This window comes from Chiloscyllium punctatum, chromosome 22 (genome assembly GCF_047496795.1).
Source record: "Chiloscyllium punctatum isolate Juve2018m chromosome 22, sChiPun1.3, whole genome shotgun sequence".
In the NCBI taxonomy this organism is placed as follows: Eukaryota; Metazoa; Chordata; class Chondrichthyes; order Orectolobiformes; family Hemiscylliidae; genus Chiloscyllium; species Chiloscyllium punctatum.
In genome coordinates this window covers 10,956,687-11,100,865 of record NC_092760.1, presented here as the reverse complement: position 1 = coordinate 11,100,865, position 144,179 = coordinate 10,956,687, and positions in this window count along the sequence as shown.

Genomic DNA, 144,179 nt, shown 5'->3' with positions numbered 1-144,179 from the left:
ACACACTCACACTCACACACACACTCACACACACTCTCTCACATACACACTCGCACACAGGCACACACACTCACACACACACTAACACACACACTCTCAAGCACACACACTCACACACACACTCTCTCACATACACACTCACACACAGACACACACACACTCACACTCACACACACACATACTCTCACACACGCACACTCACACACACTCTCACACTCACACACAGACACACACACGCACACTCACACACACATACTCACACTCACACACACACTCACACTCACACACACTCACACACACTCACACAGACTCATACACACACACTCACTCACACATACACACACACTTACTCACACACACACTCACACACACTCATACACACACTAACACACACACACTCACGCACACACACTCACACACACACTCTCTCACATACACACTCACACACAGACACACACACACTCACACACACACTTTCTCACATACACACTCACACACAGACACACACACTCACACACACACTAACACACACACTCTCACGCACACACACTCACACACACACTCTCTCACATACACACACACACAGACATACACACACTCACACACACACATACTCTCACACACACACACTCACACACAGACACACACGCCTACACTCACACACACACATTCACACACACTCACAGACACACTCACACTCACACACACTCACTCACACTCACACTCATACTATCACATACACAATCACACTCACACACTTTCTCACATACACACTCATACACAGACACACACACTCACACACACACTCTCACGCACACACACTCACACACACACTCTCTCACATACACACTCACACACAGACACATACACTCACACACACACTCTCTCACATACACACTCACACACAGACACACACACCCACTCACACTCACACACACACATACTCTCACACACGCACACTCACGCACACTCTCACACTCACACACAGACACACACACGCACACTCACACACACATACTCACACTCACTCACACACTCACACTCACACACACTCACACACACTCACACAGACTCATACACACACACTCACTCACACATACACACACACTTACTCACACACACACTCACACACAATCACACACACACTAACACACACACACTCACGCACACACACTCACACACACACTCTCTCACAGACACACTCACACACAGACACACACACACTCACACACACACTTTCTCACATACACACTCACACACAGACACACACACTCACACACACACTAACACACACACTCTCACGCACACACACTCACACACACACTCTCTCACATACACACACACACACAGACATACACACACTCACACACACACATACTCTCACACACACACACTCACACACACTCACACACAGACACACACGCCTACACTCACACACACACATTCACACACACTCACAAACACACTCACACTCACACACACGCACTCACACTCACACTCATACTATCACATACACACTCACACTCACACACTTTCTCACATACACGCACACACAGACACACACACACACACACACACTAACACACTCTCACATACACACTCACACACAGACACACACACACTCACACTCTCACACACACTCACACAGACTCACACACATTCACACACTCACACTCACACTCACACACCCTCACCCTCACACTCTCACTCACACACACTCACTCACGCTCACACACACACTCACACACTCACACTCTCACATACTCACACACTCACACACACACTCACACTCAAACTCTCACACACACTCACACAGACTCACACACATTCACACTCGCATACAAACTCACAGACTCACACTCACACACACACTCACACTCTCACACACTCATACTTACACACACTCACACACTCACTCTCACTCACACACAGTCACACTCACACACACACTCATACTCACACACATTCACACTCACACACACATACTCACACTCACACACACACTCACTCACACACACTCACACACAGACACACACTCACACACTCACACACACTCATGCACACTCACACTCACACACAGACAAACACTCACACACACTCATGCACACTCACACTCACACACAGAGAGACACACACACTCACACACACACTCACAAGCACACACGCTCACACACGCACTCAAAGTCACACACACTCACACAGACATAGACACTCACAAACACACACACACGCTCACACACAGACACACACACACTCACATACATACACTCCACCACACACTCACACTCACACATACACTCACACTGACTCACAGTAACACTCACACACACTCACACAGACTCATACAGACACACTTACTCACACATAAACTCACACATACTCACACACTCACACACACTCACACACAGACACACACGCCTACACTCACACACACACATTCACACACACTCACAAACCCACTCACACTCACACACACGCACTCACACTCACACTCATACTATCACATACACAATCACACTCACACACTTTCTCACATACACACTCACACACAGACACACACACTCACACACACACTAACACACACACTCTCACGCACACACACTCACACACACACTCTCTCACATACACACTCACACACAGACACACACACTCACACACACACTTTCTCACATACACACTCACACACAGACACACACACTCACACACACACTAACACACACACTCTCACGCACACACACTCTCTCACATACACACTCACACACAGACAGACACACACTCACACACACACATACTCTCACACACGCACACTCACACACACTCTCACACTCACACACACAGACACACAAACTCACACTCACACACATACTCACACTCACACACACACTCACACTCACACACACTCCGACACAATCTCACACTCACACACCCTCACCCTCACCCTCTCATGCACACACACTCACTCTCTCACACACACTCACACACTCACACTCTCACATACTCACACACACTCACACACACTCACACTCAAAGTCTCACACACACGCTCACACAGACTCACACACATTCACACTCGCACACAAATTCACAGACTCACACTCACACACACACTCACACTCACACACACACTCACGCCCACTCACAAACACACTCACACTCACACACACACTCACTCTCACACTCACTCACACACAGACACACACGCCAACACTCACACACACACTCACACACACTCACACACATACACACACTCACACACAAACACTCACACTCGCACTATCACACACACAGTCACACTCACACACACACACACTCACACTCACACATAATAACACTCACACACACACACACACTCACACTCACACACACACACACACACACAGACACTCGCACACACAGACACTCACACACACACTCACACCCACACACACTGACACACAGACACACACACTCACACACACTCACACTCAAAGACAAACTTACACACTCACACACACACTCACACACACTCTCTCACATACACACTCGCACACAGGCACACACACACACACACTAACACACACACTCTCAAGCACACACACTCACACACACACTCTCTCACATACACACTCACACACAGACACACACACTCACACTCACACACACACATACTCTCACACACGCACACTCACACACACTCTCACACTCACACACAGACACACACACGCACACTCACACACACATACTCACACTCACACACACACTCACACTCACACACACTCACACACACTCACACTCTCACACACAGACACACACACACTCACACACACACTTTCTCACATACACACTCACACACAGACACACACACTCACACACACACTAACACACACACTCTCACGCACACACACTGACACACACACTCTCTCACATACACACACACACACAGACATACACACACTCACACACACACATACTCTCACACACACACACTCATACACACTCACACACAGACACACACGCCTACACTCACACACACACATTCACACACACTCACAAACACACTCACACTCACACACACGCACTCACACTCACACTCATACTATCACATACACACTCACACTCACACACTTTCTCACATACACACACACACAGACACACACACTCACACACACACTAACACACACACTCTCACGCACACACACTCACACACACACTCTCTCACATACACACTCACACACAGACACACACACACTCACACTCTCACACACACTCACACAGACTCACACACATTCGCACACTCACACTCACACTCACACACCCTCACCCTCACACTCTCACTCACACACACTCACTCACGCTCACACACACACTCACACACTCACACTCTCACATACTCACACACTCACACACACACTCACACTCAAACTCTCACACACACTCACACAGACTCACACACATTCACACTCGCATACAAACTCACAGACTCACACTCACACACACACTCACACTCTCACACACTCATACTTACACACACTCACACACTCACTCTCACTCACACACAGTCACACTCACACACACAGTCATACTCACACACATTCACACTCACACACACATACTCACACTCACACACACTCATGCACACTCACACTCACACACAGACAAACACTCACACACACTCATGCACACTCACACTCACACACAGAGAGACACACACACTCACACACACACTCACAAGCACACACGCTCACACACGCACTCAAAGTCACACACACTCACACAGACATAGACACTCACAAACACACACACACGCTCACACACAGACACACACACACTCACACACATACACTCCACCACACACTCACACTCACACATACACTCACACTGACTCACAGTAACACTCACACACACTCACACAGACTCATACAGACACACTTACTCACACATAAACTCACACATACTCACACACTCACACACACTCACACACAGACACACACGCCTACACTCACACACACACATTCACACACACTCACAAACCCACTCACACTCACACACACGCACTCACACTCACACTCATACTATCACATACACAATCACACTCACACACTTTCTCACATACACACTCACACACAGACACACACACTCACACACACACTAACACACACACTCTCACGCACACACACTCACACACACACTCTCTCACATACACACTCACACACAGACACACACACTCACACACACACTTTCTCACATACACACTCACACACAGACACACACACTCACACACACACTAACACACACACTCTCACGCACACACACTCTCTCACATACACACTCACACACAGACAGACACACACTCACACACACACATACTCTCACACACGCACACTCACACACACTCTCACACTCACACACACAGACACACAAACTCACACTCACACACATACTCACACTCACACACACACTCACACTCACACTCACACACACTCCGACACACTCTCACACTCACACACCCTCACCCTCACCCTCTCATGCACACACACTCACTCTCTCACACACACTCACACACTCACACTCTCACATACTCACACACACTCACACACACTCACACTCAAAGTCTCACACACACGCTCACACAGACTCACACACATTCACACTCGCACACAAATTCACAGACTCACACTCACACACACACTCACACTCACACACACACTCACGCCCACTCACAAACTCACTCACACTCACACACACACTCACTCTCACACTCACTCACACACAGACACACACGCCAACACTCACACACACACTCACACACACTCACACACATACACACACTCACACACAAACACTCACACTCGCACTATCACACACACACTCACACTCACACACACACACACTCACACTCACACACACACTCACACTCACACACACACTCACACTCACACACACTCACACACACAGACACTCGCACACACAGACACTCACACACACACTCACACCCACACACACTGACACACAGACACACACACTCACGCACACACACTCACACTCAAAGACAAACTCACACACTCACACACACACTCACAAGCACACACGCTCACACACACACTCAAAGTCACACACACTCACACTCGCACACAAACTCACAGACTCACACTCACACACACACTGACACACACACTCACGCCCACTCACAAACACACTCACACTCACACACACACTCACTCTCACACTCACTCACACACAGACACACACGCCAACACTCACACACACTCACACACATACACACACTCACACACAAACACTCACACTCGCACTATCACACACACACTCACACTCACACACACACACACTCACACTCACACACACACTCACACTCACACACACACTCACACTCACACACACACACACACACAGACACTCGCACACACAGACACTCACACACACACTCACACCCACACACACTGACACACAGACACACACACTCACACACACTCACACTCAAAGACAAACTCACACACTCACACACACACTCACAAGCACACACGCTCACACACACACTCAAAGTCACACACACTCACACTCGCACACAAACTCACAGACTCACACTCACACACACACTCACACACACACTCACACTCTCACACACTCATGCTTACACACACTCACACACTCACTCTTACTCACACACAGTCACAATCACACACACACTCATACTCACACACATTCACACTCACACACACACACTCACACTCACTCACACACTCACACACACTCACACACAGACACACACGCCTACACTCACACACACACACTCACAAACACACTCACACTCACACACACACTCACACACACTCTCTCACATACACACTCGCACACAGGCACACACACACACACTAACACACACACTCTCAAGCACACACACTCACACACACACTCTCTCACATACACACTCACACACAGACACACACACTCACACTCACACACACACATACTCTCACACACGCACACTCACACACACTCTCACACTCACACACAGACACACACACGCACACTCACACACACATACTCACACTCACACACACACTCACACTCACACACACTCACACACACTCACACTCACTCACACACTCACACACACTCACACACAGACACACACGCCTACACTCACACACACACACTCACAAACACACTCACACACACACTCACACACACTCTCTCACATACACACTCGCACACAGGCACACACACTCACACACACACTAACACACACACTCTCAAGCACACACACTCACACACACACTCTCTCACATACACACTCACACACAGATACACACACTCACACTCACACACACACATACTCTCACACACGCACACTCACACACACTCTCACACTCACACACAGACACACACACGCACACTCACACACACATACTCACACTCACACACACACTCACAAGCACACACGCTCACACACACACTCAAAGTCACACACACTCACACTCGCACACAAACTCACAGACTCACACTCACACACACACTCACACACACACTCACACTCTCACACACTCATGCTTACACACACTCACACACTCACTCTTACTCACACACAGTCACAATCACACACACACTCATACTCACACACATTCACACTCACACACACACACTCACACTCACTCACACACTCACACACACTCACACACAGACACACACGCCTACACTCACACACACACTCACAAACACACTCACACTCACACACACACTCACACACACTCTCTCACATACACACTCGCACACAGGCACACACACTCACACACACACTAACACACACACTCTCAAGCACACACACTCACACACACACTCTCTCACATACACACTCACACACAGACACACACACTCACACTCACACACACACATACTCTCACACACGCACACTCACACACACTCTCACACTCACACACAGACACACACACGCACACTCACACACACATACTCACACTCACACACACACTCACACTCACACACACACACACTCACACACTCACACACAGACACACACACGCACACTCACACACACATACTCACACTCACACACACGCACTCACACTCACACTCATACTATCACATACACAATCACACTCACACACTTTCTCACATACACACTCATACACAGACACACACACTCACACACACACTAACACACACACTCTCACGCACACACACTCACACACACACTCTCTCACATACACACTCACACACAGACACATACACTCACACACACACTCTCTCACATACACACTCACACACAGACACACACACACTCACACTCACACACACACATACTCTCACACACGCACACTCACACACACTCTCACACTCACACACAGACACACACACGCACACTCACACACACATACTCACACTCACTCACACACTCACACTCACACACACTCACACACACTCACACAGACTCATACACACACACTCACTCACACATACACACACACTTACTCACACACACACTCACACACACTCACACACACACTAACACACACACACACACGCACACACACTCACACACACACTCTCTCACATACACACTCACACACAGACACACACACACTCACACACACACTTTCTCACATACACACTCACACACAAACACACACACTCACACACACACTCACACACACACTCTCACGCACACACACTGACACACACACTCTCTCACATACACACACACACACAGACATACACACACTCACACACACACATACTCTCACACACACACACTCACACACACTCACACACAGACACACACGCCTACACTCACACACACACATTCACACACACTCACAAACACACTCACACTCACACACACGCACTCACACTCACACTCATACTATCACATACACACTCACACTCACACACTTTCTCACATACACACACACACAGACACACACACTCACACACACACTAACACACACACTCTCACGCACACACACTCACACTCACACACACACTCACGCCCACTCACAAACACACTCACACTCACACACACAATCACTCTCACACTCACTCACACACAGACACACACGCCAACACTCACACACACACTCACACACACTCACACACATACACACACTCACAGACAAACACTCACACTCGCACTATCACACACACACTCACACTCACACACACACACTCACACTCACACACACACTCACACTCACACACACACTCACACTCACACACACTCACACACACAGACACTCGCACACACAGACACTCACACACACACTCACACCCACACACACTGACACACAGACACACACACTCACGCACACACACTCACACTCAAAGACAAACTCACACACTCACACACACACTCACAAGCACACACGCTCACACACACACTCAAAGTCACACACACTCACACTCGCACACAAACTCACAGACTCACACTCACACACACACTGACACACACACTCACGCCCACTCACAAACACACTCACACTCACACACACACTCACTCTCACACTCACTCACACACAGACACACACGCCAACACTCACACACACTCACACACATACACACACTCACACACAAACACTCACACTCGCACTATCACACACACACTCACACTCACACACACACACTCACACTCACACACACACTCACACTCACACACACACTCACACTCACACACACACACACAGACACTCGCACACACAGACACTCACACACACACTCACACCCACACACACTGACACACAGACACACACACTCACGCACACACACTCACACTCAAAGACAAACTCACACACTCACACACACACTCACAAGCACACACGCTCACACACACACTCAAAGTCACACACACTCACACTCGCACACAAACTCACAGACTCACAATCACACACACACTCACACACACACTCACACTCTCACACACTCATGCTTACACACACTCACACACTCACTCTTACTCACACACAGTCACAATCACACACACACTCATACTCACACACATTCACACTCACACACACACACTCACACTCACACTCACTCACACACTCACACACACTCACACACAGACACACACGCCTACACTCACACACACACACTCACAAACACACTCACACTCACACACACACTCACACACACTCTCTCACATACACACTCGCACACAGGCACACACACACACACACACTAACACACACACTCTCAAGCACACACACTCACACACACACTCTCTCACATACACACTCACACACAGACACACACACTCACACTCACACACACACATACTCTCACACACGCACACTCACACACACTCTCACACTCACACACAGACACACACACGCACACTCACACACACATACTCACACTCACACACACACTCACACTCACACACACTCACACACACTCACACTCACTCACACACTCACACACACTCACACACAGACACACACGCCTACACTCACACACACACACTCACAAACACACTCACACTCACACACACACTCACACACACTCTCTCACATACACACTCGCACACAGGCACACACACTCACACACACACTAACACACACACTCTCAAGCACACACACTCACACACACACTCTCTCACATCCACACTCACACACAGACACACACACTCACACTCACACACACACATACTCTCACACACGCACACTCACACACACTCTCACACTCACACACAGACACACACACGCACACTCACACACACATACTCACACTCACACACACACTCACAAGCACACACGCTCACACACACACTCAAAGTCACACACACTCACACTCGCACACAAACTCACAGACTCACACTCACACACACACTCACACACACACTCACGCCCACTCACACTCTCATGCTTACACACACTCACACACTCACTCTTACTCACACACAGTCACAATCACACACACACTCATACTCACACACATTCACACTCACACACACACACTCACACTCACTCACACACTCACACACACTCACACACAGACACACACGCCTACACTCACACACACACACTCACAAACACACTCACACTCAGACACACACTCACACACACTCTCTCACATACACACTCGCACACAGGCACACACACTCACACACACACTAACACACACACTCTCAAGCACACACACTCACACACACACTCTCTCACATACACACTCACACACAGACACACACATTCACACTCACACACACACATACTCTCACACACGCACACTCACACACACTCTCACACTCACACACAGACACACACACGCACACTCACACACACATACTCACACTCACACACACACTCACACTCACACACACACACACACTCACACTCACTTACACACTCACACACACTCACACACAGATACACACGCCTACACTCACACACACACACACTCACAAACACACTCACACTCACACACACACTCACACACACTCTCTCACATACACACTCGCACACAGGCACACACACTCACACACACACTAACACACACACTCTCAAGCACACACACTCACACACACACTCTCTCACATACACACTCACACACAGACACACACACACTCACACTCACACACACACATACTCTCACACACGCACACTCACACACACTCTCACACTCACACACAGACACACACACGCACACTCACACACACATACTCACACTCACACACACACTCACAAGCACACACGCTCACACACACACTCAAAGTCACACACACTCACACTCGCACACAAACTCACAGACTCACACTCACACACACACTGACAGACACACACACACACACACACTCACAAACACACTCACACTCACACACACACTCACACACACTCTCTCACATACACACTCGCACACAGGCACACACACTCACACACACACTAACACACACACTCTCAAGCACACACACTCACACACACACTCTCTCACATACACACTCACACACAGACACACACACACTCACACTCACACACACACATACTCTCACACACGCACACTCACACACAATCTCACACTCACACACAGACACACACACGCACACTCACACACACATACTCACACTCACACACACACTCACACTCACACACACTCACACACACTCACACAGACTCATACACACACACTCACTCACACATACACACACTTACCCACACACACACTCACACACACTCACACTCACACACACTCACACTCACACACACTCTCACACTCTCACACCCTCATACTTACACACACTCACACACTCACTGTCACTCACACAGTCACACTCTCACACGCACTCATACACACACACGTACTCACACACACACTCACACACACTCACACTCACACACACACTCACACAGACTCACACACAGACGCTCGCACACACAGACACTCACACACACACTCACACTCACACTCACAATCATACTATCACATACACAATCACACTCACACACTTTCTCACATACACACTCACACACAGACACACACACTCACACACACACTAACACACACACTCTCACGCACACACACTCACACACACACTCTCTCACATACACACTCACACACAGACACACACACACTCACACACACACTTTCTCACATACACACTCACACACAGACACACACACTCACACACACACTAACACACACACTCTCACGCACACACTCACACACACACTCTCTCACATACACACACGCACAGACATACACACACTCACACACACACATACTCTCACACACACAACCTCACACACACTCACACACAGACACACACGCCTACACTCACACACACACATTCACACACACTCACAAACACACTCACACTCACACACACGCACTCACACTCACACTCATACTATCACATACACACTCACACTCACACACTTTTTCACATACACACACACAGACACACACACTCACACACACACTAACACACACACTCTCAAGCACACACACTCACACACACACTCTCTCACATACACACTCACACACAGACACACACACACTCACACTCTCACACACACTCACACAGACTCACACACATTCACACACTCACACAAACTCACACTCACACTCACACCCCCTCACCCTCACACTCTCACTCACACACACTCACTCACTCTCACACACACACTCACACACTCACACTCTCACATACTCACACACTCGCACACAAACTCACAGACTCAAACTCACACACACACTCACACTCTCACACACTCATACTTACACACACTCACTCACACACACTCACACACAGACACACACTCACACACTCACACACACTCATGCACACTCACACTCACACACAGACAAACACTCACACACACTCATGCACACTCACACTCACACACAGAGAGACACACACACTCACAAGCACACACGCTCACACATGCACTCAAAGTCACACACACTCACACAGACATAGACACTCACAAACACACACACACGCTCACACACAGACACACACACACTCACACACATGCACTCAACCACACACTCACACTCACACATACACTCACACTGACTCACAGTAACACTCACACACACTCACACAGACTCATACAGACACACTTACTCACACATAAACTCACACATACTTACACACTCACACACACTCACACACAGACACACACGCCTACACTCACACACACACATTCACACACACTCACAAACACACTCACGCTCACACACACGCACTCACACTCACACTCATACTATCTCATACACAATCACACTCACACACTTTCTCACATACACACTCACACACAGACACACACACTCACACACACACTAACACACACACTCTCACGCACACACACTCACACACACACTCTCTCACATACACACTCACACACAGACACATACACTCACACACACACTTTCTCACATACACACTCACACACAGACACACACACTCACACACACACTAACACACACACTCTCACGCACACACACTCTCTCACATACACACTCACACACAGACAGACACACACTCACACACACATACTCTCACACACGCACACTCACACACACTCTCACATTCACACACACAGACACACAAACTCACACTCACACACATACTCACACTCACACACACACTCACACTCACACTCACACACACTCCGACACACTCTCACACTCACACACCCTCACCCTCACCCTCTCATGCACACACACTCACTCTCTCACACACACTCACACACTCACACTCTCACATACTCACACACACTCACACTCAAAGTCTCACACACACGCTCACACAGACTCACACACATTCACACTCGCACACAAATTCACAGACTCACACTCACACACACACTCACACTCACACACACACTCACGCCCACTCACAAACACACTCACACTCACACACACACTCACTCTCACACTCACTCACACACAGACACACACGCCAACACTCACACACACACTCACACACACTGACACACATACACACACTCACACACAAACACTCACACTCGCACTATCACACACACTCACACTCACACACACACACACACTCACACACACACACACACTCACACTCACACACACACTCACACACACACACTCACACACACAGACACTCGCACACACAGACACTCACACACACACTCACACCCACACACACTGACACACAGACACACACACTCACACACTCACACTCTCACATACTCACACACTCACACACACACTCACACTCAAACTCTCACACACACTCACACAGACTCACACACATTCACACTCGCACACAAACTCACAGACTCACACTCACACACACACACTCACACTCTCACACACTCATACTTACACACACTCACACACTCACTCTCACTCACACACAGTCACACTCACACACACACTCATACTCACACACATTCACACTCACACACACATACTCACACTCACACACACACTCACTCACACACACTCACACACAGACACACATTCACACACACTCATGCACACTCACACTCACACACAGACAAACACTCACACACACTCATGCACACTCACACTCACACACAGAGAGACACACACACTCACAAGCACACACGCTCACACATGCACTCAAAGTCACACACACTCACACAGACATAGACACTCACAAACACACACACACGCTCACACACAGACACACACACACTCACACACATGCACTCAACCACACACTCACACTCACACATACACTCACACTGACTCACAGTAACACTCACACACACTCACACAGACTCATACAGACACACTTACTCACACATAAACTCACACATACTCACACACTCACACACACTCACACACAGACACACACGCCTACACTCACACATTCACACACACTCACAAACACACTCACGCTCACACACACGCACTCACACTCACACTCATACTATCACATACACAATCACACTCACACACTTTCTCACATACACACTCACACACAGACACACACACTCACACACTAACACACACACTCTCACGCACACACACTCACACACACACTCTTTCACATACACACTCACACACAGACACATACACTCACACGCACACTTTCTCACATACACACTCACACACAGACACACACACTCACACACACACTAACACACACACTCTCACGCACACACACTCTCTCACATACACACTCACACACAGACAGACACACACTCACACACACATACTCTCACACACGCACACTCACACACACTCTCACACTCACACACACAGACACACAAACTCACACTCACACACATACTCACACTCACACACACACTCACACTCACACTCACACACACTCCGACACACTCTCACACTCACACACCCTCACCCTCACCCTCTCATGCACACACACTCACTCTCTCACACACACTCACACACTCACACTCTCACATACTCACACACACTCACACTCAAAGTCTCACACACACGCTCACACAGACTCACACACATTCACACTCGCACACAAATTCACAGACTCACACTCACACACACACTCACACTCACACACACACTCACGCCCACTCACAAACACACTCACACTCACACACACACTCACTCTCACACTCACTCACACACAGACACACACGCCAACACTCACACACACACTCACACACACTCACACACATACACACACTCACACACAAACACTCACACTCGCACTATCACACACACTCACATTCACACACACACACACTCACACTCACACACACACTCACACTCACACACACACTCACACACACACACTCACACTCACAGACACTCGCACACACAGACACTCACACACACACTCACACCCACACACACTGACACACAGACACACACACTCACGCACACACACTCACACTCAAAGACAAACTCACACACTCACACACACACTCACAAGCACACACGCTCTCACACACACTCACACACACACTCACAAGCACACACGCTCACACACACACTCAAAGTCACACACACTCACACTCGCACACAAACTCACAGACTCACACTCACACACACACTGACACACACACTCACGCCCACTCACAAACACACTCACACTCACACACACACTCACTCTCACACTCACTCACACACAGACACACACGCCAACACTCACACACACTCACACACATACACACACTCACACAAACACTCACACTCGCACTATCACACACACACTCACACACACACACACACACACACTCACACTCACACACACACTCACACTCACACACACACTCACACTCACACACACACACACAGACACTCGCACACACAGACACTCACACACACACTCACACCCACACACACTGACACACAGACACACACACTCACACACACACACTCACACTCAAAGACAAACTCACACACTCACACACACATTCACAAGCACACACGCTCACACACACACTCAAAGTCACACACACTCTCACTCGCACACAAACTCACAGACTCACACTCACACACACACTCACACACACACTCACACTCTCACACACTCATGCTTACACACACTCACACACTCACTCTTACTCACACACAGTCACAATCACACACACACTCATACTCACACACATTCACACTCACACACACACACTCACACTCACTCACACACTCACACACACTCACACACAGACACACACGCCTACACTCACACACACACACTCACAAACACACTCACACTCACACACACACTCACACACACTCTCTCACATACACACTCGCACACAGGCACACACACTCACACACACACTAACACACACACTCTCAAGCACACACACTCACACACACACTCTCTCACATACACACTCACACACAGACACACACACACTCACACTCACACACACACATACTCTCACACACGCACACTCACACACACTCTCACACTCACACACAGACACACACACGCACACTCACACACACATACTCACACTCACACACACACTCACACACACTCACACACACTCACACAGACTCATACACACACACTCACTCACACATACACACACTTACTCACACACACACTCACACACACTCACACTCACACACACTCTCACACTCTCACACCCTCATACTTACACACACTCACACACTCACTGTCACTCACACAGTCACACTCACACACACACTCATACACACACACACTTACTCACACACACACTCACACACACTCACACTCACACACACACTCACACTCACACAGACTCACACACAGACACTCGCACACACAGACACTCACACACACACTCACACTCACACTCACAATCATACTATCACATTCACAATCACACTCACACACTTTCTCACATACACACTCACACACAGACACACACACTCACACACACACTAACACACACACTCTCACGCACACACACTCACACACACACTCTCTCACATACACACTCACACACAGACACACACACACTCACACACACACTTTCTCACATACACACTCACACACAGACACACACACTCACACACACACTAACACACACACTCTCACGCACACACACTCACACACACACTCTCTCACATACACACACACACAGACATACACACACTCACACACACACATACTCTCACACACACAAACTCACACTCACTCACACACAGACACACACGCCTACACTCACACACACACATTCACACACACTCACAAACACACTCACACTCACACACACGCACTCACACTCACACTCATACTATCACATACACACTCACACTCACACACTTTCTCACATACACACACACAGGCACACACACTCACACACACACTAACACACACACTCTCACACACACACACTCACACACATACTCTCTCACATACACACTCACACACAGACACACACACACACTCACACTCTCACACACACTCACACAGACTCACACACATTCACACACTCACACAAACTCACACTCACACTCACACACCCTCACCCTCACACTCTCACTCACACACACTCACTCACTCTCACACACACACTCACACACTCGCACTCTCACATACTCACACACTCACACACACACTCACACTCAAACTCTCACACACACTCACACAGACTCACACACATTCACACTTGCACACAAACTCACAGACTCACACTCACACTCTCACACACTCATACTTACACACACTCACACACTCACTCTCACTCACACACAGTCACACTCACACACACACTCATACTCACACACATTCACACTCACACACACATACTCACACTCACACACACACTCACTCACATACACTCACACACAGACACACACTCACACACTCACACACACTCATGCACACTCACACTCACACACAGACAAACACTCACACACACTCATGCACAATCACACTCACACACAGAGAGACACACACACTCACAAGCACAAACGCTCACACATGCACTCAAAGTCACACACACTCACACAGACATAGACACTCACAAACACACACACACACGCTCACACACAGACTCACACACACTCACACACATGCACTCAACCACACACTCACACTCACACATACACTCACACTGACTCACAGTAACACTCACACACACTCACACAGACTCATACAGATAAACTTACTCACACATAAACTCACACATACTCACACACTCCCACACACTCACACACAGACACACACGCCTACACTCACACACACACATTCACACACACTCACAAACACACTCACGCTCACACACACGCACTCACACTCACACTCATACTATCACATACACAATCACACTCACACACTTTCTCACATACACACTCACACACAGACACACACACTCACACACACACTAACACACACACTCTCACGCACACACACTCACACACACACTCTCTCACATACACACTCACACACAGACACATACACTCACACACACACTTTCTCACATACACACTCACACACAGACACACACACTCACACACACACTAACACACACACTCTCACGCACACACACTCTCTCACATACACACTCACACACAGACAGACACACACTCACACACACATACTCTCACACACGCACACTCACACACACTCTCACACTCACACACACAGACACACAAACTCACACTCACACACATACTCACACTCACACACACACTCACACTCACACTCACACACACTCCGACACACTCTCAAACTCACACACCCTCACCCTCACCCTCTCATGCACACACACTCACTCTCTCACACACACTCACACACTCACACTCTCACATACTCACACACACTCACACTCAAAGTCTCACACACACACTCACACAGACTCACACACATTCACACTCGCACACAAATTCACAGACTCACACTCACACACACACTCACACTCACACACACACTCACGCCCACTCACAAACACACTCACACTCACACACACACTCACTCTCACACTCACTCACACACAGACACACACGCCAACACTCACACACACTCACACACACTCACACACATACACACACTCATACACAAACACTCACACTCGCACTATCACACACACACTCACACTCACACACACACTCACACTCACACACACTCTCACACTCACACACACTCACACACACAGACACTCGCACACACAGACACTCACACACACACTCACACCCACACACACTGACACACAGACACACACACTCACGCACACACACTCACACTCAAAGACAAACTCACACACTCACACACACTCACAAGCACACACGCTCACACACACACTCAAAGTCACACACACTCACACTCGCACACAAACTCACAGACTCACACTCACACACACACTGACACACACACTCACGCCCACTCACAAACACACTCACACTCACACACACACTCACTCTCACACTCACTCACACACAGACACACACGCGAACACTCACACACACTCACACACATACACACACTCACACACAAACACTCACACTCGCACTATCACACACACACTCACACTCACACACACACACACTCACACTCACACACACACTCACACTCACACACACACTCACACTCACACACACACACAGACACTCGCACACACAGACACTCACACACACACTCACGCCCACACACACTGACACACAGACACACACACTCACACACACACACTCACACTCAAAGACAAACTCACACACTCACACACACACACTCACAAGCACACACGCTCACACACACACTCAAAGTCACACACACTCACACTCGCACACAAACTCACAGACTCACACTCACACAAACACTCACACACACACTCACACTCTCACACACTCATGCTTACACACACTCACACACTCACTCTTACTCACACACAGTCACAATCACACACACACTCATACTCACACACATTCACACTCACACACACACACTCACACTCACTCACACACTCACACACAGACACACACGCCTACACTCACACACACACACTCACAAACACACTCACACTCACACACACACTCACACACACTCTCTCACATACACACTCGCACACAGGCACACACACACTAACACACACACTCTCAAGCACACACACTCACACACACACACTCTCACATACACACTCACACACAGACACACACACTCACACTCACACACACACATACTCTCACACACGCACACTCACACACACTCTCACACTCACACACAGACACACACACGCACACACACACACATACTCACACTCACACACACACTCACACTCACACACACTCACACACAGTCACACAGACTCATACACACACACTCACTCACACATACACACACACTTACTCACACACACACTCACACACACTCATACACACACTAACACACACACACTCACGCACACACACTCACACACACACTCTCTCACATACACACTCACACACAGACACACACACACTCACACACACACTTTCTCACATACACACTCACACACAGACACACACACTCACACACACACTAACACACACACTCTCACGCACACACACTCACACACACACTCTCTCACATACACACACACACACACAGACATACACACACTCACACACACACATACTCTCACACACACACACTCACACACACTCACACACAGACACACACGCCTACACTCACACACACACATTCACACACACTCACAAACACACTCACACTCACACACACGCACTCACACTCACACTCATACTATCACATACACAATCACACTCACACACTTTCTCACATACACACTCACACACAGACACACACACTCACACACACACTAACACACACACTCTCACGCACACACACTCACACACACACTCTCTCACATACACACTCACACACAGACACATGCACTCACACACTCAGTCTCTCACATACACACTCACACACAGACACACATACACTCACACTCACACACACACATACTCTCACACACGCACACTCACACACACTCTCACACTCACACACAGACACACACACGCACACTCACACATACATACTCACTCTCACACACACACTCACACTCACACACACTCCCACACACTCACACAGACTCATACACACACACTCACTCACACATACACACACACTTACTCACACACACACTCACACACACTCACACACACACTAACACACACACACTCACGCACACACACTCACACACACACTCTCTCACATACACACTCACACACAAACACACACACACTCACACACACACTTTCTCACATACGTACTCACACACAGACACACACACTCACACACACACTAACACACACACTCTCACGCACACACACTCACACACACACTCTCTCACATACACACACACACACAGACATACACACACTCACACACACACATACTCTCACACACACACACTCACACACACTCACACACAGGCACACACGCCTACACTCACACACACACATTCACACACACTCACAAACACACTCACACTCACACACACGCACTCACACTCACACTCATACTATCACATACACACTCACACTCACACACTTTCTCACATACACACACACACACAGACACACACACTCACACACACACTAACACACACACTCTCACGCACACACACTCACGCACACACTCTCTCACATACACACTCACACACAGACACACACACACTCACACTCTCACACACACTCACACAGACTCACACACATTCACACACTCACACTCTCACATACTCACACACACTCACACTCAAAGTCTCACACACACGCTCACACAGACTCACACACATTCACACTCGCACACAAATTCACAGACTCACACTCACACACACACTCACACTCACACACAGACACACACACGCACACTCACACACACATACTCACACTCACACACACACTCACAAACACACTCACACTCACACACACACTCACACACACTCTCTCACAAACACACTCGCACACAGGCACACACACTCACACACACACTAACACACACTCTCAAGCACACACACTCACACACACACTCTCTCACATACACACACACTCACACACACACTAACACACACACTCTCACGCACACACACTCTCTCACATACACACTCACACACAGACAGACACACACTCACACACACATACTCTCACACACGCACACTCACACACACTCTCACACTCACACACACAGACACACAAACTCACACTCACACACATACTCACACTCACACACACACTCACACTCACACTCACACACACTCCGACACACTCTCACACTCACACACCCTCACCCTCACCCTCTCATGCACACACACTCACTCTCTCACACACACTCACACACTCACACTCTCACATACTCACACACACGCACACTCAAAGTCTCACACACACGCTCACACAGACTCACACACATTCACACTCGCACACAAATTCACAGACTCACACTCACACACACACTCACACTCACACACACACTCACGCCCACTCACAAACACACTCACACTCACACACACACTCACTCTCACACTCACTCACACACAGACACACACGCCAACACTCACACACACACTCACACACACTCACACACATACACACACTCACACACAAACACTCACACTCGCACTATCACACACACTCACACTCACACACACACTCACACTCACACACACACTCACACTCACACACACACTCACACTCACACACACTCACACACACAGACACTCGCACACACAGACACTCACACACACACTCACACCCACACACACTGACACACAGACACACACACTCACGCACACACACTCACACTCAAAGACAAACTCACACACTCACACACACACTCACAAGCACACACGCTCACACACACACTCAAAGTCACACACACTCACACTCGCACACAAACTCACAGACTCACACTCACACACACACTCACACACACACTCACGCCCACTCACAAACACACTCACACTCACACACACACTCACTCTCACACTCACTCACACACAGACACACACGCCAACACTCACACACACTCACACACATACACACACTCACACACAAACACTCACACTCGCACTATCACACACACACTCACACTCACACACACACACACTCACACTCACACACACACTCACACTCACACACACACTCACACTCACACACACACACACAGACACTCGCACACACAGACACTCACACACACACTCACGCCCACTCACACTGACACACAGACACACACACTCACACACACACACTCACACTCAAAGACAAACTCACACACTCACACACACACACTCACAAGCACACACGCTCACACACACACTCAAAGTCACACACACTCACACTCGCACACAAACTCACAGACTCACACTCACACACACACTCACACACACACTCACACTCTCACACACTCATGCTTACACACACTCACACACTCACTCTTACTCACACACAGTCACAATCACACACACACTCATACTCACACACATTCACACTCACACACACACACTCACACTCACTCACACACTCACACACACTCACACACAGACACACACGCCTACACTCACACACACACACTCACAAACACACTCACACTCACACACACACTCACACACACTCTCTCACATACACACTCGCACACAGGCACACACACTCACACACACACTAACACACACACTCTCAAGCACACACACTCACACACACACTCTCTCACATACACACTCACACAAAGACACACACACTCACACTCACACACACACATACTCTCACACACGCACACTCACACACACTCTCACACTCACACACAGACACACACACGCACACTCACACACACATACTCACACTCACACACACACTCACACTCACACACACTCACACACAGTCACACAGACTCATACACACACACTCACTCACACATACACACACACTTACTCACACACACACTCACACAGACTCATACACACACACTCACTCACACTAACACACACACTCTCACGCACACACACTCACACACACACTCTCTCACATACACACACACAGACACATGCACTCACACACTCAGTCTCTCACATACACACTCACACACAGACACACATACACTCACACTCACACACACACATACTCTCACACACGCACACTCACACACACTCTCACACTCACACACAGACACACACACGCACACTCACACACACATACTCACTCTCACACACACACTCACACTCACACACACTCCCACACACTCACACAGACTCATACACACACACTCACTCACACATACACACACACTTACTCACACACACACTCACACACACTCACACACACACTAACACACACACACTCACGCACACACACTCGCACACACACTCTCTCACATACACACTCACACACAAACACACACACACTCACACACACACTTTCTCACATACGTACTCACACACAGACACACACACTCACACACACACTAACACACACACTCTCACGCACACACACTCACACACACACTCTCTCACATACACACACACACACACAGACATACACACACTCACACACACACATACTCTCACACACACACACTCACACACACTCACACACAGACACACACGCCTACACTCACACACACACATTCACACACACTCACAAACACACTCACACTCACACACACGCACTCACACTCACACTCATACTATCACATACACACTCACACTCACACACTTTCTCACATACACACACACACAGACACACACACTCACACACACACTAACACACACACTCTCACGCACACACACTCACACACACACTCTCTCACATACACACTCACACACAGACACACACACACTCACACTCTCACACACACTCACACAGACTCACACACATTCACACACTCACACAAACTCACACTCACACTCACACACCCTCACCCTCACACTCTCACTCACACACACTCACTCACTCTCACACACACACTCACACACTCACACTCTCACATACTCACACACTCACACACACACTCACACTCAAACTCTCACACACACTCACACAGACTCACACACATTCACACTCGCACACAAACTCACAGACTCAAACTCACACACACACTCACACTCTCACACACTCATACTTACACACACTCACACACTCACTCTCACTCACACACAGTCACACTCACACACACACTCATACTCACACACATTCACACTCACACACACATACTCACACTCACACACACACTCACTCACACACACTCACACACAGACACACACTCACACACTCACACACACTCATGCACACTCACACTCACACACAGACAAACACTCACACACACTCATGCACATTCACACTCACACACAGAGAGACACACACACTCACACACACACTCACAAGCACACACGCTCACACACGCACTCAAAGTCACACACACTCACACAGACATAGACACTCACAAACACACACACACGCTCACACACAGACACACACACACTCACACACATGCACTCAACCACACACTCACACTCACACATACACTCACACTGACTCACAGTAACACTCACACACACTCACACAGACTCATACAGACACACTTACTCACACATAAACTCACACATACTCACACACTCACACACACTCACACACAGACACACACGCCTACACTCACACACACACATTCACACACACTCACAAACCCACTCACACTCACACACACGCACTCACACTCACACTCATACTATCACATACACAATCACACTCACACACTTTCTCACACACACACTCACACACACACTTTCTCACATACACACTCACACACAGACACACACACTCACACACACACTAACACACACACTCTCACGCACACACACTCTCTCACATACACACTCACACACAGACAGACACACACTCACACACACACATACTCTCACACACGCACACTCACACACACTCTCACACTCACACACACAGACACACAAACTCACACTCACACACATACTCACACTCACACACACACTCACACTCACACACACTCCGACACACTCTCACACTCACACACCCTCACCCTCACCCTCTCATGCACACACACTCACTCTCTCACACACACTCACACACTCACACTCTCACATACTCACACACACTCACACACACTCACACTCAAAGTCTCACACACACGCTCACACAGACTCACACACATTCACACTCGCACACAAATTCACAGACTCACTCTCACACACACACTCACACTCACACACACACTCACGCCCACTCACAAACACACTCACACTCACACACACACTCACTCTCACACTCACTCACACACAGACACATACGCCAACACTCACACACACACTCACACACACTCACACACAAACACTCACACTCGCACTATCACACACACACTCACACTCACACACACACACACTCACACTCACACACACACTCACACTCACACACACACTCACACTCACACACACTCACACACACAGACACTCGCACACACAGACACTCACACACACACTCACACCCACACACACTGACACACAGACACGCACACTCACGCACACACACTCACACTCAAAGACAAACTCACACACTCACAAGCACACACGCTCACACACACACTCAAAGTCACACACACTCACACTCGCACACAAACTCACAGACTCACACTCACACACACACTCACACACACACTCACGCCCACTCACAAACACACTCACACTCACACACACTCACTCTCACACTCACTCACACACAGACACACACGCCAACACTCACACACACTCACACACATACACACACTCACACACAAACACTCACACTCGCACTATCACACACACACTCACACTCACACACACACACTCACACTCACACACACACTCACACTCACACACACACTCACACTCACACACACACACACACAGTCACTCACACACACACTCACACCCACACACACTGACACACAGACACACACACTCACACACACTCACACTCAAAGACAAACTCACACACTCACACACACACACTCACAAGCACACACGCTCACACACACACTCAAAGTCACACACACTCACACTCGCACACAAACTCACAGACTCACACTCACACACACACTCACACACACACACACTCACACTCTCACACACTCATGCTTACACACACTCACACACTCACTCTTACTCACACACAGTCACAATCACACACACACTCATACTCACACACATTCACACTCACACACACACACTCACACTCACTCACACACTCACACACACTCACACACAGACACACACGCCTACACTCACACACACACACTCACAAACACACTCACACTCACACACACACTCACACACACTCTCTCACATACACACTCGCACACAGGCACACACACTCACACACACACTAACACACACACTCTCAAGCACACACACTCACACACACACTCTCTCACATACACACTCACACACAGACACGCACACACTCACACTCACACACACATACTCTCACACACGCACACTCACACACACTCTCACACTCACACACAGACACACACACGCACACTCACACACACATACTCACACTCACACACACACTCACACTCACACACACTCACACACACTCACACAGACTCATACACACACACTCACTCACACATACACACACTTACTCACACACACACTCACACACACTCACACTCACACACACTCTCACACTCTCACACCCTCATACTTACACACACTTACACACTCACTGTCACTCACACAGTCACACTCACACGCACACTCATACACACACACACACTTACTCACACACACACTCACACACACTCACACTCACACACACACTCACACTCACACAGACTCACACACAGACACTCGCACACACAGACACTCACACACACACTCACACTCACACTCACAATCATACTATCACATACACAATCACACTCACACACTTTCTCACATACACACTCACACACAGACACACACACTCACACACACACTAACACACACACTCTCACGCACACACACTCACACACACACTCTCTCACATACACACTCGCACACAGGCACACACACTCACACACACACTAACACACACACTCTCAAGCACACACACTCACACACACACTCTCTCACATACACACTCACACAAAGACACACACACTCACACTCACACACACACATACTCTCACACACGCACACTCACACACACTCTCACACTCACACACAGACACACACACGCACACTCACACACACATACTCACACTCACACACACACTCACACTCACACACACTCACACACAGTCACACAGACTCATACACACACACTCACTCACACATACACACACACTTACTCACACACACACTCACACACACTCATACACACACTAACACACACACACTCACGCACACACACTCACACACACACTCTCTCACATACACACTCATACACAGACACACACACACTCACACACACACTTGCTCACATACACACTCACACACAGACACACACACTCACACACACACTAACACACACACTCTCACGCACACACATTCACACACACACTCTCTCACATACACACACACACACAGACATACACACACTCACACACACACATACTCTCACACACACACACTCACACACACTCACACACAGACCCACACGCCTACACTCACACACACACATTCACACACACTCACAAACACACTCACACTCACACACACGCACTCACACTCACACTCATACTATCACATACACAATCACACTCACACACTTTCTCACATACACACTCACACACAGACACACACACTCACACACACACTAACACACACACTCTCACGCACACACACTCACACACGCACTCTCTCACATACACACACACACAGACACATGCACTCACACACTCAGTCTCTCACATACACACTCACACACAGACACACATACACTCACACTCACACACACACATACTCTCACACACGCACACTCACACACACTCTCACACTCACACACAGACACACACACGCACACTCACACACACATACTCACTCTCACACACACACTCACACTCACACACACTCCCACACACTCACACAGACTCATACACACACACTCACTCACACATACACACACACTTACTCACACACACACACTCACACACACTCACACACACACTAACACACACACACTCACGCACACACACTCGCACACACACTCTCTCACATACACACTCACACACAAACACACACACACTCACACACACACTTTCTCACATACGTACTCACACACAGACACACACACTCACACACACACTAACACACACACTCTCACGCACACACACTCACACACACACTCTCTCACATACACACACACACACACAGACATACACACACTCACACACACACATACTCTCACACACACACACTCACACACACTCACACACAGACACACACGCCTACACTCACACACACACATTCACACACACTCACAAACACACTCACACTCACACACACGCACTCACACTCACACTCATACTATCACATACACACTCACACTCACACACTTTCTCACATACACACACACACAGACACACACACTCACACACACACTAACACACACACTCTCACGCACACACACTCACACACACACTCTCTCACATACACACTCACACACAGACACACACACACTCACACTCTCACACACACTCACACAGACTCACACACATTCACACACTCACACAAACTCACACTCACACTCACACACCCTCACCCTCACACTCTCACTCACACACACTCACTCACTCTCACACACACACTCACACACTCACACTCTCACATACTCACACACTCACACACACACTCACACTCAAACTCTCACACACACTCACACAGACACACACACACTCACACACACACTTGCTCACATACACACTCACACACAGACACACACACTCACACACACACTAACACACACACTCTCACGCACACACACTCACACACACACTCTCTCACATACACACACACACACAGACATACACACACTCACACACACACATACTCTCACACACACACACTCACACACACTCACACACAGACCCACACGCCTACACTCACACACACACATACTCACAAACACACTCACACTCACACACACGCACTCACACTCACACTCATACTATCACATACACAATCACACTCACACACTTTCTCACATACACACTCACACACAGACACACACACTCACACACACACTAACACACACACTCTCACGCACACACACTCACACACACACTCTCTCACATACACACACACACAGACACATGCACTCACACACTCAGTCTCTCACATACACACTCACACACAGACACACATACACTCACACTCACACACACACATACTCTCACACACGCACACTCACACACACTCTCACACTCACACACAGACACACACACGCACACTCACACACACATACTCACTCTCACACACACACTCACACTCACACACACTCCCACACACTCACACAGACTCATACACACACACTCACTCACACATACACACACACTTACTCACACACACACTCACACACACTCACACACACACTAACACACTCACACTCACGCACACACACTCGCACACACACTCTCTCACATACACACTCACACACAAACACACACACACTCACACACACACTTTCTCACATACGTACTCACACACAGACACACACACTCACACACACACTAACACACACACTCTCACGCACACACACTCACACACACACTCTCTCACATACACACACACACACACAGACATACACACACTCACACACACACATACTCTCACACACACACACTCACACACACTGACACACAGACACGCACACTCACGCACACACACTCACACTCAAAGACAAACTCACACACTCACAAGCACACACGCTCACACACACACTCAAAGTCACACACACTCACACTCGCACACAAACTCACAGACTCACACTCACACTCATACTATCACATACACACTCACACTCACACACTTTCTCACATACACACACACACAGACACACACACTCACACACACACTAACACACACACTCTCACGCACACACACTCACACACACACTCTCTCACATACACACTCACACACAGACACACACACACTCACACTCTCACACACACTCACACAGACTCACACACATTCACACACTCACACAAACTCACACTCACACTCACACACCCTCACCCTCACACTCTCACTCACACACACTCACTCACTCTCACACACACACTCACACACTCACACTCTCACATACTCACACACTCACACACACACTCACACTCAAACTCTCACACACACTCACACAGACTCACACACATTCACACTCGCACACAAACTCACAGACTCAAACTCACACACACACTCACACTCTCACACACTCATACTTACACACACTCACACACTCACTCTCACTCACACACAGTCACACTCACACACACACTCATACTCACACACATTCACACTCACACACACATACTCACACTCACACACACACTCACTCACACACACTCACACACAGACACACACTCACACACTCACACACACTCATGCACACTCACACTCACACACAGACAAACACTCACACACACTCATGCACATTCACACTCACACACAGAGAGACACACACACTCACACACACACTCACAAGCACACACGCTCACACACGCACTCAAAGTCACACACACTCACACAGACATAGACACTCACAAACACACACACACGCTCACACACAGACACACACACACTCACACACATGCACTCAACCACACACTCACACTCACACATACACTCACACTGACTCACAGTAACACTCACACACACTCACACAGACTCATACAGACACACTTACTCACACATAAACTCACACATACTCACACACTCACACACACTCACACACAGACACACACGCCTACACTCACACACACACATTCACACACACTCACAAACCCACTCACACTCACACACACGCACTCACACTCACACTCATACTATCACATACACAATCACACTCACACACTTTCTCACACACACACTCACACACACACTTTCTCACATACACACTCACACACAGACACACACACTCACACACACACTAACACACACACTCTCACGCACACACACTCTCTCACATACACACTCACACACAGACAGACACACACTCACACACACACATACTCTCACACACGCACACTCACACACACTCTCACACTCACACACACAGACACACAAACTCACACTCACACACATACTCACACTCACACACACACTCACACTCACACACACTCCGACACACTCTCACACTCACACACCCTCACCCTCACCCTCTCATGCACACACACTCACTCTCTCACACACACTCACACACTCACACTCTCACATACTCACACACACTCACACACACTCACACTCAAAGTCTCACACACACGCTCACACAGACTCACACACATTCACACTCGCACACAAATTCACAGACTCACTCTCACACACACACTCACACTCACACACACACTCACGCCCACTCACAAACACACTCACACTCACACACACACTCACTCTCACACTCACTCACACACAGACACATACGCCAACACTCACACACACACTCACACACACTCACACACAAACACTCACACTCGCACTATCACACACACACTCACACTCACACACACACACACTCACACTCACACACACACTCACACTCACACACACACTCACACTCACACACACTCACACACACAGACACTCGCACACACAGACACTCACACACACACTCACACCCACACACACTGACACACAGACACGCACACTCACGCACACACACTCACACTCAAAGACAAACTCACACACTCACAAGCACACACGCTCACACACACACTCAAAGTCACACACACTCACACTCGCACACAAACTCACACACACACTCACGCCCACTCACAAACACACTCACACTCACACACACTCACTCTCACACTCACTCACACACAGACACACACGCCAACACTCACACACACTCACACACATACACACACTCACACACAAACACTCACACTCGCACTATCACACACACACTCACACTCACACACACACACTCACACTCACACACACACTCACACTCACACACACACTCACACTCACACACACACACACACAGTCACTCACACACACACTCACACCCACACACACTGACACACAGACACACACACTCACACACACTCACACTCAAAGACAAACTCACACACTCACACACACACACTCACAAGCACACACGCTCACACACACACTCAAAGTCACACACACTCACACTCGCACACAAACTCACAGACTCACACTCACACACACACTCACACACACACTCACACTCTCACACACTCATGCTTACACACACTCACACACTCACTCTTACTCACACACAGTCACAATCACACACACACTCATACTCACACACATTCACACTCACACACACACACTCACACTCACTCACACACTCACACACACTCACACACAGACACACACGCCTACACTCACACACACACACTCACAAACACACTCACACTCACACACACACTCACACACACTCTCTCACATACACACTCGCACACAGGCACACACACTCACACACACACTAACACACACACTCTCAAGCACACACACTCACACACACACTCTCTCACATACACACTCACACACAGACACGCACACACTCACACTCACACACACATACTCTCACACACGCACACTCACACACACTCTCACACTCACACACAGACACACACACGCACACTCACACACACATACTCACACTCACACACACACTCACACTCACACACACTCACACACACTCACACAGACTCATACACACACACTCACTCACACATACACACACTTACTCACACACACACTCACACACACTCACACTCACACACACTCTCACACTCTCACACCCTCATACTTACACACACTTACACACTCACTGTCACTCACACAGTCACACTCACACGCACACTCATACACACACACACTTACTCACACACACACTCACACACACTCACACTCACACACACACTCACACTCACACAGACTCACACACAGACACTCGCACACACAGACACGCACACACACACTCACACTCACACTCACAATCATACTATCACATACACAATCACACTCACACACTTTCTCACATACACACTCACACACAGACACACACAATCACACACACACTAACACACACACTCTCACGCACACACACTCACACACACACTCTCTCACATACACACTCGCACACAGGCACACACACTCACACACACACTAACACACACACTCTCAAGCACACACACTCACACACACACTCTCTCACATACACACTCACACAAAGACACACACACTCACACTCACACACACACATACTCTCACACACGCACACTCACACACACTCTCACACTCACACACAGACACACACACGCACACTCACACACACATACTCACACTCACACACACACTCACACTCACACACACTCACACACAGTCACACAGACTCATACACACACACTCACTCACACATACACACACACTTACTCACACACACACTCACACACACTCATACACACACTAACACACACACACTCACGCACACACACTCACACACACACTCTCTCACATACACACTCATACACAGACACACACACACTCACACACACACTTGCTCACATACACACTCACACACAGACACACACACTCACACACACACTAACACACACACTCTCACGCACACACACTCACACACACACTCTCTCACATACACACACACACACAGACATACACACACTCACACACACACATACTCTCACACACACACACTCACACACACTCACACACAGACCCACACGCCTACACTCACACACACACATTCACACACACTCACAAACACACTCACACTCACACACACGCACTCACACTCACACTCATACTATCACATACACAATCACACTCACACACTTTCTCACATACACACTCACACACAGACACACACACTCACACACACACTAACACACACACTCTCACGCACACACACTCACACACACACTCTCTCACATACACACACACAGACACATGCACTCACACACTCAGTCTCTCACATACACACTCACACACAGACACACATACACTCACACTCACACACACACATACTCTCACACACGCACACTCACACACACTCTCACACTCACACACAGACACACACACGCACACTCACACACACATACTCACTCTCACACACACACTCACACTCACACACACTCCCACACACTCACACAGACTCATACACACACACTCACTCACACATACACACACACTTACTCACACACACACTCACACACACTCACACACACACTAACACACACACACTCACGCACACACACTCGCACACACACTCTCTCACATACACACTCACACACAAACTCACACACACACTTTCTCACATACGTACTCACACACAGACACACACACTCACACACACACTAACACACACACTCTCACGCACACACACTCACACACACACTCTCTCACATACACACACACACACACAGACATACACACACTCACACACACACATACTCTCACACACACACACTCACACACACTCACACACAGACACACACGCCTACACTCACACACACACATTCACACACACTCACAAACACACTCACACTCACACACACGCACTCACACTCACACTCATACTATCACATACACACTCACACTCACACACTTTCTCACATACACACACACACAGACACACACACTCACACACACACTAACACACACACTCTCACGCACACACACTCACACACACACTCTCTCACATACACACTCACACACAGACACACACACACTCACACTCTCACACACACTCACACAGACTCACACACATTCACACACTCACACAAACTCACACTCACACTCACACACCCTCACCCTCACACTCTCACTCACACACACTCACTCACTCTCACACACACACTCACACACTCACACTCTCACATACTCACACACTCACACACACACTCACACTCAAACTCTCACACACACTCACACAGACTCACACACATTCACACTCGCACACAAACTCACAGACTCAAACTCACACACACACTCACACTCTCACACACTCATACTTACACACACTCACACACTCACTCTCACTCACACACAGTCACACTCACACACACACTCATACTCACACACATTCACACTCACACACACATACTCACACTCACACACACACTCACTCACACACACTCACACACAGACACACACTCACACACTCACACACACTCATGCACACTCACACTCACACACAGACAAACACTCACACACACTCATGCACATTCACACTCACACACAGAGAGACACACACACTCACACACACACTCACAAGCACACACGCTCACACACGCACTCAAAGTCACACACACTCACACAGACATAGACACTCACAAACACACACACACGCTCACACACAGACACACACACACTCACACACATGCACTCAACCACACACTCACACTCACACATACACTCACACTGACTCACAGTAACACTCACACACACTCACACAGACTCATACAGACACACTTACTCACACATAAACTCACACATACTCACACACTCACACACACTCACACACAGACACACACGCCTACACTCACACACACACATTCACACACACTCACAAACCCACTCACACTCACACACACGCACTCACACTCACACTCATACTATCACATACACAATCACACTCACACACTTTCTCACACACACACTCACACACACACTTTCTCACATACACACTCACACACAGACACACACACTCACACACACACTAACACACACACTCTCACGCACACACACTCTCTCACATACACACTCACACACAGACAGACACACACTCACACACACACATACTCTCACACACGCACACTCACACACACTCTCACACTCACACACACAGACACACAAACTCACACTCACACACATACTCACACTCACACACACACTCACACTCACACACACTCCGACACACTCTCACACTCACACACCCTCACCCTCACCCTCTCATGCACACACACTCACTCTCTCACACACACTCACACACTCACACTCTCACATACTCACACACACTCACACACACTCACACTCAAAGTCTCACACACACGCTCACACAGACTCACACACATTCACACTCGCACACAAATTCACAGACTCACTCTCACACACACACTCACACTCACACACACACTCACGCCCACTCACAAACACACTCACACTCACACACACACTCACTCTCACACTCACTCACACACAGACACATACGCCAACACTCACACACACACTCACACACACTCACACACAAACACTCACACTCGCACTATCACACACACACTCACACTCACACACACACACACTCACACTCACACACACACTCACACTCACACACACACTCACACTCACACACACTCACACACACAGACACTCGCACACACAGACACTCACACACACACTCACACCCACACACACTGACACACAGACACGCACACTCACGCACACACACTCACACTCAAAGACAAACTCACACACTCACAAGCACACACGCTCACACACACACTCAAAGTCACACACACTCACACTCGCACACAAACTCACACACACACTCACGCCCACTCACAAACACACTCACACTCACACACACTCACTCTCACACTCACTCACACACAGACACACACGCCAACACTCACACACACTCACACACATACACACACTCACACACAAACACTCACACTCGCACTATCACACACACACTCACACTCACACACACACACTCACACTCACACACACACTCACACTCACACACACACTCACACTCACACACACACACACACAGTCACTCACACACACACTCACACCCACACACACTGACACACAGACACACACACTCACACACACTCACACTCAAAGACAAACTCACACACTCACACACACACACTCACAAGCACACACGCTCACACACACACACTCAAAGTCACACACACTCACACTCGCACACAAACTCACAGACTCACACTCACACACACACTCACACACACACTCACACTCTCACACACTCATGCTTACACACACACACACTCACTCTTACTCACACACAGTCACAATCACACACACACTCATACTCACACACATTCACACTCACACACACACACTCACACTCACTCACACACTCACACACACTCACACACAGACACACACGCCTACACTCACACTCACAAACACACTCACACTCACACACACACTCACACACACTCTCTCACATACACACTCGCACACAGGCACACACACTCACACACACACTAACACACACACTCTCAAGCACACACACTCACACACACACTCTCTCACATACACACTCACACACAGACACGCACACACTCACACTCACACACACACATACTCTCACACACGCACACTCACACACACTCTCACACTCACACACAGACACACACACGCACACTCACACACACATACTCACACTCACACACACACTCACACTCACACACACTCACACACACTCACACAGACTCATACACACACACTCACTCACACATACACACACTTACTCACACACACACTCACACACACTCACACTCACACACACTCTCACACTCTCACACCCTCATACTTACACACACTTACACACTCACTGTCACTCACACAGTCACACTCACACGCACACTCATACACACACACACTTACTCACACACACACTCACACACACTCACACTCACACACACACTCACACTCACACAGACTCACACACAGACACTCGCACACACAGACACTCACACACACACTCACACTCACACTCACAATCATACTATCACATACACAATCACACTCACACACTTTCTCACATACACACTCACACACAGACACACACACTCACACACACACTAACACACACACTCTCACGCACACACACTCACACACACACTCTCTCACATACACACTCACACACAGACACACACACACTCACACACACACTTTCTCACATACACACTCACACACAGACACACACACTCACACACACACTAACACACACACTCTCACGCACACACACTCACACACACTCTCTCACATACACACTCGCACACAGGCACACACACTCACACACACACTAACACACACACTCTGAAGCACACACACTCACACACACACTCTCTCACATACACACTCACACACAGACACACACACACTCACACTCACACACACACATACTCTCACACACGCACACTCACACACACACTCACACACACTCTCTCACATACACACTCACACACACTCACACACACTCTCTCACATACACACTCGCACACAGGCACACACACTCACACACACACTAACACACACACTCTCAAGCACACACACTCACACACACACTCTCTCACATACACACTCACACAAAGACACACACACTCACACTCACACACACACATACTCTCACACACGCACACTCACACACACTCTCACACTCACACACAGACACACACACGCACACTCACACACACATACTCACACTCACACACACACTCACACTCACACACACTCACACACAGTCACACAGACTCATACACACACACTCACTCACACATACACACACACTTACTCACACACACACTCACACACACTCATACACACACTAACACACACACACTCACGCACACACACTCACACACACACTCTCTCACATACACACTCATACACAGACACACACACACTCACACACACACTTGCTCACATACACACTCACACACAGACACACACACTCACACACACACTAACACACACACTCTCACGCACACACACTCACACACACACTCTCTCACATACACACACACACACAGACATACACACACTCACACACACACATACTCTCACACACACACACTCACACACACTCACACACAGACACACACGCCTACACTCACACACACACATTCACACACACTCACAAACACACTCACACTCACACACACGCACTCACACTCACACTCATACTATCACATACACAATCACACTCACACACTTTCTCACATACACACTCACACACAGACACACACACTCACACACACACTAACACACACACTCTCACGCACACACACTCACACACACACTCTCTCACATACACACACACACAGACACATGCACTCACACACTCAGTCTCTCACATACACACTCACACACAGACACACATACACTCACACTCACACACACACATACTCTCACACACGCACACTCACACACACTCTCACACTCACACACAGACACACACACGCACACTCACACACACATACTCACTCTCACACACACACTCACACTCACACACACTCCCACACACTCACACAGACTCATACACACACACTCACTCACACATACACACACACTTACTCACACACACACACTCACACACACTCACACACACACTAACACACACACACTCACGCACACACACTCGCACACACACTCTCTCACATACACACTCACACACAAACACACACACACTCACACACACACTTTCTCACATACGTACTCACACACAGACACACACACTCACACACACACTAACACACACACTCTCACGCACACACACTCACACACACACTCTCTCACATACACACACACACACACAGACATACACACACTCACACACACACATACTCTCACACACACACACTCACACACACTCACACACAGACACACACGCCTACACTCACACACACACATTCACACACACTCACAAACACACTCACACTCACACACACGCACTCACACTCACACTCATACTATCACATACACACTCACACTCACACACTTTCTCACATACACACACACACAGACACACACACTCACACACACACTAACACACACACTCTCACGCACACACACTCACACACACACTCTCTCACATACACACTCACACACAGACACACACACACTCACACTCTCACACACACTCACACAGACTCACACACATTCACACACTCACACAAACTCACACTCACACTCACACACCCTCACCCTCACACTCTCACTCACACACACTCACTCACTCTCACACACACACTCACACACTCACACTCTCACATACTCACACACTCACACACACACTCACACTCAAACTCTCACACACACTCACACAGACACACACACACTCACACACACACTTGCTCACATACACACTCACACACAGACACACACACTCACACACACACTAACACACACACTCTCACGCACACACACTCACACACACACTCTCTCACATACACACACACACACAGACATACACACACTCACACACACACATACTCTCACACACACACACTCACACACACTCACACACAGACCCACACGCCTACACTCACACACACACATTCACACACACTCACAAACACACTCACACTCACACACACGCACTCACACTCACACTCATACTATCACATACACAATCACACTCACACACTTTCTCACATACACACTCACACACAGACACACACACTCACACACACACTAACACACACACTCTCACGCACACACACTCACACACACACTCTCTCACATACACACACACACAGACACATGCACTCACACACTCAGTCTCTCACATACACACTCACACACAGACACACATACACTCACACTCACACACACACATACTCTCACACACGCACACTCACACACACTCTCACACTCACACACAGACACACACACGCACACTCACACACACATACTCACTCTCACACACACACTCACACTCACACACACTCCCACACACTCACACAGACTCATACACACACACTCACTCACACATACACACACACTTACTCACACACACACTCACACACACTCACACACACACTAACACACACACACTCACGCACACACACTCGCACACACACTCTCACATACACACTCACACACAAACACACACACACTCACACACACACTTTCTCACATACGTACTCACACACAGACCCACACACTCACACACACACTAACACACACACTCTCACGCACACACACTCACACACACACTCTCTCACATACACACACACACACACAGACATACACACACTCACACACACACATACTCTCACACACACACACTCACACACACTGACACACAGACACGCACACTCACGCACACACACTCACACTCAAAGACAAACTCACACACTCACAAGCACACACGCTCACACACACACTCAAAGTCACACACACTCACACTCGCACACAAACTCACAGACTCACACTCACACTCATACTATCACATACACACTCACACTCACACACTTTCTCACATACACACACACACAGACACACACACTCACACACACACTAACACACACACTCTCACGCACACACACTCACACACACACTCTCTCACATACACACTCACACACAGACACACACACACTCACACTCTCACACACACTCACACAGACTCACACACATTCACACACTCACACAAACTCACACTCACACTCACACACCCTCACCCTCACACTCTCACTCACACACACTCACTCACTCTCACACACACACTCACACACTCACACTCTCACATACTCACACACTCACACACACACTCACACTCAAACTCTCACACACACTCACACAGACTCACACACATTCACACTCGCACACAAACTCACAGACTCAAACTCACACACACACTCACACTCTCACACACTCATACTTACACACACTCACACACTCACTCTCACTCACACACAGTCACACTCACACACACACTCATACTCACACACATTCACACTCACACACACATACTCACACTCACACACACACTCACTCACACACACTCACACACAGACACACACTCACACACTCACACACACTCATGCACACTCACACTCACACACAGACAAACACTCACACACACTCATGCACATTCACACTCACACACAGAGAGACACACACACTCACACACACACTCACAAGCACACACGCTCACACACGCACTCAAAGTCACACACACTCACACAGACATAGACACTCACAAACACACACACACGCTCACACACAGACACACACACACTCACACACATGCACTCAACCACACACTCACACTCACACATACACTCACACTGACTCACAGTAACACTCACACACACTCACACAGACTCATACAGACACACTTACTCACACATAAACTCACACATACTCACACACTCACACACACTCACACACAGACACACACGCCTACACTCACACACACACATTCACACACACTCACAAACCCACTCACACTCACACACACGCACTCACACTCACACTCATACTATCACATACACAATCACACTCACACACTTTCTCACACACACACTCACACACACACTTTCTCACATACACACTCACACACAGACACACACACTCACACACACACTCACACACACACTCTCACGCACACACACTCTCTCACATACACACTCACACACAGACAGACACACACTCACACACTCTCACACACGCACACTCACACACACTCTCACACTCACACACACAGACACACAAACTCACACTCACACACATACTCACACTCACACACACACTCACACTCACACACACTCCGACACACTCTCACACTCACACACCCTCACCCTCACCCTCTCATGCACACACACTCACTCTCTCACACACACTCACACACTCACACTCTCACATACTCACACACACTCACACACACTCACACTCAAAGTCTCACACACACGCTCACACAGACTCACACACATTCACACTCGCACACAAATTCACAGACTCACTCTCACACACACACTCACACTCACACACACACTCACGCCCACTCACAAACACACTCACACTCAAACACACACTCACTCTCACACTCACTCACACACAGACACATACGCCAACACTCACACACACACTCACACACACTCACACACAAACACTCACACTCGCACTATCACACACACACTCACACTCACACACACACTCACACTCACACACACACTCACACTCACACACACACTCACACTCACACACACTCACACACACAGACACTCGCACACACAGACACTCACACACACACTCACACCCACACACACTGACACACAGACACGCACACTCACGCACACACACTCACACTCAAAGACAAACTCACACACTCACAAGCACACACGCTCACACACACACTCAAAGTCACACACACTCACACTCGCACACAAACTCACAGACTCACACTCACACACACACTCACACACACACTCACGCCCACTCACAAACACACTCACACTCACACACACTCACTCTCACACTCACTCACACACAGACACACACGCCAACACTCACACACACTCACACACATACACACACTCACACACAAACACTCACACTCGCACTATCACACACACACTCACACTCACACACACACACTCACACTCACACACACACTCACACTCACACACACACTCACACTCACACACACACACACACAGTCACTCACACACACACTCACACCCACACACACTGACACACAGACACACACACTCACACACACTCACACTCAAAGACAAACTCACACACTCACACACACACACTCACAAGCACACACGCTCACACACACACTCAAAGTCACACACACTCACACTCGCACACAAACTCACAGACTCACACTCACACACACACTCACACACACACTCACACTCTCACACACTCATGCTTACACACACTCACACACTCACTCTTACTCACACACAGTCACAATCACACACACACTCATACTCACACACATTCACACTCACACACACACACTCACACTCACTCACACACTCACACACACTCACACACAGACACACACGCCTACACTCACACACACACACACTCACAAACACACTCACACTCACACACACACTCACACACACTCTCTCACATACACACTCGCACACAGGCACACACACTCACACACACACTAACACACACACTCTCAAGCACACACACTCACACACACACTCTCTCACATACACACTCACACACAGACACGCACACACTCACACTCACACACACATACTCTCACACACGCACACTCACACACACTCTCACACTCACACACAGACACACACATGCACACTCACACACACATACTCACACTCACACACACACTCACACTCACACACACTCACACACACTCACACAGACTCATACACACACACTCACTCACACATACACACACTTACTCACACACACACTCACACACACTCACACTCACACACACTCTCACACTCTCACACCCTCATACTTACACACACTTACACACTCACTGTCACTCACACAGTCACACTCACACGCACACTCATACACACACACACTTACTCACACACACACTCACACACACTCACACTCACACACACACTCACACTCACACAGACTCACACACAGACACTCGCACACACAGACACGCACACACACACTCACACTCACACTCACAATCATACTATCACATACACAATCACACTCACACACTTTCTCACATACACACTCACACACAGACACACACACTCACACACACACTAACACACACACTCTCACGCACACACACTCACACACACACTCTCTCACATACACACTCGCACACAGGCACACACACTCACACACACACTAACACACACACTCTCAAGCACACACACTCACACACACACTCTCTCACATACACACTCACACAAAGACACACACACTCACACTCACACACACACATACTCTCACACACGCACACTCACACACACTCTCACACTCACACACAGACACACACACGCACACTCACACACACATACTCACACTCACACACACACTCACACTCACACACACTCACACACAGTCACACAGACTCATACACACACACTCACTCACACATACACACACACTTACTCACACACACACTCACACACACTCATACACACACTAACACACACACACTCACGCACACACACTCACACACACACTCTCTCACATACACACTCATACACAGACACACACACACTCACACACACACTTGCTCACATACACACTCACACACAGACACACACACTCACACACACACTAACACACACACTCTCACGCACACACACTCACACACACACTCTCTCACATACACACACACACACAGACATACACACACTCACACACACACATACTCTCACACACACACACTCACACACACTCACACACAGACCCACACGCCTACACTCACACACACACATTCACACACACTCACAAACACACTCACACTCACACACACGCACTCACACTCACACTCATACTATCACATACACAATCACACTCACACACTTTCTCACATACACACTCACACACAGACACACACACTCACACACACACTAACACACACACTCTCACGCACACACACTCACACACACACTCTCTCACATACACACACACACAGACACATGCACTCACACACTCAGTCTCTCACATACACACTCACACACAGACACACATACACTCACACTCACACACACACATACTCTCACACACGCACACTCACACACACTCTCACACTCACACACAGACACACACACGCACACTCACACACACATACTCACTCTCACACACACACTCACACTCACACACACTCCCACACACTCACACAGACTCATACACACACACTCACTCACACATACACACACACTTACTCACACACACACTCACACACACTCACACACACACTAACACACACACACTCACGCACACACACTCGCACACACACTCTCTCACATACACACTCACACACAAACTCACACACACACTTTCTCACATACGTACTCACACACAGACACACACACTCACACACACACTAACACACACACTCTCACGCACACACACTCACACACACACTCTCTCACATACACACACACACACACAGACATACACACACTCACACACACACATACTCTCACACACACACACTCACACACACTCACACACAGACACACACGCCTACACTCACACACACACATTCACACACACTCACAAACACACTCACACTCACACACACGCACTCACACTCACACTCATACTATCACATACACACTCACACTCACACACTTTCTCACATACACACACACACAGACACACACACTCACACACACACTAACACACACACTCTCACGCACACACACTCACACACACACTCTCTCACATACACACTCACACACAGACACACACACACTCACACTCTCACACACACTCACACAGACTCACACACATTCACACACTCACACAAACTCACACTCACACTCACACACCCTCACCCTCACACTCTCACTCACACACACTCACTCACTCTCACACACACACTCACACACTCACACTCTCACATACTCACACACTCACACACACACTCACACTCAAACTCTCACACACACTCACACAGACTCACACACATTCACACTCGCACACAAACTCACAGACTCAAACTCACACACACACTCACACTCTCACACACTCATACTTACACACACTCACACACTCACTCTCACTCACACACAGTCACACTCACACACACACTCATACTCACACACATTCACACTCACACACACATACTCACACTCACACACACACTCACTCACACACACTCACACACAGACACACACTCACACACTCACACACACTCATGCACACTCACACTCACACACAGACAAACACTCACACACACTCATGCACATTCACACTCACACACAGAGAGACACACACACTCACACACACACTCACAAGCACACACGCTCACACACGCACTCAAAGTCACACACACTCACACAGACATAGACACTCACAAACACACACACACGCTCACACACAGACACACACACACTCACACACATGCACTCAACCACACACTCACACTCACACATACACTCACACTGACTCACAGTAACACTCACACACACTCACACAGACTCATACAGACACACTTACTCACACATAAACTCACACATACTCACACACTCACACACACTCACACACAGACACACACGCCTACACTCACACACACACATTCACACACACTCACAAACCCACTCACACTCACACACACGCACTCACACTCACACTCATACTATCACATACACAATCACACTCACACACTTTCTCACACACACACTCACACACACACTTTCTCACATACACACTCACACACAGACACACACACTCACACACACACTAACACACACACTCTCACGCACACACACTCTCTCACATACACACTCACACACAGACAGACACACACTCACACACACACATACTCTCACACACGCACACTCACACACACTCTCACACTCACACACACAGACACACAAACTCACACTCACACACATACTCACACTCACACACACACTCACACTCACACACACTCCGACACACTCTCACACTCACACACCCTCACCCTCACCCTCTCATGCACACACACTCACTCTCTCACACACACTCACACACTCACACTCTCACATACTCACACACACTCACACACACTCACACTCAAAGTCTCACACACACGCTCACACAGACTCACACACATTCACACTCGCACACAAATTCACAGACTCACTCTCACACACACACTCACACTCACACACACACTCACGCCCACTCACAAACACACTCACACTCACACACACACTCACTCTCACACTCACTCACACACAGACACATACGCCAACACTCACACACACACTCACACACACTCACACACAAACACTCACACTCGCACTATCACACACACACTCACACTCACACACACACACACTCACACTCACACACACACTCACACTCACACACACACTCACACTCACACACACTCACACACACAGACACTCGCACACACAGACACTCACACACACACTCACACCCACACACACTGACACACAGACACGCACACTCACGCACACACACTCACACTCAAAGACAAACTCACACACTCACAAGCACACACGCTCACACACACACTCACACTCACACACACTCACTCTCACACTCACTCACACACAGACACACACGCCAACACTCACACACACTCACACACATACACACACTCACACACAAACACTCACACTCGCACTATCACACACACACTCACACTCACACACACACACTCACACTCACACACACACTCACACTCACACACACACTCACACTCACACACACACACACAGTCACTCACACACACACTCACACCCACACACACTGACACACAGACACACACACTCACACACACTCACACTCAAAGACAAACTCACACACTCACACACACACACTCACAAGCACACACGCTCACACACACACACTCAAAGTCACACACACTCACACTCGCACACAAACTCACAGACTCACACTCACACACACACTCACACACACACTCACACTCTCACACACTCATGCTTACACACACTCACACACTCACTCTTACTCACACACAGTCACAATCACACACACACTCATACTCACACACATTCACACTCACACACACACACTCACACTCACTCACACACTCACACACACTCACACACAGACACACACGCCTACACTCACACACACACACTCACAAACACACTCACACTCACACACACACTCACACACACTCTCTCACATACACACTCGCACACAGGCACACACACTCACACACACACTAACACACACACTCTCAAGCACACACACTCACACACACACTCTCTCACATACACACTCACACACAGACACGCACACACTCACACTCACACACACACATACTCTCACACACGCACACTCACACACACTCTCACACTCACACACAGACACACACACGCACACTCACACACACATACTCACACTCACACACACACTCACACTCACACACACTCACACACACTCACACAGACTCATACACACACACTCACTCACACATACACACACTTACTCACACACACACTCACACACACTCACACTCACACACACTCTCACACTCTCACACCCTCATACTTACACACACTTACACACTCACTGTCACTCACACAGTCACACTCACACGCACACTCATACACACACACACTTACTCACACACACACTCACACACACTCACACTCACACACACACTCACACTCACACAGACTCACACACAGACACTCGCACACACAGACACTCACACACACACTCACACTCACACTCACAATCATACTATCACATACACAATCACACTCACACACTTTCTCACATACACACTCACACACAGACACACACACTCACACACACACTAACACACACACTCTCACGCACACACACTCACACACACACTCTCTCACATACACACTCACACACAGACACACACACACTCACACACACACTTTCTCACATACACACTCACACACAGACACACACACTCACACACACACTAACACACACACTCTCACGCACACACACTCACACACACTCTCTCACATACACACTCGCACACAGGCACACACACTCACACACACACTAACACACACACTCTGAAGCACACACACTCACACACACACTCTCTCACATACACACTCACACACAGACACACACACACTCACACTCACACACACACATACTCTCACACACGCACACTCACACACACACTCACACACACTCTCTCACATACACACTCACACACACTCACACACACTCTCTCACATACACACTCGCACACAGGCACACACACTCACACACACACTAACACACACACTCTCAAGCACACACACTCACACACACACTCTCTCACATACACACTCACACAAAGACACACACACTCACACTCACACACACACATACTCTCACACACGCACACTCACACACACTCTCACACTCACACACAGACACACACACGCACACTCACACACACATACTCACACTCACACACACACTCACACTCACACACACTCACACACAGTCACACAGACTCATACACACACACTCACTCACACATACACACACACTTACTCACACACACACTCACACACACTCATACACACACTAACACACACACACTCACGCACACACACTCACACACACACTCTCTCACATACACACTCATACACAGACACACACACACTCACACACACACTTGCTCACATACACACTCACACACAGACACACACACTCACACACACACTAACACACACACTCTCACGCACACACACTCACACACACACTCTCTCACATACACACACACACACAGACATACACACACTCACACACACACATACTCTCACACACACACACTCACACACACTCACACACAGACACACACGCCTACACTCACACACACACATTCACACACACTCACAAACACACTCACACTCACACACACGCACTCACACTCACACTCATACTATCACATACACAATCACACTCACACACTTTCTCACATACACACTCACACACAGACACACACACTCACACACACACTAACACACACACTCTCACGCACACACACTCACACACACACTCTCTCACATACACACACACACAGACACATGCACTCACACACTCAGTCTCTCACATACACACTCACACACAGACACACATACACTCACACTCACACACACACATACTCTCACACACGCACACTCACACACACTCTCACACTCACACACAGACACACACACGCACACTCACACACACATACTCACTCTCACACACACACTCACACTCACACACACTCCCACACACTCACACAGACTCATACACACACACTCACTCACACATACACACACACTTACTCACACACACACACTCACACACACTCACACACACACTAACACACACACACTCACGCACACACACTCGCACACACACTCTCTCACATACACACTCACACACAAACACACACACACTCACACACACACTTTCTCACATACGTACTCACACACAGACACACACACTCACACACACACTAACACACACACTCTCACGCACACACACTCACACACACACTCTCTCACATACACACACACACACACAGACATACACACACTCACACACACACATACTCTCACACACACACACTCACACACACTCACACACAGACACACACGCCTACACTCACACACACACATTCACACACACTCACAAACACACTCACACTCACACACACGCACTCACACTCACACTCATACTATCACATACACACTCACACTCACACACTTTCTCACATACACACACACACAGACACACACACTCACACACACACTAACACACACACTCTCACGCACACACACTCACACACACACTCTCTCACATACACACTCACACACAGACACACACACACTCACACTCTCACACACACTCACACAGACTCACACACATTCACACACTCACACAAACTCACACTCACACTCACACACCCTCACCCTCACACTCTCACTCACACACACTCACTCACTCTCACACACACACTCACACACTCACACTCTCACATACTCACACACTCACACACACACTCACACTCAAACTCTCACACACACTCACACAGACACACACACACTCACACACACACTTGCTCACATACACACTCACACACAGACACACACACTCACACACACACTAACACACACACTCTCACGCACACACACTCACACACACACTCTCTCACATACACACACACACACAGACATACACACACTCACACACACACATACTCTCACACACACACACTCACACACACTCACACACAGACCCACACGCCTACACTCACACACACACATTCACACACACTCACAAACACACTCACACTCACACACACGCACTCACACTCACACTCATACTATCACATACACAATCACACTCACACACTTTCTCACATACACACTCACACACAGACACACACACTCACACACACACTAACACACACACTCTCACGCACACACACTCACACACACACTCTCTCACATACACACACACACAGACACATGCACTCACACACTCAGTCTCTCACATACACACTCACACACAGACACACATACACTCACACTCACACACACATACTCTCACACACGCACACTCACACACACTCTCACACTCACACACAGACACACACACGCACACTCACACACACATACTCACTCTCACACACACACTCACACTCACACACACTCCCACACACTCACACAGACTCATACACACACACTCACTCACACATACACACACACTTACTCACACACACACTCACACACACTCACACACACACTAACACACACACACTCACGCACACACACTCGCACACACACTCTCTCACATACACACTCACACACAAACACACACACACTCACACACACACTTTCTCACATACGTACTCACACACAGACACACACACTCACACACACACTAACACACACACTCTCACGCACACACACTCACACACACACTCTCTCACATACACACACACACACAGACATACACACACTCACACACACACATACTCTCACACACACACACTCACACACACTGACACACAGACACGCACACTCACGCACACACACTCACACTCAAAGACAAACTCACACACTCACAAGCACACACGCTCACACACACACTCAAAGTCACACACACTCACACTCGCACACAAACTCACAGACTCACACTCACACTCATACTATCACATACACACTCACACTCACACACTTTCTCACATACACACACACACAGACACACACACTCACACACACACTAACACACACACTCTCACGCACACACACTCACACACACACTCTCTCACATACACACTCACACACAGACACACACACACTCACACTCTCACACACACTCACACAGACTCACACACATTCACACACTCACACAAACTCACACTCACACTCACACACCCTCACCCTCACACTCTCACTCACACACACTCACTCACTCTCACACACACACTCACACACTCACACTCTCACATACTCACACACTCACACACACACTCACACTCAAACTCTCACACACACTCACACAGACTCACACACATTCACACTCGCACACAAACTCACAGACTCAAACTCACACACACACTCACACTCTCACACACTCATACTTACACACACTCACACACTCACTCTCACTCACACACAGTCACACTCACACACACACTCATACTCACACACATTCACACTCACACACACATACTCACACTCACACACACACTCACTCACACACACTCACACACAGACACACACTCACACACTCACACACACTCATGCACACTCACACTCACACACAGACAAACACTCACACACACTCATGCACATTCACACTCACACACAGAGAGACACACACACTCACACACACACTCACAAGCACACACGCTCACACACGCACTCAAAGTCACACACACTCACACAGACATAGACACTCACAAACACACACACACGCTCACACACAGACACACACACACTCACACACATGCACTCAACCACACACTCACACTCACACATACACTCACACTGACTCACAGTAACACTCACACACACTCACACAGACTCATACAGACACACTTACTCACACATAAACTCACACATACTCACACACTCACACACACTCACACACAGACACACACGCCTACACTCACACACACACATTCACACACACTCACAAACCCACTCACACTCACACACACGCACTCACACTCACACTCATACTATCACATACACAATCACACTCACACACTTTCTCACACACACACTCACACACACACTTTCTCACATACACACTCACACACAGACACACACACTCACACACACACTAACACACACACTCTCACGCACACACACTCTCTCACATACACACTCACACACAGACAGACACACACTCACACACACACATACTCTCACACACGCACACTCACACACACTCTCACACTCACACACACAGACACACAAACTCACACTCACACACATACTCACACTCACACACACACTCACACTCACACACACTCCGACACACTCTCACACTCACACACCCTCACCCTCACCCTCTCATGCACACACACTCACTCTCTCACACACACTCACACACTCACACTCTCACATACTCACACACACTCACACACACTCACACTCAAAGTCTCACACACACGCTCACACAGACTCACACACATTCACACTCGCACACAAATTCACAGACTCACTCTCACACACACACTCACACTCACACACACACTCACGCCCACTCACAAACACACTCACACTCACACACACACTCACTCTCACACTCACTCACACACAGACACATACGCCAACACTCACACACACACTCACACACACTCACACACAAACACTCACACTCGCACTATCACACACACACTCACACTCACACACACACACACTCACACTCACACACACACTCACACTCACACACACACTCACACTCACACACACTCACACACACAGACACTCGCACACACAGACACTCACACACACACTCACACCCACACACACTGACACACAGACACGCACACTCACGCACACACACTCACACTCAAAGACAAACTCACACACTCACAAGCACACACGCTCACACACACACTCAAAGTCACACACACTCACACTCGCACACAAACTCACAGACTCACACTCACACACACACTCACACACACACTCACGCCCACTCACAAACACACTCACACTCACACACACTCACTCTCACACTCACTCACACACAGACACACACGCCAACACTCACACACACTCACACACATACACACACTCACACACAAACACTCACACTCGCACTATCACACACACACTCACACTCACACACACACACTCACACTCACACACACACTCACACTCACACACACACTCACACTCACACACACACACACACAGTCACTCACACACACACTCACACCCACACACACTGACACACAGACACACACACACTCACACACACACTCACACTCTCACACACTCATGCTTACACACACTCACACACTCACTCTTACTCACACACAGTCACAATCACACACACACTCATACTCACACACATTCACACTCACACACACACACTCACACTCACTCACACACTCACACACACTCACACACAGACACACACGCCTACACTCACACACACACACTCACAAACACACTCACACTCACACACACACTCACACACACTCTCTCACATACACACTCGCACACAGGCACACACACTCACACACACACTAACACACACACTCTCAAGCACACACACTCACACACACACTCTCTCACATACACACTCACACACAGACACGCACACACTCACACTCACACACACATACTCTCACACACGCACACTCACACACACTCTCACACTCACACACAGACACACACACGCACACTCACACACACATACTCACACTCACACACACACTCACACTCACACACACTCACACACACTCACACAGACTCATACACACACACTCACTCACACATACACACACTTACTCACACACACACTCACACACACTCACACTCACACACACTCTCACACTCTCACACCCTCATACTTACACACACTTACACACTCACTGTCACTCACACAGTCACACTCACACGCACACTCATACACACACACACTTACTCACACACACACTCACACACACTCACACTCACACACACACTCACACTCACACAGACTCACACACAGACACTCGCACACACAGACACGCACACACACACTCACACTCACACTCACAATCATACTATCACATACACAATCACACTCACACACTTTCTCACATACACACTCACACACAGACACACACACTCACACACACACTAACACACACACTCTCACGCACACACACTCACACACACACTCTCTCACATACACACTCGCACACAGGCACACACACTCACACACACACTAACACACACACTCTCAAGCACACACACTCACACACACACTCTCTCACATACACACTCACACAAAGACACACACACTCACACTCACACACACACATACTCTCACACACGCACACTCACACACACTCTCACACTCACACACAGACACACACACGCACACTCACACACACATACTCACACTCACACACACACTCACACTCACACACACTCACACACAGTCACACAGACTCATACACACACACTCACTCACACATACACACACACTTACTCACACACACACTCACACACACTCATACACACACTAACACACACACACTCACGCACACACACTCACACACACACTCTCTCACATACACACTCATACACAGACACACACACACTCACACACACACTTGCTCACATACACACTCACACACAGACACACACACTCACACACACACTAACACACACACTCTCACGCACACACACTCACACACACACTCTCTCACATACACACACACACACAGACATACACACACTCACACACACACATACTCTCACACACACACACTCACACACACTCACACACAGACCCACACGCCTACACTCACACACACACATTCACACACACTCACAAACACACTCACACTCACACACACGCACTCACACTCACACTCATACTATCACATACACAATCACACTCACACACTTTCTCACATACACACTCACACACAGACACACACACTCACACACACACTAACACACACACTCTCACGCACACACACTCACACACACACTCTCTCACATACACACACACACAGACACATGCACTCACACACTCAGTCTCTCACATACACACTCACACACAGACACACATACACTCACACTCACACACACACATACTCTCACACACGCACACTCACACACACTCTCACACTCACACACAGACACACACACGCACACTCACACACACATACTCACTCTCACACACACACTCACACTCACACACACTCCCACACACTCACACAGACTCATACACACACACTCACTCACACATACACACACACTTACTCACACACACACTCACACACACTCACACACACACTAACACACACACACTCACGCACACACACTCGCACACACACTCTCTCACATACACACTCACACACAAACTCACACACACACTTTCTCACATACGTACTCACACACAGACACACACACTCACACACACACTAACACACACACTCTCACGCACACACACTCACACACACACTCTCTCACATACACACACACACACACAGACATACACACACTCACACACACACATACTCTCACACACACACACTCACACACACTCACACACAGACACACACGCCTACACTCACACACACACATTCACACACACTCACAAACACACTCACACTCACACACACGCACTCACACTCACACTCATACTATCACATACACACTCACACTCACACACTTTCTCACATACACACACACACAGACACACACACTCACACACACACTAACACACACACTCTCACGCACACACACTCACACACACACTCTCTCACATACACACTCACACACAGACACACACACACTCACACTCTCACACACACTCACACAGACTCACACACATTCACACACTCACACAAACTCACACTCACACTCACACACCCTCACCCTCACACTCTCACTCACACACACTCACTCACTCTCACACACACACTCACACACTCACACTCTCACATACTCACACACTCACACACACACTCACACTCAAACTCTCACACACACTCACACAGACTCACACACATTCACACTCGCACACAAACTCACAGACTCAAACTCACACACACACTCACACTCTCACACACTCATACTTACACACACTCACACACTCACTCTCACTCACACACAGTCACACTCACACACACACTCATACTCACACACATTCACACTCACACACACATACTCACACTCACACACACACTCACTCACACACACTCACACACAGACACACACTCACACACTCACACACACTCATGCACACTCACACTCACACACAGACAAACACTCACACACACTCATGCACATTCACACTCACACACAGAGAGACACACACACTCACACACACACTCACAAGCACACACGCTCACACACGCACTCAAAGTCACACACACTCACACAGACATAGACACTCACAAACACACACACACGCTCACACACAGACACACACACACTCACACACATGCACTCAACCACACACTCACACTCACACATACACTCACACTGACTCACAGTAACACTCACACACACTCACACAGACTCATACAGACACACTTACTCACACATAAACTCACACATACTCACACACTCACACACACTCACACACAGACACACACGCCTACACTCACACACACACATTCACACACACTCACAAACCCACTCACACTCACACACACGCACTCACACTCACACTCATACTATCACATACACAATCACACTCACACACTTTCTCACACACACACTCACACACACACTTTCTCACATACACACTCACACACAGACACACACACTCACACACACACTAACACACACACTCTCACGCACACACACTCTCTCACATACACACTCACACACAGACAGACACACACTCACACACACACATACTCTCACACACGCACACTCACACACACTCTCACACTCACACACACAGACACACAAACTCACACTCACACACATACTCACACTCACACACACACTCACACTCACACACACTCCGACACACTCTCACACTCACACACCCTCACCCTCACCCTCTCATGCACACACACTCACTCTCTCACACACACTCACACACTCACACTCTCACATACTCACACACACTCACACACACTCACACTCAAAGTCTCACACACACGCTCACACAGACTCACACACATTCACACTCGCACACAAATTCACAGACTCACTCTCACACACACACTCACACTCACACACACACTCACGCCCACTCACAAACACACTCACACTCACACACACACTCACTCTCACACTCACTCACACACAGACACATACGCCAACACTCACACACACACTCACACACACTCACACACAAACACTCACACTCGCACTATCACACACACACTCACACTCACACACACACACACTCACACTCACACACACACTCACACTCACACACACTCACACACACAGACACTCGCACACACAGACACTCACACACACACTCACACCCACACACACTGACACACAGACACGCACACTCACGCACACACACTCACACTCAAAGACAAACTCACACACTCACAAGCACACACGCTCACACACACACTCAAAGTCACACACACTCACACTCGCACACAAACTCACACACACACTCACGCCCACTCACAAACACACTCACACTCACACACACTCACTCTCACACTCACTCACACACAGACACACACGCCAACACTCACACACACTCACACACATACACACACTCACACACAAACACTCACACTCGCACTATCACACACACACTCACACTCACACACACACACTCACACTCACACACACACTCACACTCACACACACACTCACACTCACACACACACACACAGTCACTCACACACACACTCACACCCACACACACTGACACACAGACACACACACTCACACACACTCACACTCAAAGACAAACTCACACACTCACACACACACACTCACAAGCACACACGCTCACACACACACACTCAAAGTCACACACACTCACACTCGCACACAAACTCACAGACTCACACTCACACACACACTCACACACACACTCACACTCTCACACACTCATGCTTACACACACTCACACACTCACTCTTACTCACACACAGTCACAATCACACACACACTCATACTCACACACATTCACACTCACACACACACACTCACACTCACTCACACACTCACACACACTCACACACAGACACACACGCCTACACTCACACACACACACTCACAAACACACTCACACTCACACACACACTCACACACACTCTCTCACATACACACTCGCACACAGGCACACACACTCACACACACACTAACACACACACTCTCAAGCACACACACTCACACACACACTCTCTCACATACACACTCACACACAGACACGCACACACTCACACTCACACACACACATACTCTCACACACGCACACTCACACACACTCTCACACTCACACACAGACACACACACGCACACTCACACACACATACTCACACTCACACACACACTCACACTCACACACACTCACACACACTCACACAGACTCATACACACACACTCACTCACACATACACACACTTACTCACACACACACTCACACACACTCACACTCACACACACTCTCACACTCTCACACCCTCATACTTACACACACTTACACACTCACTGTCACTCACACAGTCACACTCACACGCACACTCATACACACACACACTTACTCACACACACACTCACACACACTCACACTCACACACACACTCACACTCACACAGACTCACACACAGACACTCGCACACACAGACACTCACACACACACTCACACTCACACTCACAATCATACTATCACATACACAATCACACTCACACACTTTCTCACATACACACTCACACACAGACACACACACTCACACACACACTAACACACACACTCTCACGCACACACACTCACACACACACTCTCTCACATACACACTCACACACAGACACACACACACTCACACACACACTTTCTCACATACACACTCACACACAGACACACACACTCACACACACACTAACACACACACTCTCACGCACACACACTCACACACACTCTCTCACATACACACTCGCACACAGGCACACACACTCACACACACACTAACACACACACTCTGAAGCACACACACTCACACACACACTCTCTCACATACACACTCACACACAGACACACACACACTCACACTCACACACACACATACTCTCACACACGCACACTCACACACACACTCACACACACTCTCTCACATACACACTCACACACACTCACACACACTCTCTCACATACACACTCGCACACAGGCACACACACTCACACACACACTAACACACACACTCTCAAGCACACACACTCACACACACACTCTCTCACATACACACTCACACAAAGACACACACACTCACACTCACACACACACATACTCTCACACACGCACACTCACACACACTCTCACACTCACACACAGACACACACACGCACACTCACACACACATACTCACACTCACACACACACTCACACTCACACACACTCACACACAGTCACACAGACTCATACACACACACTCACTCACACATACACACACACTTACTCACACACACACTCACACACACTCATACACACACTAACACACACACACTCACGCACACACACTCACACACACACTCTCTCACATACACACTCATACACAGACACACACACACTCACACACACACTTGCTCACATACACACTCACACACAGACACACACACTCACACACACACTAACACACACACTCTCACGCACACACACTCACACACACACTCTCTCACATACACACACACACACAGACATACACACACTCACACACACACATACTCTCACACACACACACTCACACACACTCACACACAGACACACACGCCTACACTCACACACACACATTCACACACACTCACAAACACACTCACACTCACACACACGCACTCACACTCACACTCATACTATCACATACACAATCACACTCACACACTTTCTCACATACACACTCACACACAGACACACACACTCACACACACACTAACACACACACTCTCACGCACACACACTCACACACACACTCTCTCACATACACACACACACAGACACATGCACTCACACACTCAGTCTCTCACATACACACTCACACACAGACACACATACACTCACACTCACACACACACATACTCTCACACACGCACACTCACACACACTCTCACACTCACACACAGACACACACACGCACACTCACACACACATACTCACTCTCACACACACACTCACACTCACACACACTCCCACACACTCACACAGACTCATACACACACACTCACTCACACATACACACACACTTACTCACACACACACACTCACACACACTCACACACACACTAACACACACACACTCACGCACACACACTCGCACACACACTCTCTCACATACACACTCACACACAAACACACACACACTCACACACACACTTTCTCACATACGTACTCACACACAGACACACACACTCACACACACACTAACACACACACTCTCACGCACACACACTCACACACACACTCTCTCACATACACACACACACACACAGACATACACACACTCACACACACACATACTCTCACACACACACACTCACACACACTCACACACAGACACACACGCCTACACTCACACACACACATTCACACACACTCACAAACACACTCACACTCACACACACGCACTCACACTCACACTCATACTATCACATACACACTCACACTCACACACTTTCTCACATACACACACACACAGACACACACACTCACACACACACTAACACACACACTCTCACGCACACACACTCACACACACACTCTCTCACATACACACTCACACACAGACACACACACACTCACACTCTCACACACACTCACACAGACTCACACACATTCACACACTCACACAAACTCACACTCACACTCACACACCCTCACCCTCACACTCTCACTCACACACACTCACTCACTCTCACACACACACTCACACACTCACACTCTCACATACTCACACACTCACACACACACTCACACTCAAACTCTCACACACACTCACACAGACTCACACACATTCACACTCGCACACAAACTCACAGACTCAAACTCACACACACACTCACACTCTCACACACTCATACTTACACACACTCACACACTCACTCTCACTCACACACAGTCACACTCACACACACACTCATACTCACACACATTCACACTCACACACACATACTCACACTCACACACACACTCACTCACACACACTCACACACAGACACACACTCACACACTCACACACACTCATGCACACTCACACTCACACACAGACAAACACTCACACACACTCATGCACATTCACACTCACACACAGAGAGACACACACAAACACACACACACTCACAAGCACACACGCTCACACACGCACTCAAAGTCACACACACTCACACAGACATAGACACTCACAAACACACACACACGCTCACACACAGACACACACACACTCACACACATGCACTCAACCACACACTCACACTCACACATACACTCACACTGACTCACAGTAACACTCACACACACTCACACAGACTCATACAGACACACTTACTCACACATAAACTCACACATACTCACACACTCACACACACTCACACACAGACACACACGCCTACACTCACACACACACATTCACACACACTCACAAACCCACTCACACTCACACACACGCACTCACACTCACACTCATACTATCACATACACAATCACACTCACACACTTTCTCACATACACACTCACACACAGACACACACACTCACACACACACTAACACACACACTCTCACGCACACACACTCACACACACACTCTCTCACATACACACTCACACACAGACACACACACTCACACACACACTTTCTCACATACACACTCACACACAGACACACACACTCACACACACACTAACACACACACTCTCACGCACACACACTCTCTCACATACACACTCACACACAGACAGACACACACTCACACACACACATACTCTCACACACGCACACTCACACACACTCTCACACTCACACACACAGACACACAAACTCACACTCACACACATACTCACACTCACACACACACTCACACTCACACACACTCCGACACACTCTCACACTCACACACCCTCACCCTCACCCTCTCATGCACACACACTCACTCTCTCACACACACTCACACACTCACACTCTCACATACTCACACACACTCACACACACTCACACTCAAAGTCTCACACACACGCTCACACAGACTCACACACATTCACACTCGCACACAAATTCACAGACTCACTCTCACACACACACTCACACTCACACACACACTCACGCCCACTCACAAACACACTCACACTCACACACACACTCTCACGCACACTCACTCACACACAGACACATACGCCAACACTCACACACACACTCACACACACTCACACACATACACACACTCACACACAAACACTCACACTCGCACTATCACACACACACTCACACTCACACACACACACACTCACACTCACACACACACTCACACTCACACACACACTCACACTCACACACACTCACACACACAGACACTCGCACACACAGACACTCACACACACACTCACACCCACACACACTGACACACAGACACGCACACTCACGCACACACACTCACACTCAAAGACAAACTCACACACTCACAAGCACACACGCTCACACACACACTCAAAGTCACACACACTCACACTCGCACACAAACTCACAGACTCACACTCACACACACACTCACACACACACTCACGCCCACTCACAAACACACTCACACTCACACACACTCACTCTCACACTCACTCACACACAGACACACACGCCAACACTCACACACACTCACACACATACACACACTCACACACAAACACTCACACTCGCACTATCACACACACACTCACACTCACACACACACACTCACACTCACACACACACTCACACTCACACACACACTCACACTCACACACACACACACACACAGTCACTCACACACACACTCACACCCACACACACTGACACACAGACACACACACTCACACACACTCACACTCAAAGACAAACTCACACACTCACACACACACACTCACAAGCACACACGCTCACACACACACTCAAAGTCACACACACTCACACTCGCACACAAACTCACAGACTCACACTCACACACACACTCACACACACACTCACACTCTCACACACTCATGCTTACACACACTCACACACTCACTCTTACTCACACACAGTCACAATCACACACACACTCATACTCACACACATTCACACTCACACACACACACTCACACTCACTCACACACTCACACACACACTAACACACACACTCTCAAGCACACACACTCACACACACACTCTCTCACATACACACTCACACAAAGACACACACACTCACACTCACACACACACATACTCTCACACACGCACACTCACACACACTCTCACACTCACACACAGACACACACACGCACACTCACACACACATACTCACACTCACACACACACTCACACTCACACACACTCACACACAGTCACACAGACTCATACACACACACTCACTCACACATACACACACACTTACTCACACACACACTCACACACACTCATACACACACTAACACACACACACTCACGCACACACACTCACACACACACTCTCTCACATACACACTCATACACAGACACACACATACTCACACACACACTTGCTCACATACACACTCACACACAGACACACACACTCACACACACACTAACACACACACTCTCACGCACACACACTCACACACACACTCTCTCACATACACACACACACACAGACATACACACACTCACACACACACATACTCTCACACACACACACTCACACACACTCACACACAGACACACACGCCTACACTCACACACACACATTCACACACACTCACAAACACACTCACACTCACACACACGCACTCACACTCACACTCATACTATCACATACACAATCACACTCACACACTTTCTCACATACACACTCACACACAGACACAAACACTCACACACACACTAACACACACACTCTCACGCACACACACTCACACACACACTCTCTCACATACACACACACACAGACACATGCACTCACACACTCAGTCTCTCACATACACACTCACACACAGACACACATACACTCACACTCACACACACACATACTCTCACACACGCACACTCACACACACTCTCACACTCACACACAGACACACACACGCACACTCACACACACATACTCACTCTCACACACACACTCACACTCACACACACTCCCACACACTCACACAGACTCATACACACACACTCACTCACACATACACACACACTTACTCACACACACACACTCACACACACTCACACACACACTAACACACACACACTCACGCACACACACTCGCACACACACTCTCTCACATACACACTCACACACAAACACACACACACTCACACACACACTTTCTCACATACGTACTCACACACAGACACACACACTCACACACACACTAACACACACACTCTCACGCACACACACTCACACACACACTCTCTCACATACACACACACACACAGACATACACACACTCACACACACACATACTCTCACACACACACACTCACACACACTCACACACAGACACACACGCCTACACTCACACACACACATTCACACACACTCACAAACACACTCACACTCACACACACGCACTCACACTCACACTCATACTATCACATACACACTCACACTCACACACTTTCTCACATACACACACACACAGACACACACACTCACACACACACTAACACACACACTCTCACGCACACACACTCACACACACACTCTCTCACATACACACTCACACACAGACACACACACACTCACACTCTCACACACACTCACACAGACTCACACACATTCACACACTCACACAAACTCACACTCACACTCACACACCCTCACCCTCACACTCTCACTCACACACACTCACTCACTCTCACACACACACTCACACACTCACACTCTCACATACTCACACACTCACACACACACTCACACTCAAACTCTCACACACACTCACACAGACTCACACACATTCACACTCGCACACAAACTCACAGACTCAAACTCACACACACACTCACACTCTCACACACTCATACTTACACACACTCACACACTCACTCTCACTCACACACAGTCACACTCACACACACACTCATACTCACACACATTCACACTCACACACACATACTCACACTCACACACACACTCACTCACACACACTCACACACAGACACACACTCACACACTCACACACACTCATGCACACTCACACTCACACACAGACAAACACTCACACACACTCATGCACATTCACACTCACACACAGAGAGACACACACACTCACACACACACTCACAAGCACACACGCTCACACACGCACTCAAAGTCACACACACTCACACAGACATAGACACTCACAAACACACACACACGCTCACACACAGACACACACACACTCACACACATGCACTCAACCACACACTCACACTCACACATACACTCACACTGACTCACAGTAACACTCACACACACTCACACAGACTCATACAGACACACTTACTCACACATAAACTCACACATACTCACACACTCACACACACTCACACACAGACACACACGCCTACACTCACACACACACATTCACACACACTCACAAACCCACTCACACTCACACACACGCACTCACACTCACACTCATACTATCACATACACAATCACACTCACACACTTTCTCACATACACACTCACACACAGACACACACACTCACACACACACTAACACACACACTCTCACGCACACACACTCACACACACACTCTCTCACATACACACTCACACACAGACACACACACTCACACACACACTTTCTCACATACACACTCACACACAGACACACACACTCACACACACACTAACACACACACTCTCACGCACACACACTCTCTCACATACACACTCACACACAGACAGACACACACTCACACACACACAGACACACAAACTCACACTCACACACATACACTCACACACACACTCACACTCACACACACTCCGACACACTCTCACACTCACACACCCTCACCCTCACCCTCTCATGCACACACACTCACTCTCTCACACACACTCACACACTCACACTCTCACATACTCACACACACTCACACACACTCACACTCAAAGTCTCACACACACGCTCACACAGACTCACACACATTCACACTCGCACACAAATTCACAGACTCACTCTCACACACACACTCACACTCACACACACACTCACGCCCACTCACAAACACACTCACACTCACACACACACTCACTCTCACACTCACTCACACACAGACACATACGCCAACACTCACACACACACTCACACACACTCACACACATACACACACTCACACACAAACACTCACACTCGCACTATCACACACACACTCACACTCACACACACACACACTCACACACACACTCACACTCACACACACACTCACACTCACACACACTCACACACACAGACACTCGCACACACAGACACTCACACACACACTCACACCCACACACACTGACACACAGACACGCACACTCACGCACACACACTCACACTCAAAGACAAACTCACACACTCACAAGCACACACGCTCACACACACACTCAAAGTCACACACACTCACACTCGCACACAAACTCACAGACTCACACTCACACACACACTCACACACACACTCACGCCCACTCACAAACACACTCACACTCACACACACTCACTCTCACACTCACTCACACACAGACACACACGCCAACACTCACACACACTCACACACATACACACACTCACACACAAACACTCACACTCGCACTATCACACACACACTCACACTCACACACACACACTCACACTCACACACACACTCACACTCACACACACACTCACACTCACACACACACACACACAGTCACTCACACACACACTCACACCCACACACACTGACACACAGACACACACACTCACACACACTCACACTCAAAGACAAACTCACACACTCACACACACACACTCACAAGCACACACGCTCACACACACACTCAAAGTCACACACACTCACACTCGCACACAAACTCACAGACTCACACTCACACACACACTCACACACACACTCACACTCTCACACACTCATGCTTACACACACTCACACACTCACTCTTACTCACACACAGTCACAATCACACACACACTCATACTCACACACATTCACACTCACACACACACACTCACACTCACTCACACACTCACACACACTCACACACAGACACACACGCCTACACTCACACACACACACTCACAAACACACTCACACTCACACACACACTCACACACACTCTCTCACATACACACTCGCACACAGGCACACACACTCACACACACACTAACACACACACTCTCAAGCACACACACTCACACACACACTCTCTCACATACACACTCACACACAGACACGCACACACTCACACTCACACACACACATACTCTCACACACGCACACTCACACACACTCTCACACTCACACACAGACACACACACGCACACTCACACACACATACTCACACTCACACACACACTCACACTCACACACACTCACACACACTCACACAGACTCATACACACACACTCACTCACACATACACACACTTACTCACACACACACTCACACACACTCACACTCACACACACTCTCACACTCTCACACCCTCATACTTACACACACTTACACACTCACTGTCACTCACACAGTCACACTCACACGCACACTCATACACACACACACTTACTCACACACACACTCACACACACTCACACTCACACACACACTCACACTCACACAGACTCACACACAGACACTCGCACACACAGACACTCACACACACACTCACACTCACACTCACACTCACAATCATACTATCACATACACAATCACACTCACACACTTTCTCACATACACACTCACACACAGACACACACACTCACACACACACTAACACACACACTCTCACGCACACACACTCACACACACACTCTCTCACATACACACTCACACACAGACACACACACACTCACACACACACTTTCTCACATACACACTCACACACAGACACACACACTCACACACACACTAACACACACACTCTCACGCACACACACTCACACACACTCTCTCACATACACACTCGCACACAGGCACACACACTCACACACACACTAACACACACACTCTCACGCACACACACTCACACACACATACTCTCACACACGCACACTCACACACACTCTCACACTCACACACACAGATACACAAACTCACACTCACACACATACTCACACTCACACACACACTCACACTCACACTCACACACACTCCGACACACTCTCACACTCACACACCCTCACCCTCACACTCTCATGCACACACACTCACTCTCTCACACACACTCACACACTCACACTCTCACATACTCACACACACTCACACACACTCACACTCAAAGTCTCACACACACGCTCACACAGACTCACACACATTCACACTCGCACACAAATTCACAGACTCACACTCACACACACACTCACACTCACACACACACTCACGCCCACTCACAAACACACTCACACTCACACACACACTCACTCTCACACTCACTCACACACAGACACACACGCCAACACTCACACACACACTCACACACACTCACACACATACACACACTCACACACAAACACTCACACTCGCACTATCACACACACACTCACACTCACACACACACACTCACACTCACACACACACTCACACTCACACACACACTCACACTCACACACACTCTCACACACAGACACTCGCACACACAGACACTCACACACACACTCACACCCACACACACTGACACACAGACACACACACTCACGCACACACACTCACACTCAAAGACAAACTCACACACTCACACACACACTCACACGCACACACGCTCACACACACACTCAAAGTCACACACACTCACACTCGCACACAAACTCACAGACTCACACTCACACACACACTCACACTCACACACACACTCACGCCCACTCACAAACACACTCACACTCACACACACACTCACTCTCACACTCACTCACACACAGACACACACGCCAACACTCACACACACTCACACACATACACACACTCACACACAAACACTCACACTCGCACTATCACACACACACTCACACTCACACACACACACTCACACTCACACACACTAACACTCAAAAACACACTCACACTCACACACACACACACACAGACACTCGCACACACAGACACTCACACACACACTCACGCCCACACACACTGACACACAGACACACACACTCACACACACACACTCACACTCAAAGACAAACTCACACACTCACACACACACTCACAAGCACACACGCTCACACACACACTCAAAGTCACACACACTCACACTCGCACTCACTCTCACACTCACTCACACACAGACACACACGCACACACTAACACACACACTCTCACGCACACACACTCACACACACACTCTCTCACATACACACACACACACAGACATACACACACTCACACACACACATACTCTCACACACACACACTCACACACAGACACACACGCCTACACTCACACACACACATTCACACACACTCACAAACACACTCACACTCACATACACGCACTCACACTCACACTCATACTATCACATACACAATCACACTCACACACTTTCTCACACACACACTAACACACACACTCTCACGCACACACACTCACACACACACTAACACACACACTCTCACGCACACACACTCACACACACACTCTCTCACATACACACTCACACACAGACACATACACTCACACACACACTTTCTCACATACACACTCACACACAGACACACACACTCACACACACACTAACACACACACTCTCACGCACACACACTCTCACACATACACACTCACACACAGACAGACACACACTCACACACACATACTCTCACACACGCACACTCACACACACTCTCACACTCACACACACAGACACACAAACTCACACTCACACACATACTCACACTCACACACACACTCACACTCACACACACTCCGACACACTCTCACACTCACACACCCTCACCCTCACCCTCTCATGCACACACACTCACTCTCTCACACACACTCACACACTCACACTCTCACATACTCACACACACTCACACACACTCACACTCAAAGTCTCACACACACGCTCACACAGACTCACACACATTCACACTCACACACAAATTCACAGACTCACTCTCACACACACACTCACACTCACACACACACTCACGCCCACTCACAAACACACTCACACTCACACACACACTCACTCTCACACTCACTCACACACAGACACATACGCCAACACTCACACACACACTCACACACACTCACACACATACACAGACTCACACACAAACACTCACACTCGCACTATCACACACACACTCACACTCACACACACACACACTCACACTCACACACACACTCACACTCACACACACACTCACACTCACACACACTCACACACACAGACACTCGCACACACAGACACTCACACACACACTCACACCCACACACACTGACACACAGACACGCACACTCACGCACACACACTCACACTCAAAGACAAACTCACACACTCACAAGCACACACGCTCACACACACACTCAAAGTCACACACACTCACACTCGCACACAAACTCACAGACTCACACTCACACACACACTCACACACACACACTCACGCCCACTCACAAACACACTCACACTCACACACACTCACTCTCACACTCACTCACACACAGACACACACGCCAACACTCACACACACTCACACACATACACACACTCACACACAAACACTCACACTCGCACTATCACACACACACTCACACTCACACACACACACTCACACTCACACACACACTCACACTCACACACACACTCACACTCACACACACACACACACACAGTCACTCACACACACACTCACACCCACACACACTGACACACAGACACACACACTCACACACACTCACACTCAAAGACAAACTCACACACTCACACACACACACTCACAAGCACACACGCTCACACACACACTCAAAGTCACACACACTCACACTCGCACACAAACTCACAGACTCACACTCACACACACACTCACACACACACTCACACTCTCACACACTCATGCTTACACACACTCACACACTCACTCTTACTCACACACAGTCACAATCACACACACACTCATACTCACACACATTCACACTCACACACACACACTCACACTCACTCACACACTCACACACACTCACACACAGACACACACGCCTACACTCACACACACACACTCACAAACACACTCACACTCACACACACACTCACACACACTCTCTCACATACACACTCGCACACAGGCACACACACTCACACACACACTAACACACACACTCTCAAGCACACACACTCACACACACACTCTCTCACATACACACTCACACACAGACACGCACACACTCACACTCACACACACACATACTCTCACACACGCACACTCACACACACTCTCACACTCACACACAGACACACACACGCACACTCACACACACATACTCACACTCACACACACACTCACACTCACACACACTCACACACACTCACACAGACTCATACACACACACTCACTCACACATACACACACTTACTCACACACACACTCACACACACTCACACTCACACACACTCTCACACTCTCACACCCTCATACTTACACACACTTACACACTCACTGTCACTCACACAGTCACACTCACACGCACACTCATACACACACACACTTACTCACACACACACTCACACACACTCACACTCACACACACACTCACACTCACACAGACTCACACACAGACACTCGCACACACAGACACTCACACACACACTCACACTCACACTCACAATCATACTATCACATACACAATCACACTCACACACTTTCTCACATACACACTCACACACAGACACACACACTCACACACACACTAACACACACACTCTCACGCACACACACTCACACACACACTCTCTCACATACACACTCACACACAGACACACACACACTCACACACACACTTTCTCACATACACACTCACACACAGACACAGACACTCACACACACACTAACACACACACTCTCACGCACACACACTCACACACACTCTCTCACATACACACTCGCACACAGGCACACACACTCACACACACACTAACACACACACTCTGAAGCACACACACTCACACACACACTCTCTCACATACACACTCACACACAGACACACACACACTCACACTCACACACACACATACTCTCACACACGCACACTCACACACACTCACACTCACACACAGACACACACACGCACACTCACACACACATACTCACACTCACACACACACTCACACTCACACACACTCACACACACTCACACAGACTCATACACACACACTCACTCACACATACACACACTTACTCACACACACACTCACACACACTCACACTCACACACACTCTCACACTCTCACACCCTCATACTTACACACACTCACACACTCACTGTCACTCACACAGTCACACTCACACACACACTCACACTCACACAGACTCACACACAGACACTCGCACACACAGACACTCACACACACACTCACACTCACACTCACAATCATACTATCACATACACAATCACACTCACACACTTTCTCACATACACACTCACACACAGACACACACACTCACACACACACTAACACACACACTCTCACGCACACACACTCACACACACACTCTCTCACATACACACTCACACACAGACACACACACACTCACACACACACTTTCTCACATACACACTCACACACAGACACACACACTCACACACACACTAACACACAGACTCTCACGCACACACTCTCTCACATACACACACACACACAGACATACACACACTCACACACACACATACTCTCACACACACAAACTCACACACACTCACACACAGACACACACGCCTACACTCACACACACACATTCACACACACTCACAAACACACTCACACTCACACACACGCACTCACACTCACACTCATACTATCACATACACACTCACACTCACACACTTTCTCACATACACACACACAGACACACACACTCACACACACACTAACACACACACTCTCACACACACACACTCTCTCACATACACACTCACACACAGACACACACACACACTCACACTCTCACACACACTCACACAGACTCACATTCACACACTCACACAAACTCACACTCACACTCACACACCCTCACCCTCACACTCTCACTCACACACACTCACTCACTCTCACACACACACTCACACACTCACACTCTCACATCCTCACACACTCACACACACACTCACACTCAAACTCTCACACACACTCACACAGACTCACACACATTCACACTCGCACACAAACTCACAGACTCACACTCACACACACACTCACACTCTCACACACTCATACTTACACACACTCACACACTCACTCTCACTCACACACAGTCACACTCACACACACACTCATACTCACACACATTCACACTCACACACACACATACTCACACTCACACACACACTCACTCACACACAGACACACACTCACACACTCACACACACTCATGCACACTCACACTCACACACAGACAAACACTCACACACACTCATGCACACTCACACTCACACACAGAGAGACACACACACTCACAAGCACACACGCTCACACATGCACTCAAAGTCACACACACTCACACAGACATAGACACTCACAAACACACACACACGCTCACACACAGACACACACACACTCACACACATGCACTCAACCACACACTCACACTCACACATACACTCACACTGACTCACAGTAACACTCACACACACTCACACAGATTCATACAGACACACTTACTCACACATAAACTCACACACACTCACACACACTCACACACAGACACACACGCCTACACTCACACACACACATTCACACACACTCACAAACACACTCACACTCACACACACGCACTCACACTCACACTCATACTATCACATACACAATCACACTCACACACTTTCTCACATACACACTCACACACAGACACACACACTCTCACACACTAACACACACACTCTCACGCACAAACACTCACACACACACTCTCACATACACACTCACACACAGACACATACACTCACACACACACTTTCTCACATACACACTCACACACAGACACACACACTCACACACACACTAACACACACACTCTCACGCACACACACTCTCTCACATACACACTCACACACAGACAGACACACACTCACACACACATACTCTCACACACGCACACTCACACACACTCTCACACTCACACACACAGATACACAAACTCACACTCACACACATACTCACACTCACACACACACTCACACTCACACTCACACACACTCCGACACACTCTCACACTCACACACCCTCACCCTCACACTCTCATGCACACACACTCACTCTCTCACACACACTCACACACTCACACTCTCACATACTCACACACACTCACACACACTCACACTCAAAGTCTCACACACACGCTCACACAGACTCACACACATTCACACTCGCACACAAATTCACAGACTCACACTCACACACACACTCACACTCACACACACACTCACGCCCACTCACAAACACACTCACACTCACACACACACTCACTCTCACACTCACTCACACACAGACACACACGCCAACACTCACACACACACTCACACACACTCACACACATACACACACTCACACACAAACACTCACACTCGCACTATCACACACACACTCACACTCACACACACACACTCACACTCACACACACACTCACACTCACACACACACTCACACTCACACACACTCTCACACACAGACACTCGCACACACAGACACTCACACACACACTCACACCCACACACACTGACACACAGACACACACACTCACGCACACACACTCACACTCAAAGACAAACTCACACACTCACACACACACTCACACGCACACACGCTCACACACACACTCAAAGTCACACACACTCACACTCGCACACAAACTCACAGACTCACACTCACACACACACTCACACTCACACACACACTCACGCCCACTCACAAACACACTCACACTCACACACACACTCACTCTCACACTCACTCACACACAGACACACACGCCAACACTCACACACACTCACACACATACACACACTCACACACAAACACTCACACTCGCACTATCACACACACACTCACACTCACACACACACACTCACACTCACACACACTAACACTCAAAAACACACTCACACTCACACACACACACACACAGACACTCGCACACACAGACACTCACACACACACTCACGCCCACACACACTGACACACAGACACACACACTCACACACACACACTCACACTCAAAGACAAACTCACACACTCACACACACACTCACAAGCACACACGCTCACACACACACTCAAAGTCACACACACTCACACTCGCACTCACTCTCACACTCACTCACACACAGACACACACGCACACACTAACACACACACTCTCACGCACACACACTCACACACACACTCTCTCACATACACACACACACACAGACATACACACACTCACACACACACATACTCTCACACACACACACTCACACACACTCACACACAGACACACACGCCTACACTCACACACACACATTCACACACACTCACAAACACACTCACACTCACATACACGCACTCACACTCACACTCATACTATCACATACACAATCACACTCACACACTTTCTCACACACACACTAACACACACACTCTCACGCACACACACTCACACACACACTAACACACACACTCTCACGCACACACACTCACACACACACTCTCTCACATACACACTCACACACAGACACATACACTCACACACACACTTTCTCACATACACACTCACACACAGACACACACACTCACACACACACTAACACACACACTCTCACGCACACACACTCTCACACATACACACTCACACACAGACAGACACACACTCACACACACATACTCTCACACACGCACACTCACACACACTCTCACACTCACACACACAGACACACAAACTCACACTCACACACATACTCACACTCACACACACACTCACACTCACACACACTCCGACACACTCTCACACTCACACACCCTCACCCTCACCCTCTCATGCACACACACTCACTCTCTCACACACACTCACACACTCACACTCTCACATACTCACACACACTCACACACACTCACACTCAAAGTCTCACACACACGCTCACACAGACTCACACACATTCACACTCACACACAAATTCACAGACTCACTCTCACACACACACTCACACTCACACACACACTCACGCCCACTCACAAACACACTCACACTCACACACACACTCACTCTCACACTCACTCACACACAGACACATACGCCAACACTCACACACACACTCACACACACTCACACACATACACAGACTCACACACAAACACTCACACTCGCACTATCACACACACACTCACACTCACACACACACACACTCACACTCACACACACACTCACACTCACACACACACTCACACTCACACACACTCACACACACAGACACTCGCACACACAGACACTCACACACACACTCACACCCACACACACTGACACACAGACACGCACACTCACGCACACACACTCACACTCAAAGACAAACTCACACACTCACAAGCACACACGCTCACACACACACTCAAAGTCACACACACTCACACTCGCACACAAACTCACAGACTCACACTCACACACACACTCACACACACACACTCACGCCCACTCACAAACACACTCACACTCACACACACTCACTCTCACACTCACTCACACACAGACACACACGCCAACACTCACACACACTCACACACATACACACACTCACACACAAACACTCACACTCGCACTATCACACACACACTCACACTCACACACACACACTCACACTCACACACACACTCACACTCACACACACACTCACACTCACACACACACACACACACAGTCACTCACACACACACTCACACCCACACACACTGACACACAGACACACACACTCACACACACTCACACTCAAAGACAAACTCACACACTCACACACACACACTCACAAGCACACACGCTCACACACACACTCAAAGTCACACACACTCACACTCGCACACAAACTCACAGACTCACACTCACACACACACTCACACACACACTCACACTCTCACACACTCATGCTTACACACACTCACACACTCACTCTTACTCACACACAGTCACAATCACACACACACTCATACTCACACACATTCACACTCACACACACACACTCACACTCACTCACACACTCACACACACTCACACACAGACACACACGCCTACACTCACACACACACACTCACAAACACACTCACACTCACACACACACTCACACACACTCTCTCACATACACACTCGCACACAGGCACACACACTCACACACACACTAACACACACACTCTCAAGCACACACACTCACACACACACTCTCTCACATACACACTCACACACAGACACGCACACACTCACACTCACACACACACATACTCTCACACACGCACACTCACACACACTCTCACACTCACACACAGACACACACACGCACACTCACACACACATACTCACACTCACACACACACTCACACTCACACACACTCACACACACTCACACAGACTCATACACACACACTCACTCACACATACACACACTTACTCACACACACACTCACACACACTCACACTCACACACACTCTCACACTCTCACACCCTCATACTTACACACACTTACACACTCACTGTCACTCACACAGTCACACTCACACGCACACTCATACACACACACACTTACTCACACACACACTCACACACACTCACACTCACACACACACTCACACTCACACAGACTCACACACAGACACTCGCACACACAGACACTCACACACACACTCACACTCACACTCACAATCATACTATCACATACACAATCACACTCACACACTTTCTCACATACACACTCACACACAGACACACACACTCACACACACACTAACACACACACTCTCACGCACACACACTCACACACACACTCTCTCACATACACACTCACACACAGACACACACACACTCACACACACACTTTCTCACATACACACTCACACACAGACACAGACACTCACACACACACTAACACACACACTCTCACGCACACACACTCACACACACTCTCTCACATACACACTCGCACACAGGCACACACACTCACACACACACTAACACACACACTCTGAAGCACACACACTCACACACACACTCTCTCACATACACACCCACACACAGACACACACACACTCACACTCACACACACACATACTCTCACACACGCACACTCACACACACTCACACTCACACACAGACACACACACGCACACTCACACACACATACTCACACTCACACACACACTCACACTCACACACACTCACACACACTCACACAGACTCATACACACACACTCACTCACACATACACACACTTACTCACACACACACTCACACACACTCACACTCACACACACTCTCACACTCTCACACCCTCATACTTACACACACTCACACACTCACTGTCACTCACACAGTCACACTCACACACACACTCACACTCACACAGACTCACACACAGACACTCGCACACACAGACACTCACACACACACTCACACTCACACTCACAATCATACTATCACATACACAATCACACTCACACACTTTCTCACATACACACTCACACACAGACACACACACTCACACACACACTAACACACACACTCTCACGCACACACACTCACACACACACTCTCTCACATACACACTCACACACAGACACACACACACTCACACACACACTTTCTCACATACACACTCACACACAGACACACACACTCACACACACACTAACACACAGACTCTCACGCACACACTCTCTCACATACACACACACACACAGACATACACACACTCACACACACACATACTCTCACACACACAAACTCACACACACTCACACACAGACACACACGCCTACACTCACACACACACATTCACACACACTCACAAACACACTCACACTCACACACACGCACTCACACTCACACTCATACTATCACATACACACTCACACTCACACACTTTCTCACATACACACACACAGACACACACACTCACACACACACTAACACACACACTCTCACACACACACACTCTCTCACATACACACTCACACACAGACACACACACACACTCACACTCTCACACACACTCACACAGACTCACATTCACACACTCACACAAACTCACACTCACACTCACACACCCTCACCCTCACACTCTCACTCACACACACTCACTCACTCTCACACACACACTCACACACTCACACTCTCACATCCTCACACACTCACACACACACTCACACTCAAACTCTCACACACACTCACACAGACTCACACACATTCACACTCGCACACAAACTCACAGACTCACACTCACACACACACTCACACTCTCACACACTCATACTTACACACACTCACACACTCACTCTCACTCACACACAGTCACACTCACACACACACTCATACTCACACACATTCACACTCACACACACACATACTCACACTCACACACACACTCACTCACACACAGACACACACTCACACACTCACACACACTCATGCACACTCACACTCACACACAGACAAACACTCACACACACTCATGCACACTCACACTCACACACAGAGAGACACACACACTCACAAGCACACACGCTCACACATGCACTCAAAGTCACACACACTCACACAGACATAGACACTCACAAACACACACACACGCTCACACACAGACACACACACACTCACACACATGCACTCAACCACACACTCACACTCACACATACACTCACACTGACTCACAGTAACACTCACACACACTCACACAGATTCATACAGACACACTTACTCACACATAAACTCACACACACTCACACACACTCACACACAGACACACACGCCTACACTCACACACACACATTCACACACACTCACAAACACACTCACACTCACACACACGCACTCACACTCACACTCATACTATCACATACACAATCACACTCACACACTTTCTCACATACACACTCACACACAGACACACACACTCTCACACACTAACACACACACTCTCACGCACAAACACTCACACACACACTCTCACATACACACTCACACACAGACACATACACTCACACACACACTTTCTCACATACACACTCACACACAGACACACACACTCACACACACACTAACACACACACTCTCACGCACACACACTCTCTCACATACACACTCACACACAGACAGACACACACTCACACACACATACTCTCACACACGCACACTCACACACACTCTCACACTCACACACACAGACACACAAACTCACACTCACACACATACTCACACTCACACACACACTCACACTCACACTCACACACACTCCGACACACTCTCACACTCACACACCCTCACCCTCACACTCTCATGCACACACACTCACTCTCTCACACACACTCACACACTCACACTCTCACATACTCACACACACTCACACACACTCACACTCAAAGTCTCACACACACGCTCACACAGACTCACACACATTCACACTCGCACACAAATTCACAGACTCACACTCACACACACACTCACACTCACACACACACTCACGCCCACTCACAAACACACTCACACTCACACACACACTCACTCTCACACTCACTCACACACAGACACACACGCCAACACTCACACACACACTCACACACACTCACACACATACACACACTCACACACAAACACTCACACTCGCACTATCACACACACACTCACACTCACACACACACACTCACACTCACACACACACTCACCCTCACACACACACTCACACTCACACACACTCTCACACACAGACACTCGCACACACAGACACTCACACACACACTCACACCCACACACACTGACACACAGACACACACACTCACGCACACACACTCACACTCAAAGACAAACTCACACACTCACACACACACTCACAAGCACACACGCTCACACACACACTCAAAGTCACACACACTCACACTCGCACACAAACTCACAGACTCACACTCACACACACACTCACACTCACACACACACTCACGCCCACTCACAAACACACTCACACTCACACACACACTCACTCTCACACTCACTCACACACAGACACACACGCCAACACTCACACACACTCACACACATACACACACTCACACACAAACACTCACACTCGCACTATCACACACACACTCACACTCACACACACACACTCACACTCACACACACTAACACTCAAAAACACACTCACACTCACACACACACACACACAGACACTCGCACACACAGACACTCACACACACACTCACGCCCACACACACTGACACACAGACACACACACTCACACACACACACTCACACTCAAAGACAAACTCACACACTCACACACACACTCACAAGCACACACGCTCACACACACACTCAAAGTCACACACACTCACACTCGCACTCACTCTCACACTCACACACACACAGACACACACGCACACACTAACACACACACTCTCACGCACACACACTCACACACACACTCTCTCACATACACACACACACACAGACATACACACACTCACACACACACATACTCTCACACACACACACTCACACACACTCACACACAGACACACACGCCTACACTCACACACACACATTCACACACACTCACAAACACACTCACACTCACATACACGCACTCACACTCACACTCATACTATCACATACACAATCACACTCACACACTTTCTCACATACACACTCACACACAGACACACACACTCACACACACACTAACACACACACTCTCACGCACACACACTCACACACACACTCTCTCACATACACACTCACACACAGACACATTCACTCACACACACACTCTCTCACATACACACTCACACACAGACACACACACACTTACACTCACACACACACATACTCTCACACACGCACACTCACACACACTCTCACACTCACACACAGACACACACACGCACACTCACACACACATACTCACACTCACACACATACTCACACTCACACACACACACACACTCACACAGACTCATACACACACACTCACTCACACATACACACACACTTACTCACACACACACTCACACACACTCACACACACACTAACACACACACTCTCACGCACACACACTCACACACACACTCTCTCACATACACACTCACACACAGGCACACACACACTCACACACACACTTTCTCACATACACACTCACACACAAACACACACACTCACACACACACTAACACACACACTCTCACGCACACACACTCACACACACACTCTCTCACATACACACACACACACACAGACATACACACACACATACTCTCACACACACACACTCACACACACTCACACACAGACACACACGCCTACACTCACACACCCACATTCACACACACTCACAAACACACTCACACTCACACACACGCACTCACACTCACACTCATACTATCACATACACACTCACACTCACACACTTTCTCACATACACACACACAGACACACACACTCACACACACACTAACACACACACTCTCACACACACACAATCACACACACACTCTCTCACATACACACTCACACACAGACACACACACACACTCACACTCTCACACACACTCACACAGACTCACACACATTCACACACTCACACAAACTCACACTCACACTCACACACCCTCACCCTCACACTCTCACTCACACACACTCACTCACTCTCACACACACACTCACACACTCACACTTTCACATACTCACACACTCACACACACACTAACACACACACTCTCACGCACACACACTCACACACACACTCTCTCACACACACACTCACACACAGACACACACACACTCACACTCTCACACACACTCACACAGACTCACACACATTCACACACTCACACAAACTCACACTCACACTCACACACCCTCACCCTCACACTCTCACTCACTCACACTCACTCACTCTCACACACACACTCACACACTCACACTCTCACATACTCACACACTCACACACACACTCACACTCAAACTCTCACACACATTCACACAGACTCACACACATTCACACTCGCACGCAAACTCACAGACTCACACTCACACACACACTCACACTCTCACACACTCATACTTACACACACACACACTCACTCTGACTCACACACAGTCACACTCACACACACACTCATACTCACACACATTCACACTCACACACACATACTCACACTCACACACACACTCACTCACACACACTCACACACAGACACACACTCACACACTCACACACACTCATGCACACTCACACTCACACACAGACAAACACTCACAAACACTCATGCACACTCACACTCACACACAGAGAGACACACACACTCACACACACACTCACAAGCACACACGCTCACACACGCACTCAAAGTCACACACACTCACACAGACATAGACACTCACAAACACACACACACGCCCACACACAGACACACACACACTCACACACATGCACTCAACCACACACTCACACTCACACATACACTCACACTGACTCACAGTAACACTCACACACACTCACACAGACTCATACAGACACACTTACTCACACATAAACTCACACATACTCACACACTCACACACACTCACACACAGACACACACGCCTACACTCACACACACACATTCACACACACTCACAAACCCACTCACACTCACACACACGCACTCACACTCACACTCATACTATCACATACACAATCACACTCACACACTTTCTCACATACACACTCACACACAGACACACACACTCACACACACACTAACACACACACTCTCACGCACACACACTCACACACACACTCTCTCACATACACACTCACACACAGACACACACACTCACACACACACTTTCTCACATACACACTCACACACAGACACACACACTCACACACACACTAACACACACACTCTCACGCACACACACTCTCTCACATACACACTCACACACAGACAGACACACACTCACACACACACATACTCTCACACACGCACACTCACACACACTCTCACACTCACACACACGGACACACAAACTCACACTCACACACATACTCACACTCACACACACACTCACACTCACACACACTCCGACACAATCTCACACTCACACACCCTCACCCTCACCCTCTCATGCACACACACTCACTCTCTCACACACACTCACACACTCACACTCTCACATACTCACACACACTCACACACACTCACACTCAAAGTCTCACACACACGCTCACACAGACTCACACACATTCACACTCGCACACAAATTCACAGACTCACACTCACACACACACTCACACTCACACACACACTCACGCCCACTCACAAACACACTCACACTCACACACACACTCACTCTCACACACACTCACACACACTCACACACATACACACACTAACACACAAACACTCACACTCGCACTATCACACACACACTCACACTCACACACACACACTCACACTCACACACACACTCACACTCACACACACACTCACACTCACACACACTCACACACAGAGACACTAGCACACACAGACACTCACACACACACTCACACCCACACACACTGACACACAGACACACACACTCACGCACACACACTCACACTCAAAGACAAACTCACACACTCACACACACACTCACAAGCACACACGCTCACACACACACTCAAAGTCACACACACTCACACTCGCACACAAACTCACAGACTCACACTCACACACACACTCACACACACACTCACGCCCACTCACAAACACACTCACACTCACACACACACTCACTCTCACACTCACTCACACACAGACACACACGCCAACACTCACACACACTCACACACATACACACACTCACACACAAACACTCCCACTCGCACTATCACACACACACTCACACTCACACACACACACACTCACACTCACACACACACTCACACTCACACACACACACACAGACACTCGCACACACAGACACTCACACACACACTCAGACCCACACACACTGACACACAGACACACACACTCACACACACACTCACACTCAAAGACAAACTCACACACTCACACACACACTCACAAGCACACACGCTCACACACACACTCAAAGTCACACACACTCACACTCGCACACAAACTCACAGACTCACACTCACACACACACTCACACACACACTCACACTCTCACACACTCATGCTTACACACACTCACACACTCACTCTTACTCACACACAGTCACAATCACACACACACTCATACTCACACACATTCACACTCACACACACACACTCACACTCACTCACACACTCACACACACTCACACACAGACACACACGCCTACACTCACACACACACACTCACAAACACACTCACACTCACACACACACTCACACACACTCTCTCACATACACACTCGCACACAGGCACACACACTCACACACACACTAACACACACACTCTCAAGCACACACACTCACACACACACTCTCTCACATACACACTCACACACAGACACACACACACTCACACACACACATACTCTCACACACGCACACTCACACACACTCTCACACTCACACACAGACACACACACGCACACTCACACACACATACTCACACTCACACACACACTCACACACACTCACACACACTCACATAGACTCATACACACACACACACTCACACATACACACACTTACTCACACACACACTCACACACACTCACACTCACACACACTCTCACACCCTCATACTTACACACACTCACACACTCACTGTCACTCACACAGTCACACTCACACACACACTCATACACACACACACTTACTCACACACACACTCACACTCACACAGACTCACACACAGACACTCGCACACACAGACACTCACACACACACTCACACTCACACTCACAATCATACTATCACATACACAATCACACTCACACACTTTCTCACATACACACTCACACACAGACACACACACTCACACACACACTAACACACACACTCTCACGCACACACACTCACACACACACTCTCTCAGATACACACTCACACACAGACACACACACACTCACACACACACTTTCTCACATACACACTCACACACAGACACACACACTCACACACACACTAACACACACACTCTCACGCACACACACTCACACACACTCTCTCACATACACACACACACACAGACATACACACACTCACACACACACATACTCTCACACACACAAACTCACACACACTCACACACAGACACACACGCCTACACTCACACACACACATTCACACACACTCACAAACACACTCACACTCACACACACGCACTCACACTCACACTCATACTATCACATACACACTCACACTCACACACTTTCTCACATACACACACACACAGGCACACACACTCACACACACACTAACACACACACTCTCACGCACACACACTCACACACACACTCTCTCACATACACACTCACACACAGACACATACACAATCACACTCACACACAAACTCACAGACTCACACTCACACACACTCACACTCTCACACACTCATACTTACACGCACTCACACACTCACTCTCACTCACACACAGTCACACTCACACACACACTCATACTCACACACATTCACACTCACACACACATACTCACACTCACACACACACTCACTCACACACACTCACACACAGACACACACTCACACACTCACACACACACATGCACACTCACACTCACACACAGACAAACACTCGCACACACTCATGCACACTCACACTCACACACAGAGAGACACACACACTCACAAGCACACATGCTCACACATGCACTCAAAGTCACACACACTCACACAGACATAGACACTCACAAACACACACACACGCTCACACACAGACACACACACACTCACACACATGCACTCAACCACACACTCACACTCACACATACACTCACACTGACTCACAGTAACACTCACACACACTCACACAGACTCATACAGACACACTTACTCACACATAAACTCACACATACTCACACACTCACACACAGACACACACGCCTACACTCACACACACACATTCACACACACTCACAAACACACTCACACTCACACACACGCATTCACATTCACACTCAAACTATCACATACACAATCACACTCACACACTTTCTCACATACACACTCACACACAGACACACACGCTCACACACACACTAACACACACACTCTCACGCACACACACTCACACACACACTCTCTCACATACACACTCACACACAGACACATACACTCACACACACACTTTCTCACATACACACTCACACACAGACACACACACTCACACACACACTAACACACACACTCTCACGCACACACACTCTCTCACATACACACTCACACACAGACAGACACACACTCACACACACATACTCTCACACACGCACACTCACACACACTCTCACACTCACACACACAGACACACAAACTCACACTCACACACATACTCACACTCACACACACACTCACACTCACACTCACACACACTCCGACACACTCTCACACTCACACACCCTCACCCTCACCCTCTCATGCACACACACTCACTCTCTCACACACACTCACACACTCACACTCTCACATACTCACACACACTCACACTCAAAGTCTCACACACACGCTCACACAGACTCACACACATTCACACTCGCACACAAATTCACAGACTCACACTCACACACACACTCACACTCACACACACACTCACACTCACTCACACACTCACACACACTCACACACAGACACACACGCCTACACTCACACACACACACTCACAAACACACTCACACTCACACACACACTCACACACACTCTCTCACATACACACTCGCACACAGGCACACACACTCACACACACACTAACACACACACTCTCAAGCACACACACTCACACACACACTCTCTCACATACACACTCACACACAGACACACACACACTCACACTCACACACACACATACTCTCACACACGCACACTCACACACACTCTCACACTCACACACAGACACACACACGCACACTCACACACACATACTCACACTCACACACACACTCACACACACTCACACACACTCACACAGACTCATACACACACACACACTCACACATACACACACTTACTCACACACACACTCACACACACTCACACTCACACACACTCTCACACCCTCATACTTACACACACTCACACACTCACTGTCACTCACACAGTCACACTCACACACACACTCATACACACACACACTTACTCACACACACACTCACACTCACACAGACTCACACACAGACACTCGCACACACAGACACTCACACACACACTCACACTCACACTCACAATCATACTATCACATACACAATCACACTCACACACTTTCTCACATACACACTCACACACAGACACACACTCACACACACACTAACACACACACTCTCACGCACACACACTCACACACACACTCTCTCACATACACACTCACACACAGACACACACACACTCACACACACACTTTCTCACATACACACTCACACACAGACACACACACTCACACACACACTAACACACACACTCTCACGCACACACACTCACACACACACTCTCTCACATACACACACACACACACAGACATACACACACTCACACACACACATACTCTCACACACACAAACTCACACACACTCACACACAGACACACACGCCTACACTCACACACACACATTCACACACACTCACAAACACACTCACACTCACACACACGCACTCACACTCACACTCATACTATCACATACACACTCACACTCACACACTTTCTCACATACACACACACACAGGCACACACACTCACACACACACTAACACACACACTCTCACACACACACACTCACACACATACTCTCTCACATACACACTCACACACAGACACACACACACACTCACACTCTCACACACACTCACACAGACTCACACACATTCACACACTCACACAAACTCACACTCACACTCACACACCCTCACCCTCACACTCTCACTCACACACACTCACTCACTCTCACACACACACTCACACACTCACACTCTCACTTACTCACACACTCACACACACACTCACACTCAAACTCTCACACACACTCACACAGACTCACACACATTCACACTCGCACACAAACTCACAGACTCACACTCACACACACTCACACTCTCACACACTCATACTTACACGCACTCACACACTCACTCTCACTCACACACAGTCACACTCACACACACACTCATACTCACACACATTCACACTCACACACACATACTCACACTCACACACACACTCACTCACACACACTCACACACAGACACACACTCACACACTCACACACACTCATGCACACTCACACTCACACACAGACAAACACTCACACACACTCATGCACACTCACACTCACACACAGAGAGACACACACACTCACAAGCACACATGCTCACACATGCACTCAAAGTCACACACACTCACACAGACATAGACACTCACAAACACACACACACGCTCACACACAGACACACACACACTCACACACATGCACTCAACCACACACTCACACTCACACATACACTCACACTGACTCACAGTAACACTCACACACACTCACACAGACTCATACAGACACACTTACTCACACATAAACTCACACATACTCACACACTCACACACAGACACACACGCCTACACTCACACACACACATTCACACACACTCACAAACACACTCACACTCACACACACGCATTCACACTCACACTCATACTATCACATACACAATCACACTCACACACTTTCTCACATACACACTCACACACAGACACACACGCTCACACACACACTAACACACACACTCTCACGCACACACACTCACACACACACTCTCTCACATACACACTCACACACAGACACATACACTCACACACACACTTTCTCACATACACACTCACACACAGACACACACACTCACACACACACTAACACACACACTCTCACGCACACACACTCTCTCACATACACACTCACACACAGACAGACACACACTCACACACACATACTCTCACACACGCACACTCACACACACTCTCACACTCACACACACAGACACACAAACTCACACTCACACACATACTCACACTCACACACACACTCACACTCACACTCACACACACTCCGACACACTCTCACACTCACACACCCTCACCCTCACCCTCTCATGCACACACACTCACTCTCTCACACACACTCACACACTCACACTCTCACATACTCACACACACTCACACTCAAAGTCTCACACACACGCTCACACAGACTCACACACATTCACACTCGCACACAAATTCACAGACTCACACTCACACACACACTCACACTCACACACACACTCACGCCCACTCACAAACACACTCACACTCACACACACACTCACTCTCACACTCACTCACACACAGACACACACGCCAACACTCACACACACACTCACACACACTCACACACATACACACACTCACACACAAACACTCACACTCGCACTATCACACACACACTCACACTCACACACACACACTCACACTCACACACACACTCACACTCACACACACACTCACACTCACACACACTCACACACACAGACACTCGCACACACAGACACTCACACACACACTCACACCCACACACACTGACACACAGACACACACACTCACGCACACACTCACAAGCACACACGCTCACACACACACTCAATGTCACACACACTCACACTCGCACACAAACTCACAGACTCACACTCACACACACACTCACACACACACTCACGCCCACTCACAAACACACTCACACTCACACACACACTCACTCTCACACTCACTCACACACAGACACACACGCCAACACTCACACACACTCACACACATACACACACTCACACACAAACACTCACACTCGCACTATCACACACACACTCACACTCACACACACACACACTCACACTCACACACACACTCACACTCACACACACACACACACAGACACTCGCACACACAGACACTCACACACACACTCACGCCCACACACACTGACACACAGACACACACACTCACACACACACACTCACACTCAAAGACAAACTCACACACTCACACACACACACTCACAAGCACACACGCTCACACACACACTCAAAGTCACACACACTCACACTCGCACACAAACTCACAGACTCACACTCACACACACACTCGCACACACACTCACACTCTCACACACTCATGCTTACACACACTCACACACTCACTCTTACTCACACACAGTCACAATCACACACACACTCATACTCACACACATTCACACTCACACACACACACTCACACTCACTCACACACTCACACACACTCACACACAGACACACACGCCTACACTCACACACACACACTCACAAACACACTCACACTCACACACACACTCACACACACTCTCTCACATACACACTCGCACACAGGCACACACACTCACACACACACTAACACACACACTCTCAAGCACACACACTCACACACACACTCTCTCACATACACACTCACACACAGACACACACACTCACACTCACACACACACATACTCTCACACACGCACACTCACACACACTCTCACACTCACACACAGACACACACACGCACACTCACACACACATACTCACACTCACACACACTCACACACACTCACACAGACTCACACACACTCACACAGACTCATACACACACACTCACTCACACATACACACACACTTACTCTCACACACACTCATACACACACTAACACACACACACTCACGCACACACACTCACACACAGACACACACACACTCACACACACACTTTCTCACATACACACTCACACACAGACACACACACTCACACACACACTAACACACACACTCTCACGCACACACACTCACACACACACTCTCTCACATACACACACACACACAGACATAAACACACACTCACACACACACATACTCTCACACACACACACTCACACACACTCACACACAGACACACACGCCTACACTCACACACACACATTCACACACACTCACAAACACACTCACACTCACACACACGCACTCACACTCACACTCATACTATCACATACACAATCACACTCACACACTTTCTCACACACACACTCACACACACACTAACACACACACTCTCACGCACACACATTCACACACACACACTCTCTCACATACACACTCACACACAGACACATACACTCACACACACACTCTCTCACATACACACTCACACACAGACACACACACACACTCACACTCACACACACACATACTCTCACACACGCACACTCACACACACTCTCACACTCACACACAGACACACACACACACTCACACACACATACTCACACTCACACACACACTCACACTCACACACACTCACACACACTCACACAGACTCATACACACACACTCACTCACACATACACACACACACTTACTCACACACACACTCACACACACTCACACACACACTAACACACACACATACTCTCACACACACACACTCACACACACTCACACACAGACACACACGCCTACACTCACACACACACACAAACACACTCACACTCACACACACGCACTCACACTCACATTCATACTATCACATACACACTCACACTCACACACTTTCTCACATACACACACACACAGACACACACACTCACACACACACTAACACACACACTCTCACGCACACACACTCACACACACACTCTCTCACATACACACTCACACACAGACACACACACACTCACACTCTCACACACACTCACACAGACTCACACACATTCACACACTCACACAAACTCACACTCACACTCACACACCCTCACCCTCACACTCTCACTCACACACACTCACTCACTCTCACACACACACTCACACTCACACTCACACACACTCCGACACACTCTCACACTCACACACCCTCACCCTCACCCTCTCATGCACACCCACTCACTCTCTCACACACACTCACACACTCACACTCTCACATACTCACACACACTCACACACAGACACACACTCACACACTCACACACACTCATGCACACTCACACTCACACACAGACAAACACTCACACACACTCATGCACACTCACACTCACACACAGAGAGACACACACACTCACACACACACTCACAAGCACACACGCTCACACACGCACTCAAAGTCACACACACTCACACAGACATAGACACTCACAAACACACACACACGCTCACACACAGACACACACACACTCACACACATGCACTCAACCACACACTCACACTCACACATACACTCACACTGACTCACAGTAACACTCACACACACTCACACAGACTCATACAGACACACTTACTCACACATAAACTCACACATACTCACACACTCACACACACTCACACACAGACACACACGCCTACACTCACACACACACATTCACACACACTCACAAACCCACTCACACTCACACACACGCACTCACACTCACACTCATACTATCACATACACAATCACACTCACACACTTTCTCACATACACACTCACACACAGACACACACACTCACACACACACTAACACACACACTCTCACGCACACACACTCACACACACACTCTCTCACATACACACTCACACACAGACACATACACTCACACACACACTTTCTCACATACACACTCACACACAGACACACACACTCACACACACACTAACACACACACTCTCACGCACACACACTCTCTCACATACACACTCACACACAGACAGACACACACTCACACACACATACTCTCACACACGCACACTCACACACACTCTCACACTCACACACACAGACACACAAACTCACAATCACACACATACTCACACTCACAAACACACTCACACTCACACTCACACACACTCCGACACAATCTCACACTCACACACCCTCACCCTCACCCTCTCATGCACACACACTCACTCTCTCACACACACTCACACACTCACACTCTCACATACTCACACACACTCACACACACTCACACTCAAAGTCTCAGACACACGCTCACGCAGACTCACACACATTCACACTCGCACACAAATTCACAGACTCACACTCACACACACACTCACACTCACACACACACTCACGCCCACTCACAAACACACTCACACTCACACACACACTCACTCTCACACTCACTCACACAAGAACACACGCGCCAACACTCACACACACACTCACACACACTCACACACATACACACACTCACACACAAACACTCACACTCGCACTATCACACACACACTCAAACTCACACACACACACTCACACTCACACACACACTCACACTCACACACACACTCACACTCACACACACTCACACACACAGACACTCGCACACACAGACACTCACACACACACTCACACCCACACACACTGACACACAGACACACACACTCACGCACACACACTCACACTCAAAGACAAACTCACACACTCACACACACACTCACAAGCACACACGCTCACACACACACTCAAAGTCACACACACTCACACTCGCACACAAACTCACAGACTCACACTCACACACACACTCACACACACACTCACGCCCACTCACAAACACACTCACACACACACTCACTCTCACACTCACTCACACACAGACACACACTCACACACTCACACACACTCACACACATACACACACTCACACACAAACACTCACACTCGCACTATCACACACACACTCACACTCACACACAGACACACACTCACACACTCACACACACTCACACACACACATACTCTCACACACGCACACTCACACACACTCTCACACTCACACACAGACACACACACGCACACTCACACTCACATACTCACACTCACACACACACTCACACACACTCACACACACTCACACAGACTCATACACACACACACACTCACACATACACACACTTACTCACACACACACTCACACACACTCACACTCACACACACTCTCACACCCTCATACTTACACACACTCACACACTCACTGTCACTCACACAGTCACACTCACACACACACTCATACACACACACACTTACTCACACACACACTCACACTCACACAGACTCACACACAGACACTCGCACACACAGACACTCACACACACACTCACACTCACACTCACACTCACAATCATACTATCACATACACAATCACACTCACACACTTTCTCACATACACACTCACACACAGACACACACACTCACACACACACTAACACACACACTCTCACGCACACACACTCACACACACACTCTCTCACATACACACTCACACACAGACACACACACACTCACACACACACTTTCTCACATACACACTCACACACAGACACACACACTCACACACACACTAACACACACACTCTCACGCACACACACTCACACACACACTCTCTCACATACACACACACACACAGACATACACACACTCACACACACACATACTCTCACACACACAAACTCACACACACTCACACACAGACACACACGCCTACACTCACACACACACATTCACACACACTCACAAACACACTCACACTCACACACACGCACTCACACTCACACTCATACTATCACATACACACTCACACTCACACACTTTCTCACATACACACACACAGGCACACACACTCACACACACACTAACACACACACTCTCACACACACACACTCACACACATACTCTCTCACATACACACTCACACACAGACACACACACACACTCACACTCTCACACACACTCACACAGACTCACACACATTCACACACTCACACAAACTCACACTCACACTCACACACCCTCACCCTCACACTCTCACTCACACACACTCACTCACTCTCACACACACACTCACACACTCACACTCTCACTTACTCACACACTCACACACACACTCACACTCAAACTCTCACACACACTCACACAGACTCACACACATTCACACTCGCACACAAACTCACAGACTCACACTCACACACACTCACACTCTCACACACTCATACTTACACGCACTCACACACTCACTCTCACTCACACACAGTCACACTCACACACACACTCATACTCACACACATTCACACTCACACACACATACTCACACTCACACACACACTCACTCACACACACTCACACACAGACACACACTCACACACTCACACACACTCATGCACACTCACACTCACACACAGACAAACACTCACACACACTCATGCACACTCACACTCACACACAGAGAGACACACACACTCACAAGCACACACGCTCACACATGCACTCAAAGTCACACACACTCACACAGACATAGACACTCACAAACACACACACACGCTCACACACAGACACACACACACTCACACACATGCACTCAACCACACACTCACACTCACACATACACTCACACTGACTCACAGTAACACTCACACACACTCACACAGACTCATACAGACACACTTACTCACACATAAACTCACACATACTCTCACACACACACACTCACACTCACACACACACACTCACACTCACACACACTCACACTCACACACACACTCACACTCACACACACTCACACACACAGACACTCGCACACACAGACACTCACACACACACTCACACCCACACACACTGACACACAGACACACACACTCACGCACACACTCACAAGCACACACGCTCACACACACACTCAAAGTCACACACACTCACACTCGCACACAAACTCACAGACTCACACTCACACACACACTCACACACACACTCACGCCCACTCACAAACACACTCACACTCACACACACACTCACTCTCACACTCACTCACACACAGACACACACGCCAACACTCACACACACTCACACACATACACACACTCACACACAAACACTCACACTCGCACTATCACACACACACTCACACTCACACACACACACACTCACACTCACACACACACTCACACTCACACACACACACACACAGACACTCGCACACACAGACACTCACACACACACTCACGCCCACACACACTGACACACAGACACACACACTCACACACACACACTCACACTCAAAGACAAACTCACACACTCACACACACACACTCACAAGCACACACGCTCACACACACACTCAAAGTCACACACACTCACACTCGCACACAAACTCACAGACTCACACTCACACACACACTCACACACACACTCACACTCTCACACACTCATGCTTACACACACTCACACACTCACTCTTACTCACACACAGTCACAATCACACACACACTCATACTCACACACATTCACACTCACACACACACACTCACACTCACTCACACACTCACACACACTCACACACAGACACACACGCCTACACTCACACACACACACTCACAAACACACTCACACTCACACACACACTCACACACACTCTCTCACATACACACTCGCACACAGGCACACACACTCACACACACACTAACACACACACTCTCAAGCACACACACTCACACACACACTCTCTCACATACACACTCACACACAGACACACACACTCACACTCACACACACACATACTCTCACACACGCACACTCACACACACTCTCACACTCACACACAGACACACACACGCACACTCACACACACATACTCACACTCACACACACTCACACACACTCACACAGACTCATACACACACACTCACTCACACATACACACACACTTACTCTCACACACACTCATACACACACTAACACACACACACTCACGCACACACACTCACACACACACTCTCTCACATACACACTCACACACAGACACACACACACTCACACACACACTTTCTCACATACACACTCACACACAGACACACACACTCACACACACACTAACACACACACTCTCACGCACACACACTCACACACACACTCTCTCACATACACACACACACACAGACATAAACACACACTCACACACACACATACTCTCACACACACACACTCACACACACTCACACACAGGCACACACGCCTACACTCACACACACACATTCACACACACTCACAAACACACTCACACTCACACACACGCACTCACACTCACACTCATACTATCACATACACAATCACACTCACACACTTTCTCACACACACACTCACACACACACTAACACACACACTCTCACGCACACACACTCACACACACACACTCTCTCACATACACACTCACACACAGACACATACACTCACACACACACTCTCTCACATACACACTCACACACAGACACACACACACACTCACACTCACACACACACATACTCTCACACACGCACACTCACACACACTCTCACACTCACACACAGACACACACACACACTCACACACACATACTCACACTCACACACACACTCACACTCACACACACTCACACACACTCACACACACTCATACACACACACTCACTCACACATACACACACACACTTACTCACACACACACACACACACTCACACACACACTAACACACACACTCTCACGCACACACACTCACACACACACTCTCTCACATACACACTCACACACAGACACACACACACTCACACACACACTTTCTCACATACACACTCACACACAGACACACACACTCACACACACACTAACACACACACTCTCACGCACACACACTCACACACACACTCTCTCACATACACACACACACAGACATACACACACTCACACACACACATACTCTCACACACACACACTCACACACACTCACACACAGACACACACGCCTACACTCACACACACACATTCACACACACTCACAAACACACTCACACTCACACACACGCACTCACACTCACATTCATACTATCACATACACACTCACACTCACACACTTTCTCACATACACACACACACAGACACACACACTCACACACACACTAACACGCACACTCTCACGCACACACACTCACACACACACTCTCTCACATACACACTCACACACAGACACACACACACTCACACTCTCACACACACTCACACAGACTCACACACATTCACACACTCACACAAACTCACACTCACACTCACACACCCTCACCCTCACACTCTCACTCACACACACTCACTCACTCTCACACACACACTCACACTCACACTCACACACACTCCGACACACTCTCACACTCACACACCCTCACCCTCACCCTCTCATGCACACCCACTCACTCTCTCACACACACTCACACACTCACACTCTCACATACTCACACACACTCACACACAGACACACACTCACACACTCACACACACTCATGCACACTCACACTCACACACAGACAAACACTCACACACACTCATGCACACTCACACTCACACACAGAGAGACACACACACTCACACACACACTCACAAGCACACACGCTCACACACGCACTCAAAGTCACACACACTCACACAGACATAGACACTCACAAACACACACACACGCTCACACACAGACACACACACACTCACACACATGCACTCAACCACACACTCACACTCACACATACACTCACACTGACTCACAGTAACACTCACACACACTCACACAGACTCATACAGACACACTTACTCACACATAAACTCACACATACTCACACACTCACACACACTCACACACAGACACACACGCCTACACTCACACACACACATTCACACACACTCACAAACCCACTCACACTCACACACACGCACTCACACTCACACTCATACTATCACATACACAATCACACTCACACACTTTCTCACATACACACTCACACACAGACACACACACTCACACACACACTAACACACACACTCTCACGCACACACACTCACACACACACTCTCTCACATACACACTCACACACAGACACATACACTCACACACACACTTTCTCACATACACACTCACACACAGACACACACACTCACACACACACTAACACACACACTCTCACGCACACACACTCTCTCACATACACACTCACACACAGACAGACACACACTCACACACACATACTCTCACACACGCACACTCACACACACTCTCACACTCACACACACAGACACACAAACTCACAATCACACACATACTCACACTCACAAACACACTCACACTCACACTCACACACACTCCGACACAATCTCACACTCACACACCCTCACCCTCACCCTCTCATGCACACACACTCACTCTCTCACACACACTCACACACTCACACTCTCACATACTCACACACACTCACACTCAAAGTCTCAGACACACGCTCACGCAGACTCACACACATTCACACTCGCACACAAATTCACAGACTCACACTCACACACACACTCACACTCACACACACACTCACGCCCACTCACAAACACACTCACACTCACACACACACTCACTCTCACACTCACTCACACACAGACACACACGCCAACACTCACACACACACTCACACACACTCACACACATACACACACTCACACACAAACACTCACACTCGCACTATCACACACACACTCACACTCACACACACACACTCACACTCACACACACACTCACACTCACACACACACTCACACTCACACACACTCACACACACAGACACTCGCACACACAGACACTCACACACACACTCACACCCACACACACTGACACACAGACACACACACTCACGCACACACACTCACACTCAAAGACAAACTCACACACTCACACACACACTCACAAGCACACACGCTCACACACACACTCAAAGTCACACACACTCACACTCGCACACAAACTCACAGACTCACACTCACACACACACTCACACACACACTCACGCCCACTCACAAACACACTCACACACACACTCACTCTCACACTCACTCACACACAGACACACACTCACACACTCACACACACTCACACACATACACACACTCACACACAAACACTCACACTCGCACTATCACACACACACTCACACTCACACACACACACACACTCACACTCACACACACACTCACACTCACACACACACACACACAGAAACTCGCACACACAGACACTCACACACACACTCACGCCCACACACACTGACACACAGACACACACACTCACACACACACACTCACACTCAAAGACAAACTCACACACTCACACACACACTCACAAGCACACACGCTCACACACACACTCAAAGTCACACACACTCACACTCGCACACAAACTCACAGACTCACACTCACACACACTCACACACATACACACACTCACACACAAACACTCACACTCGCACTATCACACACACACTCACACTCACACACACACACTCACACTCACACACACACTCACACTCACACATACACTCACACTCACACACACTCACACACACAGACACTCGCACACACAGACACTCACACACACACTCACACCCACACACACTGACACACAGACACACACACTCACGCACACACACTCACACTCAAAGACAAACTCACACACTCACACACACACTCACAAGCACACACGCTCACACACACACTCAAAGTCACACACACTCACACTCGCACACAAACTCACAGACTCACACTCACACACACACTCACACACACACACACTCACGCCCACTCACAAACACACTCACACACACACTCACTCTCACACTCACTCACACACAGACACACACGCCAACACTCACACACACTCACACACATACACACACTCACACACAAACACTCACACTCGCACTATCACACACACACTCACACTCACACACACACACACACTCACACTCACACACACACTCACACTCACACACACACACACACAGAAACTCGCACACACAGACACTCACACACACACTCACGCCCACACACACTGACACACAGACACACACACTCACACACACACACTCACACTCAAAGACAAACTCACACAATTCACACACACACTCACAAGCACACACGCTCACACACACACTCAAAGTCACACACACTCACACTCGCACACAAACTCACAGACTCACACTCACACACACACTCACACACACACTCACAAGCACACACGCTCACACACGCACTCAAAGTCACACACACTCACACAGACATAGACACTCACAAACACACACACACGCTCACACACAGACACACACACACTCACACACATGCACTCAACCACACACTCACACTCACACATACACTCACACTGACTCACAGTAACACTCACACACACTCACACAGACTCATACAGACACACTTACTCACACATAAACTCACACATACTCACACACTCACACACACTCACACACAGACACACACGCCTACACTCACACACACACATTCACACACACTCACAAACCCACTCACACTCACACACACGCACTCACACTCACACTCATACTATCACATACACAATCACACTCACACACTTTCTCACATACACACTCACACACAGACACACACACTCACACACACACTAACACACACACTCTCACGCACACACACTCACACACACACTCTCTCACATACACACTCACACACAGACACATACACTCACACACACACTTTCTCACATACACACTCACACACAGACACACACACTCACACACACACTAACACACACACTCTCACGCACACACACTCTCTCACATACACACTCACACACAGACAGACACACACTCACACACACAGACACACAAACTCACAATCACACACATACTCACACTCACAAACACACTCACACTCACACTCACACACACTCCGACACAATCTCACACTCACACACCCTCACCCTCACCCTCTCATGCACACACACTCACTCTCTCACACACACTCACACACTCACACTCTCACATACTCACACACACTCACACACACTCACACTCAAAGTCTCAGACACACGCTCACGCAGACTCACACACATTCACACTCGCACACAAATTCACAGACTCACACTCACACACACACTCACACTCACACACACACTCACGCCCACTCACAAACACACTCACACTCACACACACACTCACTCTCACACTCACTCACACACAGACACACACGCCAACACTCACACACACACTCACACACACTCACACACATACACACACTCACACACAAACACTCACACTCGCACTATCACACACACACTCACACTCACACACACACACTCACACTCACACACACACTCACACTCACACACACACTCACACTCACACACACTCACACACACAGACACTCGCACACACAGACACTCACACACACACTCACACCCACACACACTGACACACAGACACACACACTCACGCACACACACTCACACTCAAAGACAAACTCACACACTCACACACACACTCACAAGCACACACGCTCACACACACACTCAAAGTCACACACACTCACACTCGCACACAAACTCACAGACTCACACTCACACACACACTCACACACACACTCACGCCCACTCACAAACACACTCACACACACACTCACTCTCACACTCACTCACACACAGACACACACTCACACACTCACACACACTCACACACATACACACACTCACACACAAACACTCACACTCGCACTATCACACACACACTCACACTCACACACACACACACTCACACTCACACACACACTCACACTCACACACACACACACACAGAAACTCGCACACACAGACACTCACACACACACTCACGCCCACACACACTGACACACAGACACACACACTCACACACACACACTCACACTCAAAGACAAACTCACACACTCACACACACACTCACAAGCACACACGCTCACACACACACTCAAAGTCACACACACTCACACTCGCACACAAACTCACAGACTCACACTCACTCACACTCACACACACACTCACACTCACACACACACTCACACTCACACACACTCACACACACAGACACTCGCACACACAGACACTCACACACACACTCACACCCACACACACTGACACACAGACACACACACTCACGCACACACACTCACACTCAAAGACAAACTCACACACTCACACACACACTCACAAGCACACACGCTCACACACACACTCAAAGTCACACACACTCACACTCGCACACATACTCACAGACTCACACTCACACACACACTCACACACACACTCACGCCCACTCACAAACACACTCACACACACACTCACTCTCACACTCACTCACACACAGACACACACGCCAACACTCACACACACTCACACACATACACACACTCACACACAAACACTCACACTCGCACTATCACACACACACTCACACTCACACACACACACACTCACACTCACACACACACTCACACTCACACACACACACACAGAAACTCGCACACACAGACACTCACACACACACTCACGCCCACACACACTGACACACAGACACACACACTCACACACACACACTCACACTCAAAGACAAACTCACACACTCACACACACACTCACAAGCACACACGCTCACACACGCCCTCAAAGTCACACACACTCACACTCGCACACAAACTCACAGACTCACACTCACACACACACTCACACACACACTCACAAGCACACACGCTCACACACGCACTCAAAGTCACACACACTCACACAGACATAGACACTCACAAACACACACACACGCTCACACACAGACACACACACTCACACACATGCACTCAACCACACACTCACACTCACACATACACTCACACTGACTCACAGTAACACTCACACACACTCACACAGACTCATACAGACACACTTACTCACACATAAACTCACACATACTCACACACTCACACACACTCACACACAGACACACACGCCTACACTCACACACACACATTCACACACACTCACAAACCCACTCACACTCACACACACGCACTCACACTCACACTCATACTATCACATACACAATCACACTCACACACTTTCTCACATACACACTCACACACAGACACACACACTCACACACACACTAACACACACACTCTCACGCACACACACTCACACACACACTCTCTCACATACACACTCACACACAGACACATACACTCACACACACACTTTCTCACATACACACTCACACACAGACACACACACTCACACACACACTAACACACACACTCTCACGCACACACACTCTCTCACATACACACTCACACACAGACAGACACACACTCACACACACATACTCTCACACACGCACACTCACACACACTCTCACACTCACACACACAGACACACAAACTCACAATCACACACATACTCACACTCACAAACACACTCACACTCACACTCACACACACTCCGACACAATCTCACACTCACACACCCTCACCCTCACCCTCTCATGCACACACACTCACTCTCTCACACACACTCACACACTCACACTCTCACATACTCACACACACACACACATACTCACACTCAAAGTCTCAGACACACGCTCACGCAGACTCACACACATTCACACTCGCACACAAATTCACAGACTCACACTCACACACACACTCACACTCACACACACACTCACGCCCACTCACAAACACACTCACACTCACACACACACACACTCTCACACTCACTCACACACAGACACACACGCCAACACTCACACACACACTCACACACACTCACACACATACACACACTCACACACAAACACTCACACTCGCACTATCACACACACACTCACACTCACACACACACACTCACACTCACACACACACTCACACTCACACACACACTCACACTCACACACACTCACACACACAGACACTCGCACACACAGACACTCACACACACACTCACACCCACACACACTGACACACAGACACACACACTCACGCACACACACTCACACTCAAAGACAAACTCACACACTCACACACACACTCACAAGCACACACGCTCACACACACACTCAAAGTCACACACACTCACACTCGCACACAAACTCACAGACTCACACTCACACACACACTCACACACACACACTCACGCCCACTCACAAACACACTCACACACACACTCACTCTCACACTCACTCACACACAGACACACACGCCAACACTCACACACACTCACACACATACACACACTCCCACACAAACACTCACACTCGCACTATCACACACACACTCACACTCACACACACACACACACTCACACTCACACACACACTCACACTCACACACACACACACAGAAACTCGCACACACAGACACTCACACACACACTCACGCCCACACACACTGACACACAGACACACACACTCACACACACACACTCACACTCAAAGACAAACTCACACACTCACAAGCACACACGCTCACACACACACTCAAAGTCACACACACTCACACTCGCACACAAACTCACAGACTCACACTCACACACACACTCACACACACACTCACACTCTCACACACTCATGCTTACACACACTCACACACTCACTCTTACTCACACACAGTCACAATCACACACACACTCATACTCACACACATTCACACTCACACACACACACACTTACTCACACACTCACACACACTCACACACAGACACACACGCCTACACTCACACACACACACTCACAAACACACTCACACTCACACACACACTCACACACACTCTCTCACATACACACTCGCACACAGGCACACACACTCACACACACACTAACACACACACTCTCAAGCACACACACTCACACACACACTCTCTCACATACACACTCACACACAGACACACACACACTCACACTCACACACACACATACTCTCACACACGCACACTCCACACACTCTCACACTCACGCACAGACGCACACACTCACACTCACACACACATACTCACACTCACACACACACTCACACTCACACACACTCACACACACTCACACAGACTCATACACACACACTCAGTCACACATACACACACACTTACTCACACACACACTCACACTCACACACACTCTCACACTCTCACACCCTCATACTTACACACACTCACACACTCACTCTCACTCACACAGTCACACTCACACACACACACTCATACACACACACACTTACTCACACACACACTCACACACACTCACACTCACCCACACACTCACACTCACACACACTCACACACAGACACTCGCACACACAGACACTCACACACACACTCACACTCACAATCATACTATCACATACACAATCACACTCACACACTTTCTCACATACACACTCACACACAGACACACACACTCACACACACACTAACACACACACTCTCATGCACACACACTCACACACACACTCTCTCACATACACACTCACACACAGACACACACACACTCACACACACACTTTCTCACATACACACTCACACACAGACACACACACTCACACACACACTAACACACACTCTCACGCACACACACTCACACACACACTCTCTCACATACACACTCACACACAGACACACACACACTCACACACACACATACTCTCACACACACAGACACACAAACTCACACTCACACACATACTCACACTCACACACACACTCACACTCACACTCACACACACTCCGACACACTCTCACACTCACACACCCTCACCCTCACCCTCTCACGCACACACACTCACTCTCTCACACACACTCACTCTCTCACATACTCACACACACTCACACACACTCACACTCAAAGTCTCACACACACGATCACACAGACTCACACACATTCACACTCGCACACAAATTCACAGACTCACACTCACACACACACTCACACTCACACACACACTCACGCCCACTCACAAACACACTCACACTCACACACACACTCACTCTCACACTCACACACACAGACGCACACGCCAACACTCACACACACACTCACACACACTCACACACATACTCACACTCACACACAAACACTCACACTCGCACTATCACACACACACTCACACTCACACACACACACACTCACACTCACACACACACACACTCACACACACACTCACACTCACACACACACACACAGACACTCGCACACACAGACACTCACACACACACTCACGCCCACACACACTGACACACTTACACACACACTCACACACACACACTCACACTCAAAGACAAACTCACACACTCACACACACACTCACAAGCACACACGCTCACACACACACTCAAAGTCACACACACTCACACTCGCACACAAACTCACAGACTCACACTCACACACACACTCACACACACACTCACACTCTCACACACTCATGCTTACACACACTCACACACTCACTCTTACTCACACACAGTCACAATCACACACACACTAATACTCACACACATTCACACTCACACACACACACTCACACTCACTCACACACTCACACACACTCACACACAGACACACACGCCTACACTCACACACACACACTCACAAACACACTCACACTCACACACACTCTCTCACATACACACTCGCACACAGGCACACACACTCACACACACACTAATACACACACTCTCAAGCACACACACTCACACACACATTCTCTCACATACACACTCACACACAGACACACACACACTTACACTCACACACACACATACTCTCACACACGCACACTCACACACACTCTCACACTCACACACAGACACACACACGCACACTCACACACACATACTCACACTCACACACACACTCACACTCACACACACTCACACAAACTCATACACACACACTCACTCACACATACACACACACTTACTCACACACACACTCACACACACTCACACACACACTAACACACACACACTCACGCACACACACTCACACACACACACTCTCTCACATACACACTCACACACAGACACACACACACTCACACACACACTAACACACACACACTCACACACAGACACACACACTCACACACACACTAACACACACACTCTCACGCACACACACTCACACACACACTCTCTCACATACACACACACACAGACATACAAACACTCACACACACACATACTCTCACACACACACACTCACACACACTCACACACAGACACACACGCCTACACTCACACACACACATTCACACACACTCACAAACACACTCACACTCACACACACGCACTCACACTCACACTCATACTATCACATACACACTCACACTCACACACTTTCTCACATACACACACACACAGACACACACACTCACACACACACTAACACACACACTCTCACGCACACACACTCACACACACACTCTCTCACATACACACTCACACACAGACACACACACACGCACACTCACACACACATACTCACACTCACACACACACTCACACTCACACACACTCACACACACTCACACAGACTCATACACACACACTCACTCACACATACACACACACTTACTCACACACACACTCACACTCACACACACTCTCACACTCTCACACCCTCATACTTACACACACTCACACACTCACTCTCACTCACACAGTCACACTCACACACACACTCATACACACACACACTTACTCACACACACACTCACACACACACTAACACACACACTCTCACGCACACACACTCTCTCACATACACACTCACACACAGACAGACACACACTCACACACACATACTCTCACACACGCACACTCACACACACTCTCACACTCACACACACAGACACACAAACTCACAATCACACACATACTCACACTCACAAACACACTCACACTCACACTCACACACACTCCGACACAATCTCACACTCACACACCCTCACCCTCACCCTCTCATGCACACACACTCACTCTCTCACACACACTCACACACTCACACTCTCACATACTCACACACACACACACATACTCACACTCAAAGTCTCAGACACACGCTCACGCAGACTCACACACATTCACACTCGCACACAAATTCACAGACTCACACTCACACACACACTCACACTCACACACACACTCACGCCCACTCACAAACACACTCACACTCACACACACACACACTCTCACACTCACTCACACACAGACACACACGCCAACACTCACACACACACTCACACACACTCACACACATACACACACTCACACACAAACACTCACACTCGCACTATCACACACACACTCACACTCACACACACACACTCACACTCACACACACACTCACACTCACACACACACTCACACTCACACACACTCACACACACAGACACTCGCACACACAGACACTCACACACACACTCACACCCACACACACTGACACACAGACACACACACTCACGCACACACACTCACACTCAAAGACAAACTCACACACTCACACACACACTCACAAGCACACACGCTCACACACACACTCAAAGTCACACACACTCACACTCGCACACAAACTCACAGACTCACACTCACACACACACTCACACACACACACTCACGCCCACTCACAAACACACTCACACACACACTCACTCTCACACTCACTCACACACAGACACACACGCCAACACTCACACACACTCACACACATACACACACTCACACACAAACACTCACACTCGCACTATCACACACACACTCACACTCACACACACACACACACTCACACTCACACACACACTCACACTCACACACACACACACAGAAACTCGCACACACAGACACTCACACACACACTCACGCCCACACACACTGACACACAGACACACACACTCACACACACACACTCACACTCAAAGACAAACTCACACACTCACAAGCACACACGCTCACACACACACTCAAAGTCACACACACTCACACTCGCACACAAACTCACAGACTCACACTCACACACACACTCACACACACACTCACACTCTCACACACTCATGCTTACACACACTCACACACTCACTCTTACTCACACACAGTCACAATCACACACACACTCATACTCACACACATTCACACTCACACACACACACACTTACTCACACACTCACACACACTCACACACAGACACACACGCCTACACTCACACACACACACTCACAAACACACTCACACTCACACACACACTCACACACACTCTCTCACATACACACTCGCACACAGGCACACACACTCACACACACACTAACACACACACTCTCAAGCACACACACTCACACACACACTCTCTCACATACACACTCACACACAGACACACACACACTCACACTCACACACACACATACTCTCACACACGCACACTCCACACACTCTCACACTCACGCACAGACGCACACACTCACACTCACACACACATACTCACACTCACACACACACTCACACTCACACACACTCACACACACTCACACAGACTCATACACACACACTCAGTCACACATACACACACACTTACTCACACACACACTCACACTCACACACACTCTCACACCCTCATACTTACACACACTCACACACTCACTCTCACTCACACAGTCACACTCACACACACACACTCATACACACACACACTTACTCACACACACACTCACACACACTCACACTCACCCACACACTCACACTCACACACACTCACACACAGACACTCGCACACACAGACACTCACACACACACTCACACTCACAATCATACTATCACATACACAATCACACTCACACACTTTCTCACATACACACTCACACACAGACACACACACTCACACACACACTAACACACACACTCTCATGCACACACACTCACACACACACTCTCTCACATACACACTCACACACAGACACACACACACTCACACACACACTTTCTCACATACACACTCACACACAGACACACACACTCACACACACACTAACACACACTCTCACGCACACACACTCACACACACACTCTCTCACATACACACTCACACACAGACACACACACACTCACACACACACATACTCTCACACACACAGACACACAAACTCACACTCACACACATACTCACACTCACACACACACTCACACTCACACTCACACACACTCCGACACACTCTCACACTCACACACCCTCACCCTCACCCTCTCACGCACACACACTCACTCTCTCACACACACTCACTCTCTCACATACTCACACACACTCACACACACTCACACTCAAAGTCTCACACACACGATCACACAGACTCACACACATTCACACTCGCACACAAATTCACAGACTCACACTCACACACACACTCACACTCACACACACACTCACGCCCACTCACAAACACACTCACACTCACACACACACTCACTCTCACACTCACACACACAGACGCACACGCCAACACTCACACACACACTCACACACACTCACACACATACTCACACTCACACACAAACACTCACACTCGCACTATCACACACACACTCACACTCACACACACACACACTCACACTCACACACACACACACTCACACACACACTCACACTCACACACACACACACAGACACTCGCACACACAGACACTCACACACACACTCACGCCCACACACACTGACACACTTACACACACACTCACACACACACACTCACACTCAAAGACAAACTCACACACTCACACACACACTCACAAGCACACACGCTCACACACACACTCAAAGTCACACACACTCACACTCGCACACAAACTCACAGACTCACACTCACACACACACTCACACACACACTCACACTCTCACACACTCATGCTTACACACACTCACACACTCACTCTTACTCACACACAGTCACAATCACACACACACTAATACTCACACACATTCACACTCACACACACACACTCACACTCACTCACACACTCACACACACTCACACACAGACACACACGCCTACACTCACACACACACACTCACAAACACACTCACACTCACACACACTCTCTCACATACACACTCGCACACAGGCACACACACTCACACACACACTAATACACACACTCTCAAGCACACACACTCACACACACATTCTCTCACATACACACTCACACACAGACACACACACACTTACACTCACACACACACATACTCTCACACACGCACACTCACACACACTCTCACACTCACACACAGACACACACACGCACACTCACACACACATACTCACACTCACACACACACTCACACTCACACACACTCACACAAACTCATACACACACACTCACTCACACATACACACACACTTACTCACACACACACTCACACACACTCACACACACACTAACACACACACACTCACGCACACACACTCACACACACACACTCTCTCACATACACACTCACACACAGACACACACACACTCACACACACACTAACACACACACACTCACACACAGACACACACACTCACACACACACTAACACACACACTCTCACGCACACACACTCACACACACACTCTCTCACATACACACACACACAGACATACAAACACTCACACACACACATACTCTCACACACACACACTCACACACACTCACACACAGACACACACGCCTACACTCACACACACACATTCACACACACTCACAAACACACTCACACTCACACACACGCACTCACACTCACACTCATACTATCACATACACACTCACACTCACACACTTTCTCACATACACACACACACAGACACACACACTCACACACACACTAACACACACACTCTCACGCACACACACTCACACACACACTCTCTCACATACACACTCACACACAGACACACACACACGCACACTCACACACACATACTCACACTCACACACACACTCACACTCACACACACTCACACACACTCACACAGACTCATACACACACACTCACTCACACATACACACACACTTACTCACACACACACTCACACTCACACACACTCTCACACTCTCACACCCTCATACTTACACACACTCACACACTCACTCTCACTCACACAGTCACACTCACACACACACTCATACACACACACACTTACTCACACACACACTCACACACACTCACACTCACACACACACTCACACTCACACACATTCACACACAGACACTCGCACACACAGACACTCACACACACACTCACACTCACAATCATACTATCACATACACAATCACACTCACACACTTTCTCAATACACACTCACACACAGACACACACACTCACACACACACTAACACACACACTCTCACGCACACACACTCACACACACACTCTCTCACATACACACTCACACACAGACACACACACACTCACACACACACTTTCTCACATACACACTCACACACAGACACACACACTCACACACACACTAACACACACTCTCACGCACACACACTCACACACACTCTCTCACATACACACTCACACACAGACACACACACACTCACACACACACATACTCTCACACACACAGACACACAAACTCACACTAACACACATACTCACACTCACACACACACTCACACTCACACTCACACACACTCCGACACACTCTCACACTCACACACCCTCACCCTCACCCTCTCACGCACACACACTCACTCTCTCACACACACTCACACTCTCACATACTCACACACACTCACACACACTCACACTCAAAGTCTCACACACACGATCACACAGACTCACACACATTCACACCCGCACACAAATTCACAGACTCACACTCACACACACACTCACACTCACACACACACTCACGCCCACTCACAAACACACTCACACTCACACACACACTCACTCTCACACTCACACACACAGACGCACACGCCAACACTCACACACACACTCACACACACTCACACACATACTCACACTCACACACAAACACTCACACTCGCACTATCACACACACACTCACACTCACACACACACACACACTCACACTCACACACACACTCACACTCACACACACACTCACACTCACACACACACACACAGACACTCGCACACACAGACACTCACACACACACTCACGCCCACACACACTGACACACTTACACACACACTCACACACACACACTCACACTCAAAGACAAACTCACACACTCACACACACACTCACAAGCACACACGCTCACACACACACTCAAAGTCACACACACTAACACTCACACACACACTCACACTCACACACACACTCACACTCACACACACTCACACACACAGACACTCGCACACACAGACACTCACACACACACTCACACCCACACACACTGACACACAGACACACACACTCACACACACACACTCACACTCAAAGACAAACTCACACACTCACACACACACTCACAAGCACACACGCTCACACACACACTCAAAGTCACACACACTCACACTCGCACACAAACTCACAGACTCACACTCACACACACACTCACACACACACTCATGCCCACTCATAAACACACTCACACTCACACACACACTCACTCTCACACTCACTCACACACAGACACACACGCCAACACTCACACACACTCACACACATACACACACTCACACACAAACACTCACACTCGCACTATCACACACACTCACACTCACACACACACACACTCACACTCACACACACACTCACACTCACACACACACTCACACTCACACACACACAGACACTCGCACACACAGACACTCACACACACACTCACACCCACACACACTGACACACAGACACACACACTCACACACACACACTCACACTCAAAGACAAACTCACACACTCACACACACACTCACAAGCACACACGCTCACACACACACTCAAAGTCACACACACTCACACTCGCACACAAACTCACAGACTCACACTCACACACACACTCACACACACACTCACACTCTCACACACTCATGCTTACACACACTCACACACTCACTCTTACACACACACAGTCATAATCACACACACACTCATACTCACACAAATTCACACTCACACACACACTCACACTCACTCACACACTCACACACACTCACACACAGACACACACGCCTACACTCACACACACACACTCACAAACACACTCACACTCACACACACACTCACACACACTCTCTCACATACACACTCGCACACAGGCACACACACTCACACACACAGTAACACACACACTCTCAAGCACACACACTCACACACACACTCTCGCACATACACACTCACACACAGACACACACACACTCACACTCACACACACACATACTCTCACACACGCACACTCACACACTCTCACACTCACACACAGACACACACACGAACACTCACACACACATACTCACACTCACACACACACTCACACTCACACACACTCACACAGACTCATACACACACACTCACTCACACATACACACACACTTACTCACACACACACTCACACTCACACACACTCTCACACTCTCACACCCTCATACTTACACACACTCACACACTCACTCTTACTCACACACAGTCATAATCACACACACACTCATACTCACACAAATTCACACTCACACACACACTCACACTCACTCACACACTCACACACACTCACACACAGACACACACGCCTACACTCACACACACACACTCACAAACACACTCACACTCACACACACACTCACACACACTCTCTCACATACACACTCGCACACAGGCACACACACTCACACACACAGTAACACACACACTCTCAAGCACACACACTCACACACACACTCTCGCACATACACACTCACACACAGACACACACACACTCACACTCACACACACACATACTCTCACACACGCACACTCACACACTCTCACACTCACACACAGACACACACACGAACACTCACACACACATACTCACACTCACACACACACTCACACTCACACACACTCACACACACTCACACAGACTCATACACACACACTCACTCACACATACACACACACTTACTCACACACACACTCACACTCACACACACTCTCACACTCTCACACCCTCATACTTACACACACTCACACACTCACTCTCACTCACACAGTCACAACACACACACACACACTTACTCACACACACACTCACACACACTCACACTCACACACACACTCACGCTCACACACACTCACACACAGACACTCGCACACACAGACACTCACACACACACTCACACTCACAATCATACTATCACATACACAATCACACTCACACACTTTCTCACATACACACTCACACACAGACACACACACTCACACACACACTAACACACACACTCTCACGCACACACACTCACACACACACTCTCTCACATACACACTCACACACAGACACACACACACTCACACACACACTTTCTCACATACACACTCACACACAGACACACACACTCACACACACATTAACACACACACTCTCACGCACACACACTCACACACACACTCTCTCACATACACACTCACACACAGACACACACACACTCACACACACACATACTCTCACACACATAGACACACAAACTCACACTCACACACATACTCACACTCACACTCACACACACTCCGACACACTCTCACACTCACACACCCTCACCCTCACCCTCTCACGCACACACACACACTCACTCTCTCACACACACTCACACTCTCACATACTCACACACACTCTCACACACTCACACTCAAAGTCTCACACACACGATCACACAGACTCACACACATTCACACTCGCACACAAATTCACAGACTCACACTCACACACACACTCACACTCACACACACACTCACGCCCACTCACAAACACACTCACACTCACACACACACTCACTCTCACACTCACACACACAGACACACACGCCAACACTCACACACATACTCACACACACTCACACACATACTCACACTCACACACACACACTCACACTCGCACTATCACACACACACTCACACTCACACACACACACACTCACACTTATACACACACTCACACTCACACACACTCACACACACAGACACTCGCACACACAGACACTCACACACACACTCACACCCACACACACTGACACACAGACACACACACTCACACACACACACACACTCACACTCAAAGACAAACTCACACACTCACACACACACTCACAAGCACACACGCTCACACACGCACTCAAAGTCACACACACTCACACTCGCACACAAACTCACAGACTCACACTCACACACACACTCACACACATACTGACACTCTCACACACTCATGCTTACACACACTCACACACTCACTCTCACTCACACACAGTCACAATCACACACACACTCATACTCACACACATTCACACTCACACACACACATACTCACACTCACTCACACACAGACACACACGCCTACACTCACACACACACACTCACAAACACACTCACACTCACACACACACTCACACACACTCTCTCACATACACACTCACACACAGGCACACACACTCACACACAAACTAACACACACACTCTCATGCACACACACTCACACACACACTCTCTCACATACACACTCACACACAGACACACACACACTCACACTCACACTCACACACACACATACTCTCACACACGCACACTCACACACAGACACACACACACTCACACACAGACACACACACTCACACTCACACACACATACTCACACTCACACACATACTCACACTCACACTCACACACACTCCGACACACTCTCACACTCACACACCCTCACCCTCACCCTCTCACGCACACACACACTCACTCTCTCACACACACTCACACTCTCACATACTCACACACACTCTCACACACTCACACTCAAAGTCTCACACACACGATCACACAGACTCACGCACATTCACACTCGCACACAAATTCACAGACTCACACTCACACACACACTCACACTCACACACACACTCACGCCCACTCACAAACACACTCACACTCACACACACACTCACTCTCACACTCACACACACAGACACACACGCCAACACTCACACACATACTCACACACACTCACACACATACTCACACTCACACACACACACTCACACTCGCACTATCACACACACACTCACACTCACACACACACACACTCACACTCATACACACACTCACACTCACACACACTCACACACACAGACACTCGCACACACAGACACTCACACACACACTCACACCCACACACACTGACACACAGACACACACACTCACACACACACACACACACTCACACTCAAAGACAAACTCACACACTCACACACACACTCACAAGCACACACGCTCACACACGCACTCAAAGTCACACACACTCACACTCGCACACAAACTCACAGACTCACACTCACACACACACTCACACACATACTGACACTCTCACACACTCATGCTTACACACACTCACACACTCACTCTCACTCACACACAGTCACAATCACACACACACTCATACTCACACACATTCACACTCACACACACACATACTCACACTCACTCACACACAGACACACACGCCTACACTCACACAAACACACTCACAAACACACTCACACTCACACACACACTCACACACACTCTCTCACATACACACTCACACACAGGCACACACACTCACACACAAACTAACACACACACTCTCATGCACACACACTCACACACACACTCTCTCACATACACACTCACACACAGACACACACACACTCACACTCACACTCACACACACACATACTCTCACACACGCACACTCACACACACTCTCACACTCACACACAGACACACACACTCACACTCACACACACATACTCACACTCACACACACACTCACACTCACACACACTCACACACACTCACACAGACTCATACACACACACTCACTCACACAAACACACACACTTACTCACACACACTCACACACACTCACACTCACACACACTCTCACACTCTCACACCCTCATACTTACACACACTCACACACTCACTCTCACTCACACAGTCACACTCACACACACACTCATACACACACACACTTACTCACACACACACTCACACACACTCACACTCACACACACACTCACACTCACACACACTCACACACAGACACTCGCACACACAGACACTCACACACACACTCACACCCACACACACTGACACACAGACACACACACTCACACACACACACTCACACTCAAAGACAAACTCACACACTCACACACACACTCACAAGCACACACGCTCACACACGCACTCAAAGTCACACACACTCACACTTGCACACAAACTCACAGACTCACACTCACACACACACTCACACACATACTGACACTCTCACACACTCATGCTTACACACACTCACACACTCACTCACACTCACACACAGTCACAATCACACACACACTCATACTCACACACATTCACACTCACACACACACATACTCACACTCACTCACACACTCACACACTCACACACACTCACACACAGACACACACGCCTGCACTCACACACACACACTCACAAACATACTCACACTCACACACACACTCACACACACTCTCTCACATACACACTCACACACAGGCACACACACACTCACACACACACTAACACACACACTCTCAAGCACACACACTCACACACACACTCTCTCACATACATACTCACACACAGACACACACACACACTCACACTCACACTCACACTCACACACACACATACTCTCACACACACACTCACACACACTCTCACACTCACACACACAGACACACACACTCACACTCACACACACATATTCACACTCACACACACACTCACACTCACACACACTCACACACACTCACACAGACTCATACACACACACTCACTCACACATACACACACACACTTACTCACACTCATACACACTCACACTCACACACACTCTCACACTCTCACACACTCATATTTACACACACTCACACACTCACTCTCACTCACACAGTCACACTCACACACACACTCATACTCACACACATTCACACACACACACAAACTCACACTCACACACACAGTCACACTCACACACTCATACTCACACACATTCACACACACACATACTCACACTCACACACACTCACTCTCACACACACAGAGACACTCACACTCCCACATACCCACACTCACACACACACACACTCACACACACTCACACACACTCACACACAGACATACACACTCACACTCACACACACACTCGCACACTCACACACACTCACATACACACTCACACTTACACGCACTCACACACACACACACTCACACTCACACATGCACTCGCACACTCACACACACTCACAAACACATTCACACTTAAACACTCTCACACACTCATACTTACACACACTCACACACTCTTACACACAGTCACACTCACACACACACACTCATACTCACACATATTCACACTCACTCACACACATACTCACACTTGCACACACACTCACACACTCACACACACTCACAAACACATTCACACTTAAACACTATCACACACTCATACTTACACACACTCACACACTCTCACACAGAGTCACACTCACACACACACTCATACTCACACATATTCACACTCACTCACACACATACTCACACTTGCACACACACTCACACACTCACACACACTCACACACAGGCACGCACGCCTACACTCACACTCACACTCACACACACTCACACACATACTCACACTCACACACACAGACACTCACACTATCACACACACACTCACACTCACACACACACTCACACTCACACACACTCACACACAGACACTCGCACACACAGACACTCACACACACACTCACAGCCACACACACTGACACACAGACACACACACTCACTCACACTCAAAGACAAACTCACACACACACACTCACAAGCACACACGATCACACACGCACTCAAAGTCACACACATTCACACAGACATAGACACTCACAAACACATACACACGCTCACACACACAGACACAGACACACTCACACTCACACACTCACACACATGCACACACCCACACACTCACACTCACACATACACTCACACTAACACACAGTAACACTCACACACACTCACACAGACTCGTACACACACACTTACTCACACATACTCACACACTCACACACACTCACACACAGACACACACGCCTACACTCACACACACACACACTCACACACACTCTCACACTCTCACACACTCATATTTACACACACTCACACACTCACTCTCACTCACACAGTCACACTCACACACACACTCATACTCACACACATTCACACATACACACACTCACACTCACACACACATATTCACACTCACACACACACTCACACTCACACACACTCACACACACTCACACAGACTCATACACACACACTCACTCACACATACACACACACACTTACTCACACTCATACACACTCACACTCACACACACTCTCACACTCTCACACACTCATATTTACACACACTCACACACTCACTCTCACTCACACAGTCACACTCACACACACACTCATACTCACACACATTCACACACACACACAAACTCACACTCACACACACAGTCACACTCACACACTCATACTCACACACATTCACACACACACACATACTCACACTCACACACACTCACTCTCACACACACAGAGACACTCACACTCCCACATACCCACAATCACACACACACACACTCACACACACTCACACACAGACATACACACTCACACACACACTCGCACACTCACACACACTCACATACACACTCACACTTACACGCACTCACACACACACACACACTCACACTCACACATGCACTCGCACACTCACACACACTCACAAACACATTCACACTTAAACACTCTCACACACTCATACTTACACACACTCACACACTCTCACACACAGTCACACTCACACACACACACTCATACTCACACATATTCACACTCACTCACACACATACTCACACTTGCACACACACTCACACACTCACACACACTCACACACACTCACAAACACATTCACACTTAAACACTATCACACACTCATACTTACACACACTCACACACTCTCACACAGAGTCACACTCACACACACACTCATACTCACACATATTCACACTCACTCACACACATACTCACACTTGCACACACACTCACACACTCACACACACTCACACACAGACACGCACGCCTACACTCACACTCACACTCACACACACTCACACACATACTCACACTCACACACACACACACACTCACACTATCACACACACACTCACACTCACACACACACTCACACTCACACACACTCACACACAGACACTCGCACACACAGACACTCACACACACACTCACAGCCACACACACTGACACACAGACACACACACTCACTCACACTCAAAGACAAACTCACACACACACACTCACAAGCACACACGATCACACACGCACTCAAAGTCACACACATTCACACAGACATAGACACTCACAAACACATACACACGCTCACACAGACAGACACAGACACACTCACACTCACACACATGCACACACCCACACACTCACACTCACACATACACTCACACTAACACACAGTAACACTCACACACACTCACACAGACTCATACACACACACTTACTCACACATACTCACACACTCACACACACTCACACACAGACACACACGCCTACACTCACACACACACACACTCACACACACTCACAAACACACTCACACTCACACACACGCACTCACACTCACACTCATACTATCACATACACACTCACACTCACACACACACTCACACACACACTCTCTCACATACACACTCACACACAAACACGCACACTCACACACACACTAACACACGCACTCTCACGCACACACACTCACACACACATTCTCTCACATACACACTCACACACAGACACACACACACTCACACTCACACTCACACACACACACACACTCACACACACTCACACTCAAACATTCTCACACACTCTCACACACTCATACTTACACACACTCACACACTAACTCTCACTCAAACACAGTCACACTCACACACACACTCCAACTCAAACACATTCACACTCACACACACACATACTCACACTCACACACACACTCACTCTCACACACACAGACACACACACTCACACATACTCACACTCTCACAAACACACACACTCTCACACACACTCACACACAGACACACACACTCACACAAACACACACACACTCACACTCTCACATACTCACACACTCTCACACACACTCACACAGACTCACACACATTCACACTCGCACACAAACTCTCAGACTCACACTCACACACACACTCACACTCTCACACACTCATACTTACACACACTCACACACTCACTCTCACTCACACACAGTCACACTCACACACACACTCATACTCACATACATTCACACTCACACACACATACTCACACTCACACACACACTCACTCACACACAGACACACACTCACACACACTCATGCACACTCACACTCACACACAGAGAGACACACACACTCACACACACACTCACAAGCACACACGCTCACACACGCACTCAAAGTCACACACACTCACACAGACATAGACACTCACAAACACATACACACGCTCACACACAGACACACACACACTCACACACATGCACACACCCACACACTCACACTCACACATACACTCTCAGTAACACTCACACACACTCACACAGACTCATACACACACACTTACTCACACATAAACTCACACACTCAGACACAGACACACACGCCTACACTCACACACACACACTCACACACACTCACAAACACACTCACACTCACACACACGCACTCACACTCACACACATACTATCACATACACACTCACACTCACACACTTTCTCACATACACACTCACACACAGGCACACACACTCACACACACACTAACACACACACTCTCACGCACACACACTCACACACACACTCTCTCACATACAAACTCACACACAGACACACACTCACACACTCTCACACACACATACTCACACTCACACACACACTCACTCTCACACACACAGGCACACACACTCACACATACTCACACTCACACACACACACACTCTCACACACACTCACACACAAACACACACACTCACACAAACACACACACTCACACACTCACACTCTCACATACTCACACACTCACACACACACTCACACACACTCACACAGACTCACACACATTCACACTCGCACACAAACTCACAGACTCACACTCACACACACACTCACACTCTCACACACTCATACTTACACAAACTCACACACTCACTCTCACTCACACACAGTCACACTCACACACACTCTCATACTCACATACATTCACACACACACATACTCACACTTACACACACACTCACTCACACACACTCACACACAGACACACACTCACACACACTCATGCACACTCACACTCACACACAGAGAGACACACACACTCACACACACACTCACAAGTACACACGCTCACACACGCACTCAAAGTCACACACACTCACACAGACATAGACACTCACAAACACATACACACGCTCACACACAGACACACACACTCACACACATGCACACACCGACACATTCACACTCACACATACACTCACACTAACTCACAGTAACACTCACACACACTCACACACACTCATACACACACACTTACTCACACATAAACTCACACATACTCACACACTCACACACACTTACACACAGACACACACGCCTACACTCACACACACACACACACACTCACAAACACACTCACACTCACACACACGCACTCACACTCACACTCATACTATCACATACACACTCACACTCACACACTTTCTCACATACACGCTCACACACAGACACACACACTCACACACACACTAACACACACACTCTCACGCACACCACTCTCACACACACTCTCTCACATACACTCTCACACACAGACACACACACACTCACACACACACATACTCTCACACACGCACACTCACACACACTCTTACACTAACACACACAGACACACACACTCACACTCACACACACATACTCACACTCACACACACACTCACACTCACACACACTCACACACACTCACACAGACTCATACACACACACTCAATCACACATACACACACACACTTACTCACACTCACACACACTCACACTCACACACACTCTCACACTCTCACACACTCATACTTACACACACTCACACACTCACTCTCACTCACACAGTCACACTCACACACACACTCATACTCACACACATTCACACACACACACATTCTCACACTCACACACACACTCACTCTCACACACACACAGACACTCACACTCACACTCACACATACCCACACTCACACACACACACACTCACACACACACACACAGACATACACACTCACACTCACACACACACTCGCACACTCACACACACTCACAAACACATTCACACTTACACGCACTCACACACACACACACACACTCACACTCACACATGCACTCGCACACTCACACACACTCACAAACACATTCACACTTAAACACTCTCACACACTCATACTTACACACACTCACACACTCTCACACACAGTCACACTCACACACACACTCATACTCACACATATTCACACTCACTCACACACATACTCACACTTGCACACACACTCACACACAGACACGCACGCCTACACTCACACTCACACTCACACACTCACACACACTCACACACATACTCACACTCACACACACACACACTCACACTATCACACACACACTCACACTCTCACACACACTCTCTCACATACACTCTCACACACAGACACACACACACTCACACACACATACTCTCACACACGCACACTCACACACACTCTCACACTCACACACACAGACACACAAACTCACACTCACACACACATACTCACACTCACACACACATTCACACTCACACTCACACACACTCCGACACACTCTCACACTCACACACCCTCACCCTCACCCTCTCACGCACACACACTCACTCACTCTCACAAACACACTCACACACTCACACACTCACACTCACACACACTCACACACAGACACTCGCACACACAGACACTCACACACACACACACACCCACACACACTGACACACAGACACACACAATCACACACACACTCACACTCAAAGACAAACTCACACACTCACACACACACTCACAAGCACACACGCTCACACACGCACTCAAAGTCACACACACTCACACTCGCACACAAACTCACAGACTCACACTCACACACACACTCATACACACACTCACACTCTCACACACTCATGCTTACACACACTCACACACTCACTCTCACTCACACACAGTCACAATCACACACACACTCATACTCACACACATTCACACTCACACACACACATATTCACACTCACTCACACACTCACACACTCACACACAGACACACACGCCTACACTCACACACACACACTCACAAACACACTCACACTCACACACACACTCACACACACTCTCTCACATACACACTCACACACAGGCACACACACTCACACACACACTAACACACACACTCTCATGCACACACACTCACACACACACTCACACTCACACACACTCACACACACTCACACAGACTCATACACACACACTCAATCACACATACACACACACACTTACTCACACTCACACACACTCACACTTACACACACTCTCACACTCTCACACACTCATACTTACACACACTCACACACTCACTCTCACTCACACAGTCACACTCACACAAACACTCATACTCACACACATTCACACACACACACATTCTCACACTCACACACACACTCACTCTCACACACACACAGACACTCACACTCACACTCACACATACCCACACTCACACACACACACACTCACACACACACACACAGACATACACACTCACACTCACACACACACTCGCACACTCACACACACTCACAAACACACTCACACTTACACGCACTCACACACACACACACACACACTCACACTCACACATGCACTCGCACACTCACACACACTCACAAACACATTCACACTTAAACACTCTCACACACTCATACTTACACACACTCACACACTCTCACACACAGTCACACTCACACACACACTCATACTCACACATATTCACACTCACTCACACACATACTCACACTTGCACACACACTCACACACAGACACGCACGCCTACACTCACACTCACACTCACACACTCACACACACTCACACACATACTCACACTCACACACACACACACTCACACTATCACACACACACTCACACTCTCACACACACTCTCTCACATACACTCTCACACACAGACACACACACACTCACACACACACATACACTCACACACACACACTCACACACACTCTCACACTCACACACACAGACACACAAACTCACACTCACACACACATACTCACACTCACACACACATTCACACTCACACTCACACACACTCCGACACACTCTCACACTCACACACCCTCACCCTCACCCTCTCACGCACACACACTCACAAGCACACACGCTCACACGCACACTCAAAGTCACACGCACTCACACTCGCACACAAACTCACAGACTCACACTCACACACACACACACTCACACTATCACACACACACTCACACTCTCACACACACTCTCTCACATACACTCTCACACACAGACACACACACACTCACACACACACATACTCTCACACACGCACACTCACACACACTCTCACGCTCACACACACAGACACACAAACTCACACTCACACACACATACTCACACTCACACACACATTCACACTCACACTCACACACACTCCGACACACTCTCACACTCACACAACCTCACCCTCACCCTCTCACGCACACACACTCACTCACTCTCACACACACACTCACAAGCACACACGCTCACACGCACACTCAAAGTCACACACACTCACACTCGCACACACACTCACAGACTCACACTCACACACACACTCACACACACACTCACACTCTCACACACTCATGCTTACACACACTCACACACTCACTCTTACTCACACACAGTCACAATCACACACACACTCATACTCACACACATTCACACTCACACACACACACTCACACTCACTCACACACTCACACACACACTCACACACAGACACACACGCCTACACTCACACACACACACTCACAAACACACTCACACTCACACACACACTCACACACACTCTCTCACATACACACTCGCACACAGGCACACACACTCACACACACACTAACACACACACTCTCAAGCACACACACTCACACACACACTCTCTCACATACACACTCACACACAGACACACACACACTCACACTCACACACACACATACTCTCACACACGCACACTCACACACACTCTCACACTCACACACAGACACACACACGCACACTCACACACACATACTCACACTCACACACACACTCACACTCACACACACTCACACACACTCACACAGACTCATACACACACACTCACACATACACACACACTTACTCACACACACCCTCACCCTCACCCTCTCACGCACACACACTCACTCACTCTCACAAACACACTCACACACTCACACACTCACACTCACACACACTCACACACAGACACTCGCACACACAGACACTCACACACACACACACACCCACACACACTGACACACAGACACACACAATCACACACACACTCACACTCAAAGACAAACTCACACACTCACACACACACTCACAAGCACACACGCTCACACACGCACTCAAAGTCACACACACTCACACTCGCACACAAACTCACAGACTCACACTCACACACACACTCATACACACACTCACACTCTCACACACTCATGCTCACACACACTCACACACTCACTCTCACTCACACACAGTCACAATCACACACACACTCATACTCACACACATTCACACTCACACACACACATACTCACACTCACTCACACACTCACACACTCACACACAGACACACACGCCTACACTCACACACACACACTCACAAACACACTCACACTCACACACACACTCACACACACTCTCTCACATACACACTCACACACAGGCACACACACTCACACACACACTAACACACACACTCTCATGCACACACACTCACACACACACTCTCTCACATACACACTCACACACAGACACACACACACTCACACTCACACTCACACACACACATACTCACACACACGCACACTCACACACACTCTTACACTAACACACACAGACGCACACACTCACACTCACACACACATACTCACACTCACACACACACTCACACTCACACACACTCACACACACTCACACAGACTCATACACACACACTCAATCACACATACACACACACTTACTCACACTCACACACACTCACACTTACACACACTCTCACACTCTCACACACTCATACTTACACACACTCACACACTCACTCTCACTCACACAGTCACACTCACACAAACACTCATACTCACACACATTCACACACACACACATTCTCACACTCACACACACACTCACTCTCACACACACACAGACACTCACACTCACACTCACACATACCCACACTCACACACACACACACTCACACACACACACACAGACATACACACTCACACTCACACACACACTCGCACACTCACACACACTCACAAACACACTCACACTTACACGCACTCACACACACACACACACTCACACTCACACATGCACTCGCACACTCACACACACTCACAAACACATTCACACTTAAACACTCTCACACACTCATACTTACACACACTCACACACTCTCACACACAGTCACACTCACACACACACTCATACTCACACATATTCACACTCACTCACACACATACTCACACTTGCACACACACTCACACACAGACACGCACGCCTACACTCACACTCACACTCACACACTCACACACACTCACACACATACTCACACTCACACACACACACTCACACTATCACACACACACTCACACTCTCACACACACCCTCTCACATACACTCTCACACACAGACACACACACACTCACACACACACATACTCTCACACACACACACTCACACACACTCTCACACTCACACTCACACACACAGACACACAAACTCACACTCACACACACATACTCACACTCACACACACATTCACACTCACACTCACACACACTCCGACACACTCTCACACTCACACACCCTCACCCTCACCCTCTCACGCACACACACTCACAAGCACACACGCTCACACGCACACTCAAAGTCACACGCACTCACACTCGCACACAAACTCACAGACTCACACTCACACACACACACACTCACACTATCACACACACACTCACACTCTCACACACACTCTCTCACATACACTCTCACACACAGACACACACACACTCACACACACACATACTCTCACACACGCACACTCACACACACTCTCACACTCACACACACAGACACACAAACTCACACTCACACACACATACTCACACTCACACACACATTCACACTCACACTCACACACACTCCGACACACTCTCACACTCACACAACCTCACCCTCACCCTCTCACGCACACACACTCACTCACTCTCACACACACACTCACAAGCACACACGCTCACACGCACACTCAAAGTCACACACACTCACACTCGCACACACACTCACAGACTCACACTCACACACACACTCACACACACACTCACACTCTCACACACTCATGCTTACACACACTCACACACTCACTCTTACTCACACACAGTCACAATCACACACACACTCATACTCACACACATTCACACTCACACACACACACTCACACTCACTCACACACTCACACACACTCACACACAGACACACACGCCTACACTCACACACACACACTCACAAACACACTCACACTCACACACACACTCACACACACTCTCTCACATACACACTCGCACACAGGCACACACACTCACACACACACTAACACACACACTCTCAAGCACACACACTCACACACACACTCTCTCACATACACACTCACACACAGACACACACACACTCACACTCACACACACACATACTCTCACACACGCACACTCACACACACTCTCACAGTCACACACAGACACACACACGCACACTCACACACACATACTCACACTCACACACACACTCACACTCACACACACTCACACACACTCACACAGACTCATACACACACACTCACACATACACACACACTTACTCACACACACACTCACACTCACACACACTCTCACACTCTCACACCCTCATACTTACACACACTCACACACTCACTCTCACTCACACAGTCACACTCACACACACACTCATACACACACACACACACTCACACACACTCACACTCACACACACACTCACACTCACACACACTCACACACAGACACTCGCACACACAGACACTCACACACACACTCACACTCACACTCATACTATCACATACACAATCACACTCACACACTTTCTCACATACACACTCACACACAGACACACACACTCACACACACACTAACACACACACTCTCACGCACACACACTCACACACACACTCTCTCACATACACATTCACACACAGACACACACACACTCACACACACACTTTCTCACATACACACTCACACACAGACACACACACTCACACACACACTAACACACACACTCTCACGCACACACACTCACACACACACTCTCTCACATACACACTCACACACAGACACACACACACTCACACACACACATACTCTCACACACACAGACACACAAACTCACACTCACACACATACTCACACTCACACACACACTCACACTCACACTCACACACACTCCGACACACTCTCACACTCACACACCCTCACCCTCACCCTCTCACGCACACACACTCACTCTCTCACACACACTCACACTCTCACATACTCACACACACTCACACACACACACACTCAAATTCTCACACACACGATCACACAGACTCACACACATTCACACTCGCACACAAATTCACAGACTCACACTCACACACACACTCACACTCACACACACACTCACGCCCACTCACAAACACACTCACACTCACACACACACTCACTCTCACACTCACACACACAGACACACACGCCAACACTCACACACACACTCACACACACTCACACACATACTCACACTCACACACACACACTCACACTCGCACTATCACACACACACTCACACTCACACACACACACACTCACACTCACACACACACTCACACTCACACACACACACACAGACACTCGCACACACAGACACTCACACACACACTCACACCCACACACACTGACACACAGACACACACACTCACACACACACACACACTCACACTCAAAGACAAACCCACACACTCACACACACACTCACAAGCACACACGCTCACACACGCACTCAAAGTCACACACACTCACACTCGCACACAAACTCACAGACTCACACTCACAAACACACTCACACACACACTCACACTCTCACACACTCATGCTTACACACACTCACACACTCACTCTCACTCACACACAGTCACAATCACACACACACTCATACTCACACACATTCACACTCACACACACACATACTCACACTCACTCACACACTCACACACTCACACACACACACAGACACACACGCCTACACTCACACACACACACTCACAAACACACTCACACTCACACACACACTCACACACACTCTCTCACATACACACTCACACACAGGCACACACACTCACACACACACTAACACACACACTCTCATGCACACACACTCACACACACACTCTCTCACATACACACTCACACACAAACACACACACACTTACTCACACACACACTCACACACACTCACACTCACACACACTCTCACACTCTCACACCCTCATACTTACACACACTCACACACTCACTCTCACTCACACAGTCACACTCACACACACACTCATACACACACACACTTACTCACACACACACTCACACACACTCACACTCACACACACACTCACACTCACACACACTCACACACAGACACTCGCACACACAGACACTCACACACACACTCACACCCACACACACTGACACACAGACACACACACTCACACACACACACTCACACTCAAAGACAAACTCACACACTCACACACACACTCACAAGCACACACGCTCACACACGCACTCAAAGTCACACACACTCACACTCGCACACAAACTCACAGACTCACACTCACACACACACTCACACACATACTGACACTCTCACACACTCATGCTTACACACACTCACACACTCACTCACACTCACACACAGTCACAATCACACACACACTCATACTCACACACATTCACACTCACACACACATACTCACACTCACTCACACACTCACACACTCACACACACTCACACACAGACACACACGCCTACACTCACACACACACACTCACAAACATACTCACACTCACACACACACTCACACACACTCTCTCACATACACACTCACACACAGGCACACACACACTCACACACACACTAACACACACACTCTCAAGCACACACACTCACACACACACTCTCTCACATACACACTCACACACAGACACACACACACTCACACTCACACTCACACACACACATACTCTCACACACACACACTCACACACACTCTCACACTCACACACACAGACACACACACTCACACTCACACACACATACTCACACTCACACACACACTCACACTCACACACACTCACACAGACTCATACACACACACTCACTCACACATACACACACACACTTACTCACACTCACACACACTCACACTCACACACACTCTCACACTCTCACACACTAATATTTACACACACTCACACACTCACTCTCACTCACACAGTCACACTCACACACACACTCATACTCACACACATGCACACACACACACAAACTCACACTCACACACACAGTCACACTCACACACACACTCATACTCACACACATTCACACACACACACATACTCACAATCACACACATTCACTCTCACACACACAGAGACACTCACACTCACACATACCCACACTCACACACACACACACTCACACACAGACATACACGCTCACACTCACACACACACTCGCACACTCACACATGCACTCGCACACTCACACACACTCACAAACACATTCACACTTAAACACTCTCACACACTCATACTTACACACACTCACACACTCTCACACACAGTCACACTCACACACACACACTCATACTCACACATATTCATACTCACTCACACACATACTCACACTTGCACACACACTCACACACTCACACACACTCACACACACTCACAAACACATTCACACTTAAACACTATCACACACTCATACTTACACACACTCACACACTCTCACACAGAGTCACACTCACACACACACACTCATACTCACACATATTCACACTCACTCACACACATACTCACACTTGCACACACACTCACACACTCACACACACTCACACACAGACACGCACGCCTACACTCACACTCACACTCACACACTCACACACATACTCACACTCACACACACACACACTCACACTATCACACACACACTCACACTCACACACACACTCACACTCACACACACTCACACACAGACACTCGCACACACAGACACTCACACACACACTCACAGCCACACACACTGACACACAGACACACACACTCACTCACACTCAAAGACAAACTCACACACACACACTCACAAGCACACACGATCACACACGCACTCAAAGTCACACACATTCACACAGACATAGACACTCACAAACACATACACACGCTCACACACACAGACACAGACACACTCACACTCACACACTCACACACATGCACACACAGACACTCACACACACACTCACACCCACACACACTGACACACAGACACACACACTCACACACACACACACACACTCACACTCAAAGACAAACTCACACACTCACACACACACTCACAAACACACACGCTCACACACGCACTCAAAGTCACACACACTCACACTCGCACACAAACTCACAGACTCACACTCACACACACACTCACACACATACTGACACTCTCACACACTCATGCTTACACACACTCACACACTCACTCTCACTCACACACAGTCACAATCACACACACACTCATACTCACACACATTCACACTCACACACACACATACTCACACTCACTCACACACAGACACACACGCCTACACTCACACACACACACTCACAAACACACTCACACTCACACACACACTCACACACACTCTCTCACATACACACTCACACACAGGCACACACACTCACACACAAACTAACACACACACTCTCATGCACACACACTCACACACACACTCTCTCACATACACACTCACACACAGACACACACACACTCACACTCACACGCACACACACACATACTCTCACACACGCACACTCACACACACTCTCACACTCACACACAGACACACACACTCACACTCACACACACATACTCACACTCACACACACACTCACACTCACACACACACTCACACTCACTCACACAAACACACACACTTACTCACACACACTCACACACACTCACACTCACACACACTCTCACACTCTCACACCCTCATACTTACACACACTCACACACTCACTCTCACTCACACAGTCACACTCACACACACACTCATACACACACACACTTACTCACACACACACTCACACACACTCACACTCACACACACACTCACACTCACACACACTCACACACAGACACTCGCACACACAGACACTCACACACACACTCACACCCACACACACTGACACACAGACACACACACTCACACACACACACTCACACTCAAAGACAAACTCACACACTCACACACACACTCACAAGCACACACGCTCACACACGCACTCAAAGTCACACACACTCACACTTGCACACAAACTCACAGACTCACACTCACACACACACTCACACACATACTGACACTCTCACACACTCATGCTTACACACACTCACACACTCACTCACACTCACACACAGTCACAATCACACACACACTCATACTCACACACATTCACACTCACACACACACATACTCACACTCACTCACACACTCACACACTCACACACACTCACACACAGACACACACGCCTGCACTCACACACACACACTCACAAACATACTCACACTCACACACACACTCACACACACTCTCTCACATACACACTCACACACAGGCACACACACACTCACACACACACTAACACACACACTCTCAAGCACACACACTCACACACACACTCTCTCACATACATACTCACACACAGACACACACACACACTCACACTCACACTCACACTCACACACACACATACTCTCACACACACACTCACACACACTCTCACACTCACACACACAGACACACACACTCACACTCACACACACATATTCACACTCACACACACACTCACACTCACACACACTCACACACACTCACACAGACTCATACACACACACTCACTCACACATACACACACACACTTACTCACACTCATACACACTCACACTCACACACACTCTCACACTCTCACACACTCATATTTACACACACTCACACACTCACTCTCACTCACACAGTCACACTCACACACACACTCATACTCACACACATTCACACACACACACAAACTCACACTCACACACACAGTCACACTCACACACTCATACTCACACACATTCACACACACACATACTCACACTCACACACACTCACTCTCACACACACAGAGACACTCACACTCACACATACCCACACTCACACACACACACACTCACACACACTCACACACAGACATACACACTCACACTCACACACACACTCGCACACTCACACACACTCACATACACACTCACACTTACACGCACTCACACACACACACTCACACTCACACATGCACTCGCACACTCACACACACTCACAAACACATTCACACTTAAACACTCTCACACACTCATACTTACACACACTCACACACTCTTACACACAGTCACACTCACACACACACACTCATACTCACACATATTCACACTCACTCACACACATACTCACACTTGCACACACACTCACACACTCACACACACTCACAAACACATTCACACTTAAACACTATCACACACTCATACTTACACACACTCACACACTCTCACACAGAGTCACACTCACACACACACTCATACTCACACATATTCACACTCACTCACACACATACTCACACTTGCACACACACTCACACACTCACACACACTCACACACAGACACGCACGCCTACACTCACACTCACACTCACACACACTCACACACATACTCACACTCACACACACACACACTCACACTATCACACACACACTCACACTCACACACACACTCACACTCACACACACTCACACACAGACACTCGCACACACAGACACTCACACACACACTCACAGCCACACACACTGACACACAGACACACACACTCACTCACACTCAAAGACAAACTCACACACACACACTCACAAGCACACACGATCACACACGCACTCAAAGTCACACACATTCACACAGACATAGACACTCACAAACACATACACACGCTCACACACACAGACACAGACACACTCACACTCACACACTCACACACATGCACACACCCACACACTCACACTCACACATACACTCACACTAACACACAGTAACACTCACACACACTCACACAGACTCGTACACACACACTTACTCACACATACTCACACACTCACACACACTCACACACAGACACACACGCCTACACTCACACACACACACACTCACACACACTCTCACACTCTCACACACTCATATTTACACACACTCACACACTCACTCTCACTCACACAGTCACACTCACACACACACTCATACTCACACACATTCACACATACACACACTCACACTCACACACA